This window comes from Hirundo rustica, chromosome 4 (assembly GCF_015227805.2).
Source record: "Hirundo rustica isolate bHirRus1 chromosome 4, bHirRus1.pri.v3, whole genome shotgun sequence".
Taxonomy (NCBI): domain Eukaryota; kingdom Metazoa; phylum Chordata; class Aves; order Passeriformes; family Hirundinidae; genus Hirundo; species Hirundo rustica.
Genome location: NC_053453.1, coordinates 3,812,892 through 3,957,070, shown reverse-complemented (window position 1 = coordinate 3,957,070; position 144,179 = coordinate 3,812,892). Strand labels below are relative to the sequence as shown.

The following is a 144,179-nucleotide window of genomic DNA, read 5'->3' as shown; positions in this document are numbered from 1 at the left end:
GCCGAGCGTCGACCCGGGGGCAGCGGGAACCGCTCCCTGTTGCCCTTTGGAGGGAAGGGGGAGACAGGAGGGGGATGCTCGTGGCCCTCCCCGAGCTCCGGGAAAGCTCGCGTTTCGTCTCTCCCCTCAGAGGAGCCGCTTTGCCTGCAGGGTTTTTATTTTGAGGGGCGTCCCTTCCTTTCCGTGCTCCAGGAATTGAGGTGCACTGGAAGGGGCGAACGGCGCTGTCTGTCCTGATGCGCTTCCCGGGATGCGCCTCCGGCTCCCTCCGCACCGGGAGGCCCCACGGCCGCCCCCGGGGTGTGGGGGCCGGGGAGCCCCAGCACCAGGGTGGTCTCCTGCCCACCCCTCCTCCTCCTTTGGGATTCCTTTGGGAGGAGGAGGACGGCGAAGACGGGAGCAAGGTTCAGGAGCACAAATCCCGCCATCCCCCTCCCCAGCTTTGAGCATTTTATGGACGTGAGCGGGAATTGTCTCCCCGGGATTTGCCTCTTCATCCCCACTCTCCAAATTTCCTCCCACCCCAAGCACATCCCTCTGGCCAGAGGGGTTTCGGACACTTGGGAAAAGTCACTTTGTGTCTTCTAACATTGGAGGGGGAGGCCTTAATGAGAGCTGAGATCTTTGGGCAGGTGAGCTGAGATTGCCACCCCCGCTGCCTCCGGCGCTTACAGCCCTGAGACCTACAGCCGTGGGATCACAGGAGGGGAATTTCCATCCAAAGGTCACAAAAATGCCAAACTATTTTAAAACCTGCCTTTAACCCTGTCCGAAAGTAGTGAGGAAAATCGCTTTCCTTCAGCTCCTTGGGGGGCAGGGAATTATGAATGCAGAATAAAATGTGTAAAGTAAAAAATAAATAAATTTTTAAAAGGTAAAAGAAAGTAATAAATCAGCAGCTACACCGAGTCTCATCAGTGGCAGTAGGGGAAACGAATGCGAAGAGCCCTGAGGGCTCCGTCCAGCTCCGACAGGGGTGGCACTGCGGGACCCTGCTCCCAGTCCGTCCCTCGCAGCCACAGCCCCGGCTGCGGGAGGAGGACACCCGCTTTCAAATCTACTTTGCTTAGGTTGTCCCTTTATTTTCAACCCGTCCTCGATAGACTCGATCTTCCATTCCCCCTTCCAGCCAGGAGGAAGGCGTGGTGGGGAGAGCAAAAAAACATCCCCTACCAAAAAAAACCAACAACAACAACAAACCAACAAAAAATGAATCTTTAAAAAGGAAAAAGAGCAAACCCATCATTTTCCCCGTCTCCTCGGATTATCCTGCGATCCCCGGGGGTTTTGAGAGTAGCGCTGGCCTTGACCGTCCTTTTCCCAGGCTGTGGCTGCAGATCCATCACCTCGGCCCCCCCGCCCCGACAGCCCCCAGCAGGGTTTCCAGTGACAGCTCGGCGTTAATAGGAGCCCATTGTTGGAGCAATTAGCCCCAAGCTCGCCACCAGCCTCCAGATAAGGCTCGGGGGCTCGGGGGTTAATTCTGCCGGGGGAGAGGGGGCTGCGGGGAGCGGGGCTCCAGCATCGCTCCTAGCTAGGGGACGGATGGGGGGCATGGGGACAACTCTGCCTCGAAAAGGTCACGAGGAACCGCTTCGGACCCTTCATTGTCACTTAGAGAACCAAAAAGGGGAATTTAATTTAAAACTAATAATAATAATAATAAAAAAAAAACCCCTACAGTTAAAATCAACAATAACAAAACTCCAAACTTGGTGGGATGGCTCGGCCTCCCAGCTACCGCTCCCCTAAAAATGGCCAGTCGAAGAGTACTTTAGCTGCCACCCTCTTTTATTTTTTTTTTTTTCCTATTTTTTTCCCCCTTTTCTTTTTTTTAATCTCCCTCGGGCCTCGCTGTTCAAGTAGGTTCTGACAAGGCTGTTCTGGAGCCGGGGCCCGGGGCCAGCCGCTCCTCCGTGTGCTCGCTAGTGCCCACCGCCGCGACTGGCACCTCGGGGCGGGGACAGGCAGCCTCCCCCTTCTCCCCCTCTCTCCTTTAGCCCCCTTTTAAACGACAATTGACTGAAAGGGGATTAAGTTACGTTTGTCGGGCTGAGCTTTTTTTTTTTTTTTTTCTTTCCAGGGTACCAGAATAGTACAGGTAAAGCTGTACAAACAGCCGGGAGCGAGGAATCGGGGGGTTATGGAGAGGACACGGCCCAGGGCAGAGCTCCGAAGATTATTATTAATTTTTTTTTTTTTTTTTTTTTTTTTTTTTTTGCCTGTGTACAGAACTTGCTCTGTCGCCGAGGGAGAGAGACCCGCGGTTGTGAGCCCGTCGCCCCCTCCCCGGCTGGGGCAGCCTCTCCCGGAGCAGGGAGCCTGCCAGTCCTGTTGGGAGGGTATTGGGTCCTGGTCAGGCTGCTGAGATAATCTCGGGTTAAACAAAGGCGCAGAGAAGAGGGATTTTTTTTTTTTTTTTTTTTTTCCCCTTCGTGAATTAAGCTGGAATTACGATCCACTTCCGCGCGGCACCCCCCCCCCCCCCGCCCCACTTCTTTATCATCTAAACAGTAATCAGCATCCGTCCAGCTAGGAGCTGGCAAATTAATAATAATAATAATAATAATAATACTCAAAGAGAAAGAGAGACTGGCATTTCTGCCTCTCCCCTTTTCCATCCCACATGAACCTTCCCTTCAGCTTCGAAACCAGCCACATGGGTGTTTGCTTTTTTTTTGGTTTTTTGTTTTGTTTTGTTTTTGGTTTTTTTTTAATATACGTACATATTTCCGTTCTTTTCTAATAATTCAGTTATCTCCCCTTCGTGAAGATCGGGAGGAAACATAAACACGCGCACAAAGAAATGCCGAGCCATGCAAATTCAAAGAGAGAACAAATCACCGGCTGATTACGCCGGGACCAATTTTTTCTCCCTTCGTGCACCACCACCCACCGCAGACTCACACACTTTTTTTTTTTTTTTTTTTTCCAGTGATGCTCTTTGATGGAGGGGTGGGAAGAGATGGGGGTAAAACCCTGCTCTGCCGTAGAAAAGAAATTCGAAGAATTAAAACTGGGAGGAGAGAAACCGGGACTTTTCTTTCCCTCCTCCCACCCCCCCCACCCCATCCTTCTTTGAAGCTGAGAGAAGGGCGACTGCCCCGGGACACTGCAGGAGTTTAAAAAAAAAAAAAAAAAAGGTCTGAGAAAGATCAAAAACCGGCTCCGCAAGTCCCAGGGGCGAGCTCTCCCCCCGACACATTCCCCAAACTGCGCGGCAGAGGCGCGGAGAGCAGCGGGGTAAAGCGGAGAAGGGGAGGGGGACTCGTGTCACCCGTGCGGCCGGTGTCCCGTCCTGCTGCGGGCGGCAGGACCCGGGCAGGACCCAGCTCCCTCCCCTCCTTCCTCCCCTACCTCCCCTGACAGCCCCGCTTCGATCTCAACACGGTAAGTCCCTTTCCTCCCTTTCCCCGCCACATTTTTTCCTTTCTCAGACAGCAGAAGTGCGATCTGGCAAAGGGTTCTCCTCCTCGTTTTTATTCCACCTCCCCATTTTACCCCATTCTCCGTTTTTCCCCCTCTCCAGGCTGCGGGAGAGACTCCCGGCACCGGGCACTGCTCTCGCCGCAGGGAGCTGGGCAGAGCTCCAAAGGCTTCCACACCACAAATTTAAAAAAAAAGAGAAGAAAAAGCCAGCAAATCGCCTGAACAGCCACTCCAAATTACGGCGAGGTTGAAGAGGTGCTCAATAGGGGGGAAAAAATAAGGGGAAAAGAAAAAAAAAAAAAAAAAGGGGGGAGTCGAGGGAACCGGTTTGTTTAGGGTACCCCCATTTTGCTTTATCTCCCAGGACCGTTTTGATCGATAGATTTGAAGCCGGTTTGAAGCATCCTGCGGGCTTTAAACCCGGCAAGAGCTGTTTTCCTCGCACCCCACGGAGAAGGTGAAGCTGCCGAGGAGTTTAAGGATTATTTTTTTTTTTTTTCCCCGGAAAGCAAAAATTACCCCCACACTTAAATAAAGAAAAAAACTCAACACAAATCTCCCGGCGGCTCTGGCTTGAGAGGAGGCGGCAGAATTAACACCACCAGCTCCCTGGTGAGACTCTGGAGCATATCCCGACCTCCCCGGATTAAAACCGAGAGATCTACTCCGACAAGCTCCCTGCTGCTGTCAGTTTAAAGCCGTCCTTGCACCCCTAAAACAAACCCACGGTGCCCACAAACCCAGCGGCTGTAACCCCGCACGACACGGCTGACAACCCGGCTCGCATTTACCCTCAGAGGCTCCAAAATTCCACGAGTTCCGAGGGTGTCAGAACGCACACGATTTCTTTTCGCCCTAAAGAGAAGGCTACCGCACCCCAAATTCCCCCGAGGAGCACACACAGCACCCCGAGGTGCTGTCCCGCCCCCGTCCAAGCACAAGGCGATGCCCTCCGCATCCCGGGGGGCGAGAGCAGAGGTGCTCCCCCTCCTCCGCATCCCACTCCCTACCTGCCCCTGCCGGGAAAAACCTTCTCGTTCTATTTGTTTTGGGTTTTTTTTTTTTTTTTTTTTTTTTTTCCCTTGAAATTAAAACTCTCCCCTAGGGTCTGTTAAAAAAAAAAAAAAAATTAAAAAAAAATAATAAAAAAATTCACATCCCCAGGAGAAGGAAGCGCTTCGCCCCAGCCGGGAGCAAAATTTCTCGGCGGGGTGGGGGTAGACCTTCCCTCTCCCCTCCTTCCTCCCCGAGAGGCTGTTTCTCCTTTCCCGGGGCCCCCAGCGTGCCGGGACCCTCTCTGTCCCCCTGTCTGTCCGGGGCTCATCCCGGGGAGGTGGGAGCGGTGTCCGCCTCGGCGGAGCAGCAGCCCGTGCCCGCGGCACCGACAGGTCCCGGCTCCCCCGCTCCGCACCTGCGGCCCATAAATAATGAAGAAAACAAGCAGGGCCGGTGGTTATTAATTATCCGGTTTCATTAAAATCCGTCACCCGGAGCCCGCTGCCTGTGTACGGACACGTGAAGGTAAGAGGAGCTGGGATGGATGGATGGATGGATGGATAGATAGATAGATACATAGATACATAGCTAGACAGACAGACAGATTTTCTCTCCTTTCTGTTTTCAAAACGCTCGATGACTGATAATGTGGATTTTTTGACAACACAAGCCATTCCCATTGCTCCCTCCCGAAACACCCTCCGCTCGGTTAGGAGGGTGAAAAATTTTCCTACGAGGCGGGGAAAGAGAAGAGAGACAACGCAGGGATACCGGGAGAGAGAAGAAACTCTCCTCTCTCCCTTCGGCCCCCAGTCTTGCCAGAGCCCACAGCGGCCCAGCCTGGCCCGGCCCGGCCGCGGATCCGCTCAGCGGGACCGGGAGTGCGGGTCCGGCCCTGGAGCGGAACCATCTCCCTCCTCATCCCAGCCTGCCTTAACCACACACCTCCAGGGTAGCTCCGCTTCGCGTTTCCGAGGTATAAAACTGAGAAATATCTGCGGAAAAACGCCCTGAGTGGATTCTGTTAGAAGCACAGTATTGTTGTAATGTTTTATATAAGGGTATTTTTAAGCCGAAGAGACAGAGTGCTACACATACACGGTATGTTTCATATTATACAGCACATATCAACCTAAGAGAATCAAATCGAATGGGAATTATTTGTGGGAAGAGCACAGGACCGCAGCTATCGGCACCCGCCTGCCAGCATGAATATCGCTACACACAGAGTATAAAGTATAACTACGCACAAATATCCATATATATATTTATATGCACATAGGTACGAAGCCAGGCGCAGAAAGGCCCCGCATATCCCTCAGACATAAATCCATTCCCGTCCTGACATTAGTATTTCTCATCCCAGCTATGTCAATGCCGTGTCCCATCTCCCAGCCTCTCTCCTTTGCCCCCAATACCCACGGGTGAAACATCTCCTTCTCCCCAGCTTCCCCAAAATCGCTCCCTTGCGGATCAGGGAGGCTTTCCCCAAGGTCACTGAGAAAACTCGACTCTCCCCTCAGCATCCACCCCATGCTAGAAAGGGGGGTCGGGGCTGAGTTTCAAATCCTTTGAGCCGAGCTCCCCATCGTAATGCCCTCCACGTGGAGAAGGAGTAAAAGGAGGATGAATTTAAAAAAAAAAAAAAAAAAAAAAAAAAAAAAAAAAAATACAAAACAAAAAGAAAAAAAAAAAATGGGAGTGGGGGGGATGAGAAGGGGGACACACGGACAGACAAATCGGTGCTCACTGACCTGGGCAGATGCCTTTGATTTTGTCCGGTTCCGCTGGAGCGCTCAGAGCAGGAGTGCGGGAGGAGCGCAGCCGCTGCTGGCATGTCGCAAGCTCTCACCGAGGGGGAAAACCTGGGGGAGCCGCATCCTCCGAACGCCCACCCTTGCCCTCCTCCTCCTCCTCCGGGCTGGGCTGAAGATCAGAGCTCTTCCGGGTTGGGAAAGGGCAGAGCGGGAGCCAGAGGAATATGATGGGCCATTTCTTTACACACCCATCGGTGGGGCGGGGAGGTGGAGGTGGGGGGGACAGGGGCAGGGCCAGGGGGACGCGCCAGGTACAGCGGTGTGAGCGTGATGTAACCTGTCCCGGGAGCGACTGTCAGCGCCGGCAGCCGGGAACGCCGGCAGGAGAGAGGGGGGAAATGTAATTAAGCGTGTGATCGTACGAATAAACGCCGGGGCTCGCTCCGCTGCGCCGAAAGCTTTCGAGGAAAAGCGGTGGCATTAGAGACAAGGGGCTGGTTCTTCTCCTCCGTACCCCTTTTCTCCTCCCGGAGGGGATTTTTAATGACCCTATTCTCCTGGTTTATTTATTCTTTTTAATTTTTATTTTGAATATGTATCTGTGTAAGGCTCCACGATACACACAGAAAAAAAAATAAAATAAATAAAAAAAATATATATATGGACTCACATCCCCTGGCGCTCCGAGAACGGGGTGGGACGAGGATTGTTTCCCCTGTCTCCCACTCCTCCTCGGGACGAGGAAGCCTCTCGGCTGCGGGCAGGAGCTCAGCACCTCTACATGGAGACACCGATCGTAGGGGTCGGGCTCAGCTCCGGGGGTCCTGTGTCCCCCTCTCTGTCCCCTCGGACTCGCACGGGGCCCGTGTGGAGCGAAAGGGACGGGCCGGGGGATCTGCAGCCCCCTGCCCGCCCCTCAGTCTCCTTTCCCCGGGAACACCTGGGGGGTTTCGAGGGCTAGGGGCGGAGGGAAGATAAACACCCTTCTGCTGTAGGGGCAGCAGAAGCCAGGGATCCGGGCTGTGGCCAAGCCGGAGGATGCCCCAGGTCTTTCAGCGATGGGGAGATGGAGGAACAGACGGGGGAAGGGGCGAGGGGCTCTGATTTTCCACATTTAACCCCCCCCACTCTTGTCACTGCCCCAGACCTAATGCTGCAGCCTCGGTGTTCCCCCCCGTTAGCCTCGATCCACGGGCAGATTTGCTGACGAGAAAACTTCCCCAGGTTTTGGTGACGATATTTTTATTCTCTAGAGCAGGGTGCTCATTTCACAGGGGGTGTCCTGACATCAAAACCCGACGAGACACAGAGGACCAGCCTGGGCAAGGAGGGAGGGGGTTTATCCACGGGAAACACGTTCGGGAATGGCCACTCTCATCTACCACGTCCGAGTGGGAGAAGTGGGGAGGGGGGAAAAAAAACCCCAGGCTCTACATCTACCCTCAGTGTGAAGTTGCTTCCTCGGGAATAAACCTGGAGTAAAGCTTTAATTCCGGGACTGAACCAAGTGCGTGCGGCAGACCCCAGGCCCCGCTGTGGGAGCCCCGCTGGTGCTGGCGGATGCAGAGCCGCCCTCCCCGGCCCGGCCCCGAGGGCTCATCCCGGCAGCGCTGAGAAAAGTGGGGCGAAAATCGGGCATAAAAAAAAAAAAAAATTATATATATATATATATATATATATATATATGTGTGTGTGTGTGTGTATATATATATATATGTATATGTATATATATGTGTGTGTGTGTGTGTGTGTGTGTGTGTATATCCACGCTCCTGGTCCTGGAGGGGCATTGCTGGGTTTTTCTGCTGACGTTGGGAGTTGGCTATCGCTGCTTCTAGAGTGACTCTCTGCGAGGTGAAAGGTAACGCGATCGCCTCCCAATTCTATCTTTAGAAAACACATTCAATTAAGGTAATAACTTAAAGCTCATTAGAGTCGCGAAGGGAACCTTCCCAGCCTCAAACACCGATGGAAACAGCTTGGGCACCCCAACGGCGGGGGCGAGGAGGGTTGAGCCCATCTACCACAGACAAGAAATGTGCCTTTAGCTAAGGAAAGGCTTGGAAAAAGAGGATTTTAAAGCCACGAGGCTCGTGTGGTTTGAACCGAGCCGTGTGGACGAGCCGGGGATGAATCCTTGCGGGGTATGGGATAAGGGAAAAAAAAAAAAAAAAAGAAATGAATGAAGGAGAATACATCTGGAATCACTCGGGGGAGGGTGTGTTCCTCATCGCAGGGCTGGGAAAATCCCCGCGGAATCTTCTGCTCCCCAAAAACAGTGCTGCGGGAGGAAGACGAGATCAACCTGGCAGATGATGCCGGATCCCTCCAAAACTGCACAGAAAAAGAAAAAAAATAAAAAAAAATAAAAAAAACGTGGGAAGGGAGCTGGATCCGGGCTGTTTGAGCACATCGTGGAACTGGGTGGGGAAACGAAAAATCAGGGATCCTCCCGACAAAAACCGCTTGGGAAGACCGCGGAGATGGAGTCCCCGCACTATTGTCTCTGTTCCTCAGGCTGGGGCTTGCTGGGGGGCGGGAGGGGACAGAGGGAATTTGGGCACAGGCGCAGGCGCATCCACACTCATCCCCCCCTCCCGCATCCACCCCGCACCGCGAAGTTCATTTCCAACCGCGATGGCCGGTGATTCAAAGGTTAAACATAACTAATGAGGCTTTAAATGGCACCCGGGGTTTATCATAAATATCACAGAGCCGCCTCGATGCCTGCAGTTGAGGTCCGAACATACATTCAAAGCGATAGTCAGATACTCGGAGGTCATTTAATTAAATAAATACACGGAAAATAATAATAATAATAATAATAATAATAATAATAATAATAATAATAAAGATACACGCACACGTATTTTTTCTGTCTGTGTGTCCGTATGAAATATAGCTATGTATGTATATAATATATGTGGAATATTTATATGGTGTGTGTATATATATTTATAGGATATATATATATATGTATATGTTCCATATATAAATATATAGAATAAATATTCGGAATAATATTTTTTCTTTGTGTTTTCCAACTTGTTAAGGGAGCATGTGATTCTCCCCCTGCATGTGCTTGGTCCCACCTCTTGCTCTCCTCCTGGCACACATTTAGCCGGGTGTACGCCGAAATAAATACCTACACATACACACACACACACACACGCACACAATCGATTTCTGTTCCGCCTGAACCAAGATTTGCAGTCGAACCCTCCCTAAATAAAATCCATAGGTTATTGTTGGGGATAACCGCTCTGCCGGCTGCAGAGAGGAGGTTGGGGATGTTTTATTTGCTATAATTAAACTGCCTCTCTGGTCCTGAAAAGAAAACCCACCCTCCCTGCCCCCGCCCCGGGGAAAAGTTGCCAATAATCAATAATTCCCCCCTCGCCGGCTGTGAAAGCACAGTGTCAGAGAGGTTTCTCTCTCTCTCTCTTTTTTTTTTTTTTTTTTTTTTAATCACTGTTGCAATCTACGATTCCAGGGAGGGGAAGAAAGCACCCTCGGTCTTGATCTCCCCAAATCAGGCGCTTTGGCATTGATCCTGCGCTTTGTGTGCGCGGAGAGTATTCGCTTTAAAACGATTTCCATTAAACGCGGCCGCCTACATCGGTAGGACCGACCTAATGACTTTGTGGGAGCGCTGGGGAGGGACAGAGGGGCTGGGGGGGACCCTTGGAAATTAAAATAATCGCCGCCCCCACCCTCTTTCCCCCGTCCGCATCTTCCATTCATCCAAATGCGGGGCTTGGGAATGAAGTCAAAGCCAGACCCCCAACAAATCGCCGCAATTGTAAATTCCTATCCGTTACAACCAAGGTGCAAGATATATTTATAAAAATATATAAAGCACGTGGAAGAGGAGAATTTTAATTAAATCTTACTGCGGCTCTAACAACATCGAAGTGATATTTCATTCGGAGCCCGCCTCTTGCTAGTGTTTTATTGCGTTTTCTTGCCTCTGACTTTTTTTTTTTTAAATATTAGACGAGGTACAGAATTATAAATGACTCTTTCCTTATCTGTGCTGCTCACATATCCAGGATCAGAGGAGCTGATTAAGAAAGAAGTCAGAGGCAACGTTGGATTCATAATGATTCGGAATAATGAATCCTTATCTCTGCTTTCCAGATTATCACCCTTTCAGCTCCCAATGTTTTGTTACATGGGATAATTTATTGCATCTAATACATCACAATGAATCTGATGGCGGAAAGCGATGGGCAACGTTGGGGGAAAAAAAATTCGTGGGTCCTTATTTTAGTTTAGTTTCATCCTAGGGGCAGCGAAACTGATTTTTTTTTTTTTTTTTTTTTTTTTTAATTGGGAAAATATAAGGTAAATCTGATAATAATAATAAAAAGAAGTTGGAGGAGGATGATGAGGCGCTTTAATTAGTGTGTCACTTTCAGACTGAAATTAAGAAAATCGACTGAAACTTCTCCTCTCGGTGGCTCCGAGATCCTAATTTTACATGATTTATTTTTTATTTAAGGGGGAGATAATGCATCATAAACATTGACTAAAGCACGGCTCCGGGTTAAGATAAAATACAATTTGCATCTCTCTTCCCCACCACCCCCCCCCCGTTTTTCCTTTTATTTTTTTTAAGGAAGGGAGGGCTGCCAATATTTTTTTTTTCCTCCCGCCCCGTTGCCAAATAAATACATGCATAGCAAAAAATCGATAAGGTTTCTATGTGGAGTCTCTCCCCTCTCTCCTCCTGTGCCTGTGCCTCCTTTTTTTTTTTTTAGCATTTCTCATAAACCGGAGAAACTCCGCGTTTTGCTTTGTATGCAAATGAACGCTGCGTTCTCTCTCTGGCTGCAGAAATGAAATAAGGGGTGGAGGGCGGGGTGGGGGGAAACATTCACCTGGAATTATTGATATTTCTGTGCCTGAGGAGGGCAAGATCTACTGATATTTTGCTGGATTTGAATGTATTCTTTCGAATCCTTGAAAGGGAGCAGCAGCCGGGCTCTACCTCCTCACCTGTGCGGGGAAAAGCTGCATTTCAAACATTTTCTGTGGCGAATGAACCCCTTTTGCTCCATTCCGAGGGAAGGGAGGGAGGAGGGAGGGATTCCCACAGCAGCAACAACTCAGCCCAAAACTTGATCTCCACAAAAATCACCACAAGGGTCAAACCCGATAACGGGGTTTGGGATAATGTCCTCAAAGCCCTGCGAGGGGCTGGGGGATGCTCCCGACCCGTGCTAGAGCATCCCCACTTCTGAGAAAATGGTGCCTAAATTCTTCTTCGTGGTCAGTTTGCTGCGTCTCGATTGTTTTTTGGTTTAGGTGGTGGGGGGGTTTTTTTTGTTGTTGTTTTTTTTTTTGTTTTGTTTTTTTGTTTTGTTTTGTTTTGTTTTGTTTGGTTTTTTTTTTTTTTTGTTTGTGTGCAGCCACTCCTGATGCTAAAATTTCTGGGGACAGGTGCTGGCAGCTCTGTTCTGCCTTGGTTTAAGTTTCCCTTGCCTCTTCTCATCCCTTTCTGGCTCTCATGGCACAGGGACGGTGTTTAATCATTAACCGGGTCTAGCGCGGTCCTTTTTTCCAGGAAGTGAGAGCCGCTTCTAAAATGAGGCTGAAAAATAACTTGGTTTTCCCCTTTGCCTAAAGGGAAAGGTTCCCACCTGGGGTCTGGAATGGGGGGGACCCCACGCCGCCCCCTCCCCGCTCTAGATTCATCGTTTTACAGGCGGTGTTTCACAAATCCCATCCAAACGCTAATCTCGGATTCCTTACTCTTCCTCCTCCCTATATTCTGCGCAATATTTGTCAAGGAATTTCAAGTATCAATTGTAACCGCAATTTTTGATATCCCCCCCACCCCAATCTGAAGTGTAGATGATTTGATAGGAATATACACATATATAATACCAGTTCTCCCTCAGATGAATTTATTGGACTGCGTCCCACCCTTAGCTGAACATTCAATATTCCAGCATTATCTCCACACTTAAACTCGCTTTCTCCATTTCTGTGCCAAGATAAATTTGCATAATATTTGCAGTTGTAATTAGCTGATGAACATCTCCCAGCCTTCCCCTTTGTTTTCCGCGCGTTTGGTCTTCAATTGATGCCACTTTTGATCTTTAATATTACAGGATCCCGATAGAGCATTTTATATCTTATCTGCAGCGCATGAAAGTCGCGCAGAAAGGGAGTGAGAAGGGGGAAAAAAAAATGGGGAGAAAGGAGAGGGAGGAAAAGGCACTGAACGAAGCTGAACTAATCAGAGTTTCGAAAGGTTGTTTCAGATGCCTGAATCCGCCGTTTCGGGCCAAATGAGATAAATGGTGAAATTAGAGCCATTTAAAATGACACAGGGCTCCATCAGGTGAGGTACCGCCAGCATCTCCAGCATCTCCGCATCACCCGAGAAGGGCGCCGGGGGCTCCGGCGGCGGAGCCGGGCTGGGGGTGGCAACGTGTGCGTGTCCCCCATCCAGGCTTGGGGACCCCGGGGGGAGGCACCCTGCCGACTTTTAGGGACTCGAGCATCAAAGCTGAGCTTTTTTTTTTTTTTTTTTTTTTTTTTTTTTTTTTTTTTTTTGGCGTGGCTGTGGGGAGATGTGGGGAAGATGCTTTTCCTCACCCAATAACTGGGTGGGGAGTTAGCCGGTACCCCCCGACCCCCGCCCCCCGGAGCACCTCGGGTGAGCAGCCCACCCCCAGGGTCACCTCCGCTGGCAGAGCCGGGGGTAAAGGATGTTATCACGTCGGGAAGGTTATTAAACCGCTAATGAATGAGTGTCTGTGAGACTCTGGACGGGCTGGAGAGACTGCGGGAGGGGGGTCGTGGGGAGAGGAGGCAGAAAGGCTCGATCTTCATGCCAATCTCTGGAACAAATAGCTAACATTTAACGTTTACACCCTGCTTGGCGACGAACTGGCGCTCCACGGACCCCTGATCCAGGCTAAAATGTCCAGAAAGCCTTTGGAGAGAACAAGTTCCTAGCTATCAGGTTCTTCTGATCTCTCTCCTCCTTTCATAGGGCTTTGGTTTCAGGCTGGACTTGTCCAATGTCTGCTTTACCGCTGCGCGCTCCTAAATGAGTGTCAAGGAGGCGAATATCAAATAGCAGAGAGGTCAAGGCGATTTGGTTAACCGTTGGCTGGGCTGATGGCTTTAAACTTGTGTGGGAGGCTGGGGACGTGGCAGGGGGGAGGGAAGGGAAAGGGGGAAGGACTGGGAGTGGAGGGGAAATAAACCCAAGAGAAGTGAAAGCAAGCAGGGGTGAGGAAGAGGGTGGCGGCTTAGAGAGCCCCCCAAAAAGCCTGGGTCAAGGGTTTCACCGTGGTGGAGGGCTGTGGAACCCTGGGTGGAGGGTTTATTGGTGGCCCTGGCTATGATGGGGTGTCGCTGTCCATCAGAGGGGAGTGTGTGCATTTGGGAACATTCGGGAGCATTTGGGTGATGGACGAGTTTTGATGGAACCCACATTTGGGCTTGTGCCAGCTGGATCCTGGCTGTTTCCTGTGGGAAGCTGCAGGGTGTGGGTGGGTGCACCCCAGATCAGTGGGTGCAGCCACAGGGGGTGGGGAACATGGGGGATTGTGTAGTGTGTGGTTGAGAGGTGGGTCACGCTGAGTTTGTGCTTGAGGAAAACCCACAGGTGCATCTGAGAAGGAGCCATGGTGCAAAGGGTGAGGGAGAGAAGGGCTGAGCCTGGGAGGGGTTTGTAGTCCCAGAGGTGATGCTGGACACGAGGGCTCTGTGGGCAGGTAGGACAATACCATCAGAGTGTTAGGAAAAAGAGTGACGTCCAGAAGAATTTCCCTGTGGTGATGGAATGGCAGGACAAGGCAGGAGAAGAGTCCGTGCACGGATGGAACATAAAAGGATGGCTGTGAAGTGACCGTGGCTGTAGCTGTGGGTGTGGGATGAGCTGTGCAGGGATGCAGGACCAGTGTGAGGGGTCAGGTGTGAGCAGGACATGCTGGGTGATGAACACAGGGAAAACATGGGGCTCTCAAGAGCTGGATGGTCCAGCAATGCTTTCAGGGGGCAAATCCCTTCCCTGAGTGCTCTTGCAATGCCCAGCATGAGGGCACAGCAAGCAGCGAAGAAACCTAAGTGAAACTCTACTTTGTCTGCAATAATCATCTCCTCAAAAATAATAATTAAAAAAAAAAAAAATAGGGAGAGAGAGAGAGAGAATTTCCTGGAAGAAAAACTTTCCTATTACTGAAGTGGCCAATGAACAGAACAAATACTCAAGGCCTTTTCCAGCCACACTCCTCAGCTCCGAGGCCACACAAGTCCTCCCTTCCCAGCAATCACATTCTGCTCCTGACATTAGCAGAGAAGTCACTCCGGTCCCAGGTAATGTAAAGCTCGTCAGCTGAACCAAGGCAAACAATCGCCATAGGAAATGTGTGCACAGCCACACACGGCTGAGCAGCGCCAGCGCTTGGAACCACCACAGTCTGCAGTAGCTAAAACAGGAGGGAGTTAATCGTGGGTTTACTTCCCATGCCCTTGACCTACAAGATGCAGAGCTCAGGAGTGCGGCGCTGGTGGAAGAAATTCAGGTGAAGCCGCTGGGACTCTCAGGAGAAAGCTGGAGTCCCCACACTGCCCTGGATTTTGCATTTTGAATGTGTTATAAAGGAAACTCTTCTCCTTCTGCTCTCCCTTTTGCAGGTACGAGAGAGACTTCAGGGGGTTCAGCCCCTGGGCTGTCCTACAGGAACAGGGGAAGCCTTGACGGATATTTCAGTGAAGCCTGGTAAGGAGAGGAGAGAGGATGAGAAAATTTCAGGATCAAATATGCATTTTGGATTATTAAAGAAAAAATAAATTGCTACGGGTTTCATTGACTTGGCTGTTCGGGGCACCATGGATCCCAGCAAGTTGTGGGCATCACGAAAGTGCGTCCCTACAGAGAGATGCCTCAGGTGTGTGTTTGGACACAAATGTACAGGGAATGTGTGTGCAGGGGGTGCTTGTGCACGTGCACACCAGTGATCTCAGATGGATTGTGGGTTTTTTTTATATCTATATAAATATATGTATATTCCATAGGAGGCTGAGAGCCATAGGTCTCTCCATCATGCCTGCATACATCCACATACATACACCCACCGAGGCTGCGTTTCCGGAGACATTCTCAAATAGAGCAGTGTAATTTCTCCGCTGATTTTGATTGACATGCTGTCCCTGGGATCATGTGTTAATCCCTTCTTCACTCAAGCCTTTTCATAACTCATTTCTCTCTGCTAGATGGAGACTCTGATGGTTACCGAGGCAACGATGATAGCACTAAGCCATTTCCCTCTCTGCACGGAGACCATTATTCCGCATGCATAGGCCATTTGCAACAAAGGTCGCCACAAAGTCATCCACAACACAGCACACGTTTATTAAACTTTTATTCTTTTTTTTTTTTTTTTTTTCTCCCCCTAACAGGGAAACTAGCTGGCATGTGTACAATATCTCTCACTTTTTTTTTTTCTTTTTTTTTTTTTTTGAGATCTTTGTAATATAGGTAATAATAACTGCAGCAGATATTATTGTTCCCAAACTATATATCACATAGATCAGGGGCTTAGAGTTCCTGGTCTAGAAAGATCATGCTTAGATGGTGAGGTTTTGAACCAATGATTCCTATTTGTCTTTTGTTCTCCTATGAAATAGCAACTTTAATAGCAGCTGGAGGAAAAAACAGCCGACAGCAATGATATGAGAGCGGTGTGAGGTGAATATCTGAATGTAAAACCCTCACAAGAGCTTTGCCCTGCACAGCCAAGCACCTCCCCAAACCGAATAACCATCAGCAATGACCGCCTCTTTTAATTTCATTTCTACCTGGCTCCTTACCTTGGCTTCCTGGCTCTGGGCATAAGTTGAAAGGGGTCTGTCTTGCAGAGCTGGTCCCAGGATATTAAATACCAGCTCTGACTCTACAAGGACAGAGTTAAAGTGCTCTGGGAAGGCTCTCTGCTAACCTGAGGTGTCCCTCCCCACCAGTGAGGCTTTGCCCATATGGGGCCACGCTGCTGGATTTTATTTCAGCCCCATCCTTCCCGTCTGGAGACCGAACGCGATGCAACGCTTTGGGACGGCTTTTAGCGAGCAGCCCTTTCCCACGGGGAACGGCACGGATGGAGGCACAAATGCCTCTCCGTGGATTCATGGATTTAGCATTGGAGTCACCCTCAGCGACGTTACAGATCTCTGGAGTCTGCGTTTCCACAGCCCCACCCCCTGCTCTGGTGGGTCTCGCAGCGGGGACGGGCGAGGGCCGGGCGGCTGCTCGGACAGTCCTGCGGCACCGGGGCTGCTGCGGATGTGAAAGAGGAGGAGAAGATGGCCCACGGTGATAAGCTCCCAGGAAATTTCTATGGTGCCTCCTACTCTTCCCTGTCCAGACAGCTCCAGCTCTGCTCTGGGCTCTTATCTCTCCGTGTTGCTGCGCCTCTCTGGCCTCCCTCCTACAGAGTCCTGCTCAGCTTGGTGCAAACACACTCCTAATTGCACTGACCTGCCCCAGAGCCCTGATCCCATCTGCCCTCTCTGACTCTCATCACTGGCTTCACTGGTTCTAACACCTATTTCATTTAAATGCTCGATGCTGCCTCTTCAATGCCCAGCCCTGGCTATTCCACAGCTCCTCCCTTTATTTTCAATTTGGAAATTAAAAAAAAAAAAAAATTGTGAATTTACAGCCTTTAAACATTCAGCTCACTTTGCTGGATACATGGAGACGCTTAAATGACCGGGAAGTCCACAATAGCCCAGCCTGTGCAAGTGCATGAAGTGAGTCCTGTGCTTGGAGATGCATCTAAAGGAAAACACCTTCCATGAGTAACCATCACTTGGAGGCAGCCACGGCGGTTTCCAAACCAGCCCCTGCGCTTGTTTACAACATTTCTGTTTTGCAAGACATTCAAGTAGCCTGAGACAAACAGGAGTTGGGGTTAAACCTCCCAATCTGCCATTTATCTGGATAATCACTTTCCTACTGAGATACAACCACCGCAGCGGGGGGTGAAACCCTGCCGGTCCAGCTGACACACGGAGGCTGGTTTATGGTGTGGAGTAGCTCCTCTGCTGAGGTGCTGATTTAGCACAGGTGTTTGAAGAAAGCAGCTGCCCTGGATCCACAGGGGCTTGTTTCCAAGGCCTGTCACTTCCACCTTTGTGAGCTGATGTGGAGCTAGAGTGGGAATTGCTCCACCAGTGTGATATTTCAGTGGGGTGATCAGAGAGGGATTGATCCTGCAGGTAAGGTCCTGTTGTCAGGAGGATGCACTGTCTCATGGCACTTTTCACTGAATTCCCAAACCGTATCCAGCCATTCTGAATAAAAACCTATCACCTGCTAGACCCTTCTCCCCAGCGCCTGCACCATCCAGCACCATGTTGCATCACTCCTTTCATGGAAAGTCTCCAGCATATGTGCTTTGATATTAAAAAAAGGCGTGAGAAAAAAAGCATTTATCATGATTTCTGCTCATAATGAGCTCTCCTATCTCATTCAGGGATATTTGAGGCCAGGAATTGCACAGGGTTATTTACTTGTGATGCAGCCCTGGGATGGTGCTGGGACTTTTGAGCGAAGCGTGGCAGGTATTTCCAAGCCCCCTGCACTAATTGATGGGCTCTCTATATATCATGCCAGATAAAGGGCTCTTGCACAGTAAATGCTGATGTTTAGAACATCCTGATAGTGTTTTGTTAACAAGAAGATAACAGGAGAGCAAGATACGTTTGTTTAGCTGCCTATAGATAAACCAAATAGGGTCTTTGTTAAGTTTTCATGACTGATGGCAGGTACTAAATGTGATAAATAATACTCCAGGTCCTGATTTGAGCTACTGTAGCACAAGTTCCAACCCATGGCACTGACCAGTGAGGGGGGATGGAGGGGTTAAAGGCTACAGGGGTGAAAACCTGGGACTTTTTCTGGGGTGGAAACCCTTTTTTTCTGAACTGACAGTGGCCTGCTATGGCTTTTGCAACGTCCCAGCAAAGTGGTACCTACCAGAAAAGCAGGGAATGAAAAAGATGTTGGAAATAAAGTATTTATGGAAGCAGAAGGGCAGAGAGAATACAGAAATTTACAAGGAGAAGAGAGGGTGGCATTGGGTGGCACCAGCCTAAGATCAGTGGTGACCTGTTCTCAGAGGCTCCTCACTGGCTCAGCTAGGATGGGATGCCCCAAGAATCTTTGGAAATGGAAGGTGAGCAAAGCTGTCACAAAATCCCATTGAGCAGATCCCAAGGATCCCTCTCCCCCTGCCCCAGGAGGATGCTGAGTCAATGCAGCACCCACCTCCCTCACAGGTTTGCCTTCCCAGGGTGCTTATTAGCACTTCTCCCCAAACCACCTGCTAATTGCAAGGTGGGTCGCTGCCAGCCCTCTTACAAAAGACAGAATTGTTATTGAGAGGTGATGGGGGAGCCCTGAGTCACTGGAGGAGAGGAGCCACGGGGTCTGCCCACGATGCTCCCCAGTGGTGTCCCCGAGGTGTCCCCATGGATGCTCCAACCTCCCGAAGCCAGTGACAGATCCCCAGCAGGGGGAGAGTTCTTCAGCCAGGCTTCCCAAAGCCTACAGCTGCAAAACCAGTCCAAGTTTGGAAGCCAGGCCATGAAACACCCCAGCTCCTCTCAGCTGTTGAAAAGGATGATAATTACAGTATCTTCAGCACCATCTTCCCCGAGAAGCCGGTAATTTGTTCCCCTTTTGTTTGTTTTCTTCTTGTCTCATGTTTTGCTTCCTTCTTCTCATGGCTTTAGGAGAGGAGGCTGCAGGAGCTGCACTGGGCTGATGCTGAAAGCACCCACGACCCTTGGGTTGGTGCCTTCCTGGTGCATCCTGCTGAGGAAGGGGAGGAGGAAGGCTTCAAGCTTGACTCCATGGATGAAAACCTCTGGGATGCTGCAGTTCTCTGCTCCTGTTCAGCTCCTCTGTTGGAGGTGAAACCAAAAAGCAGCTGTGGCACCCCCAGTCTGGTGCTGGTTTTGCACAAGAGATTTGATGCCCACCTGGGTGACATGTTTTGGCTCCCTAGGAGCTGGGAATGAGGAGCTCAGTGCCCTGCTTTTCAGGGATGGGATGGATCCGTGAGGAGCTTGTGCAACTTGGGTTTTGTTTTTCTATCCCAGCTGCTCACAAGGGTATTTATTTGTTGTGGGGTTTTAAAACTTCTAAGGAGATGCAAAGGGCTGGAGAAGGAAGCACTGAACCCTGTCTGTGTGGTGTCCCAAATTACTTACAAAAATACCTGGACTAGTCCTGCTCCTTTCCCAGGGAGTGACCAAGAGCGGCTAAATTCTACTCCTGCTCCATGAAATTCTCTCCCACCCAGAACTGAGGCCATGCCAAACCCATCCTAAATCCAGAAAAATCTACAGTTCTCCCCAAGCAGAAATACTGAAAGAGGATGGAAATTTTGCACTCAAGGCTGGACTATACACATTGAAACACTCAAAGCTTGGAAATTGATGGATGGGGTAGAGACTCTGCCCCATAACTCATGGGGAAGATCTTAAATTTGCATTTCACAACAACATGCAATGTGGGACTCGCTCTGTGCTTCCGAGCGAGCGCTCAGGGTCAGAGCCAGCCCAGAGTGATGTAGAGACGTAAATGAAAAGCTAGTGGATCTTCCTGAGACAACTTTGAACAGGCATCCAAAAAATGAATGTGTTTTCTTCTAATTAGGAGTGTTCGTTATATCTCGTGGTGATCTACAAAACAAGCCACATGCCAGTTATTGCTGGTACAAGCACAACAATTCTGACTGTGGGAAAAAAGTATTTCCAGGCAAGTAGGACACAAAATGTACTAAAGGCATTTTAATGACACTTTAATTAATCTCTAGGCATAGGTTAAACAGAGAATATCTAAAAAGGTGTGTATGTGTGTGGGGGGGTAATAACGAAAGTTAGGACTCAAATCAAAAGATGCTTTAGTACCTGCATATGTTATTAAATATAATTATATTAATTTAAAATATCCCTATACACAAAAAATGGTAAACTGGAATGAAGGTTGTGAGCAAATCTCCGTAAATCAAGCCTGACAAAAAATTTGTATCAGAAGAATGTTATGATTATCATACAAACAAAAACAAACCTGAATAAATTTAGAGTTAAGGTGAGACTTAAGAAAGAAAATAAATCTAAAGGTGCTAGGTGTGGAAAATTACCCCGTGAAGGGAGTTAAACCACTTCACCTCAGAGATGGGTTACAATAACCTAAAGAAAAAGCAAGCGTGGATTTAGAAACACATTATCCTCACCAGGACCGCAGAAATGGAAATGCCTTTCTCAGATATCTGTTAGCTGATAAGAGTTTATTGCACCCATCTGGGAGACTCTCACTTCCAGTCTGCTCACCAGACCACAGTCCTGTCTGTGCAAACACTCGTGACAAAGCAACAGGGGTCTCTGCAGAGATGCATCTTTTGGTTCAGGAAGGAATAAACCTGATTTTACCCCAGATCACCACTTCCTGCCCAGTTCTTGCAAGGGCTTTGCTGAGCTCTACTTGCACTGTATCCCAGCTGTGGTTAGAGGTGTGTCAGGCAGCCCCGGGGGGAGCCCATGCACAGACATCTCCCCGTGCCTTTGGTTTGGAAGGACCTTCCAGAGGGTTCCAGACTTTTGCATGTCAATTACAGGGAGATCTTGGCAGCTGAGCCCTATTTTTGGGATGAAAACTCAACATAAACTCGTACCCCCAGTGACAGGTTCATATAAAGGTGCCTGGAAAAGTACCTGGACAGGTACCTAAGGAGGAAAGAGGCTCAAAGGTGTGTTCTGCAACAAAGGCCACTATTAAAGCAAGGAGTAGCTGCTAGAGGGGACCTCAGGCTTAGAGAGCAGAGGAAAGTTTCCCTTCTTGCACCATCAGGTGACCCCTCTGCAGACACTGACTCTCTTGGTCTCAGACAGCTCCGGCACCAGTCGTCTGCTCGGCGTCGATGGGAGCTCAGAGGTGCCTGTTCCCATCCTTGCTGTGCCCCTGACGTGCTCTGTGACCTGGCGCAAATCACGTCACCGCCCCGCTTTGGTTTCGCTGCTCGTAACGCCAGCAGAAAACAAATCAGTCCTTGTTCATGGAAAGTGAGTGACGCTCGCCTGGCCCCAGGATTTCTCCAGGCACATCTGATGGGAACTGCCACAGCTTTTGAGTCCCTAAGCCATTAAACAAATGCCAACGTTGAGTACTTACCTGGTTTTATTGCCCTCTCCCAGCAATCACTGGGGACACCCTTGCCCAAGCTGCCTTGCCCAAACGTGCTTACGGGAATGGCAAAGTGGGATGTGCTGCGCCGGGATGGGAAATTTGACTGGGTATCTCAGGTCATAGAAGCATAAAATGGTTTGGGTTGGAAGAGAATTTGAGGATCATCCAGTTCCTCCTGCCATGGGCAAGGATACTTTAACCAGGTTGCTCCAAGCCCCATCCAACCCGGCCTGGGACACTTCTAGGGATGGGGCATCAACTGCTGCTCTGGGCAGCATGTTCCAGTGCCTCATCAACATCAGTCAAGAATAATATCCTAATATCCAATCTAAATCTACCCTTTTTCAGGATAGAAAGTTTGGAAGATCCACCTCCAGAAAATTATAAGAGGCACTTATCTTGCACAGAGGGGAAATGTGGTGTCAGACAAGTAAAAGTGAGGGACCCATTGCAAACAGCAGGACACTTCTGATTGAGATAAGGATAACTCAAAATGGAAGTAAACAGCTAAATTACTCTGTTGTTGCAGAAAATCAGAGTACCTTGGAGGAGACAATGGCAAGAGCATGCTCAGCTCTGAAACTATTTTGCAATGTGTGCATCCAAAGCTGGATTCATACCAGAGGCCTGAGCAATGTGATTTGGCAAGTGTTAACTCCATGACCAGTGCATGCCATCCAGAAACCAGAAGAAAAACAAAGATGTGATGCAGCTCTGCAGCCATCTAAGCACGGCTTTGGTAAACAGACCAGGTTTAACACTCACCAGAGCCTCAGGCACGGGCTAAGGCCCTGGCTCCTCCCTCCACCCACCTGCACACTCAGTGACTTGTACAAAACTTGGCCTAGTGGGAGATCTGGAAGTTAATCTGGTCCCCCCCCGTGTCTCTGCACCACCCTCCTTCCCTGACACCAAACCAGCACGCTTGGCTCTGCTCGTAAACACCACCAGACCACCAACCAAGACCAACTGAAAACAAGGAGCCAAGCAGACATCCCAAGATCTGTACCCTGTTAAAATCCCAGGGAGTGCTTTCCAGCGAGCCAGTGCAGCGCAGCTTTGCCAGCATGGGCACCTGGGTGTGGGAAGAATGCTGGCAGGGCGATGAACTCATTAAGGTGGAGCTCTGTCACCACCTCCTGCAGGAATCTGAGATGAGTCCATCGCTGTGCCGTATCCTTGTGCAAGCGGGTGTAGGAAGGATCAGTCACTGGAGCTTCGCACTCGCCGGCTCCACACGCCGGAGCCAACGCCACCAGGAGAAATAGGAGCCCTTTCCATGTAAGCAAACTGATCTGCCTGATATCAAGTGACTCATTAAGGGCTTACAAAACTTAAGTAGACCATAGTGTTGCTCTCTAGTAGTGGCAACTTCTTGGCTTGAGAGGAGGATTTGATACCAGCCAAAAGCTCACCTTGGGCCTTGCTGGCATTAGCAACAGCAGATCTGCCCTGGGATGTGCTTGGGGGAAGTTGCAAGATGCTCCTGGTTTTACCCTGAAGAATTAAGTTTTCCAAAGATGCTGGGCAGGAAGAACTGGCCCTGCACATGGCAAATGATGAACACCAAAGCCTGAAATAGAGGTAAAGGTGGAATCAAGCTGGACAAATACATCTACTCTTTGTTTTCTCAGTACCTTAAAACATTTCACCCTCTGCTCTTCCCTTTATCATTTTCCCATCCAAACTTTTTGAAAGAATGAAAATATCTCATGTTGACTAGATTAATTAGAGACAAATGAATACACAGACAGCAACAGGACATGGCTTTAAACTAAGAGAGCAGAGACTAAGTTATTAGGAAGAAAATGCTTGACTGAACACGCTGAGGTCCTGGCACAAGTTGCCCAGAGAAACTGTGGCTGCCCCCTGGAAGTGTTAAAAGTCAGGTTGGATGGGGCTTGGAGCAACCTGGATAGTGAAAGGTGTTCCTGCCAATGGCAGGGGGATTGGAATGATATCATTTTTAAGGCCCTTTCCAACCCAAAGCATTCTATCATTCTGTGATTCTATGTTCCTGTGATTCTATGATCATCCAATAAGCTAAATAGTCATCTTAAACACATCTGAATTGGAATTACTGTGACTTGGGTGCACAAGACAAAACCAGCCCAATCCTATGGCCCCCAAATAAGAGTTTTTGTAGCCAAAATTTGCAGACGAGAGAAACCACGGACACAGAGAATCAAATGGAGCAGGATCTGCTTCTAAAGAGGTTGGTAGGCAGATATTTTTCCCAATTCTAAGGGACACAAGGGTTTTGCAAAATAGATCCTTGTGATCTGATTAACATAAGTAAATGAAGTAAACAAAGGTTAAGGGGGTGCACAGCAATAGCTGCTTGAGCTTTGCCATATTTGCTGTGAGACCTCCAGGTAGACTTTAAAATAACCCCAGTTGAGATGGGCTTGTGGCAAATGAAGTTTACGTCCAGTGAATTTGGAAGACATTTCTCCATTGCAAGCTGTCCCCAGATGAAAGCATTTTCATGTGACTCTCTCACTGGCTCAGCTCAAGACATTGCACGGGTCACGGTTTTATTCCCTAAATATCATCTCATGTATTAGAGAGCCACTACTCTTTCAGTGGAATCCTCAGCATGAAACTCATGAACATCCTTGTTTTAAGAAAAAAATTTTTTTTTTTTTTGGTCAACAATCCTGAAAACAAAAAATGCAGCATGTAGCCAGATACGACTGTGAGGCCTGGAGGGATGTGGTTCCTCCTGAGCCGTGGCACTGCAAATCCAATCTTTCAGAGAGTAGTGGCACTGAGAGCCAATGGTTGGGCTGGGTTATTAGATACCAAGCCTGGATTTTGGGCTTGACTGAGCATCTGTCTATGCAGAAAATATAGAGAACAACAGCATCACTTCATCCACAGCATCTTAATACATGCCAGCTCCAAGCACCAATGCAGACATTTCACAGCCCAAAAGGCCCAGAGAAGGCAGCTATTGTACGAATTATGAGAGGCGTTTTTTGACGTCCCTGAAGTAATTTTAAGCAAGAAGCTGTTTCTCAGATAAACTCCACCAGATATCCCTGGAAGCAAAGAAGAGCTAGTAGGAAAAAAAGGTCTAACGTGAGCTCAGCTCGGCCCCTTTCACAGAAAAGCTCCAAATCAGTGGAGAAAAAGAAAGCTGTTTTCATGTTGGAAAAGTTATTGGAAGAGGGTCAAGTAAAGCCTGCAAAGCCAAAGGGTCTCTCTGGTTCTGGAGGGTTGTAGATGGTTTCCAGCTCCCAACCTCAATGAAAACACATTTTCAACTGAGGACTGGGTTCAAGGTAAGTTCTGTCACTGGGGAAGCTCCCAATGGCTCTGTAGTTTTATCTAGCCCTTGTGAAGAGAGTTATTGTTATTTAACCCATGGGAAGGTCTGGGCTTCACAGAGCGAGAAATGTTATCCTCCTCTTGTGGATGGAAACTGGGACACGCTCTGATCCTGCGCTGAAACACACCAGGGCAGGACAGAACTACGCCCAGCTTTCTTGGTAACAAGACCAAGCTTCTCCCTTTGAATCCATGCAATGGTGACCACGTGCACAAGAAAAACCCACAAGCAGGTGTGTATCCCTAAAAAGACAATTCTTACAGTGTTTATCAAAAAGGGCTGTAAATTACAACTCAGTTAAAAATAAACAATTGCACACTATCTCCTGTCCCTATTTTGTCATTAATTTATGGAAGAGGAAAATAAAAATTCTATTTTTTTTCCCAAATCTGGACGCCAAATTAAAAAAAAATCCACTGCAAACAGTGCCCAGTGCCACACCTGGGGAGGGATCAGCTTGAAGGAAGAAGGATGAAGGTCGCCTGCACACAGTTCGGTAGCAGTGGCATTGGAAGCCCCAGGTGACACCAGGGCTGGTGACACACCATCACACAATATTCCCACAGTAAGTAAACGACAGGCACAGTGAGATGCTGGCTTAGGGAGGAACTGACAGGCAACTCTTTGGAATTTGTAAACCAAATTCCTGCTCATGACAGGCGATGAAACCTAAATTTTTTGTAAATATGTTCCAACTCTTCTTCTCCGTCATCCCTTTGTTTAGGGAAAAAAAAAAAAAATCTAATTATTTTCTGTTTAGTTTTGTAAAGGTGTTTCAAAGTCATTATGGGAGCATTCACATTGAAAACGTAACAGGGAGTTGTGTTCATACAAAATGGCTTTCTCATTGTGTTTTACAAATTGCATGGAAAATCTTCCATCTATCCTGGGTTTACCTCACATTTTGTTTTCTGAAGAAAATTTGCCTTATTGATCAAAGCTTGAGGCAGCTATCACTGAATAACAGAAAGGTTTGGGTTGGAAGGGACTTTAAAGATCATCTGTTTCCAACCAATATTGCACCAAACCTCAACTGTGAGCATGTTTGGTGTCACCATGCTGGAAGGCACCCAGCAGCTGCTGAGCTGTGTTGGCTTTGGCACGGGCCACCAGACATGTAAGTTAAGGGGCCAGGACTCTGGAGCAGACAAGGACTAGAAGGAAAATTTAAGGGGTGACTGCCAAGGGGAAACAGATGGTCTGGAAGCCCTCAGATCTCCTCTCTCCCTGTAAGGAGTATCACAGGATTTAAAGTCCTGGTGCAAAAGTCACTCCGTAAGCATCTTAGAATCATAGTACCCTAGGATGGCTTAGTTTGTGGAGGAAGCTATTTCTACAAGGGACATTAAAGATCATCTCATTACAACCCCTCTGCCATGTGCAGGGACACCTTCCACTAGACCAGCTTGCTCCAAACCCTGTACAACTTTGCCATTGAAAGTTCCCAGGGATGGGGTATCTACCACCCCTCTGCTAACCTGTTATTGTGTTTCACCATTGTCATCATAAAAACCTTTTCCTTGCACTTTGAATCAACCTTCCTTTTGTTTTGTCCTACCACCACAGACCCTTTTAAATAAAAAGTCTGACCCCCTCCTTCACCTACTGCAAACCTTGAAGAGGCTGAAGCAGCACCTTCGAGGGAAAGCATCCTCGGCTCGGCTGCCACAGCTCCCGATTAATGGTTTCTGCTCACAAGAGCCAGGTACGTGCTGTTTGCTGGCTGTAAATCTCCCGTTACAGCCTCCTCTGCCATACAGCACACATGGATTAATAGCAGCTTTCTACTTTTGAGGTTACAGCTGATCCAAAAGTCCCCAGAAGAAAGGGTGAGTTTCCTAAGCAGCATGACTGACAAGACGGCGAAGAGGGAGTTTATTCAGAGCATTATCTAATTCATTCCCCAGTGAAGGAAACTCATCTACTTTTGAGACTTAAAACTTCTAAAGAAAACTGCTATGATCTAAAGAGATTGGCCATAAAACTATTTGTATTGAAAACTTAGCCAGCATGCCTTTAGTGAACTTCATTCATTAACATTCTTCCTGGCAAGGTTTCCATATCTCAGCGTTCATTTTATACTTTAATTTGGTTAGTAGGTCTTTGTTTAATCGTCCTATTGAAAGGGGAACAAAGAAGGTTTAGGTGATACAGAGAAGTAATACACTATATTTTATCTCTGTAAAGCCCAGACAAAGTCAGCAGGCTCTGATACCCTCTGATTTAGGTTTTTTTTTTAATTCCCTTTCTCTTCCAGGACATTTGGAATCACAAATCAGTTGCAGAGCATAAAGATCTTCACTGTACTTAGCTGTGGACACCTTTGGAAGAGAAACACCTTGTCAAGCAGAGAAATGATGCTCTGAGCACAACATACAGCCCCAAAGGAAGATTATCTCGGGAAAAGTGCATTCCCATTACTTTGGGGATGGATGCTCTGCTTTTATATCTATGTCCTCCAATAAAAATCAGTAGTCAACAGTTTCTTCCATTTCTGAGCTTTGTGCTTACTGTCTCGATATCAACTTCATATTTTTTTCTTGGTGCAAAACTCATTAACAAGTTGCAGTTTTGCTTAATGACTAACCTGCTTCACAGCCAGCACCCAGCATAGCAACCCACAGGCACAGGCTGCCCTGGAGGAGGATTTACAGGATAAAAAGGATGAAAAACTCTCCAAACGGAGCTGCTCCCCAGCCCCAACACCGGCCGTGCGAGTGGGCAGCTCCTGGGCTGCTGTAAACTGACACAGCTCCAACTGACTCCCAACTGACTCCAGATAAAAATCTGGCCCCAGAGTAACGGCAGGATTCAACAAGCTTTTCTCACGGAATAGTTTTTACACTCTTTTCTTGAATATTTACGACCCATCCTCACTGCCCTGCTTAAATCCACAACACACGGTGCATGTGTAAAGGGGGAAATTGTACCTGTCTACTCTTTATGGTGCAGCAGACAGTGAGTTGTCTCCCCACTGAAAACTCTTTAATTCTTTGCTTTCTAAACTCTACACCAGTTCTACTCCAACCACCCAGAGGCAGCGCCCCAAACTGATGCTCCTCTTGATGAAGCTGCATTTCAAGGCAAGAAAATCATTCAGAGACTTGGATGCTCTCCCATGACATCCAGTGAGCAAACAAACCCGCAGCCCATCCACCGTGCCCCCTCCTCATGGACGGTGGTGTCCAAAACACAAATCATAAAAGGATTCAGATGAACAAAAATCCCAACACTAAAATCAAGCAGTGACTCTAGGGAGCAGCCCTAACAGCTCCCTAACTTTCCATACACAAAGTTTATGGAGAAGTAACCCAACCTGTGAAGTTACCAGCAGCAAATACTGGGGAAGGAGCTGGGCGGGGCCAGTGCTGGGCGGGGCCAGGGTCTGTAAAGAAGGTCCGAGCCACATGGCTACTCAGGGATAACCATTTCTGGAATGGTTATTCATTTATGCCACTGATTCCTGATCCACACCAGCATAAGTGAAAGGGAGGCAGGCTCAGCACCAAGCGTGGCTTCAAACTGATGACCCGGAGGTGAAGGGCCCCTTCTCCCGTTACTAATCCCCTCAGCCACACAAGCCTCCTGAAAATGATGCTTTGGTTTTATTGCCACAGGGGTCATTTATAAAATCATAAAAGTCAGGTTAAGAAACCAACCCAGCAGTAGCAAGGCCAAGCATGCAGAGAAAAAGCTGAACAGCTATCAAATGGGGCAAGTTCAGCCCTCCCACGGCATCCTGAGTAATTCAGCCGATTAAATGTGAGAAGTTCTGATTCACGGAGAGGAGGAGGAAATGCATAAACAACTTACCAAAAGCTAATTTCTTTATTATTGCAACCAGAAATGACCAAAGATGGCGTATTTTGTATGTCCGCACATTACATGTGGAAAATACCAAAAATCAGCATTGCAACATCCAACAATTCAAAATAAAATAAAATAAAAAATCAATCCCAAGAACTTTCTTGACTGGTAATTAACAGGGACGGAATATAAACGAGATGGCATTGAACAAAGGTTAACAGTGCACTTTTAATAAACCAATTTCATCCATATCTCCACTGATTTGCAATTTAACAGTTCTATCAGCAAAGCCTCATTTCCCTAACTAAACTGGTACTTTTAAAAACATGACTAATTCACTCTCATTAATATCAATTTGGATGCATTTAAAATATAACTCTTAATATCTGCACAACAGGCTAAAGGGCCATATTTCTCTGACATCAGATGTCCTCACTGCATTGGTTTAAAATACAAATATCCCCAAATTAACCAATGCAGTCTAAAATTGATTAGAAAACAAAAGGCATAAATTGTTTTCAAGGTTTATTCTTGTTTAGCTCTGAGACCCATTGCACTACCATATCTAACACTTTTAGATGTTTTATTTTATTATTAGGCTTTTATTTCAGGTTCTCTGCACCTTCCCCTCACACTGTCAATGGGGAATGTGACTGGTTTTCAGATTACTAGTCTTTCCAAGGGGATACACAGAGCAGAGGAACACACCTGCATTTCCTCTACCTAAATAAGATGCTTTTGGCAAACTCACTAACCACTTGTTAAAAAAAAAAAAACAAACAAAAAACCTAAAACAACAACAACAACAACAAAACCTCCAGAGAAAGAGGGAAAAAAAATAAAAAAAGTCCATTCCAGCTACAGATTAACATGCTGTAGCTGCCACCAGAAGTGCAGAGCCCCCCTGGCCTAAGCTCCCAATTCAGAAGGCATTTAAGCACATGTATAACCAAGTGTGGGAACAGGCTCCTTGAAGGCAATAGGATTACTCACTTCTTAAGAAGTTACCACATGTTTAAGTATCTGAATCGAGGCCTAATTACGGTGCTGGCCACCTCCTCGTGCACGCACAGCTGGGGCAGAGCTCACCAATCCCTCACAGCCATGAGGACAGGCGTTTGTCACACGGCTTTTTTTAGCTGCTAGGTTTTCTCGGGCAAATGATAACAAAAATCCTCAAGCCCTAAAAAATAATTAAAAAAAATTATTTTATAAATATCAGGTATTTACATGTGTGAAAATCTTTTAATGGGAAGTGTTTTTACACACTGATGAAATGTACAAGCAATGAAAAGGTACGTTGACATAGAAAAAAAAAAAAAAAACCCAACAAAACGAACCAAAAATCAAAGTATAAAATATATTACAGATCCACTGAAAGAAATTCACATGGAAGAAAAAAATTGACACAATAGAAACTTTTTTTTAAAAAATAGAAGATATATCACAAAAGCTTGAACATGTTTATTTTATGTTAGTACTAAAAATCAAGGAAAAAAGCTTCATATATTCTCATCACAAAAATATTTACCAGCCACTTTTTATTTCCACATTATGATTATCTGGCTCAGCAAGAGTTGAGGCTGAACTGTATCCAGACTACAGAAATCATTCCAGAAGGTTGTCTCAGTTTACAACTTACTGCAATTTACATTTTCTCCTCCTCTCAGCACCTTACTGCAAAGGTTCAAGAGGAATTAATAACAAATCGAGAAAGAGTAGGACAGATATTTGTATTTACAACATTCATCCGTGTTGCTGCCGAGCCATAGGAGCGGGAGCGGTCCCAGGAACCACCGAAGTCTTCAGAGCGCTCTGTGCAAACTCCCCTCAGCAGGGGCAAGGAACAGCATCAGAATGTACCAAAATCCAACGCCCTGGGCTCGGACAGTCTGTGAAACCCAACAGCCCCTGACCAAGGGCATCTCTTCGCCCCTGATTCACTGCAGAGACACAATCCCGGCAGCCGCGGGGGACACGGGCAGGGTGGATCCCTCCCGCAGCCGAGTCGGGGCAGGAGGTGCCACAGTGACCGCACGACTTCAGTCGCCTGCCAAGCCTTCAGTGTGCCCTGTGCTTCCTCTTCTTGTGTTTTTTATCCTTCCTTTTGTTGGCACACTTGGAGCAGAACCATTGCATCTCTTCTGGGGGTGCAGCCGTAAGCCCAACGCAAGGCCTGTGAAGGAGAGGAAAATATCACATCATCTCAGTGGAGTAACATTGCTTTTGTTTCTTACCCCCCAAAAAACGCAACTTTCCAGTGGGAGACATGATCTGGCCTTCAAATTAATATAGCAATTATCATTATCTTAATGAATATAATGATCGAAACATAAAAAACCTAAAACCCCATGATCGAAACCTAAGAACGCTTGCTTTGAAACAAAAGAGAAGTATCAAAAGCATACTCAGATAAAAAGTGTTATTTTAAGAGAAAATATGAGTGCACTTTCAGGTGTAATAGACTAGATTTAAAATAATTTCAAATGCTTCTTTAACACATCTGCAAAAACCCCTATGATTTTATGTAGCTTTAAAAAAAAATATCGCCTAAAAAGTGATTAATTTCCTCTAACCTTTTTATAAGAGCTGACATTTATATTACTGTTCATACAATGCTTCATAATTTGAACTGTCTATCTGTATACACTGTGCTCATAATCCTGTAGTTCTCACAAAATTACCAGAATCAGCAATATTTCCCAGCAGTTTCAAAAACAACCGTTATCGCCAATGCCCATTAATTAAAAAGTAACTCTCCTTCACAGCTTAAAATCTGCCTTTTCAAATTTCAGAGCAACAGAGATAAAAATATCTTCCAGATTATTAAATTGGACACAGTAAAGCTATTTAAATATTCCCAACGTCATGAACTATTAGGAAAAAAAAAGGGGTTTTAATAATACAGCCCAAATCTGCCAGTGCCTGGCAGAGCAGGATGGATGAGAGGAACTTACCAGTGATACCAATCATCGCAGTCATCACAGCCTATCATTGGACTGCCATCATCTGGCTTGTTACAGCCAGGACAGATCCAGATCTGGTTACCCCACTCGTCTCGGATCTGGTGCAGAGAAAAGCAAAGTTAGCTGGTTTTCAGGGCTAAGCAGGCAGGAAAATTGACATTAAAAAAAAACCCAACCAAAAGAAAGGTTTCTTGCTTATCTGGCCAAGCCATTCAGCAGCCCATGTTGTTACGTGTGAATTCTCTGATCATGAGAGCTCAGCGTTACGTCTTAATTGATTTCCCTACTCTGCTCATGATGACAAAATCATGTATTTTCCTGCATTGTCCTGTAAACCAGTAAAGCCAGTTACACCCCCCGACCTAAGCACAGGCATTCACACACAGAGCCAGGGCTTAAGGACACAATTGCCTCTCTGTCTATACTTTTAAAATTCGAGCCTGTTAATGGCAAGCAGGAGCCACGGCAGCCTCCTGCGTAAGATAACAGTTCTTATGTGCATGTAAAATATACAGCGCTGTGTGTATATATTGCTGCATTACTTATTAGCCAAAGTCTTCAACTCCAACGAGCTGATAAGATCAGGATATAAAAAAAGTTGTTACTGAGTAACTTTCCATTCCCCTTATGACATTTATGTCGTAGTACAATTTACTAAAGGGTAAATGAAACAAGAAAGGCAGATCATTTACAGTACTGGGCAGCTGCTCACTGGGTTCATCATATGCATTTTTTTAATGTTTATATCCTGCTTGACCCATTGTTTGTATTTTTAGATTTCCAGTGGTTCTCAAACAGCTCTTTGCTAAAAACATACACGCAAAATGTCACAGAATCCACCTAAAGGAGTGCAATTAACAATATAAAGTACAAAATGTCTGGGGCATTACCCTGACTCCACCACTCCTTTATGAAGATTTGCACATTATCGTTGAATCTCAAAACCAGAAACTGTTTTGTTCTCAGCTTTTGTGCATTTACACAGATCTCAGGCAATAACTTTTTGCTATCTGTACAGCTTATAAACATGATATTAAAAAGCAGCAGATGAAAAGCCCCAAATGTTCTTAGTAATAAAAAAAAATAGAAAAGCCACTACACGGTGGTCTGTACATCTTACACCACTTCCTGAAAAATCAATAGGAATGTACCAGAGCTGCGAGCAACACATCACTCTTCCCTGATTCCTCTTAAAGCTCTAAATGTTTTTGTGGTTTAAAGCTCAAAAATACAAGTCCCAGGAATACTAACCAGGGAACAATTCCCTTCCCAACAGAGATATGGAGTAGGCACCATCATAAAATTAACTCAATTTCCAAGCTGATTGATTGCAATAATCATTCCTATCTACCATCTAATCTCACATCTGCAAAGTCATTTTAAGTTGCTGGAGAAGCATCTGCTCCTCAAGTGAAGTGTCTGGGCTCAGAGTGAAGAGGTCCAGAGGCATTTTGGTGGGATAACCCTGCTGAAGAGTGAGGGAACACTGTGCCATGGTGCTGCAGAGAAGGGATGCTCTGGGATGTTGGGCTGAGGGTTACAAAACCTGCCTGAACACCTGGCTGCACCCCCATCATCCCCCAGCACGGGCACCCCATTTCTGGTGCTGCCTGTTTTGGGCACCGGCCCTTCCAGCTGTAAGCAGCACTGCCAGATGTTGCCCCATCAGAAAACAGACACCCTAACTTCTCCCAGCTTAGTTTTTCAGGTATTTTTTTCCCCTGCAGAATGCCTGCCTCACGGCTCTCAGGAGCTGGAGAGGGGCAGGGTGGTCTATAATCACAGAAACCTCTGCCTGTTTGTTAAACAAGAACTTGGGCTGCTAAATAAGGATATTAAAAATGTTGCATAACTTCTCATTCCTTAATGAGCCAAGGGTCATGCAAGGAGGGACAGAGTGTGACTGCTGTGTTAGTACAAACCACTGAGAGCTAATGAGCAGAGCACATAGACATATCCAACAGGAAGATGTGTATCCTTTCTTTTTTGAACTGTAAAATCACCCTCCTCTCCTCCCCTGCAGAAGGGAGTTGTGCACTTCTGTCACACTGACTCCACTCTTATCTCTAGAACAGCTTTCCCATGTGATCTGAGGAAAATCATTCTGTCTCCTGGATTTTCTTCATACAAGAGGCTAATAGTTATTAATCATTTTCTTCTTTCCCAACCTCTCTCTGAGCATTCTGACTTATAAATCTGTCACATCAGATGTCTCTCTACATGTGCACACAGTTGGGTCCTAATGCAATAAAGCCTTGGTTTCAACTATAATGTTGTAAAACATCACTTTTCACAAGGGCCTGGAGTGATAGTACAAGAGGGAATGGTCTTAAGTTGATGGGAAGTAGGTTTAGATTGTGTATTAGGAGAAAAATATTTACAGTAATGTGTACAGGTGAGGCACTGTACAGGTTATCCAGAGAGGTGGTGGACTTCCTGTCCCTGAAAGTCTTCAAGGCCAGGTTGGATGGGGCTCTGAATGACCTGGTCCAGTGCAAGGTGTCCCTGCCTGTGGCAGGGGGGTTGGATCAAGATGATCTTTAAGGTTCCTTCCAACCCAAACCATTCTGTGATAATTTATGGTTCTGTGAAAAGCAAATATAATCTGGAGCCTCCACATCCTCTGAATTCTCCATTAAGGTGCTAAGAGTATTACCACTGTAAGTACCTAGGCAAAGTTCTAGGTTTTTCTTTTTAAAACTAACATAATCTCTAAATTATTTCTTTTCATAATTACAGAAGACAATGGGATGTAGTAGAGCATTTAGGAAATGTTACTCTTAAAGTAAATTTTGAAACCTCTGGGCAATACTGTAATAATAGCAACGAAAATAATACTAGTGACTGTAATAATAAGAGTGACTGTGGGTTTACACCTGTGATACCAAAGGTGAGGCTGTGTCCTGCACCCTAAGGATATGCAGAGCCTGTGTGACATTGTCCAGTGCTGTAACTAACTCAGCAGTGAAATGTAGCAGCTGTTTAAATAGAGACCAGTAACATGATACAGCAGTTTAAGTCCAGCAGGGAAGCACCCTTCCACTAGAAATGCAGGTTAGATTTATATTGGAAATCAATACTAAAACAAGAATCATTAAAAAAAAAAAAAAATCCCGCATATATTGCAATTGAATAAAAGTAAGATTTAGGTGTTTTAAATGGTGAGATTTTTAAATTGCAGCTGAATAAGGTGTCACCAATCAAGCTGGAATTCAGCCAGGACAGGGAGGATAACAACACTGCTACCTTTGTGCTGCTTTTAAAGGATCAGGAATGCTCAGGACTTCACTTCTCACAGCATCTAAGCAGAAATCCTCAGCGGCACAGCAAGCCTTGTCCTACCCAGACATTCTTTTAGGGAATGCAGCTCCCATGTTACACAAGAGACTTTTCCAAAAGAATAGGAATGCTGAGGCCAAGGTCAGAGCACACGTCAAACACAGAAATGAAGTGTAGACTAAGGAACAATCTAAAGACTTCTGAGATGCGCAAACATCTGCAATTTCTGTATGTCAAGGAAACCAGGAAAGAGATTAGTGGACTCTACACATTTCAAATGAGGGCTAAGTCAAGTTCTTGATGTTGTATGAGGGTTTTGTACTTTACCTGACTGACAGCAAAATCTATGGTGAGTCTGACATTTGAGGTTTCAATTCAGCACTTTTGAAACCTACAAAAAACCTCTACCTCCAAAAATAAGTACTCTAGCACAGTTAGCAGAAAATATTATATGTGATTTAGTTGGATTTGCTAGAAGAAACTTAAATTTGGAACTGAGAACCAATGAAAAATTCAGTCCAAGTTGTAGTGTTTCAATTGAGTTATTAACCCCTCAAAATGTGTGTGGCAAGGAAGGCTGGACAAACAGCAGCTTAACAGAGAGCAACATCAGGAATCCAGGAACCATCAGCCTGAGATGATGAGCCACCCATGAGCTCACCAGTTCCAGAGAAGAATGCCCCTGGCACTGGGACAGAGCACGGCACGTGTTACCTACCACGTAAGTACTGACAGTCTCGGTCACCACGCTCCGAACGGGAGCTTTGGAGCCTCCAGCTGCTGACACAGCTGGGGAGGGTGGTGGGATCAGCACTGGTGAGATGGTGGCCTGTGGAGGAGGAGGAGCTGGAGCCGGAGGAGGGGTGACGTGAACAGGAGCTGGCACCGGCGATGGCACAGGCGGAGGCGTTTTGGGCCGCGCCGCGGGTGTGGAAGGTTTGGCCTCTGGAGCTGACACCACTTTGCTGATGACTCTGTGGGACCAACATTGAGAATTGTTAGAGCTGATGGGAGAGAAAGCAGCGATCGACCACCGGTTAGAGAGAAAGAAAATATAGAGCAGTTAATTCACGTCACCCCGGAGTCACCAAAGGGGCTGTTTCAATCCCACACCAGGACTGGTGTCATTGCTGCACTCATCCATTCACAGGATAAAGCACAGAGCCATTACAAAGTGAATGCCAGGACAGCCTGAGCCAGTCTGTACCTCACTGTCACATAAATATTCTCTGAGGCTTTACTAAACCTTGTTTTGTTAAGTTTTATTGCATTAGCTCAATTTGTGGGAAATATTAGAAAGGAAAGTTAATCAGCTGTGAACAGCACTGATTTTAATCTTCAAACTGAGAGACGGTATCATCCTGTTAAGATCCTACATTAGGGGATTCTGCAAATATTTGTTAGTTTGGTATTTCTTTCCCCAAATGTTTATGAAATCAGCAGTGGATCTAGTCAGGACAAATAAATGACGCACACTATACACTCAGCAGTTAAAATATTGCTACTTACTCGAGTAGCTGAAGTAGACAGGATGTAGCTCTAGTAAATACACTGTAAAGAACAATCTTGCCCAGGAAGGGGGGTACATAGAGGACCTAACGTTTATTAATGACTGTTGATACACAGTGTTATTGATGTGCATGCAATTTCACAGACAAGCCAGAAAAAACCCTCACTACAAGGCTCTAGGTTAGAAACATAAAGAGAAGGAAAAGGATGTTTTTTTTAAAGCAGAACAAAAAAAAAAAAAAACCCAAAACAACCAAAACCTCAAACAAAACACAGGATAGGTCTATCTGTTTTACCACATTTTGGTAAACCATTTAACAAATTTATTTATATTTGAATGGTAACTGTGGGAGTGCAATTGATTTGTTACAGGACTGCATGAAGAGGGTGACTTAAAGAAAGGTTAGACATTCCAGGGACAAGGATCGCTTCAGAAAGTAAAAAATGGAAACATTAGTAGAGAAACTATGACAAAAATCGCAACAACTCCTGAGAATCAGGAATGTCCAGTTCCACTGTCAATGGGAATTTTAAATTTAACTTTAGAGTTTATTCTAACTCTGATACTCCAAAGGCAGCACCACTATGATTGGACACATTGTCTGAATTTCAAGTCAATAAATTTCCAAGCCATCATTTGAGAAAGGCTTGGAATTACAAAGTATGTAAAGCGTGTCTGAGATAATGGTGCTTTTTCTCACAAGATATGTCACTTGCACTACAAAAGCAGAACTATGGCAAGTTATAGTAAAAACATACTCAGGAAACAAGAGCAATGAGTTTGGTAGTCCAGCTGCAGCATCACACCTTCTAGGAGTGAACAGGAGAAGAAAATCAAAGAGTGGAATCTAAAAAGTGATAGATGATTCTTCCATCAGCAGAGACATTCATATTACGTATGTCCCAGTGATTGCTTCAGGTACCTAATGTGGGGCTCAGGCTCTGTATATGTGTCAGTAAGGTGCTAGACTGTGAGTCAAAGTGCAGGAGTCTAAATTTATGTTGTCTGTGACTTGCAGGAGGAAGGAAGTCCTACTATCAGGCCATCGTGGGAGCAACCTACGCATCAAAACCAGCCTCCTTCTCCTGCTAATGGGGAACATCCAAAACCCCACTGTTATCTCCCACCAAAAAAGTTTTCTCTTTGGCTCACGATATGTTTCTGGTTCAGTGAAAGTCTCAGTGTGTGGCTCCTGGGGCTCCTGCCAGACTGGCCATTCCCAGCTCAAGATGCTTCTTCTCTGTCTTCCCCATTCCACAGACAGCCCTGGCTCCCAACGCTGAATGCCTAAGACCATGGTTGGTGCCAACACTCCCATGGTTTGCAAAGTCATCCTCATGACTGGAGAGCCACCTCTCGATAAACAAATTCTTAACTATAAAAAAAGCGAGGGTAGGGACAGACAGCAAAATATTGGCACAGCAGAAGTCATTTGGATGGTTTCAAACATCATTGTCCCTTCTTTTCCCTCCTCCCTCTCCTACCTCCCTCAAGTAAACAAAGTCCTGCTAGGAGTTCTTCAGGGAGTCAACCCTTCCCAAGTCTAGACTAGGAAATGTATTAGCTAATAGGGCTTTAAACACAACTTTGCACATAGTGTAAACAGTCTGAAAGAAGTATTAGCTAATACAATTTGAATAAGAGTGACCATGCCCAGCTAACACATGAAATTAAATTACAGAGTTTCTTGGTCTAAAGCCAGGTTCTCCTCCTGCACAGGGTCTTCGAAGCCACTCTGCTAATAACTGCAGAAGCTGCAAGGAACACCACATGTGAAATCTTCCAAAACTACAAATATTCATTAGCGAGCGACACACGCTCATTGATTGGCTGGCGTGCCTGAAGTGTGCAATTAGGACATGTTCAGTATATAGGGCAGCTTGTTTATCTTGATTTCAGAGCTCAGTTATCAAAACAGGAGATCGGCATTTTGGAGCACGCTTGGGCCTACCACTCCCTTGGGCTAATGAAGTTCAGAGACTTTAGACTCCAGAGTGGAGAAATGAATGGTTTTGTGCTACACCATTAGAGGTGATGGAGCAATCTCAGCGAGGGTGGTTTAGCCTGTCCTGAAGAAGGGGCTGCACACATGGCAACATGGAGGTGGGGAGAAATCAAAGGGAAATAGCAGTCCCACGACTGATAATTACTGTTACTTCAGACTTGGAGAGAAACCTCGTATCAAAACACTATGTAAATGATGGCAAGATTTATAAGCTCTATTTTATAGACAGGAAAACTGAGGCACAGAGCACACTGCAAGTAGGCGGCTCTCACTGCAGCGGAGCCTCGATTCACCTGGTGCCTGACTCCCACTGGGATCTAAACTCTTCCTTAGGACATCACCATACATATATTGTTACCTTCTTTCCCAAATGTGTTTTCATGTGTCCAAAATAATCACTTAGTCTGCAAGAACAGTACTACATGAAACAAACTTTCAGTTCCTTCTCCACACCAAACCAAGAACTTTAAAACTGAGGCTGAATGGGTATTTTTTGCAGAAATCAAACACAAATGAACATCAACCACCACCAACACAATCAGAATTCTGAGACAAGAACTGCGTTTCTCTGCAGACTGCTTGCCTGGCAATGTAGCACAAACAGATTCTCAACTGAAAGATAAAAGGTCAATTAAAAGTTGTTTTTGAATCAAAACAGTTCCTCCAGAATAAAGGGGTGTGAGAAAACCTTTGGAATAGATGTGGTACTACAGGCCTCCACAAATCGTGACTACAGGTTACCAATCCCTTTGAAAAAACACCCAGAATTAATGTAAACACTGTGTATTTGATTGCGTCCAACCTAAATTCACTTTGGATTTCTTTTTAAATGCCAGCAGGAGCTGTCCTGCTCACAGAACCTCAGTGTATTTAACATCGAGCACATGTATTGATTTGTCACAGAGTGCCCGGTAGGAACCAAGAAAACATATTTAAAAGTAATAAAAAGGGAAAAACCCCGAGGGATGTGAAATTTAAAGTGGAAGGACAGAAGGACAGAGAAATCCTCAAACACCATGATTACCAATTATTTTTCCATGGTTTTTTATAACCCCTTTGCTGAAAGAGCAGAACATAAAGCTTCCTGACAAAGGCATTTTTAAGTTACTTTTCTTCCTCACAATCTGTTCCAGTGCAAACAGCATTTCAACCTAATATGAGAACTTAATGAGATCTTCCATTGCCACTTCTGCTCAGCTGCATCAAGGCTGTGCTGGACCAAGACAAGAGAGTGTAATATCTGAGTCTCAGCTGAGGAGTCAGATCTCATGGAATCAAAGAATGGATTGGGTTGGAAGGGACCCTAAAGATCTTCCAGTCCCAACCCCTCTGCCATGGGCAGGGACACCATCCTCTAGACCAGGTTTTTCAGAGCCCCATCCAACCTGATCTCAAACACTTCAGGGACAGGGAGTCCACCACCTCCCTGGGTAACCTGCACCAGTGTTTCACCACCCTTATAGTGAAGATTCAACGCTTATCTACTGGTGTAAAACTGTGTCCAACACTGCTCCAAGGGGAAGGAAGAAAAGAAAACTTCAGAGAAGTTTTTCTGTTTCTTAGGAAGGTAGAGTGAATGAAAACCCATTTTAAATATCACTCCAGGGCAATCACCCTGTTCACAGTTATAGTTCCAAACCCAAAGTGTCAGCTTGCAGGCAAAGTGCAAATTCTACCAAGATTTGAAGTGTCGCAGCAGATCAGTTGGTTTCTAATTGGCTCCAAGTGGCAGGAGCTGTAACATACTACATCTGGAGCAAAATGAAGCTCCAAGGTGGGAAATGGTTTCCTATCTTTGGAAGTAATTTATTTGATCTCACTCTGATCCTCACGGCTGAAAGCCCCATTGACTGCTTCACCTAAACACAGGGGAAAGACATGCACCAAAAGGAAATGGCTTTTCAAAACCAGGAAAAGGCCACAGGGCAGAATGATTGCTATGGGGAATGAGCTCCAAAAAAATGCTGTAGCAGTACTTCTAAAGGTCTAGTAAAAAAATTACAGTAATCTTTGTTTCTCCTGAGAAACAGGGCTCCCAGGAAGCTGTTTCTCTGCCCAGAGGAAAAAAGTAACATTGGAAAAGTCCTAATTCTTTTCTGAACCCATGACCCATTTTTAAGCAAGGAGAAGGAGCTAAATGGGTCTCTGTATGTAGGAAAATGACATTATCAACTGCATTGACATAACTGAAATTGGTGCAATTCACTTGGATTATCAATCATCATATTATCTATTAGCTTTGATATTCCCTTATCAATACAAATTCCTTGATGCTAGAAAGTGACATAACTATTTTGTTACTGAAAAATCTCACTCCTGGAACTGAGATTGTTGTACCAGAAAAAACCTAAACACTCTAAGAGCTGTGGGTAAGAGTGTCAAAATCAGAAAATTCCCATATGGTTTAGATTCTTCAAAGATAAGAGGTGATGTTCTGAAAATTTTATTCCAGCCCTGGAGGAGAATCAGTGTGATTTAAGTTCTCTAATGCAGGCTAATTCTCATATTACTATTAGAAAGGGAAATTTATTTGCTGTTTCATGCCCTGCTGAATATTTTTTTCTGTGCAAACAAGTAATATTGGCAAACAGAAGCTCCACAAGCACAAGCACAAGTGACCAACTTGTTAGTTTTGTAGAGTGCCAGAATGCACCAATGAAGCCCCAAGCAATTTTGCAAAGTGAAAAGACTTATCACTTTCTAGAGCTCCCTGACAGGAGGTGCAGCCAGGTGGGGGTAGGTCTTTTCTGCCAAGTAACAAGTGAAAGGACAAGAGGAAACGGCCTCTAGTTGAGCCCGAGGAGGTTCAGATTGGGAAATGATTTCATGAAAAGGGTTGTGAAGCACTGGAACAGGCTGCCCATGGCAGTGGTGGAGTCACCCATCCCTGGAGGGATTAAAAGACATGTAGATGTGACACTTGTACACACAGTTTAGTGACGGACTTTGCAGTGCTGGATTAATGGTTGGACTTGATGACCTAAGACGTCTTTTACAACCTAAATTATTCTATTCTAACATTATGGCAAAACCCCACAAACATTTGGACATTCAGTCCAGCTGACATTCCCAGCTAACCCCTTTGCTTTATGGACACATGCACTGCTGAAATTGAATTACAGGTTTCCTACTGTTTATTTTCCCATTACTTTAAGTGAAACAGAGTTCTGCCCTCAGCCATCACCCTCTGTATCTGTTACACCCAGAGTATTTCTCCCAACAACCACAAGCACCTTTCTGTCGATGACTCCTAAATCTCTCTCCCATTTTCTCACCTTTCTGACTTACACCTCTGGATGGTTCACTGCCAGTCTGACAAAACAAAACTGAGCTGGTAGCGTGGCGTCTTGGTATCTTACATCTTTTTTCTTCTCTTATCATCAATAACAAACATCTTCAATGTTAAAACCACCTGGCACCAACCCCTTCTGCTGAGCTCTCAAGAGCAAAACCAGAACCTGGTAAAACATGTTTATGTCAACTCTTTGCAAACGTTCTCTTCTATGTTCCCAGCAAACTGCCTTTTACTGTCCTTTGTTTTGGGAAATGTTATGGGATGCATGATCTAGGAGCTTGCCCATAAACCAGTCCAATATCCACCCAACTGGCAAAGAACATGAATTGTATTAATGACCAGAAAGTTGTATCAGTATGGGTTTAAAAAATCTTTAAAGCTGTAATTTTCAGCTTGTTACTAAGCTTGTTTTTGAAAGAAACAAGACAGAAGGTCCTGGACTTGGAGACTGTGTACAGCTAAAGTTGTAGCTAAATTGCTAGCAGGACAACTTCACTAAATTCAGGTAGGACCTGAATTGTGTTCTTTTGTGGCTATTTCTTTATGGTCTTCTTGTCCACATCCAGCTCCCAGGAACCATTCCACAAATCCTTGGGTCTGTGGAGTTTCCTCACTTTTGTTTAAAAACATTAACAAAAGAGTGAATAAAAAGAAGCACCTCTGTCAAAGACAGGACAAATCACCATCTTTCTCTTGCAGTCATCCTCTATGGAAAGTTTATTTTTGAAACAAATACCCATCTGCCTTTCTAATCTTTCACACATATTTGATTTCTGTTGTGCTTCATAAGGGCTTCTGTTGTGCTCATGGCCATTTACACAACCAATTCTCTCATGTGTTTAAACCTGCCTGAAGTATTTTTTTTTTAATTGTGGTATACAGTATACTTTTTTTTTTTTTTTTTTTTTTTTTTTACTCTTGAGCAATAAGCAGCAAAATCAAAGAATCTCAAAGTAAGTTGTTTGGTTTTCTAATGACTCAAGCCTTTTTATGGATTCACTTTTGGAGTCATCATCAAATGTGGCCAGCAGCAAAATGAAAATAATTTGCCACAGACTACTACCTGCCATAAACAGGATAAATAATTAGTCGGGGTAGCTTCAGTAATTAAGAAAAATAAAAGGGAAAAAAAAAAAAAAACAACCTAAGAACTACATATGAAGTTGTAAATTTAATTCATGCTCAAGGAAGAAAAAGCTGTGCTAAATCACCTCTAGAAATATAAACAAAAATGATAATTTACTTCATTTGGTAAAAGGGATATGGTATTTTTTACCGTTTTTTTTTTTTTTTTTTAATGTAAAAGCTGTAATCTTATAGCAAGGGAGAGGCTGGGGAACCTCCACCAAAGTGAAAGAGCCTTTTGGATGGATACAGGACCACACATGGGGATTTTACAGCAGGATTTGGGCCAATATGTTACACTAAAAAAGAACAATTGGGAAAGGGATATGAATCATAGCTGAGACAGTATCTTCATTAAAATACATTTAGCCTTTAAAAAGGCACCAAAAATCAGTCCTCCAGCTCCTCTTATAATTTAAAAGACCACAGAAAGAGAAATGTGGGTATGTCAGTAAATACGCTCACAAAGATTGATGAAAGCTGTAAAGATCACTGGAATTCCTTCAGCACACCTTGGAGAGGAGTAAGATCATTTTTCATTACTCTGCCTCCTCACTTAGGTGGTCTATTGATCATATCAAAAATGATTTCACCATTACATGCTCTTTTACAGCAGAAGTTGGATTGACACCCAGAGCAGTAGTTCTGTCAACGCACAGTTAACATGGCCTTTCCCTGCTAAAATAATTGGGATGCTCATTAGCACGGCAATAAACACAGACTTTTACTGCTTGCCCTCTATTGTTTAATTTTCCCAAACAGCGGTTAGCCCTTCTCCATTTTTCTCCCTGAAGTATGATTTTTTTTTTTTTTCCCCCCTCTCCTCTTTAATTCCTCAATGAATTCTCCTCTGGAGCTTCCCCTTGAATAAGCAACGTCTCGCAGGGTAACCAACACCGCCCACAGCTGTGCCCCACAATAGCCCCACGCTGCTGCCACTCCGTCTGTCCAAGGGTTTGGTCACGGTGCCTTAACTGCTCCAAACACTGCCCTTATTCATCAAAATGTGCAGAAGGAGGGGCTTCCAGCAGGATTCCTTTACCTGTTTCGCCACCACAAAACAGTGCAATAAATGGAATGGGTCATGAGCTACTTGGCTGGTAATGCAAACCTAAGGCTTGACAAGTCAATAAAAAGCCAATCCTTCCCTCCCCACATGTAGGGAGCCAAGGCTGGAGGCAAACAATTTGAATAGGCCTGTACAGGGAGCTTAATGAACCCCATTATTCAGCTTTTGTGGGCAAACACTATGAAGACAATAATGTAAATTATCAAAGTCTGACTAGTGCTGCACCAAATGGCACCCAAAGTTCAAAAGTTTCTTCGCACCCTCTGATTTATCCGTATGAGAACAATCCTATTAAAAACTGAAGCTCCTGAATATACCCCAAAGATGATTCTGTAACAATTAGGTGCATTCTTGGAAACTGCATAAGGCAGAATTCTAGTTTAACTCAAACTAGCAGTAAAGTCTTGGATATCGTATCAGCTTTTTTTCCACAACTCACATAGAGCTTGAACAGTTTTAAAAGACCACATGCATGTTACAGCAGCAACTCAGATCCCCAGTGAGCTCTGGGGAGCACCAACATTGTCCTTGCCTGTCTTCAGCCAGGTCAAGAAGAAGCATATGGATGTATTTGTTAAAACCTTCTTCTCTCCCCGCTCGGTGCCATGACCTTTTTTAAAGTCTGATTGTGTAGGTGTGTGTGCAGTTCTCCCAAGAAAATTCAATCTCTGGAGAGTCTGCAACTCAACTCTTTCGTAAATTAAGTTTGTTGTAGATAGAAGATTGCTCATTAAGGCATCTCTTTTTTGGTGAACATACACTTGGTGGCACTCTGTATGCTACAAGTGAGATTATACAGTTCTGTGGGGTTTCAAAAAATATGAGTGAAGAACTGATTTACTGCACTTTTGTGCTGAACATAAAATAACAAATTTTTGAGCAAATAGAACTGAAATAGGGCAGGGTTAGATTGAATATTGGGAAAAAATTCTTCCCTGTGGGGGTCGTAGAAGTTCTTAGATGGATAATCAAGAAACTTGGTGTAGTAAACTAGGTTATCCTGTCCTCCTAGTCCCAAAAATACTCTTCTGGGTCACTGATATTACACAGAGAGATCACATCTACGATCACAGGATAATTTCTCTATCTTGACCCTTGGTTTTGAGATCCTCTACATAGGACGTCAGCAGGTTCTTCTCATGGCTTTTGTCATGGGGGTATCACGCAGCTGAATGAGACTCCACACAAAAATAATCTGGCCTTGGACTGATAAAATCCTACCAAGTAATAAAGATTTCTAGTGGGGCCAACTAAGTATCTGGGTAAAAAAATTTTTTTCATCCCTTAATCCTTTTAGGATTTTATTTTACAATCCACAGATTATTTAATATACATTTTTATAGCCACACACACACACATATCTGAGCATGTGTGTGATTTGTTTTTGGAGAAAGTCACGTATCTACTCACTTAAAAAAATACAGAAGACAAGGGGTAATTTCATTAGAGCAGCAGGTCAGGTTTACCAGTTAAACATTGTTAAAATGCCTGTCTTTCCCCTTCTTCCTGTCTGCTTTCCAGGTTCCCTGCTGATGGCAGAGTGATGACATGAGTCTGGAGCAAAAGTCTGAAATTTTAAGGTAAATTTGGAGACCTGATTTCACAAAAAAACATATATCCTGCTTCCAGGGTACAGAAACACTGAAACAGCACCCAGTGAGTAGTACTGTGCTTTGTGGTCTGGCATTAGTGTCAGCAGCCATGTGGTTTTTCTTAAAAGCTGTATTTAAATGTAGGATAAATTTATCAGAAGTATCAAACATTACAGCATGTACTTTTGCTGAAGTTTATGTTAGCTGTAGTAGTAGCTGGAATGTCAACAACTTATCAATAGATATGATTTTAAAAAAAACTTGTGTATGAAAAATGATAGCGTTTAGGAAAAAAATAACAAGACAAAAAGAAGCCATGATGTAATTGAATAAAAATATTAAACTCTACTCATCATTTGCAGTTCATTTAAAATTTAAAAGCCTGTGTTTTTTGTTTTGCTTGTTTTGTTTTGAGAAAAGATAGCATCTCTAGTTCCTTCCTATACTAACTCAGTTAGCAATCTACCTTGATAACACTGGAATGGAAAAAAAAAAAAACCCTTCCAACATATCATTCAAATCATATCTAAAAAGGTGGTCATAAATATTTTAGAACCCAAGCAAACCAATAAGAGCAAGGCCCATTAAGGATAAGATCTTTTACAACAAATTAAATAAAACAATTTATTGAAGCCTGGACTTGAGATAAACTAGATTTACTAGCTGACCTTTTATTCATTTAAAGAACAAAATTAGCTCTAATTGCATTAGAATGGAATCCAGTAAATTTCTTCTAATGTGGCATCCATGCAAGTATTGCTGTAATTGTTTACAACTAAGATGGAAATGCTTTGATAATACTCTACTTTCTTCTTGTTTTACTGTGCAGTTAAAACACTTGCAAAAAAACTCTATAAGTAGGACAGTTTTTTCAATATTGGTTTGTCCATCCTTCAGCAATAATACATTTTCATGTCTATTAACCCAATGTTGTTAATAGCCACTTCTCTGGAGCTAAAGCGTGTTGTAAGAACATTTGCACTCCAGACAAGCCTCAATGCAGGTATTACTTTGAATCTGGGAGAAATATGTATTTTTATTCACGAACACAAGAGAGAAGACTTTCCTGCTGCTGCCATCACCTCTTTGCACACTGGTCTAAGCAGAGGAGTCAAGAAGTAAAATTATAAAATCAGAATGATTTGGGTGGGAAAGGACCTTAAAGATCATCCAGTTCCAGCCCCCCACCATGGGCAGGGACACCTTCCACCAGTCCAGGTTGCTCCAAGCCCCATCCAACCTGGCCTTGGGCATTCCAGGGATGGGGCAGCCACAGCTTCTCTGGGCACCCTGTGCCAGGGCCTCACCACCTTCACAGGGAAGAATTTCTTCCTCATATGCCATCTAACGCTGCCCTCTGTCAGTTTGAAGCCATTCCCCCCTATCCTGTCATTCCATGCCTTTGCAGAAAGTCCCTCTGCAGCTTTTTGGGAGCGCCTTAGGCACTGGAAGGGGCTCTAAGGTCTCTCCACAGCTCTCACTTCTCCAGGTTGAAGAGCCCTAACTGCTCACTGCACTGCAAAGGCATTTTGCTGACCACTGCTGTGATACTCAGTCAACTTGTGTTGGAGTTGTGCTGAGTTTATGGTGTGATGTGAATCTCCATTCCATGCACCACCAATCTGACACTTTTGCTTCAGACACCTGAAAGCCCTATGGCCTCATAAAGATCTGCAAGTGCTTCTATTAAAGATGTTCTATATGAAGTTCCCCCAAACAAATTAACTTCCAACTGAACAGGTACTTGAGTACTTCCAAAAGCCTCCAAAAATCTCTATCAGAGAAATTGAAATAACCAAATTCTCCATCTAGTTTCTATTTGTATCAAATTCTAAGCATCCATAAGAATTTTCCTTGCACCTTTCCATGGAGATTCATGGTATCCTCAAACAATCCCATGCCAGTTAACTCCAGGGACAGGCTAACTGAAACACAACATTTTTATATGATAATTGCCAGATATTTAGAACCTCATTACCAACACAGATGAAACATAAGTTTGATTTTCCCTTACTATAACACATCAAAAAGCTTTTCTTTCTACCTGTTATGAGGTCCTCAGATGGGGGCCAAGGTGCCACTAAAGATGCAAAAATGAATCTGGGATTAAAGTGAGTTTCCCAAAAGCCCGTGAAACAAGATGTCAGTATCTCAGACCCAATTAGGGCTGGCAGGGATGACAATGATGCACCCACACGATTTGTAGCAAACAGATGGAGTCTGAAGTCCCCTCTCAAAATGTGTGTGGGTATGAGAAACACTGTGGTGAGGTTAGAAGACAACTGGTGCTAAAATACGGCTTCAGAACTTCAATTCAGAAGTTCTGCCATGAAAATTTCCCCCATATAAACACTCTACAGTCCTTGAAAAAGCAGAATTTAAAAGTATCCATGGCTCCTGAAGGAAGAAAATGGATTTGTGGGCTTTCAAGGGACAGCATGTCCAGCCATGCACAAATCATGCTCAGCAGGACAGACAAGTATTCTGAGAAAGCTGGAACTTTGTACAGCAACCCGAAGCACAGAAATTTTAGACCACGCTCAAATACTGTGGAAGGAAGAAGGCAAAAATGGTTAATAACTGGGGTGTGGGTGTCCCTTAGGAACCAAGGAATGACTGAAGTCCCTCAGCAGCTTCAAAGCAGTAAAAGCCATGGTTACCTGCTGGGGAGAAGTAGGACAGCAGAGAAAAAGAAAATAATCATAAAAATCCAATTTAACTTCAAGAGCAGAAAAATTAGTGATTAGGGGGTTTAGTTCTTAATGGCTCTCTAAAAGAAACCACTGCATTAGCAGTATTTCATGTCAGGAATGGAAATGAAAGATCTATGTGGTGCTCATGTTTATCATGGGACATGAAAGTGTGCTTTGTGCCATGAAATCAACACGAGAAACCTGATTAAAAGAAACCCTTCACATACAACACAGAACCAGCCTAAGAAGCCTGGTGACACATGGTTTCCCCAGCCTCTCCAGCCTCCTGTTTATGTTGGATGATCTCAGGATAGGGATCACCCTATTTATGCTCATCCAGTACAAAGTAACTATTATTTGTACAACAGCACCCAATAATTAGGGAGCTAATGAACCAGCACTTGAAATGCGTTAAGTACACTCATGAATAATCATCAACAGTTATAATAAAACAGATGTGTATAAAGGAATTCCAACTGTTATGTTTTAAAGCATAAAACAACTGTTAGCTGGGGAGTGTTGTGAAACTCTGCTGTAGGTTACACTCAGAATAAGCATCCATTACAGAAACCTCACTAAATGTCACTGGAGGCATCATACCAGCCTAAATGGAGTCTTGTAATCCATGCCCTAGAAAAACACGGAATGGGACACACAGTAGGACAGATGGAAGGTGATGGGTCTCACTTGGAGAATGCACTTTGCTGTATAAATGTAATTTGGCACTAATTTTTTTCCCAAAAGAAGAGCTCCCACAAGTGCCTGAGGATGGACTGTGGTGAGCACACACCTCACAGATGGATTTATTGGTACTTACATCTTGTCTTGGCCTGCGCCCACTCTTAAAGTCAGCCGAGGAATAACCGGTGATGGAGCTGGAACAACTGGTTCCACCTTTATCTGTACAGGGGAACACAATCATCAATCAAAGACTGCAAGCAGACTCCCAAAATACATTAATTACATGAAAGCACTGATGGAGTTAACCAGAGGATATCAACTTAATGAGACAGAACTACGACAGGCTAATCACTGCTCTCTCCCACTTCGTCCCATGGTGTGGATGGGTCCCAGTCTGAGGGGACTCTCAGCCATGGCAATTCACAAATACAGACTCTAAGCTAAAAAAAAATCAACTTGAAATTTTGCTGCATTTGTACCTCCTGATACAATTTGTTAGCAAATCTTCCTGATTAAGTCCTTTCCTAGAGACACAAAACTTCCAGTTTGTTTCTAAACAACGATAGAAAAGCTTTGATTTTAGTACTCAAACTTGTCAGGCACCCATTGATGTTTGCACGTTTTTCTGAGATTTATATTTAATTATTTCCCAGGTTCATCACATAAATGTACCATGACACTCTTGAGTCAAAAGGAGAGACAAAGGAAGCAAATAAACACCAACACTGAATACTTTATGAAAGTTCTTATCCACACAGGTATAACAGCTACTGCATTTTACTGCAATTAGGCTGAGGTTTTTAATGACTATTTTTCAAGTGGCCTGGGATTCCAGTCTTGGTATCTGGTGGAGTTTAGACCACTTGAATATGTCCTTGAACTTATGGAACCAGTATATGCCAAAATTACCAACTCCCATTGAGCTACTGGTTTGCAAAACCTGTACAGAATGACCACAGATGCTACAGCTGACACTGTAATGATTCTCCAGGCATTCATTACTCAACTTATATCCATATATGACAAGTGTATATACATTAGAGAGAGAGAGAGAGAGAGAGAGAGAGAGAGAGAGAGAGAGAGAGAGCGAGCTGGAGATTGATCGCATTTTTGAGCATGTGTGTCACCATATTTAATAAAACAACTACTTGGCTGAATCTGCTCCAGGAACTTAAGAGACAAAACGAATATGCATATACTAAATGTAAATCTGATGAAATCTCCAGTTTTGTAAAACTTTCCCAGAAAAAGGGAGGGCAAACAATCAATGCAAAGCACAGAAAGCAGTGTTGGAGAGAGCAGGCCAGAGTGGGAGGGCTCAAGTGGGACTTATTTTGAGAAAGGGAATAACAAAATCTCATTCCATGCATTTTGGCAAAAGAATTGGAGCTGCTCTCTCAAAGGTGTCTAGGCCAGAGAGAGAGGAGCAGCCTGAGAGGTGTTCCTGCTTTGACACAGTGAACCATGCTTTGCAATACAGCTCACCATGGATATGGATTAGCTGATTTCACAGGCCTCTCTCCACTCTTTGTTTACGTAAAACCACTTTTTGTTACATCATACCCCTGGAGTGTTGCAAGAGCAAGAGCATTTTTCCTCTGAAGCTTCTAAAGCCTACAACAATTTCTCTGCCATCTTCCATAGGTGAGTCTTTTCTCTGTTTTCCCAGTTTCTTAACCTGTAACATCACCCAGAGCTTAAGAGACTGAAACTGAACCCCGGGTACTGGAGGCTCAGGACTGTGGCTTTGCACAAGCTATCTTGCCTCTTTTCCTGCAGGTTTCTCCCCCTTCTTTAGTGCCTGTTTTGAATACAAAACGTCTTAGGACAGGCACTGCTGCTGCAGCTTCCAGCACACAGCACAGAGAGATGCCCATATCGTCTATAAAGGTCCTTGGTACTGCCCTAAACAATGGTGGTGTGGGCTCATGGGCCAGAACAAAAGCACATAAACCACTTCTTTACGCTCAGACATCAACATCACAGTCTGCTGGGAGAGGAAAACAGGGCTCCATCACAATGCTAAATCTTATCCTTTGATATCCAAGAGGAGAGGAAGCATCTTCCTATAACATGGGTTTGTGCGTAGGGTTTACATCATTAGACCAGGAGAAAACTAAGGAGCATTCACAGTTACATCCTGCTGAGCTTTGTCTTCCTCCACACTGATGCCAGGATTTTGATAGAGAAGCAAGGGCAGCTTGTTTTGGGGAAGCTCTGGCAAGCCCTGCCCTGGTGCAAGGATGGCTCCATTTCTTATGAAGCAGTTCCTCAACTACTTTAGTTTCCAGCTCAGCTTATTAAGGTTAGCTAAAACTGGGTCAGCAGCTGCTCCCTGAGCTGCTCAGTCCTTCCTACAGCATGCCTGGTAATCTCTGGAGTACAAGTGGGGTGTAACTGCTCCAAGTGTTTGCTTTTCATTTGGTGGAGCTCGCAAGGCAGCGCCCCAGATCTCTTTTTCTGGCACTGAGGGCAGCACCCAACGCCACTGCAGGGCATGGAGCTGCAGGCAAGCCCGGAGAAAACACTTTTCCTCCTTGGTGCCACCACCAAACACTCCCAGCATGAAGCCTTCAGCCTCTGTTTTCTGCCATTTATGCAGTGTACTGTTTGCTGCTCTGTACCTTTCAGCAGCCTGAGGCAAAATTCCAGGAAAAACTTGATAAAAAGCCTCAATCACCCAAACAGGACGGGATGCGCACTTAGGTAACAACTATAAGGCTCAAAAATGGGAACACTACAGCTGAGTCAGTCTGTTGTTTAACTACAGCAAGATTAGGAATGGGACTCATATTTTCTCCTGGCCATCAGGAGCTGAAACTGCAGCGAGCCCACGAACTCATCTCCCAGGTTGTGCTCACACCTCCGAGGCGGACGCGCTGTGGCAGATTAAACATCCAAAATGTAACTTGATCGTTTGCTCTTGCAGCACAACTGCTGCCTAAATAAGTCATTGTGTGATCTAAAAGCTAAATTAAGGAAACATGTACTTTTAGGGGTTAAAACGAAAGAGCAGCATTCTGGAGTAATACTGGGAATTGGGGCCAGCAGAAGAGCATTTACAGTGGATTACTAAGCTTCCCAAATCACCAAAGAGGTAAAGTCCAGCAATATAAGACTTCTTTGTAGCTAACTAAAAATACATTGTCAGTGGATTTGTCCAGTTTTATGTATAAGCAATACTTCTTTCACCTGAACTAATACTAGTAGTCATATAAGCCCCTTATTGCCATGTGCTGCATTTTTTTTGCTAATCTTCAAGGATTTAGCTTCTTTGCCACATACCTCAGGGCACCAACTGATAAAGCTCTAACTCTCCATTTTTCCAGGACACCAGCAGTGCGGCCTTGCAAAAAATGAAAATCGCTCAAGAGATTTAAAGGGGAAATTTATTTTTAAAATCCTGACTTGCAGCAAAGAGGTGGATTTTAAAAAAGCTTATCTCTCAAGAATCAGTTTAAATTTTAATTCTATCTGGGGACTCTTCCATGCATTCTAGCTTTAAAGTTTATCTTTTGACAGGGACTTTTTGCCAAGGTAATGGGCAGCTTTGTCAATTTAATTTGTCCAAGTTTTTATTAGTGTTGAACTCCTTTTCCTAATAAATATATATATATATATGGTGAGTCTACACTGAAGCTTTACCAGTTTGTATTTGTTTATGTGTCTGTTTATCACTCTGAAGCAAGCTTGACACAGAAAACTGCAGAAGAAATGCAAAACTGAATGTATGGAAAACAAGTAACTCACTGCCTCTATTTTACATACACCCATATTTAACTTAAAAAAGAAATCTCAGCAGAAATTCTCAATGAAATACTGCCAAAACAGCTCAGGCACAAGGGACAGACAGATAAAACGGGGAATCTGTCAAAGTGTTGCTGCATTCTAAAACCAGACATGAAATTATCACGGTCAACTGGGCCACCACCCTGTTGATCTTCACATCACCCAGATTCTGCATGAAAAAAAACACTGGTAAACTTAAAAATTCTATCAAATTTTGAAATCTGCACTTTGTGGCAAGTCCAGCAGGTAACATAAGAGTGGCAGGAAAAGGAGAGTGAGGAATGTCCCAAATCTGAGCCTGTACAAACTGAGTATTACACTCAAAGCAGGATGTAAAGAGCATCTTGGTAAAACTGGAATTCATGCAGTGCTTCCCAAGGCTAAGGAGAGAGATTTAGGAACTCTTGTATCCAAGGTTATCACATAGGAAGACAATCTCGTTCTTTTCTTCTTTCTTTTCAATATTAACAATTTAATGCGCATTATAAGGTGAAGTGACAAAAAAATTAGAGCAAATCCTGTATTAGGGGAGCTGCTTCTAATGGGATTTCAAATCTGATAACATGCAAATATGCTGGTTTCATTTCTTAAATATCAAATATAGTCTCAAGATTAGGTGATATTGGAAAGAAGAAATTATCTTTAGCTGATGTAAGTTACAGGAACGGAAGGACCTCAAACCCCTTGAAAATTAGCTCTCCCCTTCTGTCTCTCAAGCATAAGACTCGAAACAAAAGGTGACATTTGAACACTTAGACCATAATTTGAAAATCATTTTCTTACTTCAAACAAATTGGAGCAACAAGGGGGCAGATTTGCTAAGAGAAGACTCAGCAACTCTTTTGAGCATGCGAGATAACATTTATTTGAAGGCAATCTGCTTCTCATTTCTGTCCACCTGGGAATTTCCAGGCTTCTACAAACTTTCAAACAGCAGGCCTTTAAACAAAATTTAAAGTTTATAAGAAGGGTATAGAGTTGCTGCCCTTCTAGTGGAAACCTACAGAACAAACTTTCTGCATCACAACATTGCATCCCTTTGCAGTGTGTGTTATTGAGTCTGAGCCTCGGCTTTTCCAGTGAAAAGTAAGCAGAGAAAAGCCAGGGCAATCTCACATTTCAAATTCACAGAACTAGAATTCCACTGTTTTGTTTTCCAAAGAGCTGGGACAACCTCTGAAGCTCTTGGTGGACACCTTCCTTGGAGCTGTTATTTTTAAGAAACACCAAACCTGTAACCACACTTCTCCTCAACGCTCTTGGACAACGCTCAGGAGCAAACACAGAAATCCATATGGATTCTTCAAGCAAGTGCGCCATCTCAACTCATCCAACCAGCTTACCTTTTCATGTTTGTGTTTCTCCTTTTCTTTCTCTTTCTTTTCTCTTTCTTTCCTCTCCTTTTCCTTCTCCTTCTTTTCCTTTTCTTTGTCCTTCTCCCTTTCTTTCTTTTTCTTCTTCTCTTTTTTGTCCTTCTTCTTCTCTTTTGGTTTCTCTTTTTCCTCAAATAGTTTTTCCGGTAGCATGGGAGACAAGGAAGGTAACATGCTGGGAAGCCTCATGGCAGATGGTGTGCTGAACAAGGGCATAGACATTTCTTTGGGAGGTAACACAAGAGGTGCTGATGGTACCTTTATCTTATCTTCCTTACCCTTATCTTTGAGTTTCTCTTTGTCTTTTTTATCCTTGTCCTTTTTGCCTTTCTCTTTCTCTTTCTTTTTATCTTTATGTTTTTCTCTCTCTTTTTTGGTATTGCCATCTTTCAACTTTACTTTTGTCTCAGCATCCTCAAAGTCCTTTAGTTTGAATTTATATGGATCAGGATCATCCTCTTTGAGCAGTTCCTTCCACTGAAACTTGGCTTCCTTGTTTCCTTCTTTGTCTTTATCTTTCTCCTTGTTCTTTTCCTTCTCCTTATTTTTCTCCTTGTTCTTCTCTTTATCTTTTTCTTTTTGCTTTTCTTTCTTCTTCATTTTAGTTTTCAGCTCTTTTTTCAATTTCTTTTTCACTTCTGTCGATGAAGCCAACTTGGTTTTCTCCTCATAGATTTTGAGAAGAGGCTCCGGAGTTGGAGGTGAAGCAGAAGGAGAGGAAAAATAAGTGAAGTTGGTAGGTGGATTAGAAGGTGTCCCCATGTTTGCCTTCCGAATGACCTCATCAATTGAGTCATCCATTGTCCATGAAATGTCTGAACTTGAAGTCCCACCTGAGGCAGGTATTGGAGTTGCTCCTGCCTTATTTGCATTATTGGCAGGAACAGAAGGCTTAGGAGTTGTAGACTCTGAAATAGAAAGTCTCTTAGGACTGGTAAAAATTTCCCCTTCTGATTCGGACCCAGAGGAAAACTCAAAGGGATCCGGTTCTCGTTCGGCACACGCACGAGCAATCACAGCATCGATTGAATCATCAATGGTCTTGTCCATGACTGGGACTTTCTTCACCTGGTTGTCCATATTTGGCTTGGGGGCAGGCTCAGGTGGTGTCTGTCCCTGTTTCACTTGAATATTTTCTTTTCCTATCTTCTCACTCAATGCAGCCAGAGGGGGTCTACTCGGTGTTTCAGGCTTCACAGGTGGTTGCGGAACGTGCACAGGAACCTTTGGACTTTTAGGACTTTTGGGGCTCTTGGCACGACCTGGTGACTTTTTTTCTTTGGATCCAGTTTTTGGTGAACAAATGGGACTCCCAGCTACCACTGGTGAGGGTGTAGTTTTCGGTGATTTTGTCTTTTGTCCTGGAGAACTTGTTTTGGACTTCGTTTTGGGTACAAACGGCTTTGCCTCTAAAGTTTTGGGGGTCGGTACTTGGGATTTTGCAATGGGAGCCAACATTGGTGGTTCTGGTGAAGGGGGAGCTAAGTCTGTACTGTCCTGAACGTGAACTGGAGAAAGCATTGGTGGTACTTTTTGTGTATTTATTGAGCTAAGAGGCTCACGTGCTTCCACAGTCCCGTCCAAGGCGTCCCCTTTGGAAACAGACAGTTTCGGCCTTTTCACAGGTGGGAATTCCTCAGCATCAGGACTTTCTAATGGTCTCTTGCTCAAGTAGTTCTCATCATTAATTGCCTCATCCTCTTCCATATCTCCTTCTTCTTCCAGTGGGACCTGCATGGCCTCTGCAGATGTACCTCCATCGGTAGGAACCTGCTCCTCTTCCTCTTCTGTAACAAACAACATTTAGAAAAGCTTTAGGATAATTGAAACGTGTTTTACAGAAACAAACAAGAACCAGAGCAAATATTCATGTGCAGCTCAGCCCAGAAGAGACAACTGGCCACCTAAAGGCTTCTTACTGGCCTGCTTGGAAGGAACATGTGGCACCTCCTGTCTCACATCAGCCACCGCTGGAACTGGTGAGTGCCCTCACTGCAGTGCAACACTGAACCCACGAGCAAAGGAGAGGAGGGTAGAGCTCACCAATGGCAGAACTTGCAGAGCAGGCCCAAAGTGTCAGTTCCACCCAAAACCACCCTAATAACTTCTTGATTCATTTTTAAATGAAGGGAAAGAGGATGAAGCATTTTTTGCCGTAACACAGTGTCAAAGCAAAATTTACCAGAACTGTGCTAACTTGCCTATATATCATGCAATTTTGACTGCAGATTAGCTACTAGGAAAACATCTTCCTAAACCTAGCTAATTCTTCCTTAAGCAGCATAGTCTGAAGGTTAAAGCAGAGTACTAAGCCCCATTCAACCTGCCAGGTTCTGTCTCTGATACCATCTTAAAAGCTGCTGCAGGTGGACATTATCTGTCCTGACTGTCTGGGAACGCCCCAGCATGGCGTGTGTGTGTTGGTTCATCACACACATGCCTTTGAAATGCATTTCCCCATCATCTCCTTTACCGTTGTTTGCATCGTGGGGCAATCCTGGAGTGCATATGCTGGCTTCCTGCAGCAATGAAACCAAAATGAAGGAGGAATCCATCTAACACATTCCAGAGCAAGCTGGCATTTGGGCTGTGAGACCAAAAACCAGCTTCTGAAAACAAGATAAACCTGAAATCTACACAGTGTAGACATCAGACACCAACTATTCCAAACCAGTGCAGATACCACCTGTCTGATTGCTATTTTTTTGTCTAATAACAATTTTTTTTTTTTTTCCTACATACAACACCATCTTCAGACCCACACGTGACACTACAGTGCAGAGAAGAGAAAATTGACTTGAGATCTCCCAGCAAATCCACAGTAGACTTAAAAAGAGAACCTCTGATCTCCACAACCACAGCCAAGCACTTTATCCTCTTGGATACACTTCCTCACTTTCAAAATGGAATTATCCGAGCAGGAAAAAGGATTCTTAGTCCTGAATGAGAATGTCTACACAGGCATTAACCTGACACATTTGTATTTGCAGTAATTACATCATTACACCTCTGCTGGTTAACATTCCTACACAATCTCATTTCACTTTACCCCAAGTTTCTGTTTACCCACTTGCAAAAACTCAAGACATTTTGTCTAGCTGCGTTTCTCAGGAAAGATATCCAGTGCCCCAAGACTCTCTCATGAAATATGTAGTAAAAAACATTTATGAGGATAGAGGCTAAAACCCAACTTCTTAATGAGCAGGTGGCTTTAATGAAGAAAGCACCAAGAAACTTGAAGCATTTTACTAAACACTAATTAAAACTCAGTAAGACAGCATCTTTCTGAAATATCTCTTTTCAAGGAGTTTATTTTCAGGTTTTCTGTGCTGGTGTTTCTCTGCTGTAATGTGTCAATGCTCTGATTTAGGAGAGTTGAGTCAAGAGCCCTGGGCTGCAGCACAAATCTTGCCAGCATCACAAATTAAGTAAAATGAGCTAGCAAGTCTGGCTTTTGCCAGGGCCCAGAGGATTTACAGCAGCCAGCCCAGAGTGGAGACTTTGCCTGAGGATAAAGTCTTAGCCTTCCGTGAAAAACAGAAATGTTAGGGAGTTAGGTTTTGCCTGGCTGGGCACTGACATTAAATTTTTTAAACTGCAAAGTTAGAGTATAACTGAGAAATCACTGTGGACTGAGCCTGCACCTGCTATGGGGGAAAAAAAATCTGCTTCCGCATCACGGAAGTAATTTCAATCTCTGTTTAAGCTGCTGCAGAAATCAGCTGCCTTCACCCGCTCAGAAGGTTTTGGGGATGAAGAATCAGCATTCATCAGTTGTCACACAGCCCTGGTTGCTACTGAGCAATTGCCTCCAAACCCCATTCCACCTACTTCAGAGCGCAGTTTGTTTTAATTTAAAAGTAGGAGATATAATTTAAAACAAACATCATACTTTAAAATTGGGATTTAGAGAAATCTTCTGCCTCAGCCACAAGATGAAAAGTGTAGCCAAATTAAAATATTAGGAAAGATAGGGTTTGATGATACAGACTTTAGAGATAGGAACATTAACCATCTTAATACAAGAAACATGGGGATAAAAAGAATCAACAAAGTGGAAAATAAACTCCTGCAACAGTAAAAAATTCACATTTACTAGAAAAATCAGAACATTTATTTGCTAAAGATTTCTGCCCAGTGTCCATTTAAACAGCCCTTCTCTTACACTATATCTCACGGAAGGGCACTGCAATATTTCATATTTTTATAACTCCTTCTCATCCCAAGGTGCTTCTCATGTTTTACCTACTCAGGATTGCAGAATACCAGCAGCTGCTGGATCAAAGGCAGAAAAACAATTTCAGAGGAGCTTTGGAGAACAGGGACCGGAGTTCTGTACAACAAAAAAAAAGAGCAATGCTTATTTTTTTTTTAATAAGGCCAAGTAAAGTTTGCAGCAGGCCCGTGAAGTTTCTGTGATCTTGTGTGGAGGTGCCAGGGAAGGGCAGAAAGGTTAAAGTGCAGTTTGTAGAGGTGAGACAAGAAATCGGGGTGTCTTGGCTCCAGCTTTCATGCACATTCCTGCAAGCCACAAAGACAACTTAGTAAGGAAGCAGAAGCATTACCATCCCTTTTATATAGACTTGGATTCCCCAAAACATCTGGAAAAAATTGCCTGGGTCAGTCCTGAACAATCCAGGGACTAAGGAAGTTCATGAGCACTTAACTACTGACACACATTCACCACTTTTCAGACATGCTCAGATGACAATCTGGAATCCTATCGTGGTCAAATGAAATCCAAATTTCTCTTGGAACAAGGCCACAGTCTGATCCTTAGCAAGGACTGGTATACTGCCAGGCAGCAGCTTTCAAACCTGAGTCACCACAGCTGTGGCAGAAAACAATGAAGCACTTTTTTTTTTTTTTTTTTTTTTTTTGGTGGGGAGGGGGTAGTTAATTAGAGAAAGTGAAATTTCTATCTTGAGTTCAAGACCCACGTCTCTCTTTCCTCCCAAAGGATTCACACCAGAGCAGGAACTAAACATGGAAAACCACCAGCTTTTAAGTATTTGCTGCCTGACTTGGTGATGAGCATTTACAACAACGTGGCCACTTCCTCACCTTTGTCCATCTCATTTTCCACTGGGCACTTCTGGATGTGCCATCCTTTGTGCACAAGATTGCTTTCTAAGTCTCTTTATTGCCATTTCTCCCTATCTCCAGCCACCTTATTAATGATCCAGCCCCAGTTACCATCTATAGGTCAAATGGATATCACCTCAGCCATCTGCCCTCATAACTCTCCCCTGTAATGAAAAGAGACTGGAGCTGTTTGGGAGGTTTCTCAAGATAACAGATACTTTTTTTTTTTTTTTTTTTTTTTTGGTTAGAGAAGTCAGTGCTGGATCAATATTAATGCTCACATTACTAAAGCTATAGAGAACAATTGTTTATTATGTCAGTGGGCCCCCTGTGCAGAGCCTGGGTTACAGGAGGGATGAGTTCAGCCGTCGCAGCACTGAATTTGTCCATCACTGAAAAAAAAACAAGCTGAGACCTGTCAGCATATGAGAAATCTGGTTAGAAAGGCAGCACTTCTTACTTGAGAATATTAGGCTGTGCCAGGAAAGTGGTGGAATCATCATCCCTGGAATTGTTAAAAAAACATGTGGATGTGTCACTTGGGGACATGGATTTAGAGGTGACTTGGCAGTGCTGGGTTAATGGACTTGATGATCTCAGAGGGCTTTTCCAACCTAAATGATCCAATGGGTAACAACATCACCTGTGTCTATGTCAGAAAGCAAGTTCACTTTCATGAAAGGATGACTTTGAAGCTAGAGGAGGAAGGAATCCACTCCTCTCTTGACACAGGTCTGCAGGGTGATTTGGGGCAGGTCACTCCATATCCTGCTGCCTTCCCAGCTGACAAATGATGATAATTCCATCTCACAGAGGTGCTGTAAAAACTGAACTGGATAAATACGCAGCACCTCAGGATTTCTGGACAGAGAGCATCAGAATCCCAAATGCAAACTGTGGGGATCTGTCACCACTTCAAATGCTGGAAAATTTCTTAAGCTCAGGCAAGTTCAGTCAAGAAACTGAAACTCCTGCTCCCTTTTTTAAGGAAAAACCACTAAAGAAGATCAAACTCTCTATCTTGGTACATCATGTTCCTGTATCACAGCAGGGACCCCAGACCAAAGGGTTATTGAATATACAACTTCTTAACTTGGCTACAGCTCAGTTTCAGGACAGCAATACTCAACACTTCAGTTATGAATTTCCAGGTTTACGAAAACTGAGGGACTATTTGTCCCTGAAACTGATACAAGGGTAAAAAGGAACAGAAAACCTGCCTTTTTGCAGAGAAAGAAGTGCAATCACCTGCACCAAATTATCATGCTCACCTGGCTGAATTTTTAGAGGAGGCAGCACAACAGGTCAGATAAAAGTGAAGGCAGGAAAAGCAGATGCAAAACTCACCTGATTGAATAGAAATGCACCTATATATGGGCATTCTTCAAGAAAGAAAATCTATTGTATATAAATATAACTATGAAATTAAAATTGTCATAATCTTGGTCATCACCAGACTTTTTACTTCAGTAGCTTCAGTGGGAAAGCATAAGCACTGACAGCTAGATGGGTGTCCTAGAGAATACGGCACAGATTGGGACAGACAAAATCTCTGCTCAGCTCCTGACCCTGCCAAAAACCTACCCTGTCTGTTGGCTGGTATTTAATTTAAGTAAAGTTCCAGTCTCTCTTCTGAAAACTGGATTAACATTTCGCTCTGTCACAGGGTGGGTGACAGGATAAAACCATCTGGGTAAGACACCGAGATTTAAGAATAAATGAATATTTTTTATGTACAAGATGAAGCAGAGTCAGACATGCTGGTCTAAAACTGGACACCACTTGCTGAGGAAAGAGTAACTTGATTTTAGTAACAGCAGCTCTTATGTCCAATGCTACGTCTAACGTATTAATTGCACAAAGCTCTGGGAGGTAACAAGTTCCTGTGGAAGCCAACTCTTGTTATTATAATAATGTAAGATTTAGGCATTTGGCATTTGATATTAACGGCAGTATGGCAGATAAACAGGATCAGCTATCAGACTAAACCCATTAAGGATACCCATTCTCAAAAAGCAGATGTTTCCATGCAACTCATACATACCTATTTTCAACTATTAAATTTCTTCCATAATCCTTTTCTTTTTAAACAGAACCTGAACACTTTCTTTTCTAAGAGAATGCAAAATGACCAAATAAGATCTGTCAGTAGATCACAAAATTCTTTCACACATAGTTAGTTCTCTTCAGATCAGCCTCTCTTCTCCTTTGCACTGCATGCTACCAAGTACCTGGGAATGGGAGTTGGAAGCATCAGGGGTTTTAAGGAAAATTATGATTAGGGAAAAGAAGTGATCTGGCACTGCCTGCACTGAAATCTTCAATCCATCTTTGTTTCCAAGCATATCTTCCTTCGGACCACATGGATATCAAGGCTGATGGTTTTACACACAGCCAGCTCAGCCTCTCAAATGCAAGGAAGGAAGGGATTGTTCCCACTCAACATATGAAACATTTTAGTGAGAAAAAATAGAAAAAAACCTTTTTTTCAGACTTCTAGAATAATTTTCCTATTGTCTAGCTAAAGCATGAGATGCAGCCAAAGATAAGTTTTTGGAAATTTTAAGTCATTAAATCAAGAGCTTACATCCCTATCATATCCTAATAAGCAGGAGCTTTTGATTTCTGTTAAAACTGAAGTCTTTTTCTTGTGCCATGATTTGTTTTATCTCTTTAACTTGTAATAACAATGACCTTTCCCCAAAACAAACAGAAAGTGTGCTTGTAGTCCATAAAGGAAATTAATGGAAGGGGGACAAAATTCAATCCTGATATCCTACAGGCCAATATCCTGATACCTTAATGCAAAATGAACACACTGAGATACCTCTGACACATGTGGGGCTTAGAATACTGGCTTTTATATAGATACTTGTGTATATGTTACATATATATTTATATATATTTATAATTGTATTTTTTTTTTCTGCTGTATGAACACAACTGATCACTGATGTGACCTGTTTACCAAACAGACATTAAAACAACAGATTTTTCCTTTACTTTATAAAGATCAACCAGCCTATTACCAAACCCTGACATTTTCCAGTTCATACTTTCTATGGAAAGAGAGCACCACCAACAAACTCATCTTCCATGTGCTCAGATTTTTCCACTGACATTGTCAGCGAGTTCACTGCAGTGCCTTCTCAGAATGTTATCAAATGCAAAAATAACCAATACATTAAAAAAAAAAAAAAAGAAAGAAAAAAAAAAAGAGAGAGAGAGAGAGAGAAGGAAAAAAAAAAAAAAGGAGCTTTCAGATATGGCAAGTAATTTTGCATAAATAACTAAAACACTGTAAGGAAGATGTGAAAGGTGCTTGAAGTAGTTAAACACCTCAACTTGTTAATCACACTGGAAAATGTTGCCCCAAATGGCTGGTGGTGCCTTCAGTCCTTACTACTGGCTAGCACTGAACTTCGAGGTGCTCAGTAGGACTGAGACTTGGTGTATCCATTTATCAGTCCCTCCAGAAGCCCTTATTAATGTGTCCAAGGAGCTACAAGAGGCCAAAAAAACACCCCTCCATCCCTAATGACATAATACATCTAACCATCTGATTATGATAGCAGTAATCTGGTTCTGGACTCAAAATTTTCCAGACTGATTCAGTTACCTCTCCATCCTCCCCATTTGGTACAAAATCATTAGAGATGAACTACTGAGCACCAGTAAGAGAAGAGAGTATTGAAAGTTTGCCAGAAACAAACCATAACTCCTAAACCTGTAGTTCTACATTTAAATGGAAACTGTCTCATCCTTTCTTTTGTCCTGGTCCAAGAATTTGTGCAGGAGAATGAGGAATTTGAGGCTAAAATAAGAAATATTATCTGCTAGTTTGGGCTAGAAGTGACCTAATGGGGCAACTCAAATGGAAATATATCTGCGAGTGGAAGGAAAAAAAAACAACAAGAAAACCCAACAAACCAAAGATAAAGTATGTTTATGCCCAGCTGATAAAGTAAAAAACCCACCTCAGGATCACACAAGTGTAAGTGAGTGGGAAAAAAGGAGAGTTGTGAGGAGCACCAGATCTTGGCTTAGGATATAATGTGAGATTTTGGCTTCCAGTGCTGCTTTAGGATATCAGATACAATGAGAGTAACACTTCTAAGTAGTTACTAGTGGCTGCTCTCATTCTAATATTTTTTAAAAATATGGAATTTTATGAAGCCAAATAACACAGGATTCTTAAAATGACACAGCCAGTTCCCTGCTGAAGACAGAAAAACAGAGTTGGCAGATTGTTATCTACTACATCCACAATCTCTCTCTGACCTGACAAAATATTAGTCCAGAATTTTTGCTGCTACAGCAAGCAAAAACATGTTTCTGTCTAAATACAACAAGGGAGAATTTACTTTTGCTGTGACTTTTAAGCAGTGGCTCAACATTTTTTGTAGCTCATGCACAAACACATGAACACACAGCACGGCAGGGCTAATGGGTCTGGAGAGTAGAAACAACCCCAGGAGCATCTTTAGGAAGTGATGGAATGAGAAATGTGTGAGATCCAGCCAGCTCCCTGTCAGCAGGGTAGCCTTGGCTCAGTCACTTTGTTGCTCTGAATAACTTGGGATTGAGTCTCCCCCTCTGAACTCTGCAGAGTGTAATGTGAAAACCACTGCAGTTAGATCAAAACATAGAGCCAGAGACAGAAAACCTCTACAACAAAATCTGGCTTCATCTCCATGCTTTTTATTTCACTTTTTACTCCCTCTGGGGGGTATGATCCTTTAACAAAATTGAAAACTTGTCCCAAAGTGTGTGCGTAGGTACAGAGGTTTTTCCTCTTTAAAGGAACATTTTGACTTCTAAAAAATAAAATTATTAGCAGAGACAAGGTAATTAGGCAGTGACATTTCATAGAGTACAACCAATCAATAACAGAGTACATTAGCAAGACTGACAGAGGTGTGAAGCTGATACATTATAAATGGCTCTATACTGACCTGTAAAAATGCAGCGTTTCCCTAACATTCGGCACAATAAAAAAACTAAAATGCTATATAAGCAAGCCAACCTGAAATGACACCTAGTATTATAAATGGCCTAATCTATATGTTAATACTGTTGTATCACATAACTGCAGCAAGACTAAGATAACAATATGACTTTGGGGTTTCTATGGCTACATCCTGGGCTAACGTGCCTGAAAGGGCTTGCTGCTGACACCACACAAGCTTTCTGAGTGCTTCTCTTTGGTTATTTATGATATGATTTATGATAACAACAACATCTCCTATTTTCTCCCCTCGTCAGATACAATAAATTGCCATCGTTAATCACCGTTCTTGCTTCAGCTGTGATTACAATAGTATAATAGGGCCTAGCTATGGTAATACTGTGTATTAAGGTGTTTTTCTCCCCCCCTTTAAAGAAATATGCACAAGTAGATCTTTGTAGCTGATGTCAGTACCTGTAGTATTTTAATAATCTTCCCAGGAGTATTCCTGGATGAGAACTTCTGTTACAACTGAGATTCAGCACCACTCCTCTTGTAAAGATCAAATTTACCGTCTAAAGACTCAAAATCCACATCGTATTATCTGTATCTAAGAATTCTCAAATATAACACAAGGGGTTTATATGTATTTTTCTTGAGAAAAGGAAAGCAGACCATCAGTCTTTTCACTTTGCACCTCTGCATCTAATCTTCCTGGCTGAGCTTTCCAAACCAGCTCTTCAAGTATTACAAATCTTAACAAAAACAAAAACACTGAATCTATATAAACATCTGGAAGGATTTTTACAGTGCTTTTCCTTTTCTATATTATGGTCTTGTATAAGAAAATATACTGTTCTACCTTCAATAAAATCCTGGGTTGAAAATCCCTAGGCTTTTACAAATATTTTAGGAAGCAACTATTTGTACCTCCAGGCAAAGGAACAGACTAGATGTTTATTGCACTGGGGGACCTGTACTTCCTCCATATTAATATTTTTTACCTGGCATTGCAGAATTTTAGTCCTTCATGGATTTGCAACCTGCATGTATATTTGGGTACTTGGATTCGGCAGTGAGAAAATACTGCAATTTTTTAATGTCTTGTTTTGCAACTGAGCTAAAGAAGTCCAGAAACAGGAAGGTGTAACTGTCTCACAGACATCACATTATTTCTTTTACTATATTACTTCAGATTCCACTCTTTCTCCCCAGAAGTTCAAAATTTAATCCCAAAAAGTTTGGGGGTTTTTGTGTAATGCACCTGTGAGAGCAGAAATGTGGTTTAATGCTCAGGTGTTAAAACTGGACATTTCTCGTCCTCAAGAATCCCACAGACAGCAAATAAGAGGCAGCCACGATGGCATGATGGGCTATTTTAGATTGTACTAACAAGCATATTTGTATTTATATTGCTGCTAAAAATAGCTAGAGTGTCCTTCAGCCCAGAGTGATCCAACTCTTTACTGGTTTTGTGGCAAAGGTAGAGGAGATGGGAGGGGAGATCGTGGCAATTCTGATCAGCACAGGGAAGATGTCTGGCATGGAAGAAATGGCAACATGAAGACAGTGGTCTCCAATTAAATGATGAGCTCATCTCCAAGTTCACAGGATAAACACAGACACTGCCAGGTGGGGCACAAAATCCACATGGAGAGAGAATTCCTCTGGCAGACAAGGTCTGTGATCAGCTACAATTACCTGTGTCTGCCTTCGACTCACTTTGCTCCCTCAAAAGTAGGCCTGGGCTACTTTGGGTCTTAATCTCTTATTCACATGAGAGAGCTTCTGCAAAAATGCATTCCCAGAAGGAAGTCATGGCTCAACTCAGCTTAAAGACCATCATCACTCTGGTTATGCAGGACAAAGATGCAATTTTGCTGTCGTAAAAAAGGCTCTGAGTGTTTAAATCACCTTCAAATAACTTTTTAGTTCAACAACTCATCTGGCCATTAATTGCCTTTCCTCTCCTCCTCCTCTTGTGCATCACTTGCAATTGCAAGGGCATGTTTGAATCCCAATGATAAGCTGCTCAGGGCAAGAACCGTATCTGTGTTTTCCAAAGTGCTTTGGTTACTTCTGGCACTATAAGAAAAACAAACAGAGCACACCTATTTAAGAGACTCTTCATCCATCTTTTTGTCTTCATTGGATAAGAAAGGGGAACTCAGTATTTTCTAAGCAATTCAAATATTTTCTAAAAAAGAGAAAGACTGGGACAGGGGGAAGTCTATTTTCAACAGATGAATTGAGAGGTATTAAAAAAGTTAACCAGGCCCCTGTGCTCTAGAATAAATTGGAAAAGCTCTGTCTACCCTGTTAGGGGAAGTCCTGATCTGTGGTATTGATCCATAGTGGCACAAATTAAAAGAAGTCACAGAAATTTAATTAAAAATAGATAAATAAAAAAGATCTGCAATTGACTGGAAAACTGTAATGTGAACAGAATTACTTAAGAGTAAAAAAAAGGCACATGTTCACCCTCTCTCTTAATAAATGTATACACACCACATCCAGAAGTGTTTACCAAATATTCCAGCTGTTGGGAACAGGTTGGGAATATTTCAGATGTTGGGAACCCATTTCTTTAATGATTCCAGCAGCAATCATGAAAGCTTTTGCCCTGCAGAGCAATGAGTTTATATTCACAGTTGCTACCTCAGAAACACAACTGCAGTTACAGCTTGCAACACTGTCTAAGCAGCACCCAAAACCTTCAGGAAGATGCTCTGACCAGACTTATCCCGGGACTTCAGCGCTTTGAACCGACACCGGCGTGTCCTGGTACATCCATGAACCCTCGCTCCTTTGCTGGGATGAATTCTGAACCACAATACGAATCCCATAACAAATACAATCTTCTTGATCTAGCAGAGAAGGAAATCACTGATGATAAGGTTTTAATAAAGCTTGACAAGCCTCAAAATTAAATTTGCTGGGAAGGGTTCAGCCCCGAAACAGATACCTTCAAGCGGTCTTCACGAAAGAAGCCACGGAGACTTAACGAGAGGAAAATGTTTACTTAAAGAGGTTTTTTTTCTTACAGCTACAAATCCAATTAGTGACACTCTTTGTGTTCCAGCCTCGCTGCTTTATTCCTTACGGGAGCACATGTGTGTCCAGGCTCTCTCTGTAACCCTGCCCTGCAAAAGGTGCCCATAGGCATAGAGAAAACTAATCAGGGCAGTGTGATCACCCACCCAGCAGCACTTCCCCGGCGACACTGCACAGGCATTTGAAACCGGATCGGGCGGCCCGACGCCACCGAGGGTTCAAAATGCTGCTGTCAGCACCACCGGGAAAAAAGTGCTCCAGGAGCATGGGGTGACTGTGCTGAGCAATAATTCTGTGGGCAGCTTCCCACTCCAGCAAGGAGCCCGATGCAGGAGGCAGCAGGAAAATTTAAACCACATCCAATTTAAAACCTCTGCTTTTTTTTTTCTGGTGACCTTGTAATTTTTCAGGGACGGCTGCTAAAATCTATTGCTTCTTTCCGTAGGACCTCATGGATCACAGCAACATCTTCAAATAAATCTCACTTTCAAGGGAGCTCAGGGGCTGGAAACAGAGCACAGGAGTCAGTTAGATGCTCTCACTGTACAAGAGCTTTTTGGGGAGACAACTGGAAAGACCTCAAGGTATTTTACAAGGCCACAGCCACGAAACAATCCTGTGCTTCTGAGGTTGCTGCAAGACTTTGTAGGACAATTAAGCTAAACAAAAAACAGTGAAAAACATCAGAGTGGGCGAAAAAAAAAAAAAAAAAAAAAAAAAAAAAAAAAAAAAAAAAAAAAAAAAAAAAAAAGGAGATTCAGAGATACCAGAGTCCTACAAAAGTAGAGCTGGGCATGGATGTGAAATGATTATGATATATTTCTCATGGTGTCACTTTCAAAGGACACACAGTAAGAGCAGATACCCTTTTACACGAGTATGTAGTGATAGAACAAGGGGGAAAGGCTTCAAACTGACAGAGAGTAGGTTTGGATTGGATAATGGGTAGAAAGTATTTACTGTGAGGGTGGGGTGGTTCTGGCACAGGTTGCCCTGAGAAGTTGATGCCCCATCCCTGGAAGTGTCCAAGGCCAGGCTGGATGAGGCCTGGAGCAACCTGAAATAGTGGAAGGTGTCCCTGCCCACGTCAGGGGAGTGGCACAAGAGAAGCTTCAGGGTCGCTTCCAACCCAAATCATTCTCTGACTCTATGACTTCCATGGAAGCACTAAGCAAGTTTTAGAATGTTGTCTCTGTTTAGAAACATTCCAACCCATTTTTAGAAACGAAAACTCACAGCTCTGACAAGGACCTCAAGGCTCACATTTTGTGATGCTTCAATTTAGATTCAACTCCCTCTTTATGCTGCAGCCTTTATTTGGATGCAAGGCCTGCCCCTGTGCTCCCAATGACCTTGGCAAAATTCTTAAAACAAAACAAAAACAAAACAGAAAAAAACCCGACACTAAAAAACCTTCACGACCTCAGGCTCTAAAGCTATTTTAGAATTAGCTTTGAATAATTGTCCCACAATAGGAGTTTTCTTGATTAATTGCTTAAGATAAGGCCTCCTTTTCCTTGCTGGCCTCCAGTGACTCCCTCCACTTCCCATAATCACTTTTGTCTCAGTCTCCTGTTCACTGGGAACAGCTAAGAGAAAAATCAGAGATACACCAACTCCATTACCTGAGGATTAGCCAGGAGATAACCCTATGTATTCCATTACTGACCATTATTTGAGTAATTATTCAATCAAGTTTAGACCATGTGAAAGATGCACTAATTGTTTTGCAGAGCTTTCCCGAGCTGTTTATCTAAGGGATGCAACTTGTGTCCTTTAACAAAACAAAAATGATGTGCTGATTGCAAAGGAAAATGAGAAGTGGCTTTGTATTGAACTCTGTATCCTAATTAGGCTTAACCAGGAGTTAAGGATCTATTTTTGACCAAGTTTCTGCACGAGCTGGATTGGGTACATAGCTGATTACAGAAATTCTCCAAGATATTGCTTTTCCATCTGAATTATTTAAAAAATGGTACACGGACATTATTTTTCTAGCAATTTATGAGATAAGCATCCTGAATATAGGGAAAGCAGGGATAGCGGAGAAACAAACAAGCCAGTGACCAGCAGGCTTAATTTAAACAAGAAACTTGTGCACACATCAGTACTAGAGTCAGAGGGCTTGATACTCTGATTTAAAGTGAATTAATGCCTTTTAGCTAAGTAATATTTTTCTTGGACACACGGAAGGAATAAAAAAAAAGTCCAACGAAAACAAATTTAGTGAAGGAATTGGCTTCAGCAGGCAGTTTTACGTAACATTAACTTTCCATTCAGACATAAAAAAATATAAAACCCCCTCATTTCAGCGTTGTCGGATTGCCACGTAACCTTCCCGTTCCGTGGACCTCAGGCTGGTTCACTACCAGGTGACTCCCTGCTGAGAGGGAACTGCAATTCCCAGGGACACCAGCTGATGGTCCACAAAGACCCCAAAGAAGGCGCAGACTGAAGACAACTTCTTCATCTCGAGATATAAAACTTCCCTTTCTTGTGAAGCGTTGCAAAAGCATTTGCAGTTCATCTGTAACTTTATTTACTCTGTTGCTTGTTTCCGCTCTTTCTAACCCCCCATTCCATAAACTCAGGCCTTTGCCACCTCTGTCTGTGCGAGTTTTGGAGGGTGGAGGGGAGATTTATCTTCAGGAGTGAGCACAAGCTGTTGGTATTCTTGGGATTGAGGCAGAACGAAGCGCACTCAGCCGTGGCAATGGAGCTCCTTCCAAGCCAGGATTAAAGCCAGTGGTGGGGAAGCTGGAGTTTTAATGGATAAATTGTTGCAGAACACGCTCAGCCAAACATCTCTGCTGATGAAGGGGACTCGGAATTGGGTGGGGAGGGGATTATCATCCTGCTGTGCCATGTCATTTTTGAGAACACCATCCTCTTAATTTAGTTACGTGCCAAACAGTGAGCAGCAGTTTGACCCAAATCCTATTAGCAACAACAATCTGTCGTTCCCTCCTCTCCCAAAATGGAATATGCTCTGGGACGCGTTACAGAGAAATAAATTGAAATGAGGGAGGTTTTCCCCATTAATTTCTCCCACTTCCCAATTCTAGCTGCAAGTTCATGGGACAGGGACCTGAATTAGATTTGTAAAGCAAGGACTTCACCCACACTGCTGCCTTGATAAATCAGGAATAAAAAAACACCGTAAACACGGAAGTTTTTCTTTCACTTTTTTTTTTTTGTTCTTTTTGCTCTTATTTTCTGTTTTCTTTCACCCTTGTATTTTTCTCTTTTCCACCTCTTCATTGCAGGTGTCCCTGCCTGTGGCAGGGGGTTGGAACTAGATGATCTTTAAGATCCCTTCCAACCCAAATCATTCCAGGATTCTGTGATTTAACAACTCATCAACTGCTCTTTCCAAAACCCAGAAAAATCATAGGTTTTCTGTATTACAGAATTTTTCTGCCTTTTCTTCTCATTCACTCTGAGCTTTCTCTTTGTCTAGCATTTAGTGGGAAGATAAAAACTAGAAGAGGGAAGAACACATTTGCTTTTTGTTTCACTCAGGATATTTTCATGAAGGAGACTGATGGCCAAAGGCCAGACTGAAGCAAAGGTAAAGGACAAAACACTCAAAAATCCCATGAAACATGGAATTATAAGAAGCAGTAAGAAGAGGAAGAGGAGGTAAAGAGGAGTTACACTAAATAAACATTTCCAGGCCAAAAGAAAGATGGGACAAGCAGGTATGTTGTGGACACATGCTCCAAGTGGCCGTGGGACAAGCCAGGGTGTAAATGGGCAGCAATTGTTTGCTGGTTTGTTGTTTTGGTTTTTTTTTTCCATCACATGATGCTAAATGCCACAAGTTTTGGTCCTCAGGATCTTGTTTAGGCAGAATCTCTTCACTCCAGAGTTCTTCCATCTCACAGTACCTGTCACTGTAGCTACTGGGGCACATACTGTAGCTACTGGGGCTTCATTTCTTCTGCATATCCAGAAAAATTAAAAAATGCTTGAGGATACTCCTAGATAACAAGCTGCTCAGATGTGATATAACTCAGCAATTATTAAAAAGTAGAAGACTTACTCCGATCTCTGACTTTCCAGTATGGCAGAGGATTCTTTTTCCAGATGAGGTAGGAAATATATTTATTTCTCTTGAATGGCATCTCTGACTCAGCAGAGATCACTCCTCAATTCACCTTCTAAATTCTTTTTCTCTCTTCAGGAGTTGGACTTTGATGATCATTATGGGTCTCTTCCAACTCAGAATTTTCTATGACACAGTGATTATTTTTACACCATATTATTCCCCAATAAAGTGGGAAACAGCAAACCCTTTCCTCCCTCCCTCCCATCACGAACTGTCACTGCTTCCAGCGGCAAGAAAGACAGCAGAACTTCAGATAATGCCTAGAAATCTCTGTCAAAAAATGAAACATCACTGTTATGTACCAAAAAAGACCTGCCACCACTTCTTCTGCAGGGAGCTAAAGAGCCTTTAATATGGAATTTCAAATCCAGAAACAGATCTGAGTTTGTTTCAAGCTCTAAGTAAGACGGGCAGACATCAGATTCTTGTATTTTGGAGCTCCTCCCCCTCCTCCACCGAGAAATGTACCCAAAAGGTTGGTGTGCTCGGTGTACACCCAGGAATTCATTAAGGTCAATGAAAATGACCTCCAGAACCATAGGATGAAGTAACAAGAAAAATTAAGCACTAGGAATTTTAACATGGTAACAATTTGTTCCCTTTTGCCACAATCGGCTAGGACAGGATAAATACCTGGCTATTAAAAGCTTCCTACAAAAACTTACGATTTGATGAGATTTCCTATAAATCTAAGATTTTACTTTTCTGAACAGGAAGCTGTTTAAAAAAACCTAGGTGCCTTACAGAGAGAAAGAAATATAACCATAAAAAGCAAAAACAAGGACACTGTCTTAATCCTCTAAGTAAACAGGGTGTGCTGTCAGGACTTGCATCTGTATCTTCTGCAAATTAAAAGTGAAAAAAAAAAAAGTCAGCAATGGTCAAAAGCATAAGGAGCTGAGAGGAGAAAAGACAATTTTAGTCAGGATACCTGAGAAACTGCAAAGTTATTATTTCCATTTTCAGTATACAACAGCACCACGAGAAACTATTACCCTTGACATACACCAGACATGCTGAATGACAGAGTGGTCAAAAATATCATTTATCATAAGCAATATGATTAACAAGCTCTTTGACTGCTCAAGAATAGCAGGTATTTAGGGACACAAGATATCCAATTCAGAATAAAAGTCTAAATTCATTCTTACTATGGAGTAAGATTTTTGCCAAGCCACTGTTTGGGGAATTTTCTGTTACCAAGATCAGATATTTCAGGACAACTTGCTCAGGGCATGGCCATATATTTTTACAGGCTCTTCATCCACAGATGGGAAAGAATTTGCACAGACAACAAAAATAACTGAATCATACATCGGTTTGGGATGGAAGGAACCTTGAAGATTATCTTGTTCAAATCCCTACACCTTCCACTATACCTTGGGTCTCATCTACAGAGGAAAAAACCAGCAGGGCTCAGAAATTATAAACTATTGATGCACGGTCATTGTCACACAAAATACTGATGGCAGGGACGAAAACTCCAAGTCTAGGATGAGTTTGGAAATCAAATTCTGAACCTACCAGCTCGCCTTTTAGTTTAGAGAAGGGGTAATCTGGCTAATCAGATATTTTTAATACGGTCAGAAGAGGAAAGAGTCTGTGTTTCTTGCCACCTGGACTAGGGGAGACACCTTGTTCATCTGTGTTATTTATGATCCTGCATCTCTCCTTAGGAGAGGGGCACTCCTCCTGCCACTGAAACTGCTGGTTTCTTCTGGCAGAAAGAGTAGTTTAATTCCTTGCAATGCACTTATGGCTGATTTGGGAATGACCATCACTTTATGGCTGATGCCCATCCAGAAAAGATGCAATTTTAAATTTCAAAATAAATCACAAAAGGACTGCGAGGTTTTAACCTTTGGTGTTTTCATCACATCCTTCTCCTTGCCTCTATCCCCGCTCAGCGCGGATTAGGATGGGGAGAGGGACAAATTATCTCTGGACAACTATAAAAGATAGAATTGATTTTTGGTAAGAACTCCAAGGAAGTTCTTAATACCCCCTTATCTTTGTGAGTAATACAGCAATGTTCCTCCGCTGAGTGAGTGCCTATCTTCAGAGCTATCCTTGCCAATGTTATCTCTACAGAAAAGCAGCTTTGAAGGACAGAAAATAATATACATTCCCCATTGGTTGCGAAGGAGTTGTGTCAAAACTTGTAATACACAGTTTAGGTTCTACACCAGGTATTTCCATAACTTTGGGGAATTCAACAAGTTCACTGCTGTGACGCCGGCATGAGGCAGAGATAAGATTTGCCCATCTCGCATTGTGAAATTTAATAACTGGGAAGCACTTCAGAGCACCTGCACAAACCTAATGATGTGACATTGCCCAAACTCACTGCCTTGCATGTTAATATTTTTATTACAGTGCGAATTTGTGAAGCTTCTTTAAAAAAATTTTAAAAATCCACTGTATTTAAGTATTTACTGAAGAAAGGCAGCAAATTCTAGGTTCATAAGGGGAAGCAATTTCCTCTTAGACTCATAAGGAAGGATGGAAAAAAACAGATTTAGTTTTGGATGCACAAACTATTTGCCAAGACAGAGGCTCATGTACTACTGCTTTTTTCCTGACCACAATGATTTGTCTAAGAGGAAATCCTACCTCCTCTTACAAACTGTCTGATCCTGGCTGCAACATTAACAACACAAATATTGGATTGTTCCACCCCTGATAATTTTAGGTAGTCCCCTACAACTTCTGAGCTTTTAGGTCAAATGGTTGATTTTCTGAGAAAGTGAAGCCTTTGATTCAAAAGTTCCTGTTTCTAAGAGAGATTCATTTAAATGTGCATGGATCACAGCACGTCACCTCCTCGTCAGTCCAGGATAATGCTTATGTATAATAATTTCCTTTTTATTTTCAGCCCTTGACAACTAGCAAGGAGGACACATACAGAAATGTCTTGCAGCTCCTCTAAAAACAATCCTCTGCTGCAGATGAACAGCCTCTCCTGAGACAAAGAACAACTTTTTGGTCATCTACCGAAGCCAGTAATTCTGTTCTTCAGACTCCCAGGATTTCTGCTATCTGATGGAATATTTAAGCAGAGACTTCATTCCCCCGGTGGAGCGCTGATGGCTCAGCCACTCCACTCCGGTGTTCAATGAGCTCTTGTGTTCTATTACAGAATAAATGTGATTTTCTGCCCAGCTGGAAAATGATACTTCTTCCTAGTGCAGAGATTTCTACCCTACTCTAACCCGTCTAAATAGGTCACAGTCACATTTTCACAATACTACCAATATATCCCTTCAGAAAATGCAAAAGCTTGGTGCACCCAGGGCAAAGACTATCTAATGCTGAGTACTGCAGACTCTCCTCAGCAAAGAAAAATAAATCAAACTAAGGGACGTGTTACATCTCTCTTTAAAACCTCTCCTTGACTTGGTGGGTTGGAGAAGCCCTCCCATATCTCTCTGTCTCATCAACTTTTATTTCAAGCAGATTTGAAGGCCCTGCTCTGCCAATGACCAGCTTGGCAGTCCTTGACAAGACACAGCTCCGTGCCTGACTCTAACCCTCTATCAAATGGGGATTACTGATATTTTCCCCAAGTGCCTTGAGCTCTCTGAGTGTACCAAGGAGCCTTATTTATTCATTTGCCTGCTCCAGATAAAACAAGCTCTGTCAATCCTACCAGCACTACTCTGCGTGCTGCAAGTCTCCCAAAAATATGGATTCTGAGGTCAAGTGAGATGACTTGAGAAAGCAAGAAGTGTGAGTTGTTGTTTAATTTCTTCTTCAGCTGCCTCCTGTGCATGTTTTTCCTAGGCTGTTTTACCACTGAAATGACAGTGGGATGTGATGATCTTAAAGGTCTTTTCCAAACTTAGCAATGAAATGATTCCATAAAGTAATCAAGCACTAGATAATGTGCCCTTCAAAATCACATGTTTTCAGCCAGCATGGTATAACCCTGCAGTAAGCTCAAAAAAAGCCAGGAGAGTTAAACCCTGCATGTGGACACACTGAAACTTCAGTCAAAATACATTTGAGGTAAAATGAATCAAAATGTGGAGAAAGGAGATGCTCGGAATTGATTTTTCCAACAAGGCATTTACAGGCACTCCAAACACGATCTCCACTTCAAACATAAAATAGTCATTGTGCTGATTTGTTACAGTACAACTTGCTAACGTATTTGATTCCACATTATCTGAAACTCTGAGTTATCCGAGGTCTCATCTTCTTAATGGAAGGGAATGTACAAAAGTGGAGCAGTCACTTGAACACACAATATTATCTATACAAATTGGGACTCATTCAACAGACAAACTTAAAAACCGAATTATGGTTGACTATCAATTTGATACTCTGCAGAAGAAAGCACCATTTAGAGCCTGATGGTTTATAAAGCCTTTTAACAACACATCTTGGCATTATAAAACATCAGATCCTGACCATGTCCCAGAACTCACTAGAAAGCTCCTGTGAGAAGAAAATTTTTGCTAGTTGATTGTTGCAGCTGAGATCTTACCAAATATTGAACAAATGCAGTGCTGTGGGTTAAGATATCAATATTCAAAAATTGTTTCTTGGCAGAATATCGCACCACTGTGTCAAAAGCAGATTCCTGCTGAAGCAACAGGCAGGGCATACCAAAGGAAATTTTGGAAGCAAAATTCAGGAATCCTGCCTGAGACACCGATCCAGGAAACAGTGAATTTCAGCTTTTATCTTTGCTTCACTACAGCTATCTCTAAACTAAGTTATCTGCAAAATAAATTCAGATCCTTGCCTCAGTTTCCCCATTTTTAGAAGCTAGAGAAGCTACTTGAGAATGGTGAATTCAAAGTCAAACACAGAAATATAATTTGCCAAATACACAAGCAGAAATGCAAATTGCTTTTCCATTCAAAGTCAGATGCTAGAGATGTCACTTTTTATTGAGATGTTTCTATGTGGTAATACATATTAATTTCTAAAGCACAGGGAATTTTTGCCTTCAGCACAGATATTTTTGAACTCATACTTTCAGTGGCACTTCACAGGATGTTTAAAGCAACCTTAAAGATCATCCAGTTGCAATCCTCCTGCCACGGCCAGGGACAGCTTCCACTAGATCAGACTGCTCAAAGCCCCATCCAGCCTGGCCTTGAATACTTCCAGGGACGATGAGATCCACAACCTCCCCAGGCAACCTGTGCCAGGGCCTGACCACCCTCACAGTAAAGAATTTCTTCCTCATATCCAATCTAAATCTGCCCTCCTGCAGCTTACAGCCATTCCTCCACGTCCTATCATTCCATGATCCCATGAAAAGTCCCCCTCCAGCCTTCTTGTAAGCCCCCTTTATGTACATATTGTGATATTAAAAAAAAAAAGCCCAACAAACTTCAGTAAATTAAGACCAGGTATCCCAATGAATTTCAGCAGAAATACTTTTTTATTTTTTACTCAGATAAAACAACCTTAATTTGCCAACTGCTTTAATTAAAAAGTATCAAAAGCTCTAACTTGCAATCAGAATTCTGTACCAAAAATACCAATCTCATTCTGCAGCTTTTCATCAGGGTACGAGGCAGATTTTAGCTGTATAGCACTAGACACACTGTGAACAACACAGCACAGTACAGTTCACCAAATAAAAATTCAAGTCCACAGCACAGTGACAGATACTTGGAGGCTACTGGGCAGTTCATGTTATAAACAGAGGCATTTCTCTTGAAAGTTCAATAAGGTTGAAAGCCAAAACAGTGATACGGCATCAGGGATTTATCATCTAATAATAAAAGAGTGTTTGTTCCTCGGGATCTGCTTCGAACAAGTGGAGTCTCATGCTGAAAGAGCAGGTTCAGTCGGCATGCAGCTCTTCAATTGCACTCCTTATTGTATGCTTTATATTAAAGAAAGCAATTTAACTTTTGAAGACAAGAAAATTATCTTGAAACTGAAGTCCTGCCTAAGCTCAAGGCCAAGCTAGTAAAGAACATATAAAATTATTAAAAGGTCTTCAATTATTAAGATAGCTGGAACACTTGCAACAGCTGTAATTCAGGGTGCCTACACATTTTAATTATATCCCCCAGTGTCAGCAGGTTATAGCTTTCCCTCTCTATCATGCTAAAATTTATCAGGCCTGGCCTGTCGTAGCCTTTAGGAGAAAAAAAGTTTAGGCCACACTGCTCATTCCTGCTCAAATCATGGGAAAGCTGAACAAAAGTGGAAGTAACTGCAGTTTTGCTGCCCCGCTGGTGATGAAGCAGAAATAAAAACACTTGAGCATCTCCTCTTGATGGTGCTTTGGAGATTTTTGGTAAAAACTACGTATAGTGCCACTGAATCCACTCATGTTATCCAATAAAGTATAAAATAATGTGAGAATTCACATGACTGTCAAAGCCATGTGAAACAGAGAGGCACCATTGTCCAAAAATCCTAGAATGGTTTGGGTTAGAAGGGTCATTAAAGAATATCTCATTCCAACCCCTGCTGTGGGCAGGGACACCTTCCACAGGACCAGGCTGCTCAGAGCCTCATCCAACCTAGCCTTGGCTGAAGCTGTGCTGGACCAGGTATATATGAAAATTGATCGGCCCCACTTCCATAAACAAACAAGATTTCCTACTTTAAAAAGTCAAGTCTTTGGGATCTTTGCCCTGCTCCTTATCAAGCACAAGTGAACACAACTGGACTCCGTAGAAAAAATCTGGAGCAGCATTTTCTGGACCTCAAATTCCTACTCATGGACTTTGCTACAGCAGTAAACCCCTTCCCCGCCCATGCAAGCTCTGATGCAAGGCACAACTCTGGCCATGTACAGAAGAGACAATCTGCTGGTGTGCAGCTAAAACTGATTGTCTCTCTATATATTTATTCTAAATATTCAACAAATTTAAAGCAAAACCATCCCAAGACAATGACAGGGGTGTCTGCTAACTCTTGAAAGACTGGAGAAGCTTTGACAGTGGATAGGCTCAACTGCTGATCTGCTGGTTCAGTATGGCCTGCCAGAACAGAAGAACCAATAATGGTTCCCTCATATGACATACCACTGATTGAATTTTTACTGTTCTTCTGCAATGCTCCTTTGGACTGTAAAGTATAACGTAAATGTACATGAAAAGTACAATATTAGAAGTAAGCAAAATTCAAGGAGACAAAAATCTCCTATTTGTACAAGTACCCACAAAATTACACCAAGGACTAAAGTAGATATTGGGATGTAAACACCAAGCAAAACTAATATACCGTAGTTCTGTAGGTCCAGATTTGCCAAATCAAGCCCCAGCAAATCACTGCTGTGAGTGCAGAACTTCATGCACCATCATTCCCTGTCTGCAGAATTAGGATAAGTCAAATATTAATGATATAGTGCACTTGAAAAAATAAATTGTGATGGTTAACACTGTCATGCAATGACATGTGAGGATTCTATGTCCAGCCTCACCTGAACATTTTTGAGTTTAACAAGTGCAACCTCGCTTGTGTCAACGTTTAAAAGAAGGATGTGACATAGTAGTACCACTGAATTTATGGCAGCTTTTATTAAAGAGGCATCTTGGAAACCCCAGCTAACAACAGAACTCCGTTGTGGTAGATGCTGTCCAGACTTAACCTGAAAAGCCCTCAGTCAGAACAGTTTACAAATCAAATATGGAAGACATACCTAAGCTGAAGGATAGGAAATATTACAGTAATAATACTGATTTATGGAGGAACTGACCTACCTAAGGTCACAAAGCAAGCGTGACCCCATCTCACGAATGCCAGTCCACTAACTGCAAATTGTTCTTTGTCTTCCTCCTGAGGTGAGGCGTTGGCACAGCAAGGAAAGCACAGCTCCAACAGTCTGTGCAGGATCTCAAAGGACTTTTTAAATGAGGTACATCATCCTTCATGATGGATTAAAAAGGTTTATTCTCACACAACACTTAAGAACACAACTGTACGGTCCCCTCTGAACCATCTGTGTTCAGAAAATTTAGCATACACCATGGTCCTACCACACAACAGCAAATTATCTCTACATAATATTCTATCAATTTTCAGGATATACTGGTATACTAAGTACATTTTTAAGGTATTACATCACATAAGCTGTTAAAACACCCATTTCATTTCAGGTGAACAAAATGAGATTAAATGATACAAGAAGCCTGTTTGCTGGATCAGCTGAAGGCTTGACACAACTTCAAGGAGCTCTTGAAGTAAGACTCTATTCACAATAATAAACTTGCAAGATGTGCAGAGATACCTGTTTAAAACTCATTTAACAGGTTCTACACAACAGAAAACAGTCAGTGCAAAGCTAACTGTTCCAAGACCTTCAACTTACACTGGCTGAAGTTGATGAAGAACAACAAACCAGGTTATTTCTAGGCTAGTGCAGAAGCAGCTGCCCCTCCAGTGGCTCTAAACTCTCCTGGATGCTGAGTAGAGGTTTTTAATGTTTTAAACACATTTGTATTTAAAATACGCAATTCCAAGATACTCTAGGTCAGTCCTAGGAATTTAGGTAGAGGTTTAGTTACGGTTTCACTGGGAACTTCTATATATTTGAGCTGCTAGTGTAAATCATCATTATGGATGGTTGAACCGTCAGCATCACAATGCCCTTTCAGCAGAGAGCTGGAAAACACCCAGAGCCTGGAAGCTGACAGGTGTCCTTGTTCACTTATTTTTGTCTTAATCTCCCTGAAAGAAAGCAAAAAGCTCCCATTTTGTGTTAGCACAGGACCAATTAAAAACCTATTTTAATTGACTGGAAGCCAAGCTTTCCTCCAGGGCGATGGGCCTTGCATTCACTGACCAGAGGAATTTCTCCCTTGTGCGACTCTTTAGGAAAGTTTCCTTGTGTGTACACAGGAGCTGGAGAGGCTCAGATGTCAAACCTTAATTGTTAGGCCACATTTTTCCTTAAGATGATTTTAGTTACCTTTAAACTTTCAATTTAAAGCACTAAAACCAAATAAAAGGTCAAATCTTCAAACACGGCCCATGTTGAACAAGAGCATTTATAGGGTTACAACTGAGGAAACAAGTGCATTTATAAGGCTGCAAGAGAAAAGCAACCTGAGCTTCTGCTAGAGGTGAAAGGGATGGGAAGGAAGGGAACAAAAAGAAAATTTCCAGCAATTTTTGCCTGACCTGCATATTTTGACTTCTGCTTTTTCTGCCTATCAAACGGTCACACACACAGACTCAACAACTAACTCTCAATAGAGACTGAAATCTCTGCAGGAAAAAAAATCCTCAAAGTGCAGGCTTGTTATCCTGTGTTGGAGCAGCTCAACTAGAAGGTGCTGATGTGAGGGGGAAGGACAGACCACCAGGGTTAGGAACCCACAGCAAGTAATGCCTCCACCTCCACTTCAGCTGCAGCTGGTCTGCAAGTCCTGCACTTCCCTAAACCAGGAAAGCACCAGGATGTCCTTCCTGTTACCTGGAATAAACCCCATTTCATCCAGGGCTAATACACAACAAAACAAAGTAAAAAATACAAAAGCAAATGCATTGTTGCTGTAAAATCCACGAGAAGGACTTTTTTTTTTCTTCTCCTGTGCCTGCAGCCTGGCGCCAGGGAACAAAACCCAAGTCCCAAGGACGGATGCTGTCAGAGACGATCCCATTGACGACACACAGCCATGAATGCCTTCTCCTCTTACTGGAAGGAATGAGGGACGGGTGGGTGGGGTCATTGTTTTCCCCCAGTTCCATCCTCAAGCCTGTCATCGGGTACAGAAGCAGTCTTTATGCTGCAGTTGTACCATCCTGTTTCCTGACTTCTGTCAAGCTTAACAAAACCCAAGTACTAAACACATTTTATGCCTTGGAGTATCAAATGTTCTTTGCTATCAGTTGAAATGGAGCTCTGTTAATTTTCATTATTGCTTCATATGAAAATGTTAGCTCTATTCATATTCCATATTCAAGATGTTTAACCTGGGTTCACTGTATGAAAAGTCAATCATGTGTGCATAAATTCAATATATTTTCCCCATTTACTGCAGTACAATGAATATCTTACAGAGAGTGATGTTTGTGTCCCGATTCAAAAATATTATCTCTTTCTTTTGCGCAATTTATTTTGTATTTATTTGAGGAGAGGCAGGTATGCTTGGGTTAAATAAGCTTTATCATAGCTCAGGGTTTATTGTGTTTAGCACAGGAAAGAAATGCAGTGTAAAAGAAGGAAATAAAGAAATCCATCTTCGAAATCATACCAGCAAGTGGGAAGAAACACTTTTGCTGATAAACAGGAAATCTTTTATTTCTAAAGTTAACATTCTTAAGTAAAAAAACAAACACTACAGCTAAATTTGTGGGTTTTAAAACAAACTGTGGCAAACATTAAGGGAACTAAATAGAAACCATCTTTCAAGATGGTAAAACTAGGACAACTGTAAACAGGAGGTATTAAACAAGCCACGACAACCAACACACACAAGAGCCAATTTTAACACCAATTAAACATATCTGTGATCAAAACCTGGGAAAAAAAAACAACTTAAGAGAATGGCCAATCAAATTATCATGTAATAATATAAAGTCTTTCTTATTATTTATGTTCCTGGAAGTCTCACATGCTCCAACCAGTGTCCAGTGTGCTCAACGTACCCTACAACCTCCAGGAAAGATAAATGAATTTCTTGCTCCAGAAAATGCGGGACACAGTCCACGACTACAGAAAGTGAGGGCAGAAGGGGGAAAGAACAATTAATTGATGCAGCTCACCTCAGAAAACCAGCCAATACTGGCAACATTTTGGCAGGGTTCTACTCTACCTCTGCAAAAGCAACAGTTTTGTGCTGCTCATGGGAATTTTTAAATACTTCTCTAAATTAAAATAAAAAAAGTAAAAGCAGAAAACATCACTCTTTGACTTTCTCCCTTTTCCCCTTTCCTTTTGGTAAGTTTTTTCAATAATTTAAATGAAAGACCTAAAGGGAGTTTTGCATCTCCATGCCTTGTACTGAAAGTGAAAGCTGGATTTCAGACACCTTAATACCAGAACTGTAAAGTTTCCTTCCAAAACGAAAAGGCAACTTTGATGTATTTTTTTTTAACCAAAAAAAAAAAAAAAAAAAAAAAAAAAAAAAAAAAAAAAAAAAAAAAAAAGTCAACTACACACAGAGTTTCCTTTCATCAGTCTCTCTCAAGTTTTTTACCTGATGGGAAAACAGACTGAGCCAAATTAGCAGATTAACACACAACATGCGGTGACAGCAAGGACTGCCCACATCAGGGACGGGTTTCTTATTGGCAAACATGTTTTTTTCTGCAGGCAAAAATAAGATTTTTATAGTTAGTGAAATATAACATGTGCTAGGGGATAAAAAGCACTGCTGACTGTGCATCAGGCTGCTACCCACCAGTGCACCCACTCTGGGCATGCTGCTGTACAGCAGTGAGTACTGGGCAAACTTGGATGCTGAGGAGATCAATTGATGTGTGAAAAGTGCTTTGAAGCTGAAAAGCAAGAAGTGCTAAGTATTGTGTCTTATTTCAGCAGCTGATCAAGCTTAAGATAAATGCAATGTATCTAAAAAAAAGGCTTACAGGTAAGGGAAATGTAGAAATTCAGCTGCAATACTTCTACCTGCAAAATACTCCACATGATGACACATTTTGTAACCAACTCCGACTGTACAGAAGGAATGCAAGCACCCAAATAAAAGTTTTCTTCAAAATACTGGGTTGAGACAGCAGCCATGTGTTTCACTTAAGTGTGGAGCATTTAAAGGAACTCAATATTTCTGCAAAAAGGTGATCTGGAGCAAGCCCAGCTCTAATTTCTCTCTTCTATTTAGATTCATAATCCAACGCCAAAATGCCGACAACTAAATCAGCGCCAATACTGGGCTATCAAATTATTTACCTTTGGTGGGGGGAGATAAAGAGTTTTAATGGAGTGAAAGCAAGGAAAAAAAACTCGACTTCAAAGCAAAACCTAATTATGTGTTTTACTAATTACATTTTAGAAAGATACACAGGGCATTACCAACGAACCCTGCAAAACTGAAAACACAACTGTGTCTCAGGCTGCCTTGGCCTGGAAAAGAGCTCCTGAGAATTACCAAGGGATTCCTGCTTCCCGCAAACACAGCGCCACTAATATTCTCCAGATTTGCTGGCCCTGCTACGAACCATCTCAAGAAAATGTTTACATTAAAGTCGGGTTCAGCGAGGAGGTCAGCTAACTTTAAGGCTTTAAGAAATCAGCAGCCGTCTTGTCTCCTGAGCAGTGCAGGGGGATGGGGATGGGGAAACTTTTTTTTTTTTTTTAAAAAAAAAAAAGAAAATCATTAACTTGCTACATGGACAAAAACCTCCGTTTTTCAGTCTCTTTCATTTGCTGTCAGTGATGTGAAAGTTTTGGGGGTTTGTTTGGTTTTTTTTTCCCCTCCATCTTTAGGTGTCCATCAATAAACTGTCAGACACACGGCGTGATTGTTGGGGCTGTCCTGTGCAGGGCCAGGAGTTGAACTCTATGTTTCTTGTGGGTCCCTTCCAACCCAGCACTATGATTCCATGATTTCCAAAGTTTCTGTGTGCTCTGAAGCTGCTTTTAGCCCAAGCCACACCTCACTTTTTAAACCCCTAATGAAAATAACCGGCGCTATCTCACGCAATTATCCGCAATTTTTATCAGGTTTCTGACTTTCAAACTGCACAGGTACATCACGTAAACAAGATAAGGAATTTATATTGTACGTATTCAGCTTTTATTCTTTCAAAATTGCTTTGATGAGCACTGATTGGCTGTCAGATGATTTTCCATTTCATTCTGTACCACGCAAGAATCAATACAATCTGGTTTTATTTGAGCCAGGCTCCTAAGCTTACGTCTTATTTGCATCTCGCTACTGATAAATGATAGCAATAAAAGTGTGGCATTCCACAGGAAGAAAGTGAGATTGCACTTCAACTAATTGTTTAAAGTAGGAGAAACAGTATTCCCACTTGGAAATAAATGCCTCAAAGGCTTCCACTGGTGTAATTGTACTGCAAAAGGTCTAACAGCTCTATGCTGAGCGAGAATGGCTGCAAATACAACAATAAAAAGTCAGTTTTTCCTGTTTATTTTTTTATAGCTATGTATACACGTAAAACAGAAAAACACTGCCTTGGTTAGAGGTTCTTATAAATAATCAAAACCCCTTGATGGTGGTTCTGCGTAAGAGACTTTGTGCTGTTAAATGAAATCAGCTGCACCTTGGCCGGGAGCATGGAGGCAACTGGTGGTATTTGCCTCTTCCACAAAACATGTTTAGCAGATCAGGGTTATACACAGAGTACAAAAATCCCAGAACCAGTTCCTTACAGCACACAAACACAGGGAAGGTAAATACCTGTGCCGTGTTCTGGTTCTGTCTCATTAACTTTAATTTATCTCTGTACTGAATGCCGCTACTTTACCAAGTTAAAAAGCACAAGCATGCATGTGAAAGCTACACAGGGAAAAGTGAGATAGACAAGTAAAACTCAAATTAGAAATAACTGGTTACAGAAATTATTTGATTAAGTTAAAAGTCTGAGTTAGCACTTGGAATGGATGCAGTAAACTTTCAGAAGGGAACTGCTGCTGCCCATTTTTAACTCGGGAAGCCAGCCTTTCTGCAGGGTCTGACTCTTTCGAGCAACTCCTTTTCCTGCTCAGTGAATCCCAGAATGATTTCCAAAGCCTTCACTCATTTTGACACAAAGGATACAGGAGACTGTTTAGACTCCTAATAAGCCTGGAGCCGTTAAAGCGGTACAGTCCTGTTAAACACGGGATGGCGGCAGCCAAGAAAACAATTCCTTGGAGAGGAAAACAGCCAGCATGTGCCCTCATGTAAAAATCACATTCCAGAGGAAAAGAACTTCCTTGGGCTGGCGTATGATGTGACTTTAAGATGCTAACTGTGCATGGAGGGGGCTCTATTTCCCTGGAAAAGGGACATTTAGTTCACCCACCCAACCTAGTCATCGTCACCTGCTGAAGAGCTCAGTGCTTGGCAAGTGCTTGAATTGCTGTCATCTGGCAATTGGCAGTAAATGTTAGTGGTATATTAACACAGAATCCTCTGAAAGTTAGGCAGGAAGTTTTTGAAATTCTACAAGAAACGTTTCCCTCTCTTTTCTCCCCCTCTTCTACCAGAAAAAAGTTGGACACCCCTTACGAGCTCCTCCGAGGTAAATACAAAAATGTAAAAATACGCTCATGTAAAGTCCAGCAACCTCTAACTATACCATACCAAGGGAAAGAGCACAACACAGTAATTAACACATCACCACGTATTTCTTCCAATTCAGCAAATTTACAGCTGAAAACAATTCTGCAGAACCCAATTTAATTACATTAAAAATTATGCAACTTATTTTATTAAAAGGGGATTGATTGCTCTACAAAGAATTTAGATTCAACAATGACCTTCTGTGCTACTGTAAAAGGTGTTCAAAACCCAATGAACATACAATAAGGCTCTAAACCAGAAACTAATTAGCTCACACACAAAGTATTAAATCTGTTTCACAAATTATGTAAATCATATAAAAAATGAGGTATAATACCAATGGCAAACTTTATAGTGCCAAAATGGAATAAGCTGTATGTATACCTGCTTTCAAATTAACTAAAGCAATTATACTGTAAAATCATTAGCCCAAGACATAGTTTAAAGTCAAGCTTTAATAACTTAATGCTACATGTATTTTCTAACCACAGAAAAAGCATTACATACATTTACACTTCCCACTAAATTTAGAGGAGGTTATGCTCGTTAAACCAAGCAGGAAAAATAAAGTATTAAGAAAAGAGAGAAGGAGGGGGAAAAAAAAAAAAAAAAAAAAAAAAAAAAGGAATGCCAAAAGTGTTCACTGCAGAAAATGTGCAGAAAAATCAAACCATCATTTCCTCCGGAGCTTTGTTTCCACATAAAAACAATATATTATTATACTTTCTGTAACACTAGCACATTTATTTTAACTGTTATCACCGAAAAATAAATTAAATAAATAACTCTTCTGAACGATGAGCAAATAAAGCACCATTTTATATAATCCTGGCAATACTTTCCAATCTGGTCTCATGATTCTGCATTTCTTATGGCCAAAAAAATCTCCTACTTCAGAGTTGGTGGAACAGCCGCTTACGGTCCAAGTGTCTTTGTCCACAAGGAGCAACACTGCCTCCACAATCCCAAAGGATGGGCTGAATTTTTTTTTGTTGTTGTTGCTGGGAGGTGCTCAAAGACCCTTGTGTGGAATCCTAATGGGATTTCCAACCCATTTTTAAAGGTTATCTTTAAAAAAGGTTTTTCACCTTTAAGATAACTGCCCTGGAGCTTGATCATCTATGTAGGAGTGAAGAAACTGAAAGTAAGGCATCAATAAACAAGTTTTCTTATTCTGCTCAAAGGTTATATTTGTTATTGCCATTTTCACAGCACTGGGGTATGTAAGAGAAAGTTCTTCATGCCATCGTGCAGGAGGACAGAGTTTAGGCAAAGGGCAGTGAATCACCTACCTGTTACTTTTCATAGGGGTGGCTCTACTGTTTCTACATGTAACCTCCTCAGGTGTGACTTTTCAGATGCTTTGGGATTCCCCCAGTGTAAAACCAAGATACCGTGAGCATGATTTGTGTCTGCAAATGCACACATAAAAACCACCTGTGTAACAGTTCTCCTGGACTGAATGAATGCATTTTTCTGGGGTGAAATGAAAAGCTGGAGCACAACTGAGACGCTCTGTGTGTGTTTAGAAATAAAGATTATACTTCAGCTTTAACAAATAAAGACTTAAACAATTTCAAATCTCTCCTAGCTGTTCCCAGCCAAATGTCACTGTCAAACTTTTAACAGACAGTAACATTTTTCGCATTGCTATAATTTTTTTTTTAATTTAAAGGAAAACAGGTCTTTTGTGTATCAGCATTGTTTGACAGAACATGAACTACACAAGCTGAAATTTGGTGCTTCATACCCCTTCCAGATAATGTCCTGTCAGAATACACACTAAGCCTAAACACTAGGAATGAACATGATTTTGTTGTGTCAGAGAGGAGGAACTGCAGAAGATCTTTCAAAAATCAAGTGAGAAAGGTAAGAAATTTTTTCTTCAGAATAATGGGTAATTAAAAAGCAACTCTCTGAATTTGCTACAGAACTTTTAAATACTGCAAATCTAACAGGAGATTGATCAGCAGCGAGGTCAAGTGGCCGGAGATGTACAGTAACTATTTTAATATGTCTGCATATCTGCAATCACTAATCCCATGTAACCAATACACACAGACTCCACATTTACTAGGAGCTGCTATAATATTGTTTTAATATCACCTTCCTACACACAGTACAAAAATGATGGGTGCATGCAGGAAAGAATTACTTGGGATGAAGGAGGGAATGGAAAGAATCACAGAGGGCAGAAACTGGGAAAATCTGGGTCATATCTGTGATAACCTGTGGTGAAAACCAGTAACAACAAAGCAGCCAAGTGAGAAAGGAGAACTGCAAGGCAGGACTGAGGACTGAATCTTCTAATAAAATGCATCTGACTGGAAAAAGAATTTCCTTGCTTCAGAGTCATATTCCCACGGTGATCACACTATGATAGAAATTGTCCCCTAAATATCAGCTGCCTCTTGCTGTTTGTTGCATGACCACCTCCCTCCCCTCTCCCAGACAGAATGTGACCACTGTGGTAATTACAGTGACTGATGACATGTAAATATTTAATACAGTTTAGGTTTTGTCTTTAAAATGTGTTTTCGAAAGCGAAGTTGATCAGTCTCCAGATCTGACTCCTGAACCGCTTTGTAGAGAATAAGCATTGAAAGGGAGACAGTCAAGGCAAGTCAAATTGTCTGCCTGGGACTCTAAATTTAATGGAAAAAAAAATTGCTGCTGTAAACTGCATTTCTAGTTTGTCAAAATAATTCAAAATTAGATCTTCATCATGGAAACAGATGCAACAAAGCCAGGTCCCTGACAGTATTTAATCTGTGCCTTTCTAACTTACTGCTCAAATCCCCACACGTGCCAAACGTCACTGCACTTGTGAATCGCTTAATCTGCTTCCTTTGAAACCCATCATCAAATGCTCATTTCTGCACAGTTAACGGCAGGGTCTTTGTAACCTGTTTTCTTTTTTAAATGCAAATCCAGTGTCTTGGGAAGGCTGGGGTTTTTTGGTTTGGTTTGTTTGGGGTTTTTTTGGTTTTTTTTGTTTTTTTTTAAATGCAAACCTATGAAGTCTTGTTCCATGATTTTAAACAGCAATGTTAAATAAGTATAACACGTTAAAGGGAAAAGATGTCATGGATTTGAAAATTCCTTTGAGTGTCATATTAGCTCTTTTACACACCTGTAATATATTGTAAAATATTTTTAAAATAATAAAATTATATTTCTTATATTTCTATCTGTTGTTTCAGCAGCACTAAATCCCTTTTTATCATCAGCTTTGAGAAATTTATATTTTTAAGGGAAAACGGAGACAGGGAATGAATGAATGAATGAACAGGTCATGAAATATCCTAAAAACAAACAGCAAGAAAAACATCATTTCAACTCCATTACAGCTCCAATTACTAGTTACACCCCACTTTCCTGGGTTAGACTGTATCTCGATCAATGATATCCCAGCTGGTTTTAGTTGAAAAAGTTTCCATTTCTATCTCTACTAATGGTGCCACTGATAAAGAAGGAGAAATCCATTGCGTCTGCCACAGAACTGAAACTCCATCGAGGGATATACATTCATTAACACATGCAGGAACTGAAACCATCAGGGAACATATATATTTATGAACCCTTGCCCGCACACATAAAATTTCAGCAGTATAGAAATCCAAACAGGGAAGCAGAGTGCGAGAAGCATTCTGGAATTAAAAAATACGCCAGGGAAAGGACGGCAGATCTGCCATCTCTAAACGCTGAATAAAAGATCAGAGGGAAGCAAAGTTGCATGAGAAACTCTCGGCTTTGCCCTCTCACCGTGTGCAACCATATTTAGTTCTTACTTTTATTTTTATTAAGAGCACACTGTCTGCAGCTACAGATACATCAGGTTAGACCAAAAGAAAATAAAATATGCAAGGTTAAGCACCCTCAGAAGTCACTGCTGTAGCTCAGCTGAACCTTGCACTGCTCCTTCTCCTGGTTTTATTGCTCCCCTTGTTTTATTGCACTGACGTGCAGGTTTAAAAATGCCCTCGGAAAGGTGGCAGGAGGATATTCCCACTCCCTGCTTCTGGAAAACTCTGGCAGAAAACAAAGGCATGACAAAATCATGGCAGCCTGCTTTAAACAACCAGCTCCCTCTTCTATACAAGCTGAGAGCACAACTGAGCCGATTTCTGCAGTGCCTGGGGAACCAAAAGCCCAGCCAGGGACCTGCAGCATCCCATCCATGAGCCCACAGGGAGCTCAGCACAACTCCCTGCAGGCTGCTCTAGCTGGAAATTAGCTACAAGGTTGTCACAGGAAAAAAACCCTTAAACTGTAAGGAAAACTCATCTGAACTTTGCTCATTTTGCTTCCCCCGCTGCTTGTATGGAGGGTTTTGTTCCCTTGTTTTGGGGAGGGGGCACAGGGCTTGAAAATGGTATATAATCCATAAAAATATCCCAGCTTTTTGTTTTCTTACATCTTGCTCCTTCATGCTTAAATGACAGCACAGAGGAGCATGAAGCAAAGTTTTCACTAAAAGGAGTAACTGTAAAGCCCAATTCCTTTGACAGGGTCCTTTTCAAATTCCCATTCATCTTCCAAGGAAAGCCAGTCTGGCATCAAGGATTCAACAAGTTATATCATAACAGAGTCCTTGTGTGTTCTTAAAATAAACATTTCATCTCTTTGCATGGAAATGGCATCTCGTTCAATTTACATCTCTGGAAACAAAAGGCCCTGAAAAAGTATACAGAAAAAGCTGGAAAAACCCCATCCTAGTTTGCAAAACCGAAGTAAGATATACAAAGGAAATGAACCTGTGATACTATTGCTGTAAGACAAACACTCGCTGGCCACCACCACCATTTAATTCACATTAAGTGCTTTTTTTTAATCCTGGGTTCTTCAATTTAGCGATGATGAGCCACATTAAAAACAAAAATGAAAATAATTGCATTTTTGTAGATTGTGCTGTGTTTAAGGCCAAAACCATCTGCAAAACTAAGTAGGAAAAAGCCTTCTTTTTTTAACGAATGGATTAGTATAAATGTCTGTTGGAAGGACAGGGTGGAAAAGAAAAGAGGGGAGAATCCAAGGTATTTATATAATTTTCTTTAGGCTTCCAGTTTAGATATCCAGCATGTTGAATCATCTTCTTTGAGGTGCCTGTTCAATGGACTTATAGGGATCTTTGATTCCTATTTGTAATGACTTGCCATACAACTTCAATATCTGTGTTAGCAAGTGTAAATATTCCCACACGTGTTTAAAGTGGGTCCTGAACCAAACTCCTGAACTCTGATTTGATTTTTTTTTTAATATTTAGACATAAAAGTCAGAGCTTAAGTCTGTCTCCATATTAAATTTTAAAAGTTAATGAGATTATAGCCAAGCAACCATGCGAAAGCCTGGAAATACACTTTGTAGCAGAAATTACGTTGTTCTGGGTTTGGTTTTGAGTACAATTGCAATGTGAAGTCTCCTGCGCTGGCAGCACATCCCGATCTATCCCTTCCCAATGTTTTGTGTTCTGTGCATGGCTCTTCCACAACCAAAACCAGATTTCCAGAGTCTCGTGTACCAAAATCCATCTTCATGCTACAACCAAAGCACACAATTTAATTTGTGGACATTTTATGAACTATGGAGCCAAATTAAAAGAGCTACCAAAACCCCAAGCCCAATTTCCTGCCCTTTCTCACTCCGTATTTCCACTGTACCCTGTTAATAATCAATTATCCCACTGGATTTTCACTTGTCTAATGAAGGGACTGACCTCCTACTGATTGGCTCTTCAGACATAATTTATTTGAATGGGCAACATGACATTGGAATGGAGGCACAAGCTCCATCTGAAGGTCCTCACACACTGAAATGAACACAGATGGAGAAACTGTGGTGTGATGAGCACTCCAAAACCATGCTCCCATCACAGTGGAGGGGAAGATCTTGAAGGCTATTGCTTGGTGAGGAAGGAAATAGGCACAATGAGCAATCTGTAAATACACAGCTTAGAATTAATGAAAAACTGGCTAAAAATTGGGAAAAGAAATCACCCTATACCATCAAAATGCTCCTGGAGAGGAAAATTTGAGGTTAATAATAAGGAAGTGGATTCCAAGTGTTCTCCTTCTGCCCTTCAAATAAAGCCTTGCTGTCTTAAAAATACATTGCAAAATAGGATTCCTCCACCACAGCGACAGAGCTACATTGCTTTGGCACAAGCCAGACAAGCACAGGGATAATGTAACAAAAAAGTACTTCATTTGGACTTATCCCCAACTCCAAACTTCTGGGAATTGATGGACACTTTGTACTGCTACTGAAAAAAACCCGCAAACATGCAGACATATACTTCTCACCATTCAAAGTACCATGAAAACCCAATTTTATGGTGTATGTGTAGCTAAGATATTTTTCCCATCTCCATTCCCAGGCAGGATGCAGCTCCCACCTGGTTGATGCGGAGAGCAGCCACAGTTCAGAACCACTGGAGGGAAATCTGTGGCAGCCCATTGCTATAGCAGCTGCCAGTATCACAGAACATCAACAAAGTTGATTCATCTACTATAACTTGGATTTTGCTTGTTTCGGTTAGAGGCTCTTACCAGATGACTGCCAAAAGGAAAAAAATAGATAATAAAAAAAAAACAAAACAAAAAAAAAAAAAAAAAAAAAAAAACAAAAAACAAAAAAACAAAAAAACCCAAAAAAAACCACTTTTTCCAAAGCCCCTAAGAAAACACCAACTGTTGTGGTCTTTAAGGTCAGGTGAGAGGAAAGGAATGAAGTCCATGCAGAGAACCCAGGCGGGGAAGAGAAGGCACAGGAGTTGACCCAGCAATACCACAGCAGCATTTCCAAAAGGAAACTGGTTTCTCCTGTGAAAAGCTTTTGCTGTATCAATGTTTGGCAAAACTCACAATTTCCTGGGAAAAGCCAATGTAATTTCCTCCTGCTTCTCCTCCTCTTGCCCCACATGTTTTTAAACATTTTAGGTTGCTGCTGCAAAGTGGGACCAACAAGGACAGCTTCAGAGAGAAGGCAGGAAAGCACTGGAGCAGCTAAAGCTCTAACAACCCTGGAGGCAAAAATACCCTGGCATACACATTTTATTTCATTTCTTCCTCTTCTGGGGTATGGAGAGAGGATAAAACAGCAAGGACCTTTTCTAGCTTTCAATAAACCTCACATAAGGGTGACAGTTTAGCATTTAGTTTCCTAAACTAAATGCTAGAGTGATGAGAAAAAAACCTCTAAGCGGTCTTTGCTATCTCTGCATTTTAAAGCTGGTCAGAAAATGGTTTTATGCAAAAACTCTTCACTATAAGGGAAAAAAAAAAAAGTTTTCTAGTCTACCACAAAAAGGCAGTTTTCTACAGAAAGCAAAAGCTGTTTCTAGCAACGTATTAGTGCAATCGAGAACTTCATTTTCTGTTCAAGAAAAGACTTAAAAATTTTTAACCAGCTGTTGCAGTTAAAACTGTTCAGAACTGGTCATTGTTTACTGCTTCCTGCATTATCAAATCCAACATCTGATGCCCCAAGACTGAGGCTTTCAGGGCAAAATCTGCCCCTTAGTGTGCACAAAGCACCTAAAAGAAATGCTGCTGGAACATTAAGTTAGGGAACTAATGAAGTTATGAAAATATGGAGATAATGAATTCTTTCAAGTGCTATTTTAACTTTTTTTTGCCATGCAAAACATCCATTTATGTTCTAAAACTCTACCACCTATAACTCTAAACCAAAATATTTAACAGTTAACATTTTGTCTATAATTGAAGTCACCTGCCTGTAATGAAAAATACACAGAATGGTCACATTTACAGTAAAGCTTCAAATCCTCACTGAAAGCTTCACCCTCTGAAGAAACACCTGCTGAAACACCAATACAGAATATTAGTTCCTATTTTACTGACATGCCACAAAAAATACCCACAGTGTAATCTGATGTATTATCACCTCAGAAGCCAAACCTGGTGTCAAATTTACTGGGCCAATTTCAATCTGCACGAAACTAGAGCTCAATTATTATTATTACTATTATTATTACTTCATTTTGGTGCAAGTTTCAAGCTCTGTGGTATATTTCAAATCCCTTCATACAGGTCAAACAGCAAATCCTTTGGAAAGGAGTCAATGGTAAAGAGAAGCTGGCATTTTGGTGGCTTTGATTCTCAGGATAAGCAAAGAGAAATGGTTTAAACCCAATGGAGTGCTGTTTTCTTTACTGAAACACCTTTGCTTCTCTCTTCCCACACCTCTGAGACACATGGCTCCATTTGGCTACCACTGCTATTGTCTGGGCAATTCAAGGGACATGCCAGCATGGAGAGAAAGATGATTACATTAATGGCAGCATTAACTTTATACCTGCATCTTCACACATGGATAAAGGAGGTGCATTAATTTACTGTCCAGCCTTTTCTCCCCCTGGCAAGTTTTCTCTGTGCCTTTTGAAGGGACAGGAGCAGAGGACACCACGTCCAAACTTAGGCCACTCCTTCAAAAGCTTTTCTGTAAAATAAACACTTACCAAATGCAACTCCAACACATCTCAAGCTGAGAAAATAGTTGGTTCATGCTACAATTGCTGCAAAAATGAAGAGGGAATAAATGACTGAACACAGCTCTGCACATGCACTGCTCCAACAGCTGCAATCATGAAAACTATTCCCTACACTCCTTACTCCAACAGTAACCAGGCAGAAGAAGAGGTAAAATGACAAGTATTTCAAGAATATATATACACTGAGGAAACAGGCTTCACTTATAGTGCTGAGGTGTCCTTATAAGAATTTGATGATGTCTCTTTTTATTTGGAGTACAAAACTCTGGTCCCACTGCCAGAGGATCATTTAAATGTCAAATGGAAACAAAACAGTCATGAGATGGTCTCATCTTGGTAACAAGGGATGTTACATGTGATTATATATATGTGTGTGTGTATTTCTGTAACCACATGTTATATTTTACCATAAAAGACTGGTTACACCACCAGCTCATCTGGGGGAAAATCCAGTTCAAGTCACTCAAACTTCACATTTGATATTTCAGCTTCCCTGCAAACACAGCAGGGCACAGTGAGGCCTTGGTGCTGCCTGCAGCCCTGGGCACTGCTCTGCTGTTGTTTTTTAGGAAAGTAAAACAACTGGAAAGTCGTTAATTCTCTTACAATTCATTTTTAAATAGCCATAAGTCCAAAGGCCTCGAAACACTAATGCAAAATGTGAAACATATCAAAGCAAAACCCAGGGGAGTTTGACTCAGCCTCTTCTGCAGGCTATTACATCAAGGAAACATCCAATGAGCAGTTTAGTCCTTGAGGTGAGACTCCTGTGATACCACACCAGGTTGGGTTTAGCAGCTCAGGATCAGAGAGTGCTTGGAAACTTAGCTGGAAAATGAGATACAGAGCAGAATCCCGACTGCAGATACAAACAGCGGAGCTGTGGCCAGCAGGGAGCAGCTCCCATCTGCACAGCTCCATTTCACCCAGCTGAGGACGGAACACGGTGCTGCATTACATGGATCAGCTTTCTGGAGCTAAAAGGCCAAATCCTGACCCAAAACATCATTATCAAAGAGTGGGGGAATGAAGAATGCTGTGTATGGGTAAGGGGGAGATGCGGGACTTGGTGTATTTGGGCACACGCGTGGACCCAAGGAATGGTGCTTACCAGCTCCCTGCTCTCTGAAGCAGCCTGATGCTGCTCTCAGGCTCAGAGCAGGGGCACAACACAAAGGTGGAATGGACCAGGAGGGGGAGAGGAGCTTTGAAGTCAGAGGAAATGAGCAAAAAATGAGAAAAAGCCAAAACACGTAAGGAGTAAACGACGGAGTCACTGAAGTGGCTTCAGTGGAAGGTGATCGCCACCTTCTTCCAGCAGCACCTTTAATCATCCTTGATGCAATTTCACTAAAGCAAATTCTATTTAATTTCATTGTGCCTGACCAAGCAGTGCAATTCCTACTAGCTGGACACTTTCTAGCCTTCATCAGGCTTTTGCAATAGCACTCATTCCCTTGAATTTATCAGTGCATTTATCACAGCGGTTCCAAAAGCGCCAGCTCCATGAGGCAGAACCTGGTGCTCAATACTTTATTTGTATTCAGCAGATCGACCTTTGCATTCTGTCCTGGTAGGCTGATAATTCCCCCTGTTTCCAAGAGAACTTCTACTGCCCTGCCACACAATCACTCCCTCGTCTGACGAGCAGAGCACTTTCCTTCACAACAGCTTTGGCCCCTGCATATTTATACATCATTTACCAGCTCAACCAACTCAGTTTAACCCACAGATATTTAATTTTGTTCTGCTACAAGAACAACAAAACTCAGCTATTTAGTTTAATCCCAAATTTCACAATGTTAGTGATCCTTTTGAGAAAAAGAAATAAATCCATGCACAACAATCAAAGATCAGATTGAGAATCTTTACCCACCGGATGCACTTGAAAACATTAATATGTATATTTACCTTGCAGCAGTGTGATTTTTACTGCCAGTCTAAAGGACATCACACACACAATAAAAATCCCAGAGAATCTTTTCCTTCCAATTGTTTCAGTATGTAACCACTTGCTAGTAAAGTAGCAGCAGATTAATGATGAAAGGGGATTGTAAATTATATAAATGTACACAGAAATAGGTAAAAGTTCTACAAAAACACAGTTATTCAAGTCCTTCTCATGCATTAGTCTTAAAACATATTTGTCACCATGTCAGCTCTTCCTTCGGAAGTCAACATTTCTTAAAGTTTGGGCTTTACACTTGCACTGTTGGATATTTTAACAGTAGAAAATGTGATCTATGTGGCATAATTCATCTTTGGCTTGGACTGGATCCAGGTCAAAGAGCTCCATATTTTCAGCCCATTAGTCATGGGAATTACAAGTATTATACAGTTGCTTTTAATTGGTAGTTCATGCTCAACCACTGCGAACCAGTCTACGATTGCAAAACTAGCTAAATTATATTCTCAATAAAACATCATCCAGCCTGCAAAAAAAACCAACCCCAAACCCAAAAACACCCTGTCCCAAAGCAAATTACATCCCACATGCATAAGTAAAATATAACTAGCTCCACACTCAACGATCATGGGAAAAATGTTGATGACCAGCCCCGACTGGGCAGCGGAGCAGAGCTCCAGCCCAATGCCACGTTCCACCCCAGCTCCCTCTCAAAGGAAAGTCGTTCTCAATGCTCGAGTGGTCAAACACAACATTAAGTAGCAAGCACTAAAAAGTTAATTGAATGTTTGCCAGGAGACGTATGTCCCATTTTTATACTGGATAATTAATTTCTTTGTTTTTATAAGAATTTTAAAGAGTGACCAACATGCTCCCCGAGGGTAATGATCTTCACTCAAGGGAGACTTCTGACTTTGAAGCACAGAACTTATTTGTAACTGGGAACGCCCCAAGATTGTTCTCCTGTAGGTGCTCACTTTTAACACTACACAAACTCTTGCATCTATTTTGTCTTAAACAGCTGGTATCTTTGCACACTTCTCCTAAGAGATGATCATTTTAGCTCAAGGATCTCAAAAATAAATTTGTTCTTAACATTGTTTAGAAGCAAGGTGAGAGAGGCACAGGTGAAGCACCTTGGGCTGGAGGCTCAGTTGAAGGGACTATGTCTACTTCTAGTCGTGTATTTTCAAATTACAAGACCTGTCCTTTCTCATCATGATAGTCTCTAAACCCCTATTACACACTGTAACAGGGCTTTGCCATTGACAGTGTGAGCTACTCATTAAGATAAACTGCAGTTTTGGGGTTTAAAAATGTTTTTCTTAAGTTACTATCAACCCTGTCAGGATTAATCGCTTTACAGTATACTTAAACTGTCAAAATACTTCCTTATTTAGAGCCAGAAAGGAAATATGGACTATTAGCATCTCACAACACAGGCCAAAGCTTCAACTTACCTACAGACTTCTGTCTACTACTGTTTTGGAATATAAATCCAGAATTATCTTTACCACAATTATGCTTTTGCTGATAACAATGAATGTTGCTGTTAAGTTAAAACTTTAATTATTCCCATGCTGCTGCCATCTGCAAGTAACTTTTATTGCTTCAGCAAACAAGGTCTTTAAACAGTCAGCCCCCTATACTAAGGAAAATATTGACAAGTAAACAAGCAATATCGTGTTTCTCTCTTCAAACCCTCCCTGTGATGATTGCAGGAATTACTGCTGATTATAGCTGTCAGAGAATGAACTGCCTACATATGTGGCATTCAAGTTCCTTGGGCCTAGCTATTAAACATGACCAACTATAAGAACGACCACAGAAACACCAAACTCCTAAACAAGTGAACCCTAAAATTTGTTAAAGCTTTCATTTTTTTGTGCGGTTTTTAGACTGTGATTTTTGACTGTCATTCCAACTGCTGTGAAATCTAACATTAGCTCAGTTAACATAAAGAGATGGTTTTTATCATCAATAGAAACAGAACTGGGACAGGAGTCTGAGAGAGTGACAGGGCGATTACATGGTTTAGCTGCTCACCTGGGCTGGCTCCTGCAGGTCTGAGCACGTTCCCACTCCAAAGGAATCAGTAGGCATCCACTCTGCACAGCCACCTCCAAGCTCCTCACTGCTATCACTACTATGGGATCTTTAAAGAAGTTTTTTTCACTGCCTAAATATCTGTATAAGAGCAAATTTTAAACTATCTGCATCATAAAAGACAACCTGGTGTAGAGGTGAAGCAACTTTCTACTATCAGCTGGACCTTCTTCTAACTCTTATCTGAATTGTTTGCAACAGTGGAGTGCCAGGAAAACAAATTCTGCCAGCCATCCTCCCTTCCATCTGCTCACTGTGCAGGTTACCCACATGCTGGTGTGAGGTACAAACACTCACAAGTGCCAGCTCACCTTTCAATTTGACTCCTGGATTGCAGTTTTCCTGCTTGAATAAGACTCAGAGAATTGCAGGATAGTTTAAATTGGAAGGGACCTTAAAGATCATCCAATTCCATCCCTGTTCCATGGGTAGGAATACGTTCCACTGACCAGGTTGTTCAGAGCCCCATCCAACCAGGCCTTGGACACTTCCAGGGATGGGGCAGCCACAGCTTCTCTGGGCAACCTGTGCCAGGGCCTTGCCATTGTCACAGTAAAAAAATGTTTTCCTTGTATTTAATTACCCTCAACCTGGACACTGAAGCTCCAAGTAAGCTCCATCGGTGAGACTCAGGTGAAGGGCACAAAGGCTGGTGTGGATAATCCTTGTAAAGAAGACTTATCTCTGTGTTCTCCTTCACATCTGGAAATGCAGCCCAGAGTTTTATGTGTTGAGAGTTTAAGGCTCCTGCCCAGACAGCAAACGCAGTTGCGGTGAACTTGTTTGTCCTCCAGGGAGAGCAGTGGGGAGACACTGGGGCATCACCAGCACATGGATTGCTGCCTGCAGCTCATGGATATGTCCACACATTCCAGCTGCAGTGAAGGCAGCACCTGCCCCTAAGCAGAGCAGCCCAGTCCAGGGTAAAAGCACCAACAGATCAGACCTGCAGGTCTTCTGCAGGTGGATGGCAGCAGATTGCACTTCTGACCCAAGTAAGGCAAACTAAGGAAAATCTCCTCTCTTCACACCACCAAAATGACAGAGAAGATGTGAGTTCTCTTTTTGCAGAGCAAGAAAAACCTGTACTCTGCCCTCTCCCAGATCTTTGTTGACATTATGACAAATAAAAAAGAAAACCTACTGTTTCTTGTGTAAGTGAAAATATGTTTAACAGCGTGTGCACACACAAATATTTAGGAGCAGACAAAGCTGCGGTGATGATGAGGGGCTTGCCACGTCCCACCAGCAGCCCACAGCAGTAACTCCCTTCAGTGTAATTTCAGATCAACTGGGAAGGCTGGAGGAGCTCTTAGGACCTGAGAGATTGGCATGGAGATGCGTCAGGGGAGATTCAGGTTGGGTATTATGAAAAAGATTCTTTCACCTGAGGGTGGTTGGGCACTCCAGGAGGCTCCCTGGAGAAATGGTCAGAGCATCAAGGCTGACAGAGCTCAAGAAGTGTTTGGACAACGCTCACAGGCACAAGGTTGGATTCCTGGGCTGTCCTGTGCAGGACCAGGAATTGGACTTGAGGATCCATGGATTCCATGATCCCTCCCAACTCAGGATATTCTATGATTTTAAGCTAGTGGGCCAGTGATGTTTTCTGCCTGAGGTAGTAATAAGCTAGGTTTATAAGCTCTCTTCTGTTCTAAAATAAAGCACACATATTTATTGATAAAATATGAATTAAATGCAAATTATTTCACAGACGTAGCCTTTCCAGATCGTGTACCACCCTGCTACAACACTGCCATAGTCAAGTTAAAGCCAATATTCCACTCACACTGGCAATTTTCCACTAACAACAAACCCAAGTCTAGTAGATGCAACATTTCAAAACGCATGTAAACTATTTAGATGAATTCTTTTTATTGACAATCCCAAGGGAATGGAGAGAAAATGATTTGTTTTACCCTCAGAGCTCAAAGCTCTCTTGGGAGGTAATTCAATTGAAATTTCACATTCAGTCTAGCCAGGCAGTGATAAACAGATGCTTAAATTAGCTGCATTACACCATAATCAAATATCTTAAGACGGGGGAAAAGTTTCCAATAAACAATGGGGGTGGAGGGAGCTTCCCAGTATTTTTAGAAGGAATGTTTTTCATACCTCTCTGAAGCTCCTGGAGCAGCCCCACTCCTACAGCCGCAGAGGCATCTGACAATGCAGGGAATAAACACACAAACACAAACCCAAGCACAACTGGCATTTCCCTGAGATCTCTGGCAGATTAGGCGACCTGCACCCCCAGCACTTCCTTTACCTACTACACTTAGAGATTTCTAGTCTTATGTTCTGCTACACACCACTACCCCTTCTCCAGCTTTCCAAAATGCTGCTCTTGTTTTCATTTAAACAAACTGTTGCACAAAACACCCTCACACAAGGGAGGCAGAAGAAGTAACCAGACCGGTGCTGCCATTCAGCATCTGCTGCTCAGATCCAAACCCTCCCTCTGGTTGGAACCACACTGAGTTATCTCCATCCCCTGCTCCCAACACCTGAGCTGCTTCCTGTCCCTCTTCTTCTTGGTCCTTCCCTGCCCTGCTGAGCAAAAAGGCAGCAAGAAGCAGAAGATCTGTGTTCCGCTCCTGCTCCAGCGGTTGGAAAGGAGAAATTTCTCCAAAAATAACTAAATGCTTTGTCCACCCAGGAGGGTGGTTATTCCTGAGAAATCCCTGGAAGGGCATGAATGGTGGTGGAGTCACTGTCCCTGGAGGTGTTTAAGGAAAGACTGGATGTGGCAGTCAGTACTAGGGTCAGTTTGACAAGATGGTGATTGGACTCGATGGTCTCAGAGGTCTTTTCCGACCTAATTCATTCTCTGATTCTGTAAATGGTCTGTTAGAATATTACAAATACAAGTCATATATGGTTGTCCCAACCAAATTTCCTAATTCCAGAAGCTAAGGGAAATAAAGATGGAAAGGAAAAAAAGCCCAAAAAACCACAGAATATATTTTTTTTATATATATATATTTTTTATTATTATTATTATTATTATTTTTCCCCCCCCCCCCCCCTAGAACGGGGTATTTTGCATTTCTCTCTAGACTTTCTGTGAAGGTCTGTGACACTGCATGATTGATGCTGGCTGTCAGTGCACTTCCCAGTTCTCAGAGTTATCCATGTAATGTGCTTTAAGCACATCCAGAAGTTTCAAAAAGCGAAACAAACAAAATAATCAAGATATTCCAATAATCAAGACTTAATCCCTGAGGAGTTTTCAGTTATGGGGTTTGGTGCTCACTCAGTGTCGCTGCAGATCCACAGCCACCCCTCGGCATCCAAAACAAACAAAATGCCCTGAAACAGACGGCCAGGTTAGCAGAGGTCAGGCTTCCAAACATTGTGTGTTTTAGGGGTGATGTTTGGTTTCTTTTGAAGTTCACTGCCACTTTCCTCATCAGTAAGTGCTCCTCAGCCTGCCCTGCCAGGGAAAGCATTTGTCTGCTTCAAGAGGTTCACACGGGCAACACTGGAGGGGAAATTAAGATTTAAAATTTCCAGCATCCTGGACTCCATACAAAGCAAGCTTATGAGAAAACTACAGCCTGTTATACTGAAGGTTGAAATAAATGTCATAATGATTCCTCTGGCTTAAAAAAAAACCACCCCATGATACCAATTGCAGGTTCAGTCTGATTGAATCACCCTGTGCTTTATCACAATTGTAAAATCCAAAGTGTAAATGCCTCCTTGGGTTTGTAATGCCAAAACCATAAAGCTACTGTTTCATAAAAATTTGATTTTTTTATTTGTCTTGTTGTCTAATTTAAGTTTTAAGTAAACCTAAATAGCAATACTGGGGGAAATTCTTAAAAAGACAATTTGTCTGTCCTCCAGGTCAGCTACCACCCAAGTATTTCAAGTACCTTTTTGAACCAAGGATGTGTTTAGCAAATGGATGCTGCAAAAGAGCAGTTCCTACAAAGACTAGATTGTATTCTAAAGCAGTTATAGCACCACGACCAGAAAAATGAGGCAAAGAGCAGACAGTTACTTAGAGAAAGCTGATTTGAACACTAAATGAGCACCAAAAATGAGTTTGCTGGATCAAATAAAATGTGAAATGTTGCATCAAGTTTTTCAGTCTGTGATAAAAATGGGCTACGACATTAGACACTAGTAACTCCAATTGTAAGATAAACCTGGCATGCCTTAACACCTCTCTCTTTAAATGGCATTACTTCCATCTCAACAGCTCAGGAAAAGTTGTCAGTGGTGTGAAACAGGACGGTGAAAGCTCCTTCTGCCCAGAGAAGGCAAATCCAGCAGGTGATGAGCATCCCTCTTCTCTTCCGTGCCAAACGCACCAGGAAGGAGCTGCTTGGAAAACTCAGCAGCAGCAGCAGCACGGGAGCCCCAGGCAGCAGCACGGGGAGAACCAGCCCACAGGAAAAGCTTGATAGGCTTCACTACAGCCCTAACACTGCAGTTCAAGTTCACCTGACCCCCAGGTTACCAGCACACTGCGGGTGATGCCAGAAGTGCCTCTTGCTGAAATCCGATGCATCAGAGTTGGTTTTTTGGTTTTTTTTTTTTTTTGGGTTTTTTTTTTTTTTTTTTTTTTTTTTTTTTTTTTTTTTTTTCTTTTTAGGGGATAGCTGAGCTTCCAACTTGTTTTTACTTGAAGGGTTAAGAATGTACAGTAATTGCAGCAGATTCAAAAGCAGCAAGGAAAGGGTCCTGAATCTGTCTTTCATGTCTTACATCTTTGCTTTCATAAACTAGACAGACTCATCTCCTAAAAAAAGCCAGTAATAAAACCCCCTAAACCCACAACTTTCAGGCATCCAATGCTTTCTAGTGCTAATATTCCTGAAGAGAATTCATGGTTTTAAAGACTCTGTGAATTAGAATAATGCCATGAAATCAGTAATTTAAATAAAGTAATATTTTAATTGATTCTGACATTCAGAGATATTTCTTAGCATTGCCACCTCTTTCTGACCCTTCACCCCAAGTGGGTTTCACTCCAGTGATGGGGACCAGAGGTTTATTGCTGTCTTTGAAGTTATAAATGCACAGTAGCAAGATCTGCCCCCAAAGAAATAAGGGGGACATTTCCTACTGACTTTACAGAGAACAAGATTTGGCTGTGAGAAGTGTCATAAAAATTACTAAAATAACATATCCAACACACCCAGCAAAAGGGCTGCAGAATCACAGGCCACTTCAGTTATTGTGGTTTCTCTTTATAGGAAGGTCAGGAAAAAAAAAACCCCAGGTGACAATAGAAAACAGGACAATAAAACAGAGTAGATAATTAGACCTGCAAGGGCAGAACTCACTGGCCAAAGCTGTGACACATGTATCTGGTTAACTTACATGCTTACTTAAAAATAAAGAAAAAAGACAAAAGAAGAGCTGTATAGGTAAAGGTACAGAGAAGATAAAGCAAAATTAGGCATTTAATTCCCAAAGACAAAAATATAAAAATATTTTTTATGAATCTTTCTATTTTTTAATTCCCCCCATCCCAAAAGTATCCAATTAAATGCAGGAAATGCACTGCCAAAAACCTCTAAAGTTCCTTAAAAACTTGAACACAATTTCAGACACTTAGTAAGATCAGCCAAAGCTCTAACAAAAATAAAATTTCTATGTCTTTATGATTCAGCAAGCATTGCAAAGACATGTAAGGAAAAACACTATTTTTTGTGGGGGTAGGATACTCTACAGTTGCCTTACAAAGGACATTTCACACTGTTCTGTGATATATGTGGAATTTACCCATCACACAGAGTGTAACACCAAATCCTCTATGAGGATACAGACCCAACATTGTAACACCTGGATTTCTACATTCTCAAAAGCAGTCAGAGATTTCTGTTGCTCCAGCTCCTGCTGACCCCTATTTTCACTTATGTTAATTACCAGATTCTGAAGAACTTGTTGGCTTCTGACTCACCCTTCACATCCTCCTCCTCCTCCTCCTCCTCCAACCTTCATAAAACATACCTTCTTTAGTGCTGTCTAATGATTTATCATTTTTCTGATCAGCTCTCTGGAAAGCACAGAACTATCCATAATCATAAACAGCAGCATGAACATTTTAATTTAGTAGCCTGTATGTACAATATTTCAAGTGGTTCGGGTCATAACACATTACCACCTTCAGCAGATTATTCCTGGAGCAAAATAACCTAACACACAAATAATGTTCCCAGGTCTTCCCAGAGTGAATGAATAAATATTTCCTGACTGCAGTGCATTATTGGGAAATTGGACAACACGGGCAAGAATTCAAGCAACATGTATAAGAGTGTGAAGAATGTGAAGGTCTGTCTGACAAAAACCACGAAAGCAAAAGAATATGTGAAATGTGAGAAGCTCCATGCAAAGCTTCACAATTCTCTGTTGCTTTCACTTAAAAATAAAAATTATTTTGAAAACGTTGGGTTTCTGTACTATCTGTTGTTTGTATGATCAATTGTTTATTTAAGCAACAGCAAGTTTTAATCCTAAATCATTTACCTGCAGCCATTAGAGTACTTCTATAAACTTATTATTATTTACAGTTCTACTTGGTTTTCTTAAACTTCATTTTCCAAAGCTGTGCAACATACATTTTAAATCAAGCACACTTAGTTTCATGTCAATTAAATATAAGCAGTCCTGAAATGAATAGCCGAGCACAGAAACCCCTTTACTCCTACCACACTATGACTGATGCAACCACGGCTGAATGAAGAAGAAAGTTTCTCACCCCATTACATTTCTACCAGGTTTCTCCCTGCTTTTTAATTTTAAGAGTATCACAAGTTGTCCCATCTATTCAAACAGTATCAACACCTTCATTTCCACAAATCTGTGACCCAAACAGGCACTTGAACAATTCTACTTTATATTTCTTTTACCTGAAACTGCTACCAGCACACTTTTGAAACACGGGACTAAAAACAACCATAAAAGAGAAAAAAAATACAATGCAATTTATTTGTATATCCCATCCACATGACAACGTACCTCCTTTGTCTAATCGACTCCCGGGGAAAAAAAAAAAGGAGGTCAGGAGGTGAGATCTGAAGAGAGGATGGAGCTCAGTGGGACAGAGGAGAGCAGAAAGCTCCCCAGACCCAGGCAACACAAGTGAGATACTGTGGAACCACAGGAAGGGGAAAAGGAGAGACTAGAGGTCAGATCCTGGTGTTTTTGCACATCAAACTCGCGCCAAGGCCGGTATTTTGCACTACCAGTCTCAAGCTGCAATCCCAGGACACTGGAGTCGAGGCTGGGATTTGAACAAGGCACGGGGCTGTGTTAGGAGAGCTGAGTATCTCAGGGGCTGCCCCTGCCTGGCCCTAAAGGAGTCTGCAGCCAGGACGCAAAAAATCGACAAGAAATCAAACAAGGACGAGAATGGAGAAAATGAAACACAAGAGCAGCTTGGTTCTTGCTTCCTGGCCTCATAAATCCTTAGTTGCAGAAGAGAAGTCAGATGGAACAAAGCATAAATAAAGTAAGAGGTGAGTTTTAACCATTTTTCAGGGCAAGGAGAAGGAAAGCTAAATAGACTGCATCTCTCCACTCTCATTGAGATGCAAACCACACAAAGGCGAAAAACTCATCTTGATGCACTGGTAGTTACGCATGTAAATTCCAGCGCAGGGAGCAAGATAAGCTCAAAGAATGCAGTTTCTCTCACCAGAAAGATTCAGCTTTGTGTATAACGCTGTAGTCTAACTACTGTAACCATCAGGACAACTCTGTTTAATATCAATAAAGTGAGCAATGTGTTCGCCTCATGCTACACGAGCTGAAAACCGGAGCAAACCAATTCCCACAACCTAGAAACACCCATACGTGAAACAGCATCCAACTTTGCTTCGATACAAAAAAACCCTTCTTTCCACTTCAGGCTCTTCTTTCTTAACCAGAGCAGAGCGGCAGAGAGGAGACTGAAATGAGAGCCCACCTGTGCAGTGCAACGTGACCCTCAGTCTCCTCTCCAAGTGGAAAATAAAGTTTTATTTTAATAAGACAGGCCTGTGACGTGCCCTTGTAGGAGCCCTGTACAGTAACACTGACAATGCGACTTGGCAACCTCGTTCTTTTTCCTCTGCCTCATCTCTAGCTAATTTTTTTTTTTTTTTTTTTTTTTAATTTTAGTTATTTTGGCAGCTGCAGAACACACAAATCTGCACACTGCAGAACACTAGTTTAGTTATCTAGATGTGATTTTTAAATTTTTTTTTATTTTAATCATTAACAGCAATTATGAAGCGTTGCTTTTGAAAGGCCATAATTAGGGATGACAGACAAACAGTGGATGTGGCAGGAAAAGATAGTACCAGTTCTTTGATAGTACAAAGCGAACCACCAAGGCAGCGTGATAGTACTAGTTTCATTCCTTTTGGAGTTCATCAGTTGCGAGTGATTGAATTCTGCCTCGTGACTGATAAATGCATATTTTGATTTGTTTCCCCTTGAAAGCCAAGTACTCTTTTATTGGCAGGCTGATTAAAGTGGAATTAAAATGTTCTCTGAGGAAAGAGGTGAAAACTTGTCACCTTTTCTGCAATGCTCTTTTTTCCCCCCTTAGTAGATAAGGGTTTTTCAGAGTCACAGACACCGGATACTTGGGGGTAAATTAACCAAACTAGTCATGTTTTAAAAGGACAATTGTTCTATTTTTAAAGCTGTCATTTTCTGAATATTTGATTAGGGCTGCGTTACAAAAGATAACTTTTGCAAACAGTCTGCTCTCCTGCAACCCCCCCTTATTAATTTTACATTCGATTTCCACTCTGTTCCAGCAAAGCCCGTGGTGACTCCCTGCTCCATAGAGGTTTTCTTCTTACAGCGATCTCTGCAGGATTTCAGCACGGCAGAGTTCAGCTACATCAGCAAACAGGCAGCCAGAAACCTCAGGCCCTGAGCTGAAGCGCAGCTAAGCTTGAAAGAAATACAAATATTTAAAGACAGTGCATAGAACCAATAAAAAGCAGGGAAAAAAAATATTCTGCGAAGCATTTACACGACATAAAGCTACTAGACCAAAATAAATGTGACCCTGGTGAATTCCCTATACCAGAAGTTTATGCTTCCCTCAATTTAAAATTTTCAAATAAAGAGACTAAGTACAAAGCCCTGGAGAGAAAAATAGTAGAAAGTAATACAGTTATGAGAGCAACAGCAGCCATTGCGAGTGATATTGTTATTCTCCATCAAGGAAGCAATAACTTTGATGAATAATCCCCTTAATGAACACCAAGATGGGGTTCTGCCTCCCTAATTAAATTAAATTAAAGTGTCAGGTATCAAACCTCCGCGGTAAAGACGAAGGGAAGCTACAACGCAGCTTCCCAACACGGCACTATCAATCCCGATTTTGAATCTCAAAGTATTAACAATAAAAATAAGTGGTCTCTGGTGCTCTGGAGACAGGAGGGGTAGAAAACAGACCTATGAAAGATGACAGATTAATAAAAGACCCAGAAGTAGGTGACTGTGATAAAGGTAGAAACTTTCTCCTTAACTTAGCCCTTACCATGGTTGTGTCGTGTGCCTTAAAAGATCAACTACAGAAAGCAGAGAAATCAAAATGAGTTCAAGCAAGCCATGGAGTCTTATCAACAAATTATCTTTACCAGATAGAAGGCAGATCTTCATTATTACTTTAGCAGGATTTTTTGTGGGTTAATTTTCTTACTCTCTATCTGATGCAACAGAAAAACACAAAGCCTGAAGGAAAATAATCCCTATAATTTGCATTTTTAAATGCCCCTACATAAAATACATATTTAAGCAGATGCATCATAATGGCTGGAATTATTAAGTTACATAAGTATTTAGAGAGATTATGAAATACTTATTGATTTAACTGCATAAATATGTACCTAGGGAAATTTATATCACAAATGAAACTGGGCAAAGCCACTCTGTCAAAGCCAAAACAAAGACAATTATCTTGTCAATAAAAAATTGCAGGTAAAATTCAAAACAAACCTCTATTAGTGTGCTAAAAATAGAGTAATTTTATAATCATAACAAGTAAGCAGGGGACAAGCCTAATAAATCCCTATACAGGAACCCAAGTGAATGGAAAGTAAATACTTATTTTGATGGTGTTGTTGGAATCTGTTGAGATTTGGCGGAGCAGGAGCATAAAGCTTTACCTTGTCAAAAACCATGAAGTTGTACAATTTTTTGTTTTCAAAAAGTATTTAACTGTATAATTATATAGGCCATGTTATAAGCAACCATTTAGGGCACCCTTACTCCACTGACAGAGTCTTCCAAGCTTTAAAAATTCATTAGGATCTTGGCAATAAATATTGCCAATGTATTTTACTGTAACTGTATTGATCCTAATGCACTTGACTTATCTATAGAGATAAAACTTATCTTGACCTTGTCGAATACAAACAGTCTGGACTAAAAACCTGCGATAGCCTCTCGTGGGGAAAACACACAGCAGATAACAGCTACAGGGATGATACAGGAGCAGAACATCAGTATTAATGTTTCAGACAAAACAGAAATTTGCCTGAATATTACCCTACCGAGCTCGTGTAAGGAGACACTAATAGGAAACGATATGAAAGAAGGCTGTAAAAAACAAATATGTACATTTAATTAGAGTCTTCTTGGGCACTGTATTAGTCCCCTTAGAAAATACATGACAGAGATGGTTACAGGCTGCTGCATGGCAATATTACTGAGTATGCTATTTTTTTCTGGAGGCAACCACCTCTCTTTTCGAAAGTCAAAACCAGCTGTCTTGTGCTGCACTAAGAAGGAACCCAACCAACTTTTGCCTTTGTTATTTAAAGTTGCTGTTTCCAGCTGCCATCCCGGCAGCGACTGCAGACAGCGGCATTGGCCTTGAGACATGAACCCCGCTGCAGGCAGGGACAGACCCTGCACTGCCATCCCCATGGATCCTACAACACCACCAAGGCACAGAGCCCACAGCAGGAGCAGGATCAGGCTCCAGCCCTGGGATTTCCCCTGGAAGCGAAGAGCCCTACGGACCCACACCGAACACTTTCGTTTCAAACTCTTTGGTGCTCCCTCCCTTGCAATCTGCCTGCCTTCAGCTGCCGGTATCTTAATTAACATTTTCAAGCAGAGAAAAAAAAAAAAAAAAATTCCCCGCTATTTCTAAGGCAACAGAGATTTTTGGAGATATCTTCTGTGGTTGATTTTGAAATCAATGCAAGAATATCCTGTCAGTCGGCAGCAGAGCGTATCCCTCGATCTTTAATGCAAACTTCTCCAGGTTGTTCGTGTAACTCAACCAGTTACGGACAAAGAGGCGCTTTCTGAAAGAAACCTACAACCTGTTTTTTGCAATTAATGCTCTGTGCATTTGTCAATTCAAGAGCCAAACACATCAGGCTTCCATCTTCCAAATATCTCTCCTTCACAAGCCGTAAGAGCAGTCTAATGTAACGTCAGTGTTAAGTACTCTGGTACCTCAGAAAATTATTTCTTTCTGACACAATGTTTTGAAGCTGGTCCTCATAAATTGTAAAAAAATTAGGATGTTTACAGGAATTTGGACAAGGGAACTATTTCTAGGTCACAGTAATTACTTTGCATTTGCAGTTAATGAAAAATAGTTATGCCTGATCACTCTAATTAATATTTCAATATGCTAAACAGCAGCAATACAAGTTCTTGCAAAGATCCAGAGGAAAACAAACTAAAGAAGAAAACAAAATCTGCCAAATAAAATCAATAGGTTTCACACAGAGTTAAATGTTGTATGTTTCATATATATTTTTGACAAACTGCAAGTAGTGACAAAAATTCCAAAACACTAAAATACACATTTAGATACAATGTAAAATTATTGTGGCACATTAACTCTGTTCCTTTCCAGGTCATGAGCAGGAATTTTAAAGGTTTCCTATTTACTCTAAGCAACTAAATAAAAGTAACTCCATAGTTTTCTATTTCTACCTTTAAACATTGCTTAGCTTTGGGAGATAGCAATAAAACTTTCTACCTTTGATAGGCAACAGTATTTTGCATTGACTGAAGGCAAACAGAGACAAAAATAATACCATCCACAGCAGTGGCACAAAGAATAAGGCTCCATTGCTAATTATACAGGGAACTGAATTTAATTACATGGAGAACATTAAACACTTTCCAAACAGGGGGGAAAAAAAAATCAAGAAAAACTGGAGATGAGCCTTTCAAGTGCCTTTAATGCTCCAACAGTGCCCTCTGCTGAGGCTCTCAAATACTGCTGGATTTGCGCTCCAGCAGCAAACACCAAGGAGGCATCGCTAGTTTGGGATCGTTTCTGCCTAAAATTAAGCACCTCACAAAACACAATTCAGCCAACTTCCTGCAGGATGAATATGTCACATATGCAGTGCAGCACTGCAGTCAGTGTGCATTTTGCAGTGAGATGGCAACCAGTAATTTCAAAGACTGATGTAGTTCAAACACGTCCAAAAAGCAACGTCTGAGGTCTGAATCGCTTCGGTCTCACTCACAAGAGCCATTGAATGAGGATATTCCCAAAGACGAATCTGTTTAGCACTGCTGTTCTTAAAATCCAACTTAGTTTGCCTTTGCGTTGTTACAGATCGGGTGATACCAGAAACACCTCTGAAAGAAAACAGGCTTTAAAATAATCTAAAGCAAATAACAAAAAATCTGTTTCATTACTCAATACATTTTAGTATGATTTTTTTTTCAGATGGTAACTATATCCCAAAATATTGCTGTCTGGCTCCTGAAAACAAACCAGGGAACTAAATGCCGTCCTAAGCACCGAGGAAAGACTGGACAATGTGTTCCAGAACTCCAGTTTCAGGTGGCCAAGTGAAAAAGGGAAAGGGGAAAGAAAACAGGAGGCAAAGGATCTTAGCACAACTGAAAAGTGTAGCATAGAAATTCCTGACAGCTCCCTCCCCGTTCCTTTTTTCTAAAGAAAACACAGTTGTTTTTTCTTAAGTCACCCCTTGGCTTTCCTACCTTAACCTGGGAAAATAAAAAGAGCAAAGAGCTACTTCTTTTCACTTTCATGTTTTCTTTTTCTTTGACCAGATTTTTAGATTATCCACTACTAAAAATGAAACACACTTTTGAAATTCTGAGCCCAGCCTTTTCCCCAAATTCACAAGTTATTCTATAGCTCTAATGATTAACTGGCAAATAGTTTATCACCTGAAAAAAACTGCAGCCACAAGCGCCTAGATATTTCAGATTAGATTGTAGCCATAGGATTTAGATAATTTTATAGCTGCAGGAAGAAGACAATGCCAAAATGGCCATGAATTGTATGAGCCCGTTCCATACCAGCAGCTCCCTGAAACTCGGCTCCTCTGAGCAGCAGGCTCTGCGCTCTCCGGGTACTCAGAGAAGCAAGGGGCAAAGAGACTCAGTTCAAACTCACACCTTTCTAGCTCAGTGACAGCTTTTATAAAACTGGGGGGTATCTTCCTTTCATTTTAAAATTAGAAATGAAAAAAACCTCCCCTATCATTGAGGAATCTTAAATTTACTCAGTTTAAAATAACGGGGAGCGTTCAGTGTAAAAACCAAACGCAGGCTGGCAGTCCGAAGGTGAGAATTTTTAGCACATCCAACAGATTACAGCAACTTTTCCACCACTTCACAAGCCCCCTGGGAAGTGGCAAACTATCAGACCTTCATCAGCTGGTGATGCTGGAGAACGGGAGCGGGATGCTCGCTCAGCCGCTGATATCGACACCGATTTCCACAACCTTTATCGAGCACAGCGGCTTGAAACCCGGCTGCTAAAACTGGGTGTAAAGAGCCAGGGCTGAGAGTACCGAAAAGTGCTGCTAATTTCAAAGAAATATATGAGTTCTTAGCAATCCCAACACCATTTTTATTTACTGCACACTGTGACAAACCCCAGGCTTCCTCCATCCAGCTCTCCCTCTGTTTGGCCTCTGTTTCATGTCAGCAAAGCTGGAGTATTTTGTTTAACTGTGTTGAAAAATTAGCTGCTTAAACATAGTAGTACAGAAAAGGCAGAGATCAAAAGTGCTTTTTTTCCAGGAGTCTTGCACCTCTCCTCACACACCACTTCAATTTCAAATCTATGTTGTGAGCCTAATTTTTATAAATCTCTCTAGCCCCCCTTAAGAGAGACGACTGCACAGATGTAGCAGGTGAGCCTCCACTCACTTCATGTACTTAAGTATATATAAGAATATATACTTTTATATATATTTATACATATATCAGTATATATACTTAAGAGTAATACACAATAAAGGTTACACGGAAGTGATAAAATTAATTCAAGCCACATCAGTGGCTTGAACCACAACAACACTAAAAAAAGCACAGATTAATAAAGCCATATCAAGGACATGTAATATCACCCTAAGTTCAAGATAGGCAAAAATATTTAACGACTTGCTTACTCAAAATACAATGCAAATGATGGCAGATTTACTGCTGCTTTTGGATCCTAAAGGTCCATTTTCTGCCTGTTTAAATCTGTAGCCTTAAAGCAATATCCTGCTTGTAGGTGGCTTGGTTTTGGCTTTCTAAAAGGAATGTTAATTTTGCAGGACAGTTGTACAATCTAAAATCTCAATCCATTGCCTTCCAGTTGTTTTAGACAGGTAATGCCAGGAGTGATTAACTGCATTAAGTTATTCCTTTTCATTCCCCAAAGGGAGACTTTTAAATTCAGTATGCATTTCTAAGAAAACCCAACACGGTGTGATTCACAGAAGTTCTCCAGCATAAACTCATCCACCTGACAACAAATCTTCAGAGATGATTGCACAACCTTCTGAATAATCACTATAATGAAGACAGTTCAGGGTGCAAAATACAGAGATGCAGTAGGCAATAAAGGCAAAAAGCATTTTCTTCCTCTGGGGGTTAAATTAGGAATTTTTTAAGCAACGTGGTAGCCAAAACTGGGAAATCTGTCCACCTTTTGTCCCCCCAGAGAATTTAAGCAGGTTAGTGTAATCAAAATAGCAAACAAATAATCAATCTACTACAGATCTATCTGCTCACTAATCTGAAAATCCAGATTTTCAGGAATTTTCAATTTGGATGCCACAGAAGGACACTCCCTTAACTTTGAGATCCATCTCGGGTGACACCAGGCTCTCTTCCTTCCTCAATACAATAAGGAGAAAAGGAATTCTGGAGGCAACAGAGGGGAGGAAAGGGGAAGGAGAATGAGGCAGGAGTGCCTGGCAGCCCCCAAATGATCAGTGCTACCCAAACAAATATAAAGCTATATTCAAGTATATATAAAGCATATATATACTTATATATAAAGCTTATATACTTATATACATATATATAAAGCAAATTCAAGTCATTTCTAGAATAAGGTATCCAATTTCAGGAATTTTTTTTTTTTTTTTTTTTTTTTTTTTTTTTTTTTTTTAATTGGGGAATAAAATGAAACTGTATTTAACTCAGAAGCAATCTGCCCACAGATTCCTATGAAAAGGCAGAGAGGATGTACAGATGTGAAAGCCAGCTAAAATTGGGGAGTACAAATGCACCTTCCCCTGAGTGCCATATACACTCTGCTGCACCTACGGCACAGATTTCACAGCACACAAAAGGCATTTTGCAAAGCAGTTTTCTCCCAATCTCAAAAATCCTGGCTTCTGCCCTACAAGTGTTTTCTTTTTTAAAGTGTTTAGTCAGAATATTTAGCTCTCTGCTCAATGAAAATTGGAGAGAATGCCTCAGTTTCTGTGCGTAAGCTACCCCGATAAACAACCAGTTGCCAGTAGCTGGGATGTAGCTTTTGTGATTAATATGTACTGGAATGGAGCATTCAGGCTTAAATATGAAAAACAGGTTTTTTTCCAGGAGTAAATTTATGTTTTTACCACAGATTCACGCATTACCGCAAATAATTTTTTTAGTTGCATTTTCTACGGCATGAAGATCAATTTAGATTTGATCTTCCAGAAACTATTTTGCACATTTAGTAAAGGAATGTAAGAAACTTCTCCCAAAACAGTGTATCACTAATGAGCACTAAAAGGAGAATTTTTTACCCACAAGTTGTTCCTGTAAAAGGTAATGGAGTCAGCACATTTAAATTCTGGTCAGAAAGGGACACAAAGTTTTCTCTATGTATGTAATTTTAGTCCAAAAAGATGCTCTAAGCTGAGTGATTTAAGAATTACTGAAATGCACTGAAATATCACCTCTCATGCCTCCAAAATAACTCAGCCTAAAACAGAACACCTAGTAAAAAGAAACCAGAACAGCTTATTATTTTCAAATTAAATTATTAGCCAAGCTCAGTAAATAACGTAACTCCAAAAATGCTCAATTCAGAATATAAATAACTTGCATATATAGCTAGAAAAGTGTTGCCAAATAGTGATGGCTATCAAATCCAAACTGCATCATTCTTCTATAACAGATTTCTACAAGAATCAGAAAAAATCTGAAAGCTGAGAAAACAGAGAAGAAACATCACAAATATAAAAAAAAACCGCGAGAGGGAAAACTAATTGTGACTGTGAGAACTTTAAGATGCACTTACTGGAAACACTTTGCCTTTTTGGTACCTTAATATTATATTTGTCCTTTTAGATTTACACACAGCAGTAACAAATGCTGTTAACTACAGCCTGTTCATCAGACCAAACTACTCTCAGCACTGCAGATGCAGTGAGAACAGCAAGAAAAGATGCTCAGGGAGGATCATGAGCACCAAGGTGTGAAACCAATCTTTGAAGGACACATCCAACTTTTTGCATTCTTACTATCCAAGCCTCAGAAAGCTCATCTAGGACCTGTTTGAGGTGATTAAACAGGCTGCTCTACTGGCAAAGTTGTCACATTTTTCTTCCCTTTTACCCATCCGCACAAAAGTTGTTTATAAAAATTAAGTCAGATGTTCATTAAAAAAAAAATAAACACAACAACAAAAACAACAAGGAAACAACAAAACCATCTGCTGCTGTAACATTTTATTTCCAGTAAAAATGGCATTCCAGCATTTTTAGCCATTCTTCTTGTTAGTTTTGTTCCTTGCATCCTCAATATCTCACATCAGGCTTTACTAAGGAAGCTGATGAATCTTGCTGAAAGGATAAGGGGTACATAAGCCAAGATAAGCACATTCAATAGGGGAAAATAATAGGATTAATAGTAAATCTGTTATTTGATTTTTTTAAAAATGCAGTTAGCACTGATGCAACAGTGTCAACATCCATGTCAAAACTTTTTTTATGTTAAGGAAGCATAAAAATTCAAATTTCTCAGACCTAGACAGCAGCCATCAAGTCTGAGTATAAAACCAGACAGAAAAATTAACAGCCAAAGACTCCTGCATTGTCCAGCTCTGCAAGGAAAACCCTTTTGCCATTTCACACAAACACAAACTAGTGAAATAAAATTAAATTCTAATGAAAAAGGACTGAAAATTATTATTTTTTATTATTTTTTAGCACGAACTTTAGAGAAAAATATTTCCATGCAAGGGCAGGACAGGTTACAGCCACACACAGCCGGTCCCAAGCACAAATCCAGGGCAAGCCTTCCCCAACAGCAAACAGGGATGAAAATACAAACTGCAAACACTTCAAGCTTCCTTCTTTCTCTGCACTTTATGCTGACTTTTCTAAACTTCGAACAGTTTCCCTTTTCAGAAGAAAACTGCTTCTGCTCACTTAATAATACCTTTACATTTCTGTAGTAAGACTGGCAGAGAAGAAAAGCTTTTTCAGTGATATAAAACCAACATATTTTATTTTTGTTTCACCTTTTATTCACTGTCAGCAGGTGCAGATTTTAACCATTGCTACCAAATTTTACCATTATGAACAGCCAGTTGGTATCACATGTGTGCATGCCAAACCCAAGAAATAAGTACATAGCACAAAACATTCCTTTAATACTGAAACAAAGAGCATCTGGATAATTTTGTCTTTCTGCTTGAGACAATTAATGTCTCAAACTATTGTGCTGTCTCTATCAGGAGTTCACTAATTACAAAAGCTACTCGTTATTACATGTATCTAATTACTACTATCAGTAAGTCCAGAATACGGACACACTTCAAAAGAATGACCCTAACAACCACCACTCCTACCCACAACAGATTAGGATGTATTAAGAAAAAAACCTCAAGAAAAAAAAGATAATTTGATCAATTTTCAGATTGTTCTGAAAGAACTACAAAAATAATAGATAACTGGAAACCATAATAGCAACTTTAAAGTTCGACATCTGACAATATCACAAAACCTTACTTTAAAAGTCTTGGACAAAAAATTAAACATGCTGAAAGAAGGCAGGCAAGTGGTAATGAACAAGTGGGGAGAGCTGAAGGAACTGAAAGAATCTCATTTAAGCACAGTTTTATTGTGGCATATTCTAAAAACAAGGGTGATCCCACTGAATGGAACTAGTTGGAAAGTGTCACGCTGCAAATAATGGCACAAACATTCAGAGAAAATGACAGCTCTGAAAAACAGATGTGTAAATAAACTACTATGCTTAGAACAATGCAAGCTGATCTTGGCATGCAGGAAAAAGATATTTTTTCTAGAGTCTTGTTCATTAGGAATAGAATAATGGAATACTTAGGAGTGAGAACTACTATAAGGCTTTGGCAGAGAAAAGGCAGAGCACATTTGACCATAGCATTTAGGTCAGTCTTAGCATTAGAAAATCAACAACAGAGCATGGAAACAGGATAGAACTGTTTGTCAAAACCAGGTTGCACTTCCAATTGGGAAAATGGAACACAAACTGGAAGGGGCTTAGGAAAATTAAAAATTCCAGAATGATGGAAAGACTGAACTTTAAGGGAGAAAAAAACCAAACAAAAGCCAAACCCTAAACATGCCAGTTGCACAAAGTAATACATGAGGTGAGGGAAAGAACACATGAAGTTTGCAAAAACGTGGGTTAAGAGAGAAACCAAAACTCACTGAGCACCAACAGTATTTAGTCTCTTCAGTCCATTTCATTAACATTACAGACACATATATATCGCTCTCCTTGCATTAAGAGTAAAGCACATTTAAACAGAAAGGCTGTGAGATCCATCTGATAGCTCCACTGAATCTATTTCATCTCCCCGAATGGTTTAACTCTACCAAATTACACAGTGATACAACAGTGAAGGCTCCAATGATATTTCCATTTTAAATCATGCCTCAAACATTTGTCTTTCTCCGAGGAAAAAACCCAAACACAACTGTATCTATTAGAAATGCAATCTTATGCCTGGATTCCACTTAGAAGCTGAATTTCTGTGAGAAAGTTACTGTAAGACTTGAGCTATTTGAGTTCACAAAATATTTCCTCCACACTTTTTTTGTTAGCTGAATGCAGCTAAAATATATTAAAAAAGTTTTAAGTCAAAGTTTATTGAATATGTCATTGTGCATAATAACCAGACTTTTTGCTGCACGTGAAGAAGGGTTTAAAAATAGCAGAACTTGCAGCTGTCTGAAAATTCCTTGTCCAATAGCCTTAAGTCATAACTTCTCTCATCTTGAGGCTTGGAACGATGCTGTAAAATTTTTGCACGTGTGGTATCTGAAGGGAGAAGAGTCAGAGACCTTTTGGGCTTTTACACCTTGGGATTTTCTAGTTCATATAAAGCTCACCTCACTTTCAAGTTGGAAATTCCCCTGAAAATAGAGCACAACCTTCTGCAGTGATTTGTAAAATATTACTGTTGTTAAAACTCAGTGTATAAGTCTGAACGAATATGATCACTGAATTTGCATTAAGCAGCAAATCAGATATAGTAACTAGGGTGAAAAAACTACAGCTGTGTTTTTGGAAAACACCTAATCTCATCTGATTGAGTTTGAAGAGGAAAGAGGAAAACATCTAATTTTGCAGGCTATCTAAAAGATTGATGAAGAGACAAAATAGTGGAACATAGATTTTCTGTACAAGTGGCTCATTAACAGACTCCTAACACCGACCAAATCCTTTGTTTTGCAGGGAAAAAGGACAGGAGCAAACCCATTTAAACTGAGTGGTGCCCCTGTATCCCAAATTCATGCTCAGCTAGCAGCCCTGTAACATGGCACTCCACCTGGGCTGATGTATTCTGCTTCCCAACAGAGAATCCTGTTTTTCCTTAGGTGATGCAGAAAGGAAAACCAAGCAATAAAAGTGGATGTAGCCTCTGAACAATGAGGTCCAAGCAGACATCCTTACATGCACTACCTGTAACAAGGCTGTGGGAAGAGCTTGGCTCTCTCCAAGGCATCATATCCTGTCACCCAGCATCACCATGTCCTCGGCACCCCAAATTGATTAGGGTGCAGCTGGGGACAGACCGTGGTGCTGCGCTCTTCCCAGAGCTGCACTGACACTGCCCTGATGGCTCTGGTTCCACTCCACGCTGTGGATCAATGCTTTAGTTATTTTCCCCAAACTCTAGCACGTGCTAAGCCCCTTTGTGGCTCCACTGTGGTGTCTCTCTTTTTTTGGTCTCCCAAGGACCGCCAGGAGCAAACCCCTGGACCTCATGCTCCAAACTGTGCCACACATATCACACACTAAGCTCTTGTTCTTCAGCAGAGGCACTACTAATACCACCCCCAAGAAGATACACCACCAGTGTAGTTATCTGATCTCCACTACTCAGACCGTCCTGAAACATTTAATTTTCCTTGCATGTGCTCATCTGGCTCCTCTCAGCTTCCCTCCTGAAGTTTCCATTCTGAGAGCAAGTAATCCCTCCCTCTGGATATAGGCTCCTTGGCTTTCTTTTTGAGTGCTAGTAAGCAATTTCGTGTAAACTTAGGAATGAGCACATTTAATTATTTTTAATTAAAATGCCTTAAACATTAGTAATATTTTAGTGCTGCTAAATTTTAAAAAATGGCTAATAATTTATTGATTGCATATATATAATAATTTAAAATATTCCACTTGTGCAATGCATTTTATAGCCACATAACACACAGCAATATAAGATGCTCTTTGGACTCAGACTAGAGAAAGCCTAGATTTTTCATCTGTATTATTTCCTTTGCCATATGTAATCAGATTATGCTGTTGTTATTTAAAGAACACACACTTTGCTGTAAATGAGACATGAATGTAAAAGGCAAAATAAAAACTGGAGAGAAATTACTTGGGTTTTGCAGAATAAAAGTTGCAGCTTTGATAAAGCACAGTGAAGGTAGATAGGTAGTGTATTACAGAGAGCTAACATTAAAGAAATATAAATTCTTGACAAGTATAGCAATAATATACTCCTCAACAGAAGTGTGAGGGGGAAAAAATCTTGAAAATCTCCACTTATGTCTCTGATTTTCTTTACATCAGAAGGTGTGATGACAGGACAGCTCAGGTGCCTCACTCTGCAGCAGGTGGCAATGAGGCTGAATATTGCTCTGGATTTTTGCCAAATGCCATTCTTTGTCAGCTCTGTGGTGATTAGGAATCTGTCTCTTTGCATGAGGAAGCAAGACTTCTCCTTGCAGATTTCTTACAGAGACTGAACTGCTTTAGATATGTTCATGTACCATGTACCTCTGACCAGGAGAGGTTCCAGGTTTAACAAAGCTTTGGCTCATTAAAATGACAAGGTCACAGCTCCCTCCTAATGCCACAGAAAGGAATGACCTGCCCTTCACAGAGAGAATGGCACTAATGCAGCTGTTCAAAAAGCAACCCCGACCTCTGCAGGATGCTGGGACAAAAAATGCAGGGAAGGAAACAAAGTCATCTAATTCTGGAGAATAGTGTTTAGGTGTTACCTGATCACTGTCGTGTTCTCCCCTTGTTAATTTGATACTAAATGGACAGGACTTGTTGCTGGGATCGCTCCCTCTGGAGCTCACTTTTTTCCTCAACTCACTTGTCCTTTCAGAAAAGATTATCTGGGAAAGCCAAAATTACAACACCAATTAAAGCAGCAAAGAAACTGCAAAACTGGACATGGAGACGCTGCAGAAACTCCAAGGAGTCTGAGCTGCAGCCAGCTTGAAACACGCAAAAAAAGGTTTTTAATTCTCATCTAAGCTTTTCCTCAGAAAACCAGCATCTAGAGTTGTCCCCTTGAGATACTACCAGTATATTTCATCTCTTCCAAATGACATTAAAAGGTAACAGCTTAATGCAAAGATGTGCTGCACTGAGAAACAGATCTAAGACAATGAGGCCGCAGAAGAAAGCTCCTCCGCCACTTAACAATAGAGTGAGAACGTTTTCATTTCTTTTCACTTTAAAAGGAAGTCAGAGTCCTGTGACTGCATTGATAGGAACGATGTACGCACACTTCTTTGCCTTGAAGTAAGGAAAAAGGAGCTGGTTCTTTCAGATGGAGTGGCAATGCACAGAAGTCTTCAGCTCTGCCTCCCTTTGCTCCTGATAAAAGCTTGGAGCAATGAACTCTCAGGAGATTAGCGCACACGCACGGCAGCTCCAAAAACTTTAGGCAGCATACATGTTCCTTTGAGTCTTGTACATACGTTGTGTATAATGTGCTCTTTTTGATATTAAAAAGTTGCCAAGTTGCTCTCAAGCTGGAAAGGGTTTTCCATTTAGATAAGGCCAAAGCTACTGCACAGCACAAGCACATGTGTAACACTGGAGTCTGAGAGCAGCACAAGCGTTGGCCATTCCACCAGGGGCTGATAAGAATGATTCCATTTTATACAAATCCTACTGGAAGTTATTTAACCCCAACCTGCATTCTTCTGGCGGCACTGCAGGCATCACCTTCCCACATCCCACATCCTTCTTTAATGGCAGACTGTAACCAGTTGTCCTGTCCCTCTGCTTGGCTCTTTGCATTTAATCACTCTCTAAGTCCACACCTTTTCTATACATTGGCTGCTAAAAATACCACACATGGAGATTACTCTCTATATTATGCACAGAATCAGCCCATATATACATGAGAAAGAAAGAAAATTACTGAGATAAAAAAACCTAAACATTTCTATTTGTGTCAGTTTCATCACTCTCTTGGCAGCACCTTTGGATCAAACACGGTTCTTTCCTCCACAAACACAGACTGGACAGCAGGATGGGCTCTACACCCTTTTGTGAAAGAGCCTATCAATCTTGCACTTATTTATCATCCACACACACACACACGTCTAACACCAAGCAAGAAAACACACATGCACTGCCGGATTTATCCTGAAAAAAATAAATAGAGGCTTGCTGGATGCTTTCAGTGAATGGGACTGCCTTTAGCACAGCATCCCTTCAATTGCTGCTGAAACACAGGAGTTGTGGTGGGAGGATGTGGCAGCTACTTGGCGGCACAGAACAGCACTGAGCTCCTTCTCTTCCATGAATTTGAAACTGCTTGGGGCATTTAGGTTGGCAGAACTCTATAACCCAACTGGAACCATGCCAGCAGGGTTCATATGCTACCCTTGAAAAGTGAGCCACCGAGCCTTTAATCACCACAAGTGGCAAGGACTTAATTTTTCATCTCATTTGAAATATGCCAGGCTCAACAGCAGACCGAGCCTCTTATAAAGTGCCATCTATTAATCAACACTGTTTCCTGCTTCACTGGATTGCCTTGGATATCTCCTGTTAGGAGTCCTGCAGCAGAACTGCTTGGCTTAGCCTGTGACCTAGGAAAATCTTAGCCCACAACGGCAGGGCACAGGAGACATCCCACACACAGGGCATATGAACTGATACTGCAAAATTCAACCTCCAATTTCAACTGACATTCTACACTTTCCACACCAGTGGGAACATTCTGCCTTTTGCCATCTAGCAGGGCTAGATTTTAGTACCACAGCTGTACCCATTTGTGTGACATTCCATCAGGGGATCTAGGAGATGTGATGGGAGTTCATCTCAACAGAGCTGGTTCAAACATACCTGCAACGAGCTCAGCTCGGTGAGCTCACCTCAGAAGGAATATCTGTGTGAAGGAAAAACTCCCTAAATAGATGTGCTCCTTGTAAAACTGAGGTTTTGAGGAAATTCAGTGTTTCAGCCTGAATCACTGGAAATTTTAAACAGATACTAAGCATAAACTGTACTCTGTGAAAATCAGCTCATCTAAGGGAAGTTTGTTGTTTGCAATATCAGCATTAAGATACTTATCACTTTTTAATTTACAAAAAGGTTACCTTCCCCAAGAGTCCTAAAAAATTACTGAATTGTGTCAATATACACAATATTGGGACAAACCCTTCACACGCTGGAGCCTGGAACTGAACTATACAGCAACACCATGACAGGAAAATTCCACCTTGTTTTTTCAGCTCATCACAACCAGTATGATTTAATATCACGGTTTTAAGGACTTTGGAAAGAAAAGTTAAGGTCTGATGCTACAGGAGGATAAACAGATGGCTAAATCTTACCAAAATCCAAAAAGATTTTCACTTGTAATTCTAAAGCTTCTTAAAATCTCCCCCAAAATATCCCAACTCAAGATCCCTGCCCAAGGATATTTGATTTAACTGTATCTTCTACATTAAAAGACCCCAAAGAATATATGTACATGTTTTGATCACACTGAAAATATTTGTAGAATATTTTATACACACCTCAGTAAAAAGTAACTGACTGTAAACTTTGCTGTTCTGAACATGTAAAGCCTGTAATACAGAAAATTAAAACTGTATGGTAAAAAAAAATCATCTATTTTCTTTAAAACGGCCAAAGAAACAAGTTATTTCTGAAGGATTACAGATGAGCTATCACCTCCAGAGGTATTGTGATCTAAAATACTCAGAGCAGAGAGAAAGCCTTGTAAGTGACTGTGTTAAAAAGTTTCCCTTGCAAAACCAAACGCATCCTTGTTCCATATTTAATTTGCAATAGGATCCCCAGCAGCTGAGCTGTGAGAGCTCTCCTGGCTGGTGCCTTGCTGCCTGCTGAGACGGGCTCCACACGAAGGGAGCACACAATTGAAGCCTAAATCCTCAGAGCTGCACATCGGCTCCCTTTAAAGTTAATCTGAACACACTGGACTCCAAAGGAAATGAGAAGTGAGTTTCTCTCCCTTCCTATGGCACCGGGACTTCCTGTGTTTTAGCAATTGGTCAAGAACTATTATTTCCTCCATGCTATTCCCAGTTGTGACTGTCAGACGTAATTAGCGCTGTCCACACACAAGCACAAAATATCTGTTTAAATAAGCCTGGAACCAAAGTCCCACATGCACAGAAACCCAGAGAAACAGGGAGAACCTCAGAGAATATTAAGATTCAAATATGCTGTGCCTGAACGAACATGCTGCTCTAAATATTTAGAAATGCAAAGTTCATTTGCTGAGATGAATATCCATAAAAATCTATGCAAGATAAGGGGTATTAAAATTATTCACTCTCCAGTTCAGGATGGATTATTTGGCCAATCTGTTAAGCTGTACCGCTCAGACACCCAGAATCTGTACCATCCTCCTCCCCTCGGGGAAAAGAGCTCATAACGTTTGAAGAAAAGTATGCTCCATCCCAACTGTAGGAATACACATGAAACACAGAATCTTCCTTTAACACAACCCTTTGGAACGGGAAAGCAGCAGACATCAACAGTGAGAACGCAGAGGGCAAACAAGTTCACCAAAGAAAATAAATTAAGCAGAATGCTGCAGATTGTAAAGTGGCCAGAAGAAAGGCCATTTAAGTTGTTATCGATCTCTTTCAAACACACACACGCAGAGCTGAACTTCAGTTTATCTCTCCATATAAAATACCACCCCTGGCAGCATGGCGTCATCGCTTATAACCATCACCGAAAAATTAATCTCAAACCAGGTCAGAGAAATTTGTGACTTACTGTGTTACCACCTGAAGACCCACTGTTTTCCAGCCTTGGGCTAAGTACAAGCCAGATCCAGCCCTGCTTAAGTTTAACACTGCACCTCAAAAACACAGGTATGCTATGCTAGGCTTTGCTTAACCGACCCAAACAATGCACACTTATACACAACGTGCACACAGGGTTACATTTTACCCAGTCATGCTGTTCAAAGAAACAGAACCCAAACTGGAGAAATAAAGAAAAATACTGTCTTGTCAAGTCATCAGAAAACCATTAATGTTTCTAATGAGTGCAATTACAAAAATGAAAGATTCCGAAGAAACACAGCTGAAGATGAACTTTAATTATCCAAGCATCTGGCTGCATGAGCCAGGGTCATGTCTCCAAATGCCTCTGCATTTGAACTCTCCCTGTTATCCATTCAAGTCTTGCATTTCTCCAAGTCTTGCAAACTTAACTGGAATTGCCTACACATAAAAATGAGTTATCCCTTCCTAATGACTTACCCAGTCACTAGCATTCTCTTCAGCTGAGAGCTGGAGAAAACAGGAGCATGAACCAAAGGTGAAGGCTGGAGGAAGATGATCTCTAAGGTCCCTTCCAACCCTAATTCTAAGAAGACACTGAATTCAAGAGCTGTATAGTAAAGTGCTTATCTGTGTGTGGCAAAAGACAAATAATTCAAATGAGCTTTCTTAGTCATAATTTTAAAACTTAGAAGGCAGAATTTCTTAGTGTTAACCTGGACTGTACCACATGCAGAAGCTTATAATGAGTCATTCCCCTGATTAATGCAAGAGAGATATGAGGTCCCGTAATTCACTTGTGATCTTTGTCTAGACAATGTTTTTTTCTGATGCTGAGATCAAGGTTAGGCTCAGCTACACTCAAAAATGTGCACAAAACACCAAGCAGTATCTGTTCCCGAACAGCTCCAAGCATGGATATTTTTCACAGGAGGTAAGAAACATTTCAGGCACTTCAGAGGCATTAACTGAGAAAAGTTACTTTGCAAGCAGCAGTCCTCTGGGCAGTTGTGTTATTCAGAACAAGCACCTGGAGGGCCAGCTCCTGAATTCCAGGTGTGAACCATTCCCTGTGTCCATGGAAATGCCACAGTTGCTAATAACTAGCAGGAGGATGCTGGCATTGCTTAAGGCCACGTCTCAAAATCAGAGACGCGTATGAGGTCTCAACCAACACGTTCTACTTCTGCATCCTAGTACAAAATTAAGGTTTGCCTGGACTGAGACATTTCTCCAGAAGTTTGGCACAAATTCCCATGCAGGGAGGTAACAATCAAATTTGTGGCTTTGCTCCCAGTAGCTAAAATGATTTTTTTTTTTTCTTTTTTAAGTGCCAGGAATTGTTAGCAATCGCTAAGATGTTCATTAAGTTAAAGCATCCTTGGTGGTAGAAGTCAGAGAAAGAAAGAAAAGCATTTAATTACAGAAAAATAGGAAACATTCCCGCATGAAGTGAAAACACTAAAAAATAAAGTTACATGGTCAGCCTTTAAAATGAGCCAGTTGTGCCTCTCTTTTATCCTGCTTAAAGAATCGGGCAGACTTTCCATTTCCCAATCTCTTCCCTCAAGTCCCCAAAAATACTCAGGGCAGTAAGGGAAAGTCTGAAAGGCCCAAGAACAGTAACAGCCAGCTATCAGATGATAACCTAATTTGAAACTTATGCTTTCAAAGACACAAAGGTGTCTGATAATCAAGCTGAAATAAAATCCTCGAGCATAGCTGCAGTAGACAGTGCAGGAAGCAACACAGGCACTAAACAAAGTCACACATTGTCAGAAAAGGGAAAAAACTGATCTGACGTGACGAGTCAAGACAAGTGACAAAAGTTTTGCTGAAAAAGGATCAGTAGGAAATTAAAATCATGACAGCATTTCTGTTCAAAATACACAAGACAATAGAATCCTTTTATCACAAAGTCCCATTTTCTCCTCCAGTTTTATTCGAACCAAAATTGCAATTTGCACATCACAATGCAGTGAAAGGATCCATGACTTTCATTCCCATTCCATGTAAGTAATTTACTGCAAAAGGCTGGCTTTTATCAGGCAACTTCTCTGTTTTGCAGTTTTTATTTTTGAATTCTTAAGAATCACTAACTTGTAAGTTATCTAAACAGGTCTGAAAAACAGAAAAATCTTTGTGAGAAGGTTTAAAAAGGATGATATCCTCTTGAAGTCACATTAGCTTCATTTCAATTGCTATATGCAGCAAATAAAACTAGATAGCTTAAGAAGCTAAACCAATACATTTTCACAATGCTGAATTTTTATACTTAGTTTTACTAATTCCTTGCTATTACTTGTAAAAAAATGGAGGCAGCATCTTCATAAAATTTATTTTCTGATTTGCTTCTTCATGTATCACCAGGTTCCACCTAGTTTATTTATTTTGAAGGATAAAAAACTTAAAAGATCCTCAAAACCAAAACCACTAAAATTCATTGCAAGCCTCTTCTACAATTAAAAACATTTTTAATCTGTGTCCTCCATTCCCTACTTCCAGCTGCCATTAAGTTTCTTAAAAAATACCAAGAGTTTTAGGTTTTTTTTCCATAGAAGTGAATTATTAGAAGTTAAGTACTAGTCTCCTAGACAATATAAAGCAGTGCATGTGTCTGTCTCCACAGCCTCAGAACCCCAGCTATGTCAGTTAGTTCCTGCCACAGATAAAGTTTTACTATGGCACTTATTACATTGACTTTTTTTTTCTCCAAGTGCTGCAAATTAAAGAAGCTCTCCTGTGAATATCTATTTAACTCCACATTAAAAAAAAACACCCAAACTTCATTAAATCCTTTCTTGCAGGATTTCACTGGAAATTATGCTCTCAGTGATGATACAACTTCTTAAGAAAAGGCAGAGATACAGTTGTCCTCCCAACTACAGCTTTATCAGCACGCCTTCCAGAAAAATTATTTTTCTGTCTAATGGCAAGATTTAAACCAGGCACATTTTCTGAACAATTTTTTTATGTTCCTGTCTCGTATTTTCCTTTTTTCCTTTGAAACCTGCCTCTCCTATTGGCTCCTTCCCAATGCCTTTCTTCTGGCTGCATCTCAAGCTTGGCTCCTTTTCTCATTTTGTCTCTCCTGTTGCTCCTTCCTTGCTGGGCTGCTGCAGACGTGAGGATCGCTCCTCACAAAAGCCATCAGAGTCTGACTCTCAGCACGCTGCACACACAGGTAAAGGATGCCTGTGAGTATCAGCAACCAGGCACAGTGAGCAGCCAGAAGCGAAATCTTCACACTCTGGCAGGGCTTTAACTCTTCAGACTGCTTGAATACACAGTACCTGTTTGTCGAGGAGTGGCTGTTTCCTAACCAACTATACTGGAAAAGCTCTGTTGAAAAGGCCATTGCTGCTTTAAAATCATTGGTGCAGCTGCTAAAATGAGGGAGAGTTAGGCTGTGGGGTTAAACTAGAGCTGGGGAAAGGCAGAAGAGTTGAAAAATGACAACAGCGAGACCCGTGTTAACAAAATGGCAAAGTGGATACCCCAGGATCCCTTTAAAAGCCCATCACAATCTGACTGACAAAGAGGGATTGGCTTTGTTTAACCCTTGGAGAGAGACTGAAATCACCCTGGTCTGAGATCCAGACTTGCTACATTCTGTTCTGGACCACAGGCACAGGAAGCACTGCCAGCCTGAAGGGGCAGTGACAATTTTTAAGTTCTGATCCATTTCCTGTTGCAGCTAGACACTAATGCTTTTTGCCACCCTGATGCTTAATGCTTTACACAATGACAATTCTAGCACTGGTAGAACCTAGACACAAAAATGTGTCCTTTTGCTTAGCACCTCGCTTCACCAGCACCCTCAAGTCTCATCAATTCAAATGAGATTTACAGCAGCTACCACGGCATGAAAAAAACCTAGAGATGTGCTGAGATGAGCTGCAATTTGACAACTGCGTTTCCACACTTCCAGGTGGCTGGAAGCATCAGGCTTTCGTAGGTAACAGGTCCTAATATCACATCAGCAGCAAAGAGGGGAAAAGGCAAGACTGTAAGAAGATGAGCAATTTTATGCTTTGATCTGACAGCGAAATAAAATGCTCTGACAGAAAAGGCTACAAATAAATCTGAATTTGTAAACCGTGCCAAGAACTTGTCCTGACTCAATGATCAGAAATACAATGACAGTGCTTGAGCACACGTTACCAGGAATGAAAGACAACAAAATTTAATGCCTGGTAAAAATTACATTTGTTCCCACATCATTTTTAAGGAGAAGGAGCTGAACCTCTAGGAGTGGGAGTGAAGGAGTATGAAGCAGAGGACAGAAAAAAATGCAGCTGGAACTGTGGAGAAAGTCTGGCTCTCTAAAAGCTACCCTTCTCCCCAAAAAATACCTAAACCAGTGGGAAGAGATTCATGTTTTCTCCCCCATATCCTGCTGACATGCACCAGCACAATTAGAGTGTAAGAGAGGAACAAAGGTCTAACGCAAATACCACAGACTATGAACAGTATTGCACACACAAAACCACTGTGTTTTCTTCAGTTTTCCAGACCGAAAAGCAGGGATGGACTGCTTGTGACTTCACAAAGTGACAAAAAGAGAGCAGTTGACATAAAGCAGTTATTTAAAAAATATATATTTTTTTTTTTTTTTTTAAATGAAGTGATAACAAGAGGCAGCAAGCACAGGTAGAGATTAATTCCAGGAAGCTTAAAAATAAGGATACCATGGCACATGCAGGATTCACACCTCACTTTTCTTTGTTTTAATCATGGGGAATGATGTACGTTCTTACAACATCAGGACTCAGGCCTCTCAACATTATCACAAAATGTAATACTGATTATTATTAGCTGTGGAGAAGTATCTGGGCTTTCTCAGCTGGCCTAATTTCAGCACATACTGTTTTGCTTCAAATGCAATCAACAAATTCTATGAAGTTGATTTATTATTGCAAAATGTATGTTCTCTTGCATTAAAGCACAAGAAATAAAGCATGACCATCATGTTTTGTAACTAATTTATTTTTTTCTCCTTTTTTAATCTGTCTTACAAGTTTACCATGACATTTTAGTGACAACAGTGCTAAACTAACTCAAAAACAAAAAGGAGACTAATTAAAAATAGGCAGACAGCGAACATCATGATACATTGGCATAAAATTATCCCTTCAGTGTCCTTTGTAAAAATACTGCTAAAACCCCAACATTTTCCATGGCAATACCAAGTCAGATTGTTTTATAATATATATAATTATATATGCAGATCCTCACAGCTCAAGCATTTGGTTAGAGCTTGCACTCCATATTTAAGGCAAGAAAACCTCTTCTGCTTTCTTGGAACAGAACTTGTATCACTGAACTGAACTTCTGACCGAGACAAATTACAGATTTTGAAAACTTATTTGTCTTCCTCTTTTTCTCCCACAACTTCAGGAATCACTGGGAATTTCAGAATTTCTTACTTCTGAGCACAATGAAGGAGATGGCTCCTCTCAGGCTGGAAAGGCTTTCTGCTCCTATGGATTCTCTGGCAATGATAACTAAGACATCTCTCGAGCTGCTGGGCAGCCTCTGCATAGCCTGAACTATCACCAGTTCTGGAGTAAGTGGAAATAAGAAGTTGGTTACATGTGCAGAACTAAAGGACTTTTGAGAAGGAGGGCAGCAACACCTACTGGCCGTGGCGAAGACTGAACACTTCTTTGGTTTGGTTTTTAAATGAAGGGTACTGAAAACAGTTTTTTCTTACTAAAAGTCATGGCTACATTATTGCTAAAATACATCAGCACTCAGAATTTCTGACTCCAACAGCAAACAAATATTCATAACTGAGCTGAGCTTTAGGCTTTGATATAAAACAGGACACCAGGAGTCCTGCTGACGATTCCTTAAAGTCACTGAAAGATTTACCTCACACACCCTAATGTACACAAAGCCTTCCGACATTTCTAATTATTGTCTACTCAAAGCAACTCAAATATTATGGACTGAACAATCTGAGCAGCCTCGGTTTTATTTTTTTTTCGACACAATAAAAGATTGCAAAGTATTTAAATGGATCCTGCAATTCTTCAGTATTTTTATCATTTAATCTCCGAAAGTTTTTCATCCAAATTTTACTTAGAATAACATAGAACAAAACATATACAGCAGTTCTGTGATCTCACCCCTTTCAAAAACAAACCACGGAGCACAAATATCATTTTCAGAAAACACTTAATTCAAAATTAAAATGTCCTCAACTGTAAATATTTTAAATCAACTATAACAAATCTGCATTCAGCAACTGTATTTAATGTTTCCTTTAAATTTCCATTTAAAAATATTTTAGACAATTTTCAAGTTGTGTGTGTCTGTAGGTCCTCTGATACACTACCCTTAGGCATCAGAAGTTTTCCTGGTTCTCATCCAACTTTGGAAATAATATCTTCTTGCTTCAGGTGTTAAAAGGATTCATACATTATTTATAAGGACTGCTAAAATCTAACTCCTGGATCTAACTTGCAAGAGAAAGAGTATAAAAAGTTACATATAGAAAAAAAAAGAAAAAGCACAACTGTCCCCATTTCAATTTTTAGCCTCTCTTTGTATGTCATGTATTGTCAGGCTGAGTCTGTAACTCTCCTCTCTCCCTCCCCAAGCTCAGATATCTGTCTGCAGCTGCTTTGAGCCTCTGTGGATTTGACTTTTCGTGCATATTTTAAAGCATGATTTTCCAAGGGAAAAAGACCCAAAACAATTGCAACACTGCTGGGCAACTTGTTACTCTTCAAAGATGCCGGATTTCTCTGACAGAATGGTGTTTGTTTACCTCCTGAAGGATCAGGCTAAAGCAAGTAGCCAGAACAGGGGTGCTAAAATCCCCATTCACTTCTCCAAGTCTTCTTCCTCAGTACTCTTCTTTTATATATGCTGTCTATACATATGATATTTACATTTTGCTTGCCTCTTCCTGGTTTGAGAGAGCTCATTGTTAGATTTTTAAAACAACCCTTTTAACAAGCTTCACGAGGGTGAGATTTTAGGATCTCCTCAGCAATTTAAGAAAGTAGTTCTGTTTTGAACAGCAGGTCCATTTTCTGGGCTGTATTAAGGCAAGAAACATTGAAATGCTATTGATCTATAAAGCATAACTGAATGAAACAGAAAACTGAAGTCTACAGAGCCTCAGAAATACTCACCAGGATGAGTAAGTCTTCACCTTGTTACTGGAATGAGCATATTTGTTCAGAACACACCAAACCCAGTAGCTGTTCCACAGAGATCTGCTCCTGACCACAATTTCACTTGTTCTAACTGGAGTACACAGCAACTGCATCCTTTAGCTGACCATGATATAAGAAAGGCTGAACACACACTTTCTACAGCTTGCTAAGTCACAGGAATACTGCCCCATGCCGTAATTGCAGCAGCGCAGCAATGGATTTCTGTGCCCAACAAGGTGATGTTGCTTATGTTCATTCTTACACAGGGCAGAGTTTTTACACCTATTTCAACAGGCAGATCTGGGAGCTTAGTTCATAACAAAAGAGCAATATGCACAATCGAGCATGACATCCCTTCTGTCCCCACAAAAATCTAAATTAAGTATCTTGTGCAGGTTGCACCTGTTCATTACAATCTTTTGGAAAATTAAGTTCTTCTGTCTGGGCTTTTTATACCCACAACCTTACATATATTTATCTCCACACAAAGTACAGTAGTGTGCTGTTCGCTATTCAAAGGGCAAGTCAGACGAGGTCATGTTTCTTAAAGGTTTATCTTATTAGCAATCTAGTCTCATATAGCTGAAAAATAGAGAAAATAAGTATGCTTTTTCCAGTGCTACAGTTAAAATTCTCAGGTTAACTGCATCTCATAGCACTTGTACAGTTGGTTTCACTGTTTCCTCAATCTTTGCCTCTGTGGGACAAGAATGGGAAGGAGCAGCAGGAACAGTGATGGTGAAACCCCAATCAACATTAACAAAGAGAATCAAAAGCCAGTACAACGCCTTTAAAATACTCTTACTTCCATATTTAAAAGCTAAATTAATTTTAATTGGAAAATCAGGTTTTTCTCTTTGGTTGGGTTTAGCTTTTTTGGTGAAATTTGTTACAAGGAGAAACAGCTATCAGGAGCAGGAAATGCTGTGCCAGTCTCACCAGCCTTCCTTCTCTACCTTTACCAAATTACAGAAGCTCCTGTAGGATGGATAAGGGAGAGGTTAACATATAAAAGGCAATGCAAAGCATTCATTCCTATTGTCATCTGAAAACTTAAAACTTAGAATGCATTATTGGAACATGCAGTAACATGGTGAATTTTTGGCACGAGCTAATCTGGAAGGAAAGTAAAAACAGTGGAGAACAAACCTGCCACAGCAGTGCCTTGCAACCCTGCTTGGGTAACACCCCACAGACCTTTCCTGAGCCACTGCCACAGGGCAGCACAGCCTGAGCTGCTGGGGGATGCCCACAAATACCCAAACACACCAAAACTGAAAGCAAAGGATTGATTTCCCACCTTCTTGAGAGGAGACAATAGGTGGCAGGTAATCAGGGATGTACTCCTTCCTCTCTTCTGCATCCTTACTTCCCAGCTGGGGGAACTGGAGGACATTGTTCTTGCTGACGGGGAACGAAGGGATTTGATGTGCAAAAGTGACAGGTTCAATATTGTGTATGTAATCTTCCAGCTCATGCAGGTTAACCCCCATAAGCTTGAAGGCATCGCCTACGTCATCCAAAATCGGATCTGTGCGGCCATCTGGAACAACAACAACAAAAAAACAACACAAGAACAATATTTTCGCAGAAATCCAGGTTAAAAATTTCAATCTGAAGATGCTTTGAGATTACAGTCCCCCAGCTCACCACCAGTAAGAGAGATGGATTTACTGCCCCACAGTTCTACCAGGTTTGCTTTCAGAAAGGATTTGTTTCAAATCATACCACTGAAGAACTGCACTCCAGGAAGCAAATCAAGCCCAAATGAGGTAGCAACGACAGGCAGCTTTAGCTGGCAAGAGACAATTAACACCACACAATCCTATATGCAGAAAGTGCCCTTCATCAGTACAGAACAGATCAAACATTACTTCTCAACCTAGAAGAGGAACTAATTTAATTTTTTTTGAACTGACTGTAGTTTGCAGAGAGAAAAGAAAAAAAAAAAGGTCTCTTAATATTAAAAAACCTTCACAAAGTATCCTTCCACCAGATGAAATCTACAGGCTTCATAAACTATGAACTACTTCATCTACTGGTTAGCTACACCTCCTGGATAAAAGAGAGGGGCATTAAGCAGTGGTCTGATGAGGAGAGAATATTTTATTCTATACTGCAGGGGTTGATTTCCTGGGGGACAACTAAAGTTTAAAATCTCACTTTCTTCATGAAAAGCATAGTGAAACCTCACTGGCCAGGCAGTCGAGATCTTTATTTAGTAAGATCTCCAATAACACAGTCCAACAGAGGATGTAGTTTGTGCTATACAATTAATTTGGCTCAAAGCTTTAAATCACACTTGCAGAAGTCCAAGTACCTCGATTTCCCTGACTCCATAGAGTAAAATCCCTCGAAAGGCCTCTGGAGGGAGAACTGGGCACCTGGCTTGGGCAGCCAAGGCACCGCTTCGAGTCTCTTCCTGACTTTTCATAACAATAACCCAAAAACAATGCTGTAAACCCCAGACATGATTTTTAGTTCAATAACATTATAAACTGAATTATTACAATTCTGTAGAATTGGCTTATGAAGATACTACATCCCTATATGATGATAAGCTGTGATTTACTTTAAAAAGTAATTATGGAAAAGCAGCCCGTGCTTATTGAAGGAATACAATGGCCATTGTGGAGCCCTGGCTCCAGAGAATGGGGGGATGCTCATTTGTTTGTCCTTTAACCTAATCTCTTCTTGGTTTATCTTGAAGCTGAGGCAGCTGAGCGGGCTGGTTCTCACATCACTGCATGAATTTCACCCCCCAGCCAGCTCACGCCCGCAGGTACGTTTAGAAAATGAGAATTCTGTTCTAGAATTTCCCTTCTTAAGTCTTGCAGTGAAGATAAGGATAATACTCAGATTATGGGGCTGATTCTCAGCTCTCCAACACTGGCCTCTTATGTGACTCCGGGCAAGTCTCGCTTGTGTTTTAATTCTTTCCACAGCTAAAAGGGAGATCAGACCAAGTTACTGCCAGTTTTCCCCTCCTGTATTTGGAACGTGAACTCTGCAGGGTGAGAAGCAGCTCAGAGTTTGTGTTTGTGTAATACCTGGTATAAGCGCAATGTCAGTTTGCTCTGAAAACTCCAGACTTGCATGCACATAATTACATGAGGATATCATCACTTCAGAGTTGTTATGAGATCCTTATACTTAATAGGGGGGAAATTTTTATGCTTAAAAACATCACTAAGAAATTTTGTGCTGTTGTTTTTAGTTTTAGCTCTTCAGGCTATGAAGGTACCTGTGAACTCACTGAAGCATTTTCTAAGGTGTCAAGATTTAACAGGTACAAAAGTTTGACAGACAGGTGAAAAGAAAAACTTGGGGAAAACTTTTCAAAGGTCTTTTCCTAGATCTACACATGATCTTTTAAACCTCAAAAAAAGTGTGCTGACATGATTAGCAAGTGATAAATGCTAAAAAGCAATTCTTTCTACAAGTGCTTTTTAAGAACACACAGGAGAGAAGCAGCTACTAAGTGTAACTGAAGCATGGAAATATTTAACAACTGTATCATGAAACAATTATGTGTGTTAGAAAGTGGGTTCAAAAGGTGAGCAAAAAACCCCCAAAGAAGATTCAATTTTCCCACAGCTTTGACATTTGCCTCCAAAGAGACAATGCCAAGTCCTAAGATTGATTGAAAGCTAAAAATAACGTTTAAACCTGCAACTGTCAGAGGGATGAAAAGGATGGAGCAGTTAACCCTTCTTTTCAAGAGAGTGTCCTCAGAGACAAGAGTGTTTGAAAAAAGTTTCAGGTCTGTATGCATATATGTATCTGTATTTAAAACCAAACTAGTTATCAACTGGAAATCATCACAGCACAAAAATGCATTAAATGTATTTCCAGGTTATTCATGAAATAAAGACTTTAAACTTTTATTTCAACAGTTTAGCATTTCTCTTCTCTCTCTAGCTTAAAAAAAAAAAAAAAAATCAGTAAAATAGCAGAAGCCAGACACATGAAAGGGAATGCTGACAAACATGTAATACACTCTCCCCTGGTGTTCCATTTAGTCTTAGGCTTTTTTCTGTGAGCAAATTATGCCAAGGAAAAAAGTTTAATCTGTGCATACTGAACTTATCTCATTATTCTTCACATATCTGTGCTATCCTCAGTTTAAAAATTCAGATGCTGAAGCGTCCCAGTGAAATAATTAATGTCACACAGCAAGTCAATGCGAGATCACAGACACTTCAGAGCTTTGGTTTCCAGTCTCTTGCTGTTCTTTATACCACAACACTTTAAATACTATCACTATTCAGGGCTGGGAAGAGAGGGAAGGAGGTGGGAATAGTTTATCCAGCAAGTTACAATCTCCTCCTTATACCCCACAAACAGTGAACTAGGAAAATACCTTTCTCACGAGCTTTTAAGCTGCACTGTCTCCCTGAGTGGGAACTGTGCTCAAAAAGTGGTAAGGCTGCGGCAGCAGCAGAGCTAAATTAAGACCATTTGGTCTCAAAACAGCTCACCAGAAACCTGTGGGAACAGCCATACAGCTACAATACTCTTGGCTTCCCTGGGCATGAGAATGAGCACCAGGTGGGGAGGAATCTGCACACAGAACTGCATCCCAAAAAGTTCTGGACTGAAATGATGGGCAAAGAGAAACCAGGCAGAGCAGAGTATTTGTGTGGAAAGCTATCCAGCCCTCAGCCCCACTGCTCAGCATCACCTGCAGATGAACCAACCTGTCCACAGGGAAAACCAAACCACACAGAACGAGGATGGAGCACTAAACTCCCCTACAAACAAGGGTTTGGGTTGTGGGGAAAAGGACTTTTTAGAAGCTCCTAAACCCTAGTTATTTATGCAAAAGTCACAAGAATTCCTCCAGCAAACAAGCTGGCCAGTGCTCATGCCATCTAAAGGCACTGTGAGGGGATGTGTGGGAGTTAGGGAACTGTCTTACTTGCCTTAAATTCAATCTCAGGAATAGCTGATTTCCTTTTGTCAAACTCACCCCCACCACCTCCTCCTTCCTGACCCAAACTTCACATTAACGAGTGAAAATTTAATAGGCAAGTAAGTACAGAATAGAAGAGCTTTTAATTTCATGCCAGGGTACTTAAATGAAGCAACTACAGTTCTGTAATAAATACACCAAGAAAAATTAATGAGTCACCACTCATGCAACATGTACATGTGTTATAAATAGTTCAGCATTCCCCCTCATGGCTGCTGTAAAGGATTTTTTTTTTTTTTTTTTTTTTTTTTTTAATTTTATTTTAACCAGCAAATTATTAGGTATACCTCCTTGGTATTTTAATTACAGGCTCTATCACAGATTCCTTGTGCTCCAGCACATTACAAAAAGTTACTCCAGGATAACTGTTCCAAGGAGACAACACAGCTTTCATCCAGCAAAGTCATAAGCATGCACAATAGGTTATTTAATAAGTATAGATGACTTAATTAAATGCACTTAGGTGGGGAAAAAAGGGTCCTGTTAATGTTGTTACCAGTCAGGCAAAAGCATCTTCTTGCTATTGGTGCTCAGTTTGCTCCTTCTCTCAGTAACTTCAGAAATGACAAGCAAAAAAACCACATTGTCCCTCTTTATATTAGTAGTCAGTAAGAAGTTAATTAGCCTAAAACCATCAACACTTAAGGTTATCAGGACAAAAAATGTAAATTTATAATGAATGTTACAGACCCAGGATAGATCCTTGCTACAAAGTCATTCAAGGACCAGCAGAGAGAATCAGCTCATTTGAACTGATCATCGAAATCTAATCCTTTGATAGGGATTATTATTGTATAGTGGTAAGAATGAAGTAACTAAAAAAAAAAAAAGAACAAAACCAAAGAAAACACATGAGGTAAATTTGATATTATAAAGAAATAAAAAATTGGCTGATGCCAGGTGAATTCTGTCCTCTGTGGTAATTACCAATGAAAATATTGGTCTGCTGTTTGCATTCTCCCTTTGCTATAATGAAGTTTACAGGAAAGACTGTGCAGACATTGGAGCAGTTTTGGAGCCAGTTCTGCCTTGGAAAACATTCTGCAATATTGGCAATTTTTCCTTCCAGTTATAATACTGTGCTCACCAGATCAGAACCTGCCTTTTAACAAAAAATGCAGTTGCATTAATAATACCAATTTCAATATAGTCATTAATATTTTTATATGTATATATAATTAGTATGTAGTCCTGCAAGGAACAGGGACTTGGACTTAATGATCCATGTAGGTCCCTTACAACTTGTGATATTCTACAATTCTATGTTTGTATAAAAATAATCTCCAAAAAAGAAAAGTAGTCAAACAATATGAAATTAAAGACCAACTTTTAAACTTTATTTCCTAACTGTTTGCAAATTTCAGGAGGGAAAAAAAAATAAAATCAAAGTATATCCAAGCATAAGCTCAACACTGAAAACTGAAGGAAAGCAGAGGAAAATCCACCTTTAAATTCAAAAAGTTAATTATCCAGCTTATTACACTTCTAGTTGTAGCAGCAGACAATCTAAATTTGTCCTGTTGAAATATGCCCAGGTGCCCCCCAAGTGATAGAAGTTAAGTAGCTTCTATCTGATGGGGTTTTAGAGCAATGTACCAGAAAAACGAGACTTTGGGGCGTGTGAACAACAGCTCCCCTCCTCATCCCTCCCATGAACTGCACCACTCACATTAACAGACTGGAAATGAACTCCCTCACTCGATGTGTCAAGTTAAGAGGTAAAACATGACATATTCTGCATGTCTATAACCCATCACCCCACTGCCAAGCTGCATTAGCTAAATTCATGGCAAACAAAGCTGATTCTGATCTGTCCTCATGAACAGCTCCCCAGTATAAAACAACACAACCTATACAATCCAGAGAAGACAACTCAAAGCACCAGCTCTGCAACCCCTCTGTCAAACCACGTGAAATAGGAGTGCAAAATAAAGTGGTACCTAACAGGGAGCTTTTAACAGCAACACAGAACTCTGCTCAGAAATCACTCTGCCTCAGTTTGTTTTGTAGCCTGATACGTTAATTACATACTCCAACACTGGTTTTCAAATATTTAATTTAAATTTAGGATAAAACAGCATACAGCATATTGAATGGCGTTCCTTTGACAAGCCTTCCACAAATATGAGCAGCATAATATGGTGTACTTTAAGAGGAAAACCCTGATTTTCTCCCTGTAAGTTCAGCCTCTCCTCCACCCCCAACACAGCATTCAGAAGCATTTCACGGCATCAAACACATCTCAAACCCGCTTTGCAAATCCTTTTGCCTTCTCTTTGCAGCCACAGAAGCTCCCATCAACTACAGCTAGTGCAAATGCAAAGAAACAACAGCAGAAAAGTAATGAAAATCTTGAATATAGCTCTCCTAATGGGATGTAACAGCTGGAACAAAGATCTAACCCAGCTGGGAGAACCATCATTTTCTTCTGCAAGTGAGAGAACACGTGAGCAGCGATGACAGGCTTTTCACAGCGATACCACGGTGTCTCAACGACGTCAGAGTAAATCCATTCACTTTGGAACACAAAGATTATGTCCCTCAGCTGACAGCCCTGCTAACTCAAACCCCACTGGTTTGACTCCGAGATAACGCCCTGACAATGAAGATGCTACAATTGGAATTTAATTAATTCTACTTAGGCAAAACCATGGCAGAATTCAGCTCATTCATCCAGAGTTGGGTTTGTACAGTAACTTATTTTAGGAGCAAAAGGAAACGATTGTGAAATCACTGGGAGATGTCAGCTCAGTATTAAGATGTCGTTTTACAAACCTTTTTAGAGAAAGAAATACAGGGATCGGTTTAAGAGAGGTTATACAAAAATACCGCATCACTAGCACAAACACGGCACATTCCCCGTCTCTTCAAAGAAAAAAAAACAACCAAACAAAACAACAGAAAAACACCAAATAAAAAGATTGTGATACTTGTAGTACTTCCTTCCCCATTCATAGAGAGAAAAATGCCTTTACCTGCTTTCAGTAAGCAAACCCAAAGAAAGAGTGGTATACCTGACCTGACCTCTACAAACTTCCAATCCTCAGCACCAAAAAATTTATTTTGCATCATCTCTATGTCTTTTCCTCCCAGTCTTAGAAACACTGTACCACAAGCATCTTCCCCAAAATTTGTAACAACCCTATAAAAGTACAGCTCTGATCAAACCTAGGTGAGTGTCTTTTTCACCTCATAACTCCATCCTCCTAAATCCTCTCTGCTGTCTCCTTTTTAATTGCTTTAAAGGTAATTTCTGTGTGGATTGGGATACAAACTTCAGAGCTGCACTTGTGCTGCTGGGTTAGGTAATATTGCTCAGTCCCATTTCTAGACTAACTTGCTCTCAAATTTGGGGAAAGTTGTACAAGTAACCCCATTCAACCTGAGAAATCCAGTGCGCAGCACACAGTCGTTCCTAAGCTTGGTTACACTGGCACTTGTTCTCAATTATTCCTGAAATACTGAAGCAGAGCCATGGCCAGATATATTCAGCTCATCACTTTGCTTCATGGGGGACCCCTGCAGCAGTGAGAACTTTTCATCCCTTCTTCAGAGCAGGGATGCAACCTCCAGCACCATCACTTTCAGGCTGTGGCTGCTCCTCTCCTGACCAAGCCACTCACACTGCACTTCCCAGCTCTCCATGCTCTCTGCAGAGGAATCCAACACACCCAGACCTCACAGTTCCTCAGATCTTGATGCTGCATCCAACCCACCACCAGCTGACAGCAACATGCCTCTGATTTTCCTCTCACCTGTGGCTGTGACACCTCATTAGCAGAGTTCCCACAGCTTGGACAGAACCACTGGCAAACATTCCCAGCGATGTATTTCAGGGCTGCCAACCCTGTCACCTCTCCCGTAACCTCTCACAGGCCCCAAGCACGTTCTCCAAACTGGTGCTGGCTACAGTGACCCCAAATCCACCACCAGTGAGGCACCTTCTCCCTGTCCAGCACTTCAGGCAATCAATTATCCATCCCAGCTCCAACCCCTGCCAGACCCAACCGCTCTGACCTCTGCCCCAGGGGATCTCCAGGAATTTCCCCTCCACAAGTACAGGACACATGGAGCAGCAGCTGCCCACAATGCCACAGCTCTCCAGCATGCCAAAGGAAGGGGGAACGTGTCCCTCTCGGCACAGGAGGCACAAAGCAGCCCTGCTTTCTCAGGCACAGCTACATCCAACTCTCCAGGGTACCCTTGATCCCCAAAGTCCCTCCACTGTGGAGATGCCCCATCATTTCCTCCCTATTACCCACAGATCCAGCAGGAGCACTGGCAGCCCCACCTCTCACACAAATCTCTGCCACAACACCCTCCCTGCCCCACATGTAGGGCAGCAAAGGCCTTCACATACACAGACCCACAACCCTCTAACCACACCAACAGCCTGAGCATTGCTCTGCATTCCCCACAAGATTTCCTGTGTTTAGACCCAGAAGTGACCCTGACAGCCCCCCTCCCCCACAGATTGTCATCTCCCCATCCCTTCCTGACCCATCAGCACCCTTTCCTGACACCCCCACACCCAGCACACCCCTACCACCCTCTCAGCCCCACTGGCAGCATTACTAACCAAGCAAACAACTGGACATCCCATCCTCCAACACCCCATGTTCTGCAGGGACCAGCAGGACATCCAACCCCTTGTACCTCCACTGCAGGCTCTGCAGGGACACTCAGTCCCAAGGGACATACAACTGCATCCTGTACTACAGACCCAGACCCAGCAGTGGTGCTCCCTTCCCAAGCCCATCAACACCCACATTCCACAGTCCTGTGTGACCCAGCCAGCAGCCCCTGGCACTGATTCCCAGGCCTCTCTCCTTTCTCGTCTCTCACTTGCTGTAAACTCACCCTGCCCATGCACCCACCCCAGCACCACCTCATCCCAAATCCAGCGAGGCTCTGGGCATCCTGCCCCTCACCATCACTTCCAGCTCCTTCTGTACCACATCAAAGGCAGTGTTGGCTAACTCCAGTCCCCCACATATCCAGCCAAACGCCTTCCTCTGCATCCACATGAGGACACTCATACCTCATGCCATGTGCACTAAATTATCCCCAGCCCAAACCCACCCCTTCTGCACTCTACAATTCCCATGTGCAGCCCTGCCACACTCCCACATCCTGTGCACTACAGCTCCACTTCCCCCAAAAACACGTTAGTGCATCCCTGTCTTCCCACATTCCCCATACACATGTTCCCAGTCCCACGGTACCACTGCTTCCCCCTCTGCACAAACATTCCCAGAGCACACCAGCAACAGGACTTCCAGGCACATCATTCCCTCCCCACGCAGGAAGGAGTCCAAGCCTTGCACTCTACATCCTCAGCACTTCCCCCTGAGCGAGAACAGTGAACCCCACACAACACACCCCTACCTGCAGTGGGTTCCCACAAACCCCTCAGCACTGGCCCCAGGGCACAAAAGATGACCCAAAGATGAGCCACGACAACAGCAGCACATCCTCCCATGTACACATCCCACCAGCAAAAGGGGCCAGCTGCCCCTTCTCTCTGCAGTTCATCCCCCTCCCAGATTCAGAACATCCCAGCAATGGGGCCAACAGTCCCCTCTGCCCCTCCTGTACTTGTGTCTCCCCCTCCCCAGCACCCTGCATGCTGTAGCCAGAGAGAGTGGAACAGCATCCCCATGGCCCCACACAGACCCACTGCCACAGAGCCTCCTTTTCTACAACTCCAGCCCCACAGTCCCAACTCTTCACCCATACCCAGACCCACTGCCTCACAGTCCTCCCTGGCACCAGGACCCCCTTGCCCCAGCGCTGCCCCACAGCTTCCCTCCCCATCCTCTCAATCCTGTGCACTGCTCCACAGCCTGACTCCCCTTCCCCACAGCCCCACCCCACAGCTTCCCTCTCCATCCTCTCAGTCCTGTGCACTGCTCCACAGCCTGACTCCCCTTCCCCACAGCCCCCAGCCACAGCCCATGGGCTGAAAAACCCCAGCACTGCCCAAACCCCACCTCCCTGCACTCTTCTGCCCTGCCCAAATGACCACAGCTCCATGACCCTCCCGTGCCAAGCAGCCCCAGCTCCTGGCACTGCCTGACAAGCAGCAGCTTCCAGCTGCCCTCCCCTGACCTACAAAATGATACCCCACAGTCTTTCCCCACAGATCCCTACCCAGGACACCCAGTGCTGCCCAAACCCACTTCCCTGTGCCCTCCTGCCCTGTTCTCCAGATCCCTGCCCAAACCTCCCTGTGCCCTCCTGCCCTGTCCCCCACACCCCTGCCCAAACCCACCACCCTGTGTCCTCCTGCCCCGTTCTCCAGACCCCTGCCCTGACCAAATCCCAGCTCTCTGTGCCCTCCTCCCTCCCCAAATCCCATCTCTCCACATTCTCCAGCACTGCCGCCCAGACTCCAGCACCACCGAAACCCCATCTCTCCGTGCCCTCCTGCCCTGACCCCCAGACCCCAGCACTGCCCCAAACCACCTCCTTGTGCCCTCCTGCCCTGCCCCAATCCCACCTCCCCGAGCTCCTGTCCTGCCCCAGCAGTCCCCAGCGCCGCTTCCTTGGCGGGACGGCCAAGACTGACAGGGCTGACGGAGCTCGCTCGGTCCGGACCCTGCTCAAGCAGGGCCACTCTCAGTGGCCTCCGAGGACCCTGTCCAGCCTCATCCCCCCCGGCCCGGCCCCACTCCGCACTCACAGAGCTCGCAGTAGCGGTGGCAGCCCCGGCCCAGCCCCTGCAGGTACCGCTGCAGCACGTCGGTGAGGAGGTCGCAGGCCGAGACCTGCACCGAGTCCCAGCCGAGGGCCTGGCAGATCTGCGCCACCGACACCCGCAGCAGCCAGCGGGAGTAGGTCTCGCACATCCCGCCGGGGCCGGGGGGCCGCGGGAGCTCTCACACACCGCCCGCCACCGCCGCCATCGCCGCCGCCATCTTGGCGCCGCCCCGCCCCCGCCAGGCAGCGCCGCTCCAGCGCCGAGCGCATCGAGCGGGGAGGGGCGGGGCGGGGAGCGGCGCCCGCAGCCCGGAGCGCTGCGAGGACGCGGCGGGCTCGGGGAGCGCCAATGTGGCAATACCAACACCTCAGCACCGCTAAATGGCTCCCGCCGCCACCAGGGATCTTACGGGAAGCATGTGGCAAGACTGTTCGACAAGAGCGTGTGGTGACAGCGTGAGGCGGAACGGCTTCGAACGGAGAGTAGTTTTAGAAATTGTGCAGTGTGAGAGTGGTGAAACGCCGGCACAGGGTGCCCAGGGAAGCTGTGGATGTCCCGGTGGTAGCGGTATGCAAAGTCAGGTTGGATGGGGCTCTGAGCACCCTGGGATAGTGAAAATGGTCCCTGTCCATCGCAGCAGCGGGTGCAACAAGATCCCCGATAAGGTCCCCTCTAACCCAAACCATCCTATGATCTCTATAAGTAATCTCACTATTAAATATAAATATCAGTAATCAGTATTAAATATAAATATCTCAATATATCTCATTTCTGATGTCCAGTGACAGGACAAGGAGCAATGGCCATAAACTGAACCACATCTCAAGAAGTTTTGCCTCATCATGAGGGAGAACTTCCTTACACGGAGGGTGGCAGAGCACTGGAACAGGCTGCCCAAGAAGGTTATTTTTCTCTTTTTTCTTTTCAGCTGGATGAAACACCCAGTTGGCAGCAATGAGGAAAGTGTTTCTGGGTGAGTTGTTTAATCAGGAAAAAAAAATCAAGTAGGCAAAGGACGGAACTACAGCGCAAAAATAATCCAGAAACAAAATTTACAGTAACTGAGTGGTGCAGGATATGCAAGGAGGAGCAGCAGAGCTCTTACTCAGCAGTGGCTGTGGAGATACACAAGAGCTAAACTGTAACACAGTAGCTGCATTTAACTAATCAGAGCATGGAGGAAAGAACTGTAAATAGCAGAACTCTAGTATAAAAACCTAATTAGTTAATAAATTAGCATGTTGGTTTATGAGCAGTCTGTTTTATCAGTCACATTCACATCTCACATCTGCACCCTGAAGAACAGGACCTGGACCCAGAACAAACTCCTGAAGGACTGGTTTGGACCTTGAAGCTCAAGGTCCTGAGGGTGGTGCCCCTCAGGGCTCCATACTGGGACCAGAATGAGCTTCTGGGAAACCTTCACAGTAAAGGATTTCTTCCCAATATCCAATCTATCCCTGCCCTCCATCAGTTTGAACTCATTGCCCCTTGTCCTGGTGCTCCATGCCCTTATCCAAAGTCCCTTTCCAGCTCCCCTGAAGCCCCTTCAGATGCTGAAAGGTCTTCCTGGAACCTTCTCTTCTCCAGGATGAACAAAACTCTCACGCTGTCTCCACAGCAGAGGTGCCCCAGCCATCTGACATTTCCATTTCTACACACACACACTGACCATGCTATCAACTGTATATTCTAAATACCCTCTGTAGTGGCTCACCTAATCACACCAGGTAATTTAAAAAATTCAACATCTGGAAACAGTAGCAATACAAAGAGATCAGTATCCTAACTGGGTGACGCAGAG

The 144,179-nt window shown here is 42.3% G+C and overlaps 1 protein-coding gene across 1 annotated transcript; it reads right to left on the bottom strand.

The window, feature by feature from the left end:
* Positions 1 to 30,067: 30,067 nt before the first annotated feature.
* On the bottom strand, positions 30,068 to 142,597 carry TAF3 (TATA-box binding protein associated factor 3). The gene is made up of 7 exons (XM_040063014.1): positions 142,358 to 142,597; positions 131,998 to 132,240; positions 53,891 to 55,707; positions 48,895 to 48,977; positions 35,507 to 35,762; positions 31,501 to 31,607; positions 30,068 to 30,719 (listed from the first exon to the last, which is right to left on the bottom strand). Exons 1-7 carry the CDS (start codon positions 142,521 to 142,523, stop codon positions 30,605 to 30,607), a joined length of 2,787 nt encoding a protein of 928 aa, XP_039918948.1. The 5' UTR covers positions 142,524 to 142,597; the 3' UTR covers positions 30,068 to 30,604.
* Positions 142,598 to 144,179: the final 1,582 nt, after the last annotated feature.

What these genes read in the sequence shown, in the direction of transcription:
- TAF3 (XM_040063014.1), bottom strand. Translation starts at nt 142,523, where the DNA reads ATGTGCGAGACCTACTCCCGCTGGCTGCTGCGGGTGTCGGTGGCGCAG. An exon ending in AGACTGTCAGTACTTACGTG is followed by an intron (nt 31,608 to 35,506) that starts GTAGGTAACACG and finishes TCTCTGCACCAG; the next exon opens with ATCCGAGACGAGTGGGGTAA. An exon ending in TGCGATGATTGGTATCACTG is followed by an intron (nt 30,720 to 31,500) that starts GTAAGTTCCTCT and finishes TCTCCTTCACAG; the next exon opens with GCCTTGCGTTGGGCTTACGG.